The sequence below is a fragment of the Ascaphus truei genome, chromosome 1 (genome assembly GCF_040206685.1).
Source record: "Ascaphus truei isolate aAscTru1 chromosome 1, aAscTru1.hap1, whole genome shotgun sequence".
NCBI classification, from domain to species: domain Eukaryota; kingdom Metazoa; phylum Chordata; class Amphibia; order Anura; family Ascaphidae; genus Ascaphus; species Ascaphus truei.
The window spans coordinates 178,418,672-178,562,850 of record NC_134483.1 but is presented as its reverse complement, the minus strand read 5'-3'; the positions used below and the strand labels follow the sequence as shown (position 1 = coordinate 178,562,850).

General features: G+C 41.7%; 1 protein-coding gene across 5 annotated transcripts; it reads left to right on the top strand.

Moving 5' to 3' along the window:
- The first annotated feature begins 55,387 nt into the window (after nt 1-55,387).
- On the top strand, nt 55,388-117,324 carry TLE1 (TLE family member 1, transcriptional corepressor). 5 transcript variants are annotated; one of them, XM_075598849.1, is made up of 20 exons: nt 55,388-56,593; nt 58,899-58,999; nt 61,921-61,984; nt 62,089-62,133; nt 75,014-75,076; nt 75,658-75,732; nt 83,621-83,831; nt 84,893-84,909; nt 91,426-91,539; nt 93,036-93,089; nt 93,351-93,503; nt 95,970-96,114; nt 97,460-97,641; nt 100,758-100,834; nt 103,566-103,815; nt 111,102-111,349; nt 113,139-113,286; nt 113,635-113,785; nt 115,112-115,188; nt 115,306-117,324. In XM_075598849.1, the coding sequence occupies exons 1-20, from the start codon at nt 56,570-56,572 to the stop codon at nt 115,411-115,413; spliced, it is 2,307 nt and encodes a 768-aa protein (XP_075454964.1). In that variant the 5' UTR covers nt 55,388-56,569; the 3' UTR covers nt 115,414-117,324. The 5 variants fall into 5 exon arrangements, with proteins under 5 accessions (XP_075454964.1, XP_075454963.1, XP_075454962.1 ...); XM_075598848.1 differs by having other exon boundaries at nt 83,618-83,831; XM_075598847.1 differs by having other exon boundaries at nt 75,658-75,762.
- Nucleotides 117,325-144,179: the final 26,855 nt, after the last annotated feature.

Here is a 144,179-nt window from a genome sequence, read left to right as displayed (position 1 = left end):
CACACACACACACACACTCTCATACCCATACACACTCTCCCATACAAACACACTCTCTCTCTCCCATACACACACTCTCTCTCTCCCATACACACACACTCACTCTCTCTCTCCCACACACACACACACAAACACACACACACACACACACACACACAGGATGGGACGGAGAAACACCCCGCTACTACCTCCCGCCCCGCGCAGGCAGCAGGAGCAAGGGGGGTAGGGGGGTGTAAGAGAAACACTTGAGCCGCGCGGGCAGCGGGAGGGAAGTGAAACACTCGACCCACGCGGAAAGAAAGTGCGCCGGAAGGCTGGGAAGAGAAACACCCGAGCCACGCGGCTCGGGTGTTTCACCTCCCTCCCGCTGACCGCGCGGGTCGGGTGTTTCTCGGGTGTTTCTCAGGCAGCGGAAAACAAATGAAGGAAGGCGAATGTCCCTTCTTTTAAAACCATTCAATCCACTTGCGAATAAATGACAGGTTCAGGGGTGGAACGCACTCCTATTGGGGAAAAATGGAAAAGCCAATAAAGGGCAAGTGCAACCAGGTGTTAGTATAAAGAATTTAAAAGTCAATAATAGCACACAATGTTCACTTAAATATAAAATTGTAGCAATCAGTAGCTCCAATGTACAAGGTGCAATAAGATGTTTAAGGCGCAACATGTACATTGGAGCTACTGAGTGCTACAATTTAAAATGTAAGTGAACATTGAGTGCTATTATTGACTTTTAAATCCGTTATACTAACATTTGGTTGTGCTTAAACTTTTTTTATCTTTTTTTTTTATGCAAGGATCCCCTCTTTAGGGATCTGGAAGAGCCAAGAAACTCTAGCTCCATGTGATGAATTGTATGTATATGGTTTGTGTGTGTGTGTGTGTGTGTGTGTATGTGTGTGTGTGTATACAGCTCAACCCCGGTATAGCACGATCCGCTACAATGTGGATACACTTATAACTCGGTCTGAGCTTGGCTCCCGATTATAAAACATCTCCATATTTCTTTTTTAAACATTCAATTTATAAATTATAAAATAAATGAAATAATAATTTATATATTTATAATTATTATTATTATTATTATTATATTTATAATTAAAATAAATATTTTTTTATTTGTATTGATAAAGTATTAAATAAATTACTAACTAATAAATTATACCATATCATACAGAAAACAAACCCAGGACCTTTCACATGCTAGTATCAATTCTCTACCTGCAAGCCACATGGTTTGTGTGATGTCACAGACTCTAAAAACAAACATAACATATAGTATACAGTACAGTCCTGTGGCGTAGCAGGTAAGGAATTGGTACTAGCAAATGAAAGGTTCCTGGGTTCAATACCTGCATGTGTATTATATAAAATGTATTCATTTTCAACTACCACATGGTATAAGGGTGTGTGTATGTGTCCGTTAGCATTGAATGTTTAAAATGTATACAGGCAGTCCTCGGTTATCCGACACAATGCGTTACTCAAAATGGCGTTGGATAGCGAAACGTTGTAAAGCGAAACACGTTTTCCATAGGAACACTGTTTAAATGAAAGGTTCCGTTCCCGAAGGCATTTTTAACACTAAAATACACCAAATGTTTTATGCAGGCAATAAGATATGCAGCACATACATAAATTATATAGTGTATATACTGTATTATATGTAGCCCCGGTAAGAAATGGGGGCTATATATCTTTCTCCTACTGGTGTAAGTCCTGCTAAGGGCAGGCCGCCAGTCGTTATCATGGGTTTCCCCCGCTTCAAGCCCTGCCGTGATTGGTGGAGGTAGGCACCTGACTCTGTGTGCTGGCATGAGACACAGGGGAGGGCCTGCTGCCATCATGAGGGGTGGGGCTGTCTAAAGTTAGTACTGCCTGTTCCTGTAAGTGACAGTTAGTGAAGTTCTGGTCTGGTCTGGTTAACAAAGAACTGACTGAGACTGGAATCTCTCTTCCCTGAGTGGGAATTCTCTGTAAGTGTTCCACCCCATATCCTTGGGGCTTATAGAGATGGAGGCGCTGCACCGTTGCTAGAAAAGATGGAGGCATATACCCCAGAAGCCTGTCCCTGTCATCCCCAATACCAACGCGGGAGACTCAGGCCCTCCTGTTCCTCACAGGTATGCACCACCAACATGCATGTAGCCAGCCCTCACTACACCCTAGAGGTCCAATCTGCGACCGGGGGGGGGGGGCTTGGGTTACATATATATATATATAATATAACATAATAAATAATATATTATATAGTATAATATAATATTATATATTATAGTATTATATATATACGCTCTTACGTCGCTTTGCAACGTTGTTTATGTGAATGTGTATATATATATATATATATATATACACATACACAACGTTGCAAAGCGTCGTAAGAGCGTTGGATAAGCCGTTTTGGCGTTGTAAAAATGAACATAGGTATGCATTGCAAAGCGTTGGATAAGCCATTCGTTGTAAAGCGAAGCGTTGTAAAACGAGGACTGCCTGTACTATGCAACTCCATATATCTCAAATCTGATCTCTCATAACACTTACTCAGCTCCTACACTCAATCCAAGGTTGTCTTATATTTGTACCTTTTACGTCTACAGCCCTTTTTCTTGTCTTCAACCTTATTCACTAATCTCTCCCCATCTATGGAACACTCTTCCTCTCAATATTTGTCAAGCACCTTTACTTGCCACATCCAAAGCCCAGCATCTCATTACATTTTCTATGCCTCTTCTTACAAACTTCAGATTAACTTGACCACCCCTGACTGCACTTCTAATAGTGCACTTTTACTTCCAATGTGTCTGTAACACACCACTTAGATTGTATGCTCCTCAGGCAGGGTCTCCCTTTGCCTTATGTTTCATTTACTGTTGCACTTTACTTAATTTATTTACCCTGCATTGTAATTTTATAAAGCGCTGTGCACATTGTTGTACGTGATTTGTACGTACAAGTATTAATTCCTCATGCAGTGCAATAACACACGTGGCTATGTGTCCAAAGGGACATTCAAGATATAATTGTTTATTTACATGGATCGTCACTTTTGACTTACAAATCTGTCGTAAAATCAGAAACGTCTGTACTTGATACAAGAATTGATACTGGATTTTATTTGCCTACAATGTTTTATTTGTGTGCAATACTTTGGATTATATCATCACACATTTGCAATAAAACATATTTTTTATTTTTATGATTGTCATTGGATGTAAACATATTAATGATGTATGTGAAACATCGATGGAACAATGACAAAATTGGAATTTTAAGTTATCGATCCAACAATGTGAAAATGCAGTTTTATTTATTCTAATGTTTTATTTATTTGAATACTTTTTTTGTAACATGCCTCTGTCTAGATGTTAAATATCTAACCACCATCTGAGTACCTTTTATTTGCAAGGTTGATTGTTATTAAAGAATTAAACAAAACCTGTAGAAAACCTTTATAATTTTTTTTTATCTGACAGAAAACGATGTATATTGCACAAAAAAAATAACAACATTGATTTAACCCCTTTGTGGCAGAGGGGACAGTCATTTATTGCAGACTGCACAGGTGGTATAGTCTTTGACTGAGCCACTGATTGAGCCACCTGTGCTGAAGCAGGGATTACCTGAGGACCTGACTTGTGTGTGACCCTTGAGGACTGGAGTTTCCCACCCCATGGCTAGCCCCTCTGGTAACAAAAGGGTTAACTAAGAGGAAAGTCTGTATCACATTTAGATAATGGAGTAATTTCATAAGATCAATTAACCCTTCAAGCATCAAAAGACTTATAGGTTTGAATGTATTGACCTTTTGCTAATTGATACCCAGGAGACTCTAAACAACAAATCAAACACAAATCCTTGATTTAGGAAATAGGTACATAATTGCCATCCTCTTCAACCTTTTAAAGTATCACCGTTATGGCTTAATTTTACGCTACAATGCTTTTAAGAGTCATATATATAATTAATGCAATACATCTCAGAAAACTCTTTAATAAAATAACACTGGGCATGATGTTGTTTGATAATTGCACAACTATATTGGAGAGTAGATTGGACAAGCAATTTTATCCTCATTCTCTTTTTACCTGGTAAGAATAAAAACTGGTTTGTTAATATTTTATAATATTCATATTTTTAATATTAATATGTTTTGTATTCATATTTTTTTAATTCATAGTTTTTCATATAAATATTACTTAGTATTAATATTTGCATTGTTTTACTATTTATATGATCATTTTATAATATTAATATTAGATTGTAAGCATTTGGGGGCAGGGGCTTGTTTTCCTAATGTTTACTTTTCTGTCTGAAGTACTTATTCCAATTATGTCTCTTAAGTGTATTACTGCTGTGTAGTGCTATGCACATGGATGGCGCTGTACAAATAAAGAAATACATACATAATTAACACATTTCATAATAGTCCAACAATACATTTTATGAGAAGGTTTAAAATGATGTCGCCATTTCTCTGTGTTCCTCTGCAACATTATACACTTCGCTGTGCTAGTTTTTTTTTATTTAACAATCCAAACTTAATTGCTCATCTTTTACACAGAATAATCTAAGCAGAGAGTGTTTGTTTTATTCCTTAAATGTTAATAATAGCGTTCAGTAGCATGCAAGTGCTTGTGATTATTAAGGCACAAATCAATTTTGGGGTTGGGAAAGTACTGAGAATGCTTTTTATAATGTCATAGTTATGATTTTGTATTTATTTGTATCATATTAAATACTGAACAACCATGCATTGTTTATGTTAGTATCTGGATTGGGGTACATCCTCTTAGGATTCCTAAGCATGTCACAAAAACATAGAAACTGGAGCAATCACCCTGCTTCCAAAAATGTAAACAAACCTTAGAGGACAAGTAAACCCAAGATAAAAACTAAATAAGACCAATATTTTATTATGCACAACTTCTAATTATTAGCATGGTAGGCATTAACATTATTAACACAACACTTACTGAACGCAACAGTTGATTTTATATTCTAATATGTATGCAGCATCTTTCAAATGTAATCATTTAATAATAATTTCATAGTAAGTTAGCTTTAAGTTAGGGTGGTTAGAGCTGGCTAGTCCATGACATTTGTTATATCGTTCCTGAGAGCAGTTGTTTGTAGAAAACACCTGGCCTTTATTAATGGGTGGTAAAAGAAATAACTTGGTACTCCATGTGGCATACACATGAAATCTACAATCTCTCCACTCACTGGAGGATATTGTGCACTGTGTTAGAAAATAAAGTCTTCAATAGCTTTAAAGGAAGTTGAATTAAGCATGTCTCTGCGTGGGTAAGAAGTTTTGGCCAATATAAATAAACATAGCTTTTAGCCTTAGGCAACAGATGCTCTGTGCGGTAAACATGTTACCTCTATTAGCATTTAAGGAATTAGTTAAAAAAAGAACATCATTAAGATAAGTTGGACTTAAGAGGGATTCTTAATAAGTATTTTTTTAAACATTTAACAATTTATAAATGTTGAAAGTTTAGAATTACAATTGCATTTTGCTATAGTAGTTTATGCCTTGGTGAGTGAAAATCAATCTAAGGGGCCTATTCAGGTAGCTCCAATAAGCTTGCTGCCATATCGATCGGGTTGGCATGTTTCTATCTCACGGTATGACATTTGTGTTATCACGGTATTCAGAAAGAGTTATCGCAAGCCAGATACCGTTTGGTAGGCAAATGCCATACTGATCGAGTTTGCAATGTCTTTTCCTTACATCTGTCCATGCGATCTGCCTGCATCCTGTAAGAGCTGTGCAAATAGAACTGCATCAGCTCTTACAGGCGATTGCACTGTTTTGAAGTGAAACTTCTTTGCTGGCACCTACCTGTACAAAAATGTTCCTGGAGCAAATTACCTTCATGGTGACAGAAGTACAAAATGGAAAGTGACGTCACTGTAGGCAAAAAGGCCATTGGCAGCATTACTGTGGGCAATAGAGGGCGTGTGCCGGTTCAGCACGCATGCTGGTGTGCATGTGCAGCACCGCTCACCGGCTCGGTGTGCATGCGCAGCGCCCGCCGGCTGGTGCACATGCATAGCACCGGCTCGGCATGCATGTGCAGTACCACCCACAAGCTGGGCATGCATAGACAGCACTGCCATCTGGCTCAGTGAGCATGCGCAGCACGGCACACCGGCTTCGCGCATGCACAGTATCGCCCGCCGGATCGGCGCACATGCGCACCGCCCGCCGGCTTGGGAGCAGCAGTAACCCCAACGGAGACAACAGAGTCACACAAACCCAGACACACACACAGAGACACAGACAGAGAGACACACATAGACAGAGACACACACTAGGAATTCACAGTTACTATAAATATAGAAGTGCATGTGACAGTAAGGGGGTAACCAGGCTATACAATAAAGGTTAAGCCAACTGGTTAGACCTGAAACCGTGGGTCCCTGGCAGCTACACAGCACCATAAACCAGGGGCCAGGTATCATTGCATGAAAAGTTAAAGTGTCTCCAGCTTTTCCACTTTTCATGTTCCCTTTGCCCCAGACACATGAAACTTTCTGTGTGTAAGTTTTAGGTGGGATATTTGGGTAAGAATACAATTATTTTGTTTGCACAAGTTCGGGGACCGGAGCTACCAGTAGTACCTTCATTCTACCCAGTGAGCAGGCATGATTTGCTGGTACGTGGGTGGATTAACACCAGGGCTGCCCAGTGTCCCCCAGACTCCTGGTTTGAGTCCCGATATCTCAGTACTATTTCCCTTACAGTCATGAGTCTCCCCAAAGTTCCCCATGTATTAAAATATGTTTTCTGTGTTTTATACATTTATTATAAGGCTCTATGCAGTCAGCCAGGGCATCTGCTTAAGGGGCCAACAAGTCTGCATAGAGTCCGTAGTTCAAAGATGAAACGGGATGTTGAGAGGTGTTGGGGGGCTAAGTGGCTGGGACAGGGCCAAGTACTGAGTGTTACGAGAGAGAGGATTTGGCCCGGGATTAAAGGGGTTACACCCCATTTGGCCACCCTCTACTCTCACCTGGGAAGCAAGGGGTTAACTGGACTGAGGTCCAGTAATGTGTTTTGCCTTGCTTCAATATTCAAATGTTTATTCCCCTGTGTAAATGTATTGTGTTATCCTGGTGTTTGCACCCACACATACACTAGGGTTGATGCGGGAGGGAAGGGGTTAATGTTAAAATAGTGATTATAGCCCTTTGTGTAATTTTCCCGCCTTTTCAGGCTCCATTTTGCAGCCATCCATAGGTCGCCATTTATCCTCCATGCTTTCTAATGGCACAAGTAGCGGTTTTGGACCTGTTTTCCAGCGACGACCAGCAGGTGGCGTCCAAAAGGAGGAGCGGCGGTTTCCCATTGTAAGTCAATGGGCTCATTGACTTCAATGGAAATTCCTCAACGCCGGCCTCGAGGAACAGGTTGGCAGCCATCCAAACCGCAGACCGCAAAAGCGGATACAATGTCTTTTAAAAGAGTTTAATCACTTTGGTCAAGTTCAACGACAATTGGCGTGGGAATCTTGGGTTCTAGGGCCCCTGGGAATAAAGTTCTTTTTGTCCCTACCCCCTAGGAACCCCCACACACGATCCACGCCGGGTCCGGGAATGAGGGACCCCCGTAAGGGGTCGAGCGGAGAAGGAGGGTCGCACCATTGAATCTAATCGCGATGGGCGCCATATATTGTCAATGGCGGCGCCAGCCATTGATTCCAATGGGGAAAAACCGCATGGCGAAAAAACGACTAAGTGTGAAATGTTGAAATGTGTACGTCCATATCTCCGGTTCTGAAGTGACCAGAGGGATGGGATTTGGGTGGCATATAGCCAAGGTTCTGGCTTTAATGCATGCCCCTTCCCAGCCCTCTCAGACCAACCAGATGGAGTATGGACAAAGGTAAAGATTTGTGGATTTTCTCATAGACTTCAATGCCGGCGGTTCCTCCATTGAAAGTCTATGGCGGGAAACTCCATTGACTACAAAGGCGGAGTTGCTCCATTGAAACCCACGGCGGCGGAGCCCATTGTTTTCAATGGGGATTTAGTGAAACGCTGAGAATTCTTTTTAGCGGAGATTTTTATAATAAAATATGAGACGGTTTATAATAAAATATGAAAAGTGATATTTGTATAACTCCGGTTCCAAAGGTCGTAGCGGGCTGATATTTGGACCCTATAGTGTACCACTTCCGGCATTAAGGTCTGGAAAGTTTGGCCCCCTGGACCTACCAGAACCGGGTATTTTAATTTGTGTAGGTATTAAAATGTATATGGGGTTTAGGTCTGCTCTGAAAACTGCAGACTCCATCTGTTATGTTAATAGGCAGGAAGAGCATCCTGCAAGAAATTAACATAGCCCGGTGATCAAAGGCTAATTGCCTAATTGTTTATGCTGGGCCCAGGAACCAAGGAACTGAGTGGTTTTTAAGTGTGATACTTCACACTAACAATGGAAGTCAAAATCTGCTTCAAAGAGCTTCAAAGAGATTTTTGCTAGACAGCTCGGCGCCTTGAATGTAAGAGAAGGGGTAAAATGGTATATAAGTCAGAGCCACCCCTTACTCAATTGTCTTCATGTCTTCATGTGTCTTCATTCGTGATCTGCATGTATTGCTGTGATGTCAACTGAATGATGGAAGAAATGGCCCATCCTGTATCCTGATGGCTTTCTTGTCCTAACCTTTAAGTAAGTGTCCATATTTTGCCTGTTATTTGTATATCTCGTGTGTTCACCTTTATCAAGGAATAAATTATATTTGATCATATCTAAGTCTCGTCCAGTTCAACCCAGTTATATCTTTGGTGTTGTATTATTAATAGCCTGTCTCAAAGCTACCGTCACACTGAGTTCGGAAAACAGAGACCCCCAGCGGGGAGGACCTTCTTATCTGCCAGAATTAGCGGAGCCTGCCCACTAGGTGGCAATGGGTTGACTGGGGGAAGCGGCAGAATGTCGGCGCATTTCCCATTGGTCAATTCATATGTCCCGCCAACGGGGCATCCCGTGCGGCTTGGCACGCCCCTCATATGACGTCAGCCAAGAGACGAGCCCCTGTTTCTATTGGCTAGTGGGATAGGGTTCCCACGTTCTGATTGGTCGCTCCTCCTACCTCCAAGCTAAGGATAGTTTAGTGGAGTGTCTTTAAGGAGATGGCTGAGGCAGAGAATCAGACCATTCAGTGACTTGTATCGATTAAGCTAAGGCAGGCTTTTCAAAGTCAAAAGACCCCCTGCTTCCCAAGTTACAGGCCTCCGTAGGGAGTGTCGGTATCTCCGGCAAGTTTAATTCTTTGTGTCACGTGACGCAGGCTTGTATTGTACTGTTATTTCAATGTTACTTTATTGTGTATTTATTTTGCTTTGAAAACAAATGGGCAAAAGTGCTATTAGCCATATTTGGCTACTAGTGCTTTCACCCATTTGTATGTGTGGTAATGGGGGCAGAGTGGTTGGGTGATGGGGGTAGTTGCCTCAGGAAGAATGGTTAGGCCTTCCGGGTGGGTAGCAAGGTTAACCCCTTAGTTACCATAGTGGTTAATAACCATTTAGGTAATTGAGTGGTTACTGGCCAGTAGTTAGTTTTTTTTATTTTAATGTTGCTACCCAATGAAGATGAGGAGGATGAGGAGGCCGAGGATGAGAACAACCTTCATCTTGGCAGGGGTAAGTACAACTTTTATTTACTATATGCTGACTAATGTTTTATTTTTAATGGGTAAATTAGATATTATCCAGATATGGATAATAGGCCTTTTGTCCATTACAGTGTGTGTGTGTGTGTGTGTGTGTGTGTGTGTGTGTGTGTGTGTGTGTGTGTGTGTGTGTGTGTGTGTGTGTGTGTGTGTGTGTGTGTGTGTCTCAATGTGGCTATCTGTGACTTGTTAAGGGCATAGATTACCACAGTGACAGTCAATGGATTCAATGGCTAGAGTTTTGTTTTATAGTAATGAGTTTTTTATAGTAATGTATTTTATTGTATTGCATTGTAATGATTATTTGAATGGACAAAAGCGCTATTAGCCATCTTTGGTTAATAACACTTTTACCTATTGCTTTGTGGTGTTAGTGTTAGAGAGGGTTGGTGAAGGGAGTAATTGCCCCAGGGTCGGTGTTTAGGCCTTGCAGGAGGGGTTAAATCCTTCATTACCTTAATGGTTGTAACCGCTAAGGTGAGGGTTTAATTCCTCGGGGATGCCTAAACACATACCCCGGGGCAAGTATAAAAAGTGGTATTTGGCCCATGGTGGGTGTTTAGGCCTACCGGATGGGTAGTGGGATGGTTAAACCCCTTTATTACCTTAGCGGTATAAACTGCTAAGGCAATGAAGCTCCTTCCCGCAACCCTCCTGGTAGTCCTACCCACCCAGGGGCAACTACAAGCATCACCCACCCCCTCTACCACCAACAAACCAGGCCCCGTATTTAAGCCCTTCATTACCTTAGCAGTTAGGCACTAAGGTAATGAGCCTGGCTGTAAATGTATTTTTATTACATAGGATTGAAGTAGGGGGTCTCCAGAACTGACCCGCATTCATATCTGCTCTGGAGACCCCCGACTTTAATCCGATGTAGTAAGAATACATTATTTCCTTCAAATGCACATCGCGTCCCGTCTTGCCACCTATCAGAATCTGGGATTTGCAGTCGTGATGTGCATATATGCAAACATGCTGCCCAAATACCTAAATTTCTCAAAAAATGCGAGTTAGAGAATTTTTTAGCTACCACTCAATATTATCTGCAGGAGAATGCAAACCAATCGGGAAGAAGTCGTTTTTGAGCGAGTTTGGCATAAAATCGGAGCTCTCTTAATAGCTATGTAGCCCTTTTTCTGAACCCTCCCAAAGGAACTACTGGTCACTGTATAACATCTGCGGCTCCAGGAGATCTGAGCCTCCGCTAGCTGGGAGCTTGGGGTAACACTCATACATTTACTTAGCGCAGCGCCTCCACTTACCCAGTATCCCAGTGATGTGAGATTCCCCTGGGCAAGAAATACATACACACACATGTAATGCAAACAACTTTACTGTATTAACGATAATGCAGAGTAACCTTATCACTCTATAATGCAACAGGTAACCTTAGTGGCCCAGCCAATCTCATCAGGAGTAACGTGTCCGTCCCCTCACGCGTGCCCCACACACCGTGTCTATGTATGATACTATATGGTATAGGCTCAGTCTTGTAACCACTCGCTCAGTGTTCCTACAAAGAGTTTAGCCTAAGGCGGGATCAGCGCCTGATGACCGGTGTTGGTGCACTTGATGATATAGTACCTGCCGAGCACTCCAGTGCTCGGATCTGCAACTGCTTCACAAAGGATCCGTCAAGTTCCGGCCCAACATCCAGGATCCACCGTCCGGGAAGACCCCACCAAGATGGCCTCTGCAGCCGCAACAAAGAGCAGCGCCCAACCTTCTGCACGGGTACGCAGCGTCAATGGAGTCCCTATCTGACTCCGTGAACTAACGTGACACTCGCTGTACTATAGGCCGTCCCTACAGCACAGAAACCTTGGATGGCTTTAGGGGAAACTCCAAGGGGCCTACAGGGTAGCCTATCCTATGCAGGTGGGTCACTGACCCCCTGCACCCACGCTACCTCTCCCGTACCCACCTGGGTCCCCTCTGGCTAACTTCTCCCTAACCTCTGCAGCAAACACACTGCACACATACTCAACCTGCAGCAACCCACTGCACTGCACACACTGTGCCTACTCACAGCACTACCAGCCGTGACACTGACAAGACTGCACACTCACACACCTAAGGGCAGAGTCTCTAACCTATGGGCCCTCCCTCAGTACCTACCCCCTACCCTGGTGGGGATTGGGGCCTGCCTGGTATCTGGGGAATTACCTTACCTGGTGTAGGAGCCACTTGCTCCCTACACCCTTCCTCCCCCTTCCTGCTCCCAGCTTCAACTGCCTGCTCCAAAGCCCGCGAAATGTATCTAAATGCTCCTCCAGGGAATCCTGGGCCCTCATTGGCCACTATGAGGCACCTGGTGCCTGCCTCCCTATGCCTCCTGGGAGTTGTAGTCCCGAGGAGGCTGCTATAGCGTTGGGGCCGTGTGCGTGCTTCTCCTGCCCATGCGCGAGTCTCTAAGGGCTGCTGCGACTCCCTGACTGTCCCTGCGCATGCGCGATCACTCCTACGCTCGCGCAACCTGTCATGGTGGCCCCAACTAGCCGGGTGCGCCGCCGAGACTCTGAGCGCTCCAAGCGCTCCCTGCACTGGCCCCCACCTTTGCGAGCAGCTGGCGGGCCCGTCGCTGGCTCCGGCGGGACCCGCGACCGCGCGGCCCGCTACAGGGGGGGTCTCTGGAGCTGAATCAAGACCAGGGCTACATTCTCCCACTCGCAGAATCCCAACGACCTCGCTTGGATAGCAACCATACAGAGAGTTATATAATGAAAAATGCATTGCAAACGGTACATCATACACAACATGCATTTGTTCACCGGTACCCAACATACTCGCGTGGATACCCATGGCCAGCTGAGTCTAAGAGTGGAGTGCCCCTAACTGATTGGGTGAGGGTATCCCACCTTGACTCCTGTGAGTCTTTTGGAGCTCAAGATCAGGTGTTATAGTCTCTACCGCCAAAACATCGCCTCCCCCTCGCAGAAAAAATAGTAAGGGGTCCTGGGTATTGACCCTTGCCGGATCCTCCGGTTTCGTCTCGCGGGAGACAGGGAGGTTCAGTCTCTTGCCTCGGTCCACCACCTGGCGAACAAGGTGCTCCATCGTGCGCATGGAAGAGGCCACAACTACCCGAGCGGTCTCAGCACAGTCTTTGTCCGCTCCAGCCATCCCTTTAACGGTGACATCTTCTTTGGACAGCACAATGTCTTCGTGCAGCCCGTGTCTTGAGGAGACAAAGCTTGGAGATTACTTGCGCATGGATAAGCATTGCTCCTGGCCGCTGTACCGGATACCTTGATGAGGTCAAATCCGCTCCCTGGTCTGCAGAGATCTTCTGGGGGAAACACCTCCACCAGGACGCGATGACGAGGTGAGCCCATCGCCCAGGTGACCCTACCTTTGGAGCCACTAGGCTCCACGATCACCGGGGAGTTCACACCCAACACCCCTGGGGCAGTCAACTCACCCCTGTCATCGTTGGCAGGTACTGATCCCAAGCCTGGGACCACTGGTACCATCGTAGAAGGCCGGACTGGCCACAGTAGGGCCCACGGGCCCACAGCAGGCTCTCTATCCGTCGAGATAGCTGGCTCGGTGACTTGGCAAGAGTGGTCCGCCGGCAGGCGCATCACCATGAGTGGTTGGTTGCTGGAATCACCAAAAGAGGATGGGGGTATATACACCTTACCCTGTGATCCCTGCTCGGGAACCGTGTCTGGAACCGACATCTGGGGTTCCAACATCTGTGACTCTGCCTTCGGCGGCTCTGGCTCTGGACCTGAGTCTAGAATGTCCATTTGGCCACACGGGCCCTCCACAACCTCCATAGCTGAGGTAGGTGGACTGGCAGCGGCTTGGGCCACCAGGGTGGAAACCTCAGGCATCTCTTTCTCCGCAAGTTCCACAGGTTGGGGTACAATAGGCTTCAAGAAACATGCACCGCAGCAGGCACATTCGGGCTCCCACGCCAGTGCGCCTCTAGAACAGTCACAGGTGGGGCTAAAAACACTGTATACACATTTCCCCGTCCACCTCGGTTGTCTTGAAGTCTAGCGGTACTTGGGACATGTCGACTCCCTTGTCATAGGCTTCACGCAAGCAGGGGCACATTAGCGCAAGGATATTTATTCCTGGCGCTTGCCAGGCCACATACACATTAGGGTGTAACCCCTGGCAGTCTATCTCATTCTCGGAGGATGAATAATCCGTCTCTGCATCAGTGTCCTCCTCCTCCTCTGACAGTTCTGTAGGCTGCGGCAGTCGGAGCGTCAGGGACTGCGCTTCACAGTCAGGACACTCGGGCCCTCGGGCCAACTCACCGACAGGACAATCACATTCGCTCAGGCAGCAGTGCAGGCCAAGCGCATCTGTCTCTTCAGGTTCCGGCTCCAGAACCGACTCGGGAACCACGGTTAGAGTACCCATGCCCTCCGCAACTTCTGTGAGGTAGGTAGCTTGATTACCTGCATTGACTGATTCAGTCTTGAAGTTGACCGCTTTTTCCTTGGCGGGTTCCGGAGTCTCCAGCAACACTGGTTCTGGAAACTGTACTCCGCAGTAGGTACACGCGGGTACCCAAATCAATTCACCACCTGGGAAGTCACAAGTAACACAAGTGTTGTGCATACACCTTATCCCTTCTATGAACACCTCCTTGTAGTCTAGTAGCAGCAGGTTGGTGTCATAGATCATACTAACAGGCAGTCTCAATAGATTTTGTATACACGGACACAAAAGAAAGGGTAGCTTCCTAGTCTCTGATAGCCAGGCTCCAAACCTTTGAGGATGTGCTTGACTGCACCTTACGGTTCTATTGGTTTTATTATGAAGAACAGAATCGGCCGACTGCAGTTCTTCATACAATCTCCACTTGGGGTAAAGCGGAAATGAGGCATATTTCATTAAGGGATGGTCCGGGCTCAGCTCTACGTCACTCAAAGTGTGGGGGCGGGGCTCTGGTTTTCCTGCCAGTCCCGGACGGATTTCTGCAACATTTTCCCGGGCGGGCAATCAGCACATGGGCTCTCCCGCCTTGAGGGCGTAACAGACATGGCGGAACAAAAATAGCACAATTTAGAAAAAAAATTACCGGGCACCCCAGGTCTGATCTCTCAGCAGCGCCTCCAAATGTAGCCCTTTTTCTGAACCCTCCCAAAGGAACTACTGGTCACTGAATAACACCTGCAGCTCCAGGAGATCTGAGCCTCCGCTAGCTGGGAGCCTGGGGTAACACTCATACATATACTTAGCGCAGCGCCTCCACTTACCCAGGATCCCCGTGATGTGAGATTTCCCTGGGCAAGAAATACATACACACACATGTAATGCAAACAACTTTACTGTATTAACGATAATGCAGAGTAACCTTATCACTCTATAATGCAACAGGTAACCTTAGTGGCCCAGCCAATCTCATCAGGAGTAACGTGTCCGTCCCCTCACGCGTGCCCCACACACCGTGTCTATGTATGATACTATATGGTATAGGCTCAGTCTTGTAACCACTCGCTCAGTGTTCCTACAAAGAGTTTAGCCTAAGGCGGGATCAGCGCCTGATGACCGGTGTTGGTGCACTTGATGATATAGTACCTGCCGAGCACTCCAGTGCTCGGATCTGCAACTGCTTCACAAAGGATCCGTCGAGTTCCGGCCCGACATCCAGGATCCACCATCCGGGAAGACCCCACCAAGATGGCCTCTGCAGCCGCAACGAAGAGCAGCGCCCAACCTTCTGCACGGGTACGCAGCGTCAATGGAGTCCCTATCTGACTCCGTGAACTAACGTGATACTCGCTGTACTATAGGCCGTCCCTACAGCACAGAAACCTTGGATGGCTTTAGGGGAAACTCCTAGGGGCCTACAGGGTAGCCTATCCTATGCAGGTGGGTCACTGACCCCCTGCACCCACGCTACCTCTCCCGTACCCACCCGGGTCCCCTCTAGCTAACTTCTCCCTAACCTCTGCAGCAAATACACTGCACACACACTCAACCTGCAGCAACCCACTGCACTGCACACACTGTGCCTACTTGTCAGCGCTCACAGCACTACCAGCCGTGACACTGAAAAGACTGCACACTCACACACCTAAGGGCAGAGTCCCTAACCTATGGACCTTCCCTTAGTACCTACCCCCTACCCTGGTGGGGATTGGGGCTTGCCTGGGATCTGGGTAATTACCTTACCTGGTATAGGAGCCACTTGCTCCCTACACCCTTCTTCCCCCTTCCTGCTCCCAGCTTCAACTGCCTGCTCCAAAGCCCGCAAAATGTATCTATATGCTCCTCCAGGGAATCCTGGGCCCTCATTGGCCACTATGAGGCACCTGGTGCCTGCCTCCCTATGCCTCCTGGGAGTTGTAGTCCCGAGGAGGCTGCTATAGCGTTGGGGCTGCGTGCGCGCTTCTTCTGCGCATGCGCGAGTCTCTAGAGGCCGCCGCGACTCCCTGACTGTCCCTGCGCATGTGCGATCACTCCTACACTTGCGCAACCTGTCATGGCGGCCCCCGCTAGACGGGTGCGCCGCCGGGACTCTGAGCGCTCCAAGCGCTCCTGCACTGGCCCCCACCTTCGCGAGCAGCCGGCGGGCCCGTCGCTGGCTCCGGCGGGACCCGCGACCGCCCGGCCCGCTACAGAGGGGGTCTCTGGAGCTGAATCAAGACCGGGGCTACAGCTACAAATGCAAACTTGCTAGAAAAGTGCTCAAAACTGTTGTTAAGTCACTTATCGAACTTTACTGAATAGGCCCCTAAGTCTATTAATCACTCAATCAGGCAGAGCACGAAACATGACTATAAAGTTAAGCCAACAAACATTATGTACCAAAAATGTATTGGTCATAATCAATGTTATTTTTGTTCTGTGATCTAATCTACTCTTGCAATTATATGCGGTTGTTTGCTTGACAGGAGAACCAAATGTATTAATTCATATAATGACATATAATGACATTGAAGGATACCAACTGATACCAACTGTAACTACAAAAACATTAAAGCATTATAACATTTGCACGGAAACACCTGAATGAGTGTGTTCATGACTAGTACATTCATTTTAGGATTCAGAATAATGGCCAACATGGTACACCTTGCTTTTGAATATAGTACCAGTTGATATGTACATATATACAACATTGAATAACTCCTAACTACAGCCAGTGTACCCCACCAACCTTTCTTATTGCCATAGATAGTAACTAAAACCTGATTTCATATAACACTCCAGTGAGGCTTATGCAATATAGTATCAATTCTCAAACAATAGATAATGTTTGCTTGATTTCAAAATCGGATTGCTCAATTTAACAAGGTGTTTAAATCAATCAATCCTGATTCACTTATAATTAGTGCTAAAGGGTTCAAAGGTCTCCAGTTCATGTTTTTCATGGTATTCTTTGCCAGCATTGTTTTTATGCGGCCTTTTTTTTATGTCTCTAAAGGTTGACGTAGGTCGTGCAGGTTCAAATGCACTTTGCCACTAGAATATGCTTATGACTGGGTAGGTTTTACTATAGCAAAAGTCTGGATACTTCTCTTCCTGTTTGTTCATAAAGAGGTGGTAACACTAAAAATCTGTTTTGTTTAGGGGGGAGAGGAAGGTTGAGGAGAACTACAAAAATGACTTTGAAAAGGCATTATTTTATTCTTTGTATTTACAAAGGGAGAAGGCTAACAATTTTGCTAGTGTATTGCGTAAAAATAAAACAAGACTGCTACAGTTCAACCAATTTCTCCTGTGTGTTATAATCATTCATAATTTGAACTTGAATAGCAAGAAAATCCATTCCATCTCTACAGAAACTGGATTGGCAAACTTTGCTGGATAAACTACTTTTTTTGTAGATCTGAGAATAAAAATGAATGTTCAAATTAATTGCATTATTTGTTTTCTGTTATTTTCTTAACCAATATGTATTTGTGAGCCTGTATAAAAATCTAAAAAAAGGCAAATACATTGCGCTGTTGCTTTGTAGATATACAGCTAAACCCCGTTATAACGCGATCCGTTACAACGCGAATCCACTTATAACGCGATGCAAGCATGGCTCCCAATTTTCGTATTTATGAAAACTTCACAACATGATTATTGGTATCTTAAATATTTATTGTACAATGCATACAATTGTATATTATTTGTAACGCAATCCACTTATAACGCAATGTGATTCTGTGGACCACAAGCACAGCGTTTGAAGGGGGTTGAGCTGTACCTATATTGGATTTTAAGGCATTAGAGGGTAATTCTATATTCATCAAAGTGGCCATTTGGATAGTTTTTGGCCCCAAAAAATCCCAGTGAAGTCAATGAGGATTTTAAACCCAAACTACCGCTTCAGTGAATATAGAAAAAGGCCCTAAAAGTTATAATGACATTCTAAAATGTAGCAGCAACATATATTTTTATGACACTGTTGCCAGGATTCACTAAGCTCTGATATAGTGTACTGCACTGTGAAACTGCATTAACTGTGCATTAACTTCAATGCCAGTTAATGTGGGATTGCAATGCAATAACCCCTATCAGAGTTTATTGAATCTCCCCGAGTGCATCATATTCATATTTTAGCAAGGAAACACATCTACTCATATTACAAGAATCACATCATTTTAACCCTCCCTTTAGAAAGGTATCATAGTATTTTAATTATGAAATATAGATAAAATCGATGTCATTGCTGCCATGACACACAAACACACACACAAAACATTTTCCCAAAAAAGACTGCTGAAAACAGTACCAAATTACTACAATTCCTATAGAAACATCTTGTTACATGTAACTATAATATCTAACTCTGTCTATTCATTTATTAGGCTCCAGAACCGCTCCAGTTTTGCAGCTGGAAGACTTCAATACATATCTACCCAAATCTCTGTTGCATTTGATCATTATACTGCAGATCAAGTCAATGTCAAGTGCATATATCTTATTCTGTGTAAAATGGCTACAATACAAGATATTTCATCCCTCAGGAAATCCGTTTCCAGGAAATGCAGAAGCTAAAGAAGTGAATCTCTAAATAGTAGGGAAGTTTGCTGATATCAGTATCACAGATGATATCAGCAATCTTAGATTGCTTCTATAGACACCTGGAGAACCATGGTTGATTTTGTTAATTATACACATACATTATCTAAACATTTTGAGATAGCTTTTAGATGTACTGTTAACTGTGGGTCCAAATTTAAATAATGATAGCAATATGTATAATATGTGAAAATGGTCAAATATATCTGGAATATATTAAATTCTTATATACAGCTAGGACCTTTTGTACACAAGTGAAAAATATTTATTTTTGGACTTGAAACCTTTAATAGTCAGAAGTCATAAAGGCTTGGGCAACATCCATCAGCAAGGGATTGATTTACCCAACATCCTACAGTCCCTAACATTAAGCAAACTTCTCGACTTATTCATCCTATGTGTAAATGTGAATTGTAGGATGCATACATATGACATAGTAAGCAATTTGATTGATTGCTAAGCCACAGCTATGTTACCACATCATCATCATTTATTTATTTGTTAAGTAAATAGGGGCATTGCAATACTTTATACATTCAGTGGAAAAGTGTGACGATTCAGGGGATTCCTTCCCCTTCTTTTCCCTCTGTCCCATCTCCTGCCAATCCCTCTACCCTTTCCCACTCCTGTCCCGTTCCGTCTACCTCTCCCCCACTACCTCAGTGCATGCCCCGCAGGTCTCGCGTGCCCGCGCGGTCCCCGAGCCCCTGCAGTGACGCTCCCCGCTCTGGACACCCGCTGTGCCCGCGGCTAGTACCTCACCTTCCCTGGTTGCTCCATCCGCTCCTCTGCCCTCCTCCAGTGGGGTGCCCACGGCGCGGCGCTCCGCGCCTGGTGACGCAGCCTGTGTGCGCGCGCTCCCTCAGCTCGCGGAGGGCGCGCGCACACGCTCCTCCTCTAGGCCCTGTCGCCCTTCTGCTCCCTCCTCTCAGTCCCTGCGGGCCATCTCCCTGTCACAGCCTGTGCTCGCGCATCCTCAACTTACAGAGGGTGCGCGCACACGCTCCTCTTGTTTGGCCGGTCACGTTTCTGACTCCTCCTCCCAATCCCTTCAGGCCATTCCCCTGACTGCCCCTCCTGTCTCCTCCTCTTCTCTCCCTGACCTATCTCTATTGTCTCCCACTTCTCTCTCTGCTCCTCCCCTCTCTCCTATTGGTGTGTCTGCCTTTATAATCCCTGTCTGTCCACTTCTTCCTCGCTCTGCATAGTTGCTGTTTCCCTGTGTGTGCTGACCTATGCGGTGCTCCCTCTGTGTCCCTGCTGTATCCTGCTCCTGTGTTTATCTTGGATTTCCCTGGCTTTTGACTCCTGCTTGTTCTGGACTACTCTGCTCTCTGGTACCCCTTTGACTCTTGCTACGAACTCTACCTCGCTTACCTCTGGCATCCTTGCACCTGGCTTTGTACCCAGACGACTCTACCCTCTGGACCCCTGGACATTGGTACATGGACACGACCATTCTTACGCTTACATCATCTGACGTTGCAAGTATCTAACAACTCTCTCTACAGGCCCAGAAAACCTATACCACACTCCGGGCTTGCTTCCACTGCTGTGGGTGTGTGGTGTAATACCGTTCCCACCTCAGTACTGGGGTCTTGCCAGGTCTGCGGGCATACAGGCGTGACAAAAAGGAAACTGTGGCGCACGGAGAGTAACAATAAGATCCTATTGAGTAAAACAATGAAGGACTAGAGAGAATTGTAAAGGACAGCAGTTACAAAAAAATAGAACAATTTATTAAAACATGTGACCTTTGTCACTGAATACAGAAATTCAGTTTAAGCCTTAATTCATTCAAATACTTAAATGCATACATAAAAAACATGGAATCCCATAAGATGACCGTTTATCAACCTTACATTTGTGGGTGTCTCAAGATTGTGAAAGAGATCAACCCTTTTACTTGAATGTCAGAATAGGAAAACTCTTTCCGGATATAGATCTTTATATATTAGATGTTAAAGGTCTTTCCTTAAGGTAAAGAAAAGAGGTCTGGAAGGTGCACCTTAAATCCACAATTTTAGTTGTAAATACTTTGGTTCTTCATATATATAACATTCAAAACAGTTTTATGAATCACTCTCACCTCAGTAGGGATATAATTACCCACTCCTCCTTTGTGCCTTAGGATATTCTCCACAGCCTGTTTAGAAAACGTTTTTCCAGGAGACGTTTTCTTCCTCACATACAGCAGGTTGGACCTGGAAAGAATAAACTTTCCCTGAGGGGCAATTTCACACCAACCTCAGCGTGTCTCCGCTATCTGCGATGTTTCTCTGTCTGGATGGCACTTTCAAGCCAGCTCCAGCATGTAGCGGTTCACCACAGGCTCTGTTGTTTCCCCTCAGTGTGCTGCAGCATGCGGGTCACAGGAACGTAGCGTGCGGCTCACTGAGTAGTGCTGGCGTGCTGACGTCTGTCCGCACAAGCCGGCTCCAGGATTTAGCGCTTCCCCGCGGGCTTTGTTGTCTCTAGTCACACCTCAGTGTGCTACAGTGTGTGGGTCACAGGAATGTGGCTTGCGGCTCACAGAGTTGTGCTGACATGCTAACGTCTGTCCGCGCAAGCGTTCCAACATCAGGATCTCAATCCAAAAGGCAGGAGTTAGAGGGGGAATGATAGGTCTTTTCCTACGGGTCCTCCTAAGGTTCACAAAGGATCTAGCGGCAACCCTACGCATTTCACCTTTGGCTTCTTCAGGGGTAGGACATAACTCGTCCTTTTATACAGGAAGTACTTGTTACTGCGGTTTTCCATTTGGTCATTTTTCATTAAAGAGATATTACATGCACAAAGAGGATTTTCACAAAATTGACATGTTAGAGAAAAGTTAATGTTGTTGTTTTTTTGTTTTTTTTACATAATCCTTTCTCCTATATATAATGGGTTTTATATCTACCTTATTTATACATTGATCTTTATGTTGCAAGCTTAATAAATGCAAATTCTTAAAAAAGGTTATATATATGTCAGGGTTCTGCTCGCCACAAACCAGGACCGGACCGCGAGGCTGAGGTGGGGTTGTAAAAGCACCGACCTGAGACCGCGCAGGCTGATCCGGATTGCGCAGTTCGTAGTCATATGTCGCAGGATCAGGATTGGAGAAGACAGCGTCGTCGTTGTAGAAGCCAGGGTCAGGACAGGAGACATCAGGATAAACATTGTTCAGGCAAGAGTTCGGCAACATGTAGTCAGGAGAACCCCGCTTCAGCTTAGGAGCGCGGGGTTGGGCTCTGCGCGAGCGACGGCCATGGCCCATGGTGCTGGTCACAGGAGATGGTAAGCAGACCAGAGTAGCACACCGCTTTGCTGCACGGGTACACCAGTGCTACAGCGCAAGAGTCCTGAGCGGGCTAGGGAATCCTCTGTCTCAGCGCAGGAACCAGGACACGGCCTCTCTAGATTAGGGAAAGAGTAGGCCCCAGGAACCAGGAAGCTGAAGATACACAGGGAAACCTCCGCTACTGTGCAGGAATCCAGGAGACTGAAGGACGCAGGGACGAAACCTCTGCTTCAGCACAGGAGAACAGGAGTGGACCGCTGCGTGAATATAGCAGCCGGTCACAGGAAACAAGGAGCTGAAGTGAACAAGAAGAGTACTCAGCTACAACACAGGAGACTGGAGCAGACCGCTGCGTGAATATAGCAGCCGGCCTTAGGAAACCTGGAGCTGCAGACAACAAGGAGAATACTCCGCTTCAGCATGAGAGACAGGAACAAGCGAGGGCTTGTGGCAGAACAGATAGTGACATCCAGGAAGGACTATGCTCGGCAGGGAGCATTATGGGAAGACAATACTTAAAGGCCAGCGGGCCAATCCCCGGAGGGGGGTGTGAAGGTACTGCTCCAATGAATGAATGCAAGTCTAGGTTGCAGTGATAGGCTGCACAGCTGCAGTAGATACCAGAGGGAGTGTGTATTGCTTTGGTGAGTGAATCCAGGCTGCAGCAAACATCAGGAGAGGTGCTCCAGGACTGCACAGTCTGCAAGGTAAGGCAACCAGTAAACCACGGAGCGGATTCCTTACAATATAGAATCGGCACATATTTTACCCTATTATACATTATATATTATAATAAAGAGAGAAGTTTCTTGTAGACAAAAAATCTTTTCCACAGAAATTTACAGATTTCCTTTTCACAAAATATACATAATTTTAGATCGCAGATATGAGAGTAGCGATAGAGAAAACAAAATTATTATCAGAATAAGCGTTTTAACCCCATACATATCATTAGTTTACCAAAAAAATGTGTATGTTATAACCTAAAAAGGGAATGGATGTTGGAAGATTGGGATAGTGGAAGGGAGAGACAGATTTTCCAAGGAGAGATTGTATTTACTATTTAGTTGAGATAGGAGAACATATATATAACCACGAGCAGCTGCTCCTATGATATCGCTGCCCTTATGCCCCTCCGCGATTGGCTGGAATCAGGGGAGGCGGCGCCGATACTTACCTTCTGCTGCATAAAGCCTAGCACACCTCCACTAACCCCTTATCACTCCGGGAAGAAGCACCCCCATGGGCAAAACGCGTTGAGTGTCCCTAATGGCAGTCTCTACTTGATTTCTATGGCATGACATGAACTTTATGGTGTACTTTCTGAGTGACTCAGACATATGCAGGAACCTGATTTTACTAGGATTCCCCATGGACTGACTTTCACCTACTCATCACTGTCAGCTGAGTATCCCTTTGTCTGTTATTAAGAGCTTATTATTCAGAACTTGGAACTGGCTTATATGAAGCATTATTTACTAATTGGAGAAGTTTTTCACTGCTGCCTCTCTTCCAGTGCCTTATCTGTGCATGTTCACGGATACCTGTTGCACCTTTGTTTTATTTTTATTATCTTTTGATCTGTTGCTGGTTTGTACAGGGTTTGAGTAATTTTGTTTACTGTTTTTTTTCTCCCCTGTGTTTACCCCTTGGTTTAAGATTCTTTACTTAGATGTGTGCTTTATTTTAGTACATATAAGTTTATAAGTTTATCTTAATATATAAAATCGAAAGGTTGGTACTAGCTGCGGCGAATCTGATTGGTCCTCAGCCTCTGGCCAATCAGATTGGTGGCTCTATGATGTCACCCGGCTCTATGACGTCGCCCAACTCTCTCTCTCTCCCTCTCCCCCCCACCACTGGCTCCTGGACGGAGGGGAAGCGCGGCGCGGCCCTCCTGCCCCAGCCGACAACTCTCACTTCCCTCCCCGGCGGGGGGACAGGCAGTGGGCAGGCAGCCTCCGGAAGGACCCCCTTCCTCCTGCAGCTGCCCCCGGTAAGATGGCGACGCACAGCGGACAGGCGAGGGGTGGTATTCAGTCAGGAGAGAGGGGGGGGAGGGAGTCAGGAGAGAGGGGGGAGGGAGCCAGGAGAGAGGGGGGGAGAGAGGGAGTCAGGAGAGAGGGGGGGAGAGGGAGTCAGGAGAAAGGGGGGGAGAGAAGGAGTCAGGAGAGAGAGGGGTGGGAGGGAGTCAGGAGAGAAGGGGGGAAGCCTGAACAGCTGTGAAGAGGGGGGGAAGGGAGTTGAGAGGGAGGATGGGGGAGGCAGAACATTACATCACGGGCAACGCCGGGTATATCAGCTAGTTTATTATATATCTTCTTGTCTCCTTGTCTCTGCTTACTCGTGGTAGCTATGAGTATTTAGGGGTGTCTTGACTATCTAGCTTATTTGTATCACCCCATTCATCTTAGGGTTATATGTTGATACTTATTCTTTTGCTGCATAGTTTAGTTTCCAGTGACATTTCTTATCTTGTTATATATACTGTTCAGTGTCTGTGCTAATTATTGCTGCTAGTCTGCCATTAGTGTGTATATGTTTTTTAAATTGTTAGAGTGTCCTACTGCTCATTATTAAAATCTTTGCCATTTTTTTCTACTTTGACTCTGGGTCTAGATCTTTGTTTCTTATATGCCCTTCTTTTTATTTTGAGGTATTTTGTGAGTGCTATATCTAGGGATTCTGCTAGTCCTTTTTTGTGTGTTCTATATTATTCTAATCCCTCAGCACCACCAGTTTCCCTGTATTATTGTATTATTGGTTTTCTTGTTTATTTACAACTAAGATATTTTTTATATTTGGGTTCTGGTTTAGCCTTTAGTATATATAGTGTGAGCGACTTCCTTTTGTGTGTTTGATATATATAAATATATATATATATATTTTATTATTATTATTATTATTTATTTATTTATTTATTTTTTAAACAAAAGTTACCTATAACCAAATTATGAGTATCAAAGAGTCATCATTATGGCATGGCATGGGTTTGATTATTCAATAAATGAGACTGCACGCAGACATTTTCAGGAAAGAAAGAGAGAGAGCTTAGAGAAAAGATAATAGATCAATATCTATATTTAGGCCTATTGGACTTAAACAATTTAGTGTATAAAACCAATATGACACTTGTGAAAAATTTTTAACGAAATCACCTCCCCACTAATCTGGGCTCTCTTTTTCTATACCTTTGAACTTTATGTTTCTTGTATCACAATTGTGGGTTATTTTGAAATGCTTTATGACTCCTATTTGTCTCCAAATCTTTTTCAATATTTCTCACATGTTCAGATTGCATTGTTTTTAATGTTCTAATTGTGCAGCCAACATATTGTGTGCTGCAGTCGCATTCAAGTAAATATATAACCCCATTACTATTACAGGAAATATGTTCTTTTATATACAATGTTTCACCAGTATACTTAGATGTGAATTCTAGTGATTTTTTATCCCGTTTGGGATTACAGCGACTATTTGCAATTAAGGCATCTTGAGAAAACTTTGGACCCCTTATCAACCCACATCTCAGTTTTTTACTCTTTTAAAGAGTGGGATCCAAACTTTGGTTAAGGTTTGGTGCCCTGGAAAACAGGACTCTTGGTTGTCAGATATAGCAGTTTTTAGGAGATCATCTTTTATTTAGGATCTCCCAATGTTTTTCCAATATTTTTCTAATCATATTGGCTTCACTACTATAATTTGTGCTAAAGGGTTCAAAGGTCTCCAGTTCATGTTTTTCTCTACTGTCTTTTTTCTTATAAGTAAGCATCTCTGTGCTATCTGTTTTTTTTTTCAACTTTAGACATGGCTTTCTCTATGATGTGCTCATCATATTTTCTTTCCGGAAATTTCTGTTTTAGAGAATTAGCTTGTATTATATTGTCCTCATTCTTAGTACAGTTTATTTTTGTACTTCTAAACTCCCCATGCAGAATGTTTTTGAGCCATCGTGGGTTGTGGTTACTAGTTGCCATTAAAAAATTATTGCAACTTCTTTAAAAAAAAGTTTGGGTAAATATTTGGTTATTCTCATTTCTAATTTCTATGTCCAGGAATTCTATTTTGTTTTTACTATATTTGTGGGTGAATTTTAGGTTATATTTATTTATATTAATTTCTAACAGAAATTTTTTCAAATCATCTTCACGGCCTGCCAAACGAAAAACACATCATCGATGTATCGCTTCCAGAGTACCAGGTTCACGCCATAGATGTTATTAGACCAACTATGTTGGCCTTCCCACCATCCTATAAATAGGTTGGCATAGCTAGGCGCAAAACTGGAACCAATGGCGGTTCCCTGAATTAGAAGATAATATTTTCCCTAATACCAGTATGAATAGAATTCCTTTAAAATAAATTGAATTTGTTCTTCTTCTAAATGTCTTTGCTTCCTGAGATTTTATAACGTCTCATCACATCCCAACCAATGGTTAATATAGGTATAAACTGATGAGACTTCACACATTACCAAAATAAAGTCATCTTTCCATTCCATATCTCTAAGGCCAGGGCCATGGTCAAAAAGACCGTGCTGAGCCACGCTGAGCAGATGCACTTACCCCCTGCATCTGTAATCAGCGCGGCTTTAGGAGCTGCTTCTGCACGCTTCCGCATGCGTGCGGAGGCGTATGGAAATGCAGGAGACAGGCAAGTTAAAATGTTGCCGCTGAGGGAAGCGAAGGGCCCGTCACGTGACTGCCAAAAGCCAATGGCTATCCATGATGTCAGCGCCGTGACATGGCGCACTTGCCCCACCTCCTGCCCCGCCTCCCGCTCGGCTCCCACATGGCTTTACAAGCACGCACGCTGACGCTCATGCAGGGACACAAAAAAGCTCCTGCTTGAGCAGGAGAGCATGAGCGGCAGCGCTGCTTAGCGCTCTTCCCTTCACCATGTCCGAGGCCTAAGGATCTGGAGTATTTTTGAGTTGTATCTTGGAGAAAGGCAGGTCATTTCCTCACATAAGGTTGTAAGACCGTATCAATACACTTGGATAGGTTCTGTGTAAGAGAACCAACTCCAGATATGATTGGCCATCCTGGGGGCTTAAGAATATCCTTATGAATTTTTGGTAGATGATATAGCACCTGTATTTTCAGGTGCTCCGTTTTGATAAATTCATATTCTTTTTTCGAAAGTATTTCTGATGTGAGGCCTTCCTCCAAGAATTTAAACAGTTCTTTACCATACTCTTTAATTGGATTGGTTTAAAGTATCTTATACGTTTTGGTATCACTCAGGAGTCTATGTCCCTCCCTGATGTAATTCTGTCTATCGATCACAACAACCTCCACCCCTCCTCCACTTATCTGCTGGTTTAATCCCATTTTCCATATTTTCCATACATTCCTTCTTGGCTTCTATTTCTTTTTTCTTTAGGTTGGTTGTTTTGGAGAATCTGGCATGTTCCATTTTATTCAAATCATCTTCAACCAATTTTTTTGAAAGTCTCTATAAAGGGGCCCAACAGAACTCAGATACAAATGTGATGCATTTTTTAGGGGGGTATGTTGATATTTAGTTTCCAAAAACTGATTTTGGCATGTATTCCTTATTTCATAATTCGATTTGGCAAAGAAACGCTTTAGGGTCAATTTTCTAATAAATTTGTGGATATCCACATAGGTTTGAAACTTATTAGATTTATTAGTTGGAGCAAAGTTTAAACCTTGGCTTAAAATAGACTCCTGAATAGTGTTTAGTTTTATTTTGCTCAAATTGAACATACCAGTTGGTTTTGGAATCACTTTGACACTCTCTTTAGTTCTCTTACTTCCTCCTCTAAATCCTCTTCTATTTTTTCTTTTCGTTTATTTTCTTTCGCTAGTGATGAAGACAACAGAGCCCGTTGAATGTGCCGCCCAGACGGAGAAACACAGCAGATAGCGGAGAGACGCTATATAAAGATCTATATCCGGAAAGAGTTTTCCTATTCTGACATTCAAGTAAAAGGGTTGATCTCTTTCACAATCTTGAGACACCCACAAATGTACGGTTGATAAACGGTCATCTTATGGGATTCCATGTTTTTTATGTATGCATTTACGTATTTGAATGAATTAAGGCTTAAACTGAATTTCTGTATTCAGTGACAAAGGTCACGTGTTTTAATAAATTGTTCTATTTTTTGTAACTGCTGTCCTTTACAATTCTCTCTAGTCCTTCATTGTTTTACTCAATAGGAATTTATTGTTACTTTCCGTATACCAGAGTTTCCTTTTCCACTGTTCTTTGGGGTTTGGAATACCCCTTTCTCGTTGGCTGCAGGAGTTTATGGACAATTGGCACATTGAATTATTGAATAAGTCTTCAATTTAGTAACACACATTAGCACTCCTTTTTCCTTTTTGCACGTTATACATTCAGTTTACAGACATTTCATGGACAGTAATAGATATGGATATGGGCAAATGTAACATTTACAGACAGTAATAATATTGTGTTAGAAGAGGCAGGACAGGCCTGCATTGTATTTTTAGAAGAGGCCCTGCTTTAAGGAGCTTACAATCCATAGGCTGGGTAGGTTGAAACATGGGGTACAGGGGATGAGAGGGTTAGTGTGACCATGTGACCTCCCTATTAAAAAGAGTGGGTAGGGTTACATTTTCCCAGAAGGAGGAAGGCATGATAACCCAATGAAAAAAAAAGAAGATTAAGGAAGAAGAAGAAAATACATGAAGAACCTTCAAGCAACTGAAGAACACCTGTCTTCAATTAATGGGTAGGAAGTTTTATCAACAGACATGGGTGACATTGGATTGAAGAAGGCCCATGACCCACTGGTTTAGTCCTTTTGTATGCTAAAAAAAATTTGGGCTGATTTCATATTGATACAAGATTCATATTGATTCTATATGTGCCGAAGTGGCCGATCAGACCATTTTCAGCCAAAATTCCCCATTGATGTCAATTAGGAATTTTGGCTGAATATGGCCAGATTGGCCACTCTGGAAGATATAGAATAAGCCCCTAAAAGTTTAAAGCTGAAAATATTAACGCCACATAGCACATCTGCTATATTTAATATAACATAAATATAGAAAATAATACTAATCATAAAAACACATAAATCTATTAATCTTCTATTCAATACACTGTATTTGGGAAGCCATTTACCATTGCTAGGGAAGATTACATTTCAGAGCATATTGAATAGGTGAATTCATAAGATACTATTCCCACTCCAAACTTTTTCTATTGTGGAATGCTAATGCAAATAGTGCAAATGTAAAATCACTTTGGATCCTTGATCATAATGGCAGCTGAACATTGGTGTTTTGGAACTCAATGTCAATCGCTTTTGTGCAGGAGACATCAACCTCTAAAACACAAATATAGTGAGATTTGGGGCTATGAACCAAAAAATTGCATTTGAATGGAAAAGTGCTTTTTTTATCAATAAGCAATTTACTGAAGCCTAGAAGACTACTGATGGTAACAATTAGTAAGGCTGACTCCAAATCAGCGAGACTCACGGAATATCAGATGTGAAGGACAAGGTATAAAACTAGAATACAACTTTTAAAGCTTCCCTGTTCCTTTCAGTGGGCAGATGTAAGTACTTAACTCGAGTAGCAGTCCCCACTGATCCACATTTTTTTTTTGCAATGCTGCCCATTTCAATGCAGCTTTTTTTCTTTCTTTTTTTTCTCCATTGAGAAGATATAACCATTTCAAAGATTAAGTGTGTGGGAAGATAAAATGGAAGTCTCTCCTGAGCCAAGTGCAGTCTAAATGTAACCATAGTAACCTCAGAACTTTATGACAATCATGATTTATATTAGACAAAAAAGAGCAGGACATTCTCAGGGGACAAGATACTAACATTACACAAGTTAAACTCACGTAAGCTTCGGGGGGGGGGGAGTCTTGCTGCTTTAACCTCATGTGACCGCACCTCATGCAATCATATGTTGGGTCCAAGCCCGAGATGCTGGAAAATGGAAGTGCAGTTGGCTCCTATCTCCAGTCTGCCCCTAAAAAAATAGTACGTGCTCATGACACACACATTGAACGTCACAAGAGCCTCTGGTGTGCCAGGTATGTTATTAGAGCACTGTAAAGGTTAAACGTGAATTCTAACATTCAAACCTACTGTATATACTTAATTTGCATACAATTGAAAACAAACAGTAAAACAGTACCTCTGCTGTCATTTTGAATGCTCATTTTTACTAATTTGAGATTAGATTTATAGTTTTGTAAACATAGGTACATCGATACTTCTGCAACATAGAATCTGACGGAGGATTTTCCAATAAATTATGTTAAGATAAAAAACGAAAAAGGGAAATATATAAAAATGTAATGATAGATATGATTATTTTTATGCACTTGAAATTCAAGATTGTGACTTGTATTTACATACAATACTTTTCTACTCGGACACACAGTATAGTAACATTCAAGATTAGTCATTCAAAATATATAAAAAACACAATGTGTAAAATAAGGCTTTTTGAGATAAAACGTAATGTGTAGTAGGAGCCTGCTAACCACATAGTTAACCCCTTTGCTCCATCGACAACAAATGCACCCCTTTTTGTATTTTTAATACAAAAAAAAGTGGCAGAGCTGGTTGCAGTGCTGCTTTAATGTCATACTATGATCATGCTCACAACTAATCCCATGGAATAATCAAGGTACATTTATCCAGAGCTCACACTTCCTAAACCAAGTCAATCCTTCCATGGCTGTTCAGAACTACTTCAAACACATAGATTATCATATCTGCAATCTTTAAATCATTACCCTAGACATATAATTAAATGAATCAGACTGATCCAGTGAAGCCCCTTAAATCCAACACTTAATGTAAAGATTTCTTCCGTTGCAGTTTGCACGACTGAGAATTCTCAGGGTTTTTTTTAGCATTATTTCCACTTATTCTTCATAGATAGTAACATTACTGTATAAAGTCTCAGAAAACACAAAGTGAAAAGATAGTCCCTTTTATTATTTATAACTTGTCCCCATCTTAAAATAATTTCCCATTTTTTGTGTGCATGAATATGGTGGGTATTGTTTTTGAAACTATCAACTATAGCAAACCATGGTTTGTTTAAATATGTCAGAATGCAAGCAGCTATCTTAACTGAGTCCAATAAAATATGCTCACAGTCGCTATGATAGATGTATTAAAGATGTAGCAACTGAATTACTACAATAACAAGGACACAACAGAAGTAAGATGAGGGCAAGGGCAAGGTACATTGCCTGTGTAATGTCCTAAAAGTAATGAGTTTACACAAAATGATATGGATCACAGCCCCAACTCTACTGAACATATGTCTTACCACATAGCATTAATGTTAGATAGTTGTGTAACCGCTCATGCCTTTTTGGTGGGTTTTAACAGTTTACACTGTAAATAATTCCCTGAGTCACAACTTTACTTTTTGATGTAATAAAATTTTATTGTTTTTGTTTTTAACAGAGTTTACTGATCCACAGGCCATAACAGGCTTTATTAGCACACTTATCTTGATAGGACAATCTTGTTCTAAATCTGAAAATAATAATACTAAGAGTAAAATTAGGAGGAATCTTTTGTATCTTCTCAGATATACCTTTGTATTTCCACATAGCATTAATGTCATGTTTTGGGAATCAAGCAAGTTTAAACATAATTTGGAGTTGTTTCATAAACCTATGCTTGACCTCATTTAAAATGTTCTCAAATTATACAGAATTGTCATCATCATATCATGTTACAAAAAGCCAGATTAAACAGGCATCCTCGCGCATTGATTTCCTATTACTGTATTAATTTGGGCTGTTTTACTGAAAATGTGGGCACACATTAATAAATCTAAAGTAATCTGCATTATTCACTCCTAGCTTTGTTCACACTTGCTAAGTGTAATGATTTGCCTGCAATTAGTACAAAGGAAGTGGCTCTGCCTATTTATACACAGGGTTCCACCCGCAAATTATTGCTCACTTTTTATGTCAGCAGTCATCTCCTCCTCCAGCACTTTTCTCTTCTTAAAGGCACAGCCACACTTACCTCGTAACACCTCTCCCCCTTCCCCCCCCCCCCCCCCATATAAACGCTTGGTAGTTGATTTACCCTTTTGGACATTTCTCGTCTAGTAAATAGAACTATTGCTTTAACAGTTGCTGTCTATATGTTTAGTAGTTTCACAAATGTAGCGCTTAAATCCTTATATTGAAAAACACAATAACAAATATTGCAGTAAGAAACTATGTAATCACAATGGCAACAAAAATGTGTTTGTTTTTTTACATCAATATTTATTCAAATAATCCACACACCAAAAAAAAAAAGATTTTCAGGGATGTAAATAACCAGCATATCAAAATAGGCAAAGAGGTGCAAAATATAATAAGAAATTAAGTACATGGTGCAAGATTTCGGACAAAAACAGTGAACAATATGAACTTTTTTTTTTGCAGCAGCATTATGTTTGAAGGTCACTGCTCACTAGTACAGTCATATGTAGTTTGTGCACTAACTGATATTACTAACTGTGAAGTTGGCTGTACAGCTGGCTTTGCCATTTTCAAGACTGTAGGGTTTACCATCAGGTTTTAAGTTATGGTGGGTAAAAAAAGCAACAAGAAACCTCCACCGTATTGCATACGCATTGCATTTTCACCCACCATAACTTAAAACGTGATGATAAACCCTACAGTCTTGAAAATTTTAAAGTCAGCAGTACAACCAACTTCATACTGATGATACCCATTAAGGTTGAAACATGTCTGTGAATAGTTTCTCTGGCTTTGCATCCAATTCCCATGCTGTGCTTTAAAGCTGTGTTAACAGTGAGCATTAACTTATATGGGCACCACGTAACAATGGTTTTTCAGACAAAAGGTGAGACGTGTGCTCATTTGCATGTCATTTCCCAGAATCCCTTGCTGCAGTGGAAGCACTGTATGCTGGGGATAATGGTGAAAGGCCGGGTTGCAGACCTGCCTAAGACATGTGAATGTGCTCACAAGTGATCTTTTTATTGGCTATATGCTAACAGTGGAGGTTTCTTGTTGCCTTTTTCACCCACCATAACTTAAAACGTGATGGTATATATATATATATATATATACCATATATATATACCATATATATATATATATATACACATACCATCACGTTTTAAGTTATGGTGGGTAAAAAAGGCAACAAGAAACCTCCACCGTTAGCATATATATATAAAACATATGATACCGTTTGAAGCACGAGATCAGGAGACAGCACTCTGTTAAGTTTGATCACAAGTTTTTGTATTGAAAAAGACACATAAACCGACGTTTCGGTCCTCCAGTGGGACCTTTCTCAAGGTGGTGCAATGAATGCAGTGAAGAGTACATATATATACCCCAAAACCCCAGTGCTGCTGAAAAACACCAATCACAGAAAATTAGCATCACCTGCCTGTGTGCCCTACAAGCAACCTATCACAGGGAGAACGGTGGCCATCTTGAATATATTAAACTGGTAAGTAGTACTAATGTATTAATGAGCATGCGCATAGTCAATGACCCATGTGAATTAACTGTTCGCGCGAACAGGCTGATGGGCAGAATGGCTGGCAGGGAAGCAATTAACGTGGAACACCTAATGTGCTCACCAAAATAGTGCAGAGAATCGTGTAGGGATAAAAAATATATATATAAGAATGACGTGGCTGTATGGAATTACTTGTGCACTGAATCCATCAAGTATTGGGCATGCAATAGCTAACAGTGTGTAAAACAAATTGCAATATGTATCAGTAAAGCCCACAAACACAGCTCCAAAGGTCTTAATTGGGAATAGTGCACACCATATAAATAATGGCACAATTTGATACATTTAGAACCAATGGGGTGTATAAATAAGTGATATGGGACACAAATAATGCAGTGTCACTACACATATAGTAAGGCATTGCCCAAAAGATATTCTGAAATAGTCTAAAAGCATGAGTCCAGAGTTGCTGTTGAAGATTAAGAGTGTAGCAAATAGAGATAACGGTAATCAACCACTGACCAAACAAAATGATATGCCTATGCCGATTGTCAAGATCAGATAGGTGCAAGTAAGAATAAATTGCATATTAGCAGCTGTACATATCAGACCTAATAAAGCCCAGAGAGTGCATTGGTCTGTTAAGGTGCAGATAGTGGCCAATGTCACACAGCACCCAATAAAAGTTTGCCAGGTAAACCATCCATCGAAGGAATCTGCTTAGTCTGCTGTAGTAAAGATTCCTAGTATCAGCGGGCCAATCTTGGGACAGGTATACGTTAATAGGAAGCAACTGAGTTTAAAGTCCTCATTTTGGCCTCGAGGGCTCAGAGTACCCAGGCTGTGAATCAGTCTTGCTTCCAGTTGCAACAATGCTCTGTTGCGGTTACCTCCTCTTCCAGAGGTCCGAACCTGGGCGATTGGCATGCAGCGCAAGGTGGATAATCCATGCTTCTTCTCTTTGAAGTGCCTGGCCACAGGTCGGTGTGTCAAATCCTCCTTATCTTCAGTGTCGGCCAGTGCCTTCCGCATGGCCGACCGATGGAGGCACAGTCGCTCTTTCAACATCCTCTTTGACTTGCCCACGTAACATAGGCCACATGGGCATTGAATGAAATACACTACATATTTCGATTCACAATTCATTATGTCCTTGATCTTTAGCCGATTTCCATTATGCGGATGTGGATATGCATTTCCCAGTATCATATACTGGCAATTTATGCAACCGCTGCATTTGTATACTCCCGCTGGTCTCGTCAGCCACGTTGGTTTTACTGCATACTTGGCTGTGGGGTCTGCCTTCATAAGGTAGTCCCCCAGGTTCCGGCCTCTACGGTAGCAGAATCTGGGTGGTTTGGTAAAATTTTTGCCCATTGCCTTGTCGTTGGTCAGAATATGGCTGTGTTTCTGAATGCTCCTCTTAATGAAACCAGAGGCTGTGCTAAAGGTGCTTCTGATGTTAAACCGGTTATCGTCTGTTTTTTTGTCTTTTGGTATCAGCAACCTGCTTCTTTCAACACTTTTGGCCTGTTCCAGGGCCATAGAGACATCATTGTAGCCAAAATACATATATACATATATACATATATACATATATACATATATACATATATATATATATATATATATATATATATATATATATATATATATATATATATACATATATATATATATATACACCATAGTACTGAGTTAAGTTATGGTGAGTAAAAAAAGTGACAAAAACCCTCCACAGGAAAGCAAATATGCAAATACAACTGTATGCTTATCTGCATGTCTTAGGCAGGTCTGCAACCCCGCCTTTCCCCATCATCACCCAGCATACAGCACTTCCACTGCAGCAAGGGATTCAGGATTCCCAGAATCCCTTGCTGCAGTGGAAGTGCTGTATGCTGGGTGATGATGGGGAAAGGTGGGGTTGCAGACCTGCCTAAGACATGCAGATAAGCATACAGTTGTATTTGCATATATATATATATATATATATATATATATATATATATATAATATTTACATTCCATTTGAACTATTCTTCAAAATGTCAGCAATTCTCTAAATAGGACAGAATCAGTAATATTTTCCCAGGGTAATACAAATGTATCCTTTCTCATTCCACTTTCTGGCCCCAGCCCGTCATAAAAAGCGTGCTGGCTGCAGAAGAGACCCACTGCTAATAGAAAAGAGTACTTCAAAATATGTGGCACGTGCTTCTTGAATGGCAGAAATATGTATCCCATAAAAATGTAGAAAAACATGATCAGGGCTAAAAAAAACCTTACAAAGCCCATCCCCTGATGCATTTCGTGACGTCATGTCACTTCCTTACTGTTCTCTAAATAAAACGAATAGAAAGTCATTGACTCTTTAAAGAAACACACCCATCATGGATCAACTGTGAGCTAATCAACTCACATGGAAAAAAGACTAAATAGACGTTTGACCTTATTTTTCCTAAAAATAAAAAATAAAAAGCTACCTATTTAACAAATATAATTTTAAGGACTGCCACTTTATCATGGAGACTGAATAGTTGCTGGGGTTTATTTCTCCCCAAATCCTTTGTTTGTCTTATAGATACACTGTTTATTGGATCTCTCTGCCAAGTAAAGGCAATGACACAATCAGACTTGAATTGAAACTTATTTGATTCCATCTGCCATATTGTTCTATATAGAGATAGGTGAAACCATGCAAATTCTGCTCTTTTTTCCCTGAAACAAGCCGGGAATCAGTCACAGCTAAATAACAGCATGGCCAAAATTCACCAAGCATATTAATTAAAGGCGCTAACCCCCATCCAAATCCTGAAATATAGATTAGCTGGAGAAGAGAGGTGAAACTGGCGAATTGTGACAGCTCTGTGATTCATTGTCAAAACAGCTAATTGATGGTGTATGTTTTGTGGTTTCTGAGAAAAGTTTAGCCCTTAAAAGATCTGTGAACCAATTCTCTAGGAATCAATTTTGCTCACAGAAATGTGAACATGTTTGCGAATGAATGTTGGAAAGTTTTGTAGCCTTTTTAAAATACTTTCTTAAAGTGCTTTTCTAAAATACTTTCTCCCAATTGGAAAAGTTGAAGGAAGTTTAGCAGGGACCTATAAGAACATGGAGAGCTGTCCTCTCAAAAAAATAAAATAACATTTTGTTAAGTACGGGGGATTACAGCTTCAAATCGTGTGTTCCCTTTTTATTTACTATGGTGACATTATAAGAAGAGGGATAGTATTTTCCTACAGTATATGAAAGTAAACATGCCAAATAAAAATAGTATTACTTCTTACCAACCAGAAACAACGTGACCACCCCAAGTAGATTTTGGAGTCATAAAACATACAAGATAGTCATTAAAATTCTGAAATTATAAACTTTTATGGGTAACATAATATAATAATAATATATATCAAAATACACATCCCTTCATAACGATCCTTTAATGTCTCTTTACACCGTGTGATTTATGTTGATAATTTGGAAGGTGTTACCATAAAAATACGTGTATCCACAGAAACAAACTTGAATACAGGTTATCTTAACAACCGTATTATTGCTGGAGGCAGGCTGTTTACATTCATCAACATTTCTCTAATACTTGTCAGGGTTTTGGAACACTTTTTTGAAGTGCCAATGGCAGCTTGCCAGTGTTCTTAAGAGCTAGGATAGTGATCAGAGAAGGATGTTCTTCTGGAAGAGATGCCAGAGTATACAGATACTGCAGAGAGGTCTTTTGCTAGAGAAGTTACTGAGGCCTAGTCCAAGAAGGGTTAGGGTACAGTGATAAGGATCCAGTGAATGTACTACAAATACTACTGCCAATAAACTTCAGTCAAAGCAACAACTAGTGTAGTCTTTGAAGCCTGGTAATGACTAAAGGAAAGAAGTGTCCATGAGGTGCATCCTGAAACCTCAGGATCCTCTTGGACTGGAAGCACTGACCACTGAGGAAATCACCGCAAACCTGTCCTGATATTCCCCACACCACCGCGGAGATCTCCGGCCTTCTGTTTGCATTACAGGTATGACAACAGCAGCCACAGAATACACCGGTAGCAAGACAATTTTCCAGAGGGTAGGGGAAAGAGAGCTACATTATTATTATGCAGTATTTAACATGTGTGCTTATTGTTAAGTTGTACTATCATAAAATGTACTTTATGTATAAGTAGAAGCTAAATCACCCTTATTATGTTATGAAAAGTTTTGAACTTCTATCTGTTAGGCAGTTAAATATATTGCAAGTGCGTGCTCTGGCATGCCGGCTCAGAATAATAGCCTTACTCGTTTCATGAATATGTTTTGTGTTTAGAAATGGTATGAAACAGCATTAGCTGCCAAACTTAACAGTTCATTGTAGAAAAAAAAGCTTCATTGAAAGATTTATGGAAATCTAACTCCAGTTTTGCATTGTGGTCAAAATTCTGTCAACTAAAATCACCTATTATCTTCACAGAAAGCTAGTGCAAAACAGAAGCAATTTGATGTGCTTGGTTTCCTCCTGCTTAACATACATATATGTGTTCTAATGGTCTAAGAGTACAGAACAAATTGTAACCCCTTCAGTGCCTAAGGGCATTGCACAACAATATGTAGTGAGCATTCCCAGCACTACAGGAGTTAAGAAACTTGGTCCTTTGTTTGAAGGCCCAGTAAGTCACAGTTAATCAGTAGCTTTAGTGTGACAGCCACCACAGTTAGTCAATGAGAATAAAAGAACTGTCTTCAAAAGGATTGTTTCACTTTAGATAATAGAGCATTGTTCAGTGGGCAAGGCTGATTTCAGTGATATTTATTTGAAGAAAGGGAAAAGTACAACATGAATTCACATACTCAACTTCAGGTCATAGGGCCACCACCTTTAACCCAAGGTCCAAACACAATAAATAATTCAGTTTCATCCCACCATCACAGAATGAAAGGCTTGTTTAAATTAATGATACATCAAACATTCTTTGCAAATAAACAACAATAATCATACAAATGTCACATACAAGCTTTTTTTTACCGATAGGAATGTAAGGATGAAGATGAGTGCTAAAGCAAAATGACATAAAAGTTAACATAAAAATCTAAAATATATACATATCAAATTGAAAAAAAAAATCCATTGGTAAACAAACTACTAATAGATCAATAGCCCTATCACTAAATTGAGGGAGCAAATTGGTGTTCGGTAATAATATTAATAATTTGATTAATAAAATTAATCAAAATCCAAGAGAACCAACACAATATACCAATTGATTAAAGTAGTGTGAAACTTTTGCCACAGTTTCTGAATCATGTGAAATTAGACCAATTTTTTTTGTGAGATGTTATGCAAACTTTTGATCACTTTACAAAGCAACATTTGTCTACTTAATCCAGAACATGAAAAATGGATTTTAAGGGAGAGAGAAGAGCTCTTTTTAGTACAGGGTCCATTTACTTAGATACATCCATCTGAAATACCTGAGTAATAGGCTAATTTAAATATGCAGATAAGCTTACTTCCCAGGTATCTCACGTGTGTCCACAGGTACATCTCTCTGGTAAAAATGCAACATTTAAGACTACAAGATGTAGTTGCCCATGGGGGAAAGGTTAGGCAGTGCACTGAGTCTGGAAAAATTATGACGGAGACTGGATCGCACAACTGCAGAAAAAAAACAATTTATTTGATCTTCAGCAACATAGTAACAGCAAACAAAGAACAGTAGAGGAACTTCTGACATGTTTGGCGCATCCGTGCGCTTTGACAAGAAGTCAATATACGTATGACATATACTCCATATACTGTATATGAAACCTTAAATTATGGATTATTTCTTTGTACACTGTTGAGCACTGGCATTGAATCCTGTTAGTTCTGTTTTTTCACCAACATTTAAGACTAATTTCGCGAAATGATTAGCCCTGTGAGAGTTGCAAAAATTTGAAAAGAAACATTGTGAAACAGTTTGCGCACACAGTCGGGACACTTTTACAAATTTCTAGAATAGATAAATTAGCTAATGAAGTGCAAGGGAATTTCCAAAAAAGATTTATTTAAAAAAAAGCATAACATACTCATTGACTCCAAAAGGAGCTGAAGGAGTGGCTTAGTGGTAAGAGCACTGTCTGTGAGGTGGGTGGCTAGGAAGGCCTGCACAAAAACAACACATCTTCAATCCAAATGTCACATTCCATTCCCACCATGATAATTAATGTGTCTGCTACAGCTCTAGAGATTAAGTTATGGTAAACAGACAGATGTAAATAAATTATTTAACATTTTACATATTGTTTTGCTTTTCCTTTTGATTTTTTGTTCAGTTAATAAGTTATTGACGTAAATAGGTCCCCTATTGGGTCCCATTAGGTCTATGGTTAAGGGAGTTGCCTAAAAATTGCGGTTTATTACACTTCCGTTGTATCGTAGTTTGCTTCACTACAATTCAAATCAATGTTAAACAATAAATACGAACATACATATTTGTGTGTACCTGGGGTTGCCACGTTACCTAAAAGTGAAATATAGAATCCTAGCATTATTGATGACGTTCACTGAATCTGGATGGAGATGACAAAAGTCTTGGCAATTAGCTAGTGCACTATACTGCAATTACTACCGGACAACTGTTGCTAGCAAGTACACGCACTGGACTTGTCCTAGACGTGAAGGTTGATTAAACCGGGATCGACATTTCGGTCCGCACATTGACTTTAATCAAGATCTGATGAGTGGATAAAAAGGTTGATCCCGTTTTAATAAACCTTCACATCTGTGTTAAATTTGTAGTATCTATCCCCCTTCCACCCCCCCTTTTCTATTTCTGTATCCCTTTCCCTATGTTTTTCTAAAAATGTAAATAAAAAATAAGTTACAAAAAAATAAAAATAAACCTTCACATTGAGCACAACTCCTGTGAGCGCCTGTGTTTCTTAGTCTACAGTTGTCTCAGTGCACCCAAAGGACTATCTTCAGCTGTTGACTCAACATAAGTGTCCTTCGCCTCCATCGGATCACCTGCATACTTCTATATGTCCCCTATTTCTCAATCTTCCCTGTAAAAATTTATAGTCAACACAAATTGGCAACTAAACCCAAAATAATATGAAAAAAGCCAGCTGAGTCCTAATTCATGAGACATAACCTACAAATTTGTGTCATTATGGAGAGTTGGAAACCTTATGTGTACCATTCTTCTGACCATTTTCAACGACGACTGAAGCTTCCTCATTTGATTATTTGATTGACTTAATGGTGCAGTCCCTACTATAATGATAAAGAAACGGTGGCAGGTGCATGTTTAACCCTTGTGCTGCGTACGGGCCTGCAATGCACCGTTGACCCCTCTGGTAGCTAAAGGGTTAAGGGATAACGCTTTGTTAGTTTGGGACATTTTAAATCAGGTAATTGTAGAAAAAAAATTTCAATACTTTTTCTGTGTTAATTGCTCAATTTGGTAGCCCGAAACGTGGGAAGTTTTCAATTGCTTTGCTACACCCATTAGTATGATGTCACTGTCTGTTGATAATACCTTGTCCTCCCTTTTCCCTTCTACTATGGGGTTCTCTGGCAGGGAGTGCATAATTATGATGACATCAGCAGCAGCATTTCAGGTCCCTTGCAAAAAATAAACAACATATTTAATTTCCAAAGTAGCCATAATCAGTGACATGATACCACTTGTTAATGGAAGCCATTTGCTTGGGAGAGTTATTCACTAAATGTTTTGTGTCTGATTGTCCCTTGCTCACTAGAGTTCAGGAAATGTTTAGATTGTTCAAGTTACAGCATTTTCAGTGTTTGACTTTTGATTTTTAAGCTTTCCTGAACCAGGGCAAAATAAGGTTCCCCAGATATCTATAGGTATTTTTTAATGACGGTTTTGGCACCAAAAGGTTACAAACATGGCTGTCGGACTACAAACATGACCGTGCCCCAGCTGCCATTTTGTGTCCACCGGCCAAATATTATCCACGGTGCCAGAGCAGGGCAACCAAGGGATCCTGTCATGTTCCTAGGCAATGGAGGATCTCTCAGGGATCCCCACTTCAGTTAAGATAAATAGGTACAATACAAGCCAGAATGTAATTCGTTCCCCCAAAACTTTGTACTTCTCCAGTAACGCCACCAAAAAACAGAAGAAAAAACTTCCGGAACTCTGAGGAACGTATTAATCTGTTTATTAGTCAAATAGGTTAAAAGGACACTATAAAAATTGATTACTAAAAAAAGTCCCCATATTCCCCAGTCTTCACAATAATATAAAATAATGGTAATATATATATATATTATTTTTGCAAGATACTTTTATAGGAAATGCTATAAATTATACATGACAGAAAGGTGCTAGCTTCTAAAAAATATTATTTTATATATATGTGTCTGTGTTTGTATGTATTCCCCGGTGCAATGATATTATTTTTTGTGAACTCTGAATACATTTTAAAGGATTCTGCAGCTCATAAAAAGTTGAAAGCCTCTATGTTCAGCTATCTGCGATAATTTTAGCACAATGTTACTCTCTAGTAACCTCCACTGTGGTGCCATTAATTACCTAATAGACTGTAGAATATGTTTTTTTTCTCTCCACTGTTATCTTATTTTCTACCTCCTATAAAAAAAAACTGTCTCTTCAGATCACCTTCAGAAAGCAGCAGAAGCATCATGTAGCAACAGGTGGTCTTTATTATACAGTTCACTGACATTGTCAAGCATCTTTTCAAAGGTGACACTGCACCTACAAGGTTATCAGGACGGAGCCAAGAAGTCTAAAACAACTGTGAACAACAAAGTCAATGGACTACATCTCTGACACCTTTTCTCATCTTTGACATGGTTAAAAGTTGCCAAAGCAAACACATCATTGACCCAGTAGTTGTTCTAAACATTTCTCCATACCTCTTTTTTTTAATGGCTAGCCCCTTGAAATTAACAAAATGTTATTAGCTAAAAACGTAACTTTTTGTCTTAAAAGAACTTAATCCCATAAAGTGCTTTTCTGCCAACGAGACTCAAAGTGCTTTACAATGACAATATAAGGCTGTGCATATAATGATACAGTCACAGGCTCCACCCCAATAAACTTACAATCTATGGGGTAGATCTTCAGAAGGTTGCTAATTTTTTAATGTTCTATTATTTCAATTGAACATATCCATAACGCATATCCCTAAAGGTGCTTAGCACTATGATGTCCTGGCAATTTACTTAAAAATAATGGATCCTTACATTTAACGGACTTTAGCCTTACTCACATGCAAATCATACTGTAATGAGCAGTTTACCTAACAACGGAGATCCTCAGACCTAATTTTAGTGCATGATAATAATACAATATTTAAAAAGCTGCCATTACTCACATTCAGGCCCTGATTATCATTGAGTTATTTCTGGGATTAGCCGAAAATCAATGTAATGAGTATAGGACGTAACCCTTTCATTACATAAAGTTATGTGTCATACAAAGATATATATTATGGATCATATAAATGTCTGAAACACATCATAAACTCTATTATGCTTTTTAGTGATTAAAGTGATATGTTTGTGTGAACTAATATGGTATGTCAAGTAATAATTACTGTGTAATGTATGGGTGTACAAGAATGTATATCCATACATATCTTAATAATTTAAATTCATATTTCATTTGTATTCATGTACAATTAAAATAAATGAAGTATGTCCTGCCTTCATTTATTTTAATTGTACATTAATAAAAAATAATTTGGATAGACATTATTGTACACCCATACTATACAGTCATCATTACATTATACACCATATCATTTTAACTGAAAAAGTTCCTTTGTAAAAATGAAACATTTCTCAATATTATAACAAGATTTGCATTAGCTTTTGGAAATGCACGTGAAAATATCTCATTTTGTAACATGGTAGCATTTCAGCTAAATACTTAAATGTATTGTAACCCTTTAAGTGACGAAGCCATCCCTCCAGCCCATAGCAATCACGTTACTGCTCCTCGCAGCAATCATGTGATCACGACATAAGTAATGAGTCATCATCTTTTATTCCACTTTCGGCCTCATTGCTTTCAGCGCTGCACAGAAATGCCAGACGCCATGACACAGTGTTTCTGCCATGGGGTATCACGGGGGTTAATCTGCATCTTTGGAATGATTTAAACACCCTTAGAGGAACGATAAAAAAATGGTGTTTCCTTTCTTGTCACGTCAGCTCAATTCTGGCATATCAGCCACTTACATGTATCTGTTTGACTGATAATGGCTTCGTAATTGCAATGGAAAAAGAAGACGAGAGTAAGTGTAACTCCGGTGGTCTTCAAAATACCAAAAACATGTTTAATAAACAGGGATCAACATTTCTGTTCACACAGGAACCTTTAACAAAGGAACCGAAACATGGTCCCTGTTTATTAAACATACTTTTGCATTTTGAAGACCACCGGAGTTACGCTTACTATCTTCTTCTTGTTGTCAGTATCGGTGGGTTTTGTATTTATACTGGGCTCTTGGTGCTTTGCACCTGTGGCATTTTCCTGCAGGTACCGCAAGTGCACCTTCTCTGCACTTTATGATAACAATGGACAAAACAAATATACAACCTTTCGTTTTGAGGACTCAAAAACAGTTTTACCACCAAAAGACACCGGGCAAAAACTGTAAAAACTTTCAACATTTTTGAATACAAAAGAAAAGAAAAAAATACTATAAAATACTTCCTCTTCTATGAATTCTTTTAAGGTGTCAGTTAGCTACTTTTCATCTATTTGCAATGTCCTTAGTTCACATTTGTCTTAGGTGGGGCTGCCCATTTAATATATATATATATATATATATATATATATATATATATATATATATACAGTATATATATATATATATATATATATATATATATATATATATATATATATACACACACATATACATATAGTGTGCCGGAGGCCTCCTGCATTCAATGAAGAAGATAAACATGGAAAAAAACAGAGAGCTTGTGAGTCTGGGTGTGCGTGTATAAATGTGTGTCTGGGTGTGTGTGTGGTCTATGCATTAATTTCTTTGCACTTCAGCTCTTTGGGATCACTGCTATAACCCCTGTAGGCAAAGCCAGATTAGGAACAAGGGACCGCCTTTTTTTTCCCAGGCTCAGAAGGGAAAACAATTTATCAAGTACCGCAAGTATTTTACATTTTTTTGGCCAACTTTACAAAATGTTCCTGATTATGGAGAGTTTCCAGAAGTCCTACTTAGCAACTCATTGCAAACATTTCTTTGCATTAGTTAATGATCCGGCTACACTGGTAAACAAACAATACCAACATATCTAATCAATGCAGAAAAACTAACAGAATGCTCATTACACATCTGTATGTCATTTTCTGGTTAGATTGAAATGAAAACATATGCAGATTCTTTTGATCTAAGCCCCAACAAAGAATTTGTTGATAAAAAGGCACACTGGCCAGCCAATATGTCATTTCCATGAAACTTGATCGTTAATTTTCAAAATTTCCCAATTTAATTTGGTTGGTTTCCTGCAATCTCTAGTTATGCTGTATGGTGAGAAACCACAAAAGATGTTTTTGGTCTGATTTTATTTGAGGTTTTACTGCTAAACAATCTGCTACTGATTGTTTTTAGCATTGATTTAACATTTTTCTTTTCCTATTTAGAATCGTACCAAATGATTGAGCTGGATTGACAGAACTTTATTTTAATCATCTGGATGTTGAAACTTCTTCCAGAACATGACAGACATTCCATGTTAAAAAAAAAAGTAATGATCAAATCAATCCGATTCCATTAAAGAAAAAGAATGAGTGCATGTGAGTTGCCCAAAACATATTTGTTTCTTTTTATTTCACTAGATTTTTTTTTACTAGCCAAAATATTTCAGGATGTCGATTTTTTTTTTACTAGCCAAAATATTTCAGGATGTCGATTTTTTTTCAATTTCATTTCTACGATAGATTGTACTAGTGACTAGGCCAATAAAAGTCACAGGGTTCTGAATGTTGGCGTGTTTCAATTATCAAAGCACTGTTAATTAAAACTGTCTTGTTCTACCAGGTTTGTTTTATGGGTTGTCATTGAAATTTCGGAAAACTCAACCAAGCATGCATATGCCCTTGGCAAACTTCTCATTTTATTCTCTAGTTGAAGGCAAGGCTGTACTTTATTTATTATTTATAAAAAATGTTTTACCAGGAAGTAATACATCGAGAGTTACCTCTCGTTATCAAATATGTGCTGGGTCTCCCTGGCTTTTGATTCTGATTGGTTTCCACCGTAAGAAAAATGTTTAGGGAATAATGCAAGGCTATGTGGTGAGCATTGGAATGCCCTCACCCTTCTGCCTCCATCTCGAAAATAAAACCTTCGCTGCTGTGAAGGCTTCTCTAAACAATGATAAGTGTACAGCACTACAAAAACTCTTCGTTTATTACTTGTGAAATGTTTACAGAAATCTCTTCTGTGCATTCAAGTTTTCGACATTGCTTTCCTACAGAGAACTACTCAAAGGGTTTCCCCTTGCTGTCCATTTACCTAAGAATTAGACAGATGTATGTAGCCTAATTTTGGATTTGCCTGACAGCTTTGAAATCTATGGGGGAGAAGAAGGAACAATGGCATTCCTATTACCTATTATTATCCAATTACAATTGAGTAACCAAAGACATTGGGAGATGAAGCCTTCATTAAAGAGGGTTTGGCTGGCTTTAACTAAATAAGATCACAGAGCACATGCCAGATGAGGCGTAAGTAGAAGTCTGACACACATTCATTGACATGTACCAGAATTAAACTGTTTTGAGGAAAACCCAGAAAGGGTGATTCATCAATTGTACAAAAAAAAAAAGAAAAGAAAAATATATTACATCTAAAATGTACTGTTATCAGAAGTTTCATTGTGGTATAATATTATGCTGTAATTGAATGCCTAGGAGATCTGCAATTTTTGAGATCATAGTTCTGCCATGCATTTTATTAACGTTTTGTGGAAGCAAACTTTTAAAAAAGTTACATTTCATAACCTTTTAAGCAAATTTTCGATTTGGCTTAGTTACATTTTTTCATAATCAATGGATATATATATATATACACACACATATACACACACACACACCCCCCTTGAGAAAGGTCCTATTCCAGGACCGAAACGTCGGATTGGGTGACTTATCTTTTTTATTCAGATGCCCAATACAGTTTTTCATGATTACTGAACCGAGTGCATTCTTTCTTTACCGGACGAGAGAATGGTAATATTGTTTTTCTATATTTTTTATATATATATATATATATATATATATATATATATATATAAATATATATATATATATATATATATATATATATATATATATATATATATATATACACACACATATACACACACACACACACACAGGGCTCGACAAATGCAGTCACCCGCATGCTAAGGGCAACTACATTTGGCCCGCTGGCGTGTCTCTTACCGGCGGTGGATACAGCTTTCTCCCGGCATTCTTCAGCAAGTTTTGTCTTCCCCTCCAGCTCCCATCAAAATGGCTGTGCGTTGTCAAATGACGCCGCGTTGCCATGATGACGGGATGCTATGTGGCGTCTAACTGCCACCCTGCAGCATGACCCGGTAGGAGAGGAGCGCGTGCGCTGGTGTGGAAGTGGGAGCAGGTGCACAGACCACTCGCACACCCCAAGCGCTGTGACCGGATAGGCAAGCCACTCAACATGGATCGCATATGCAGCCCGGAGTGGGGAGGTATGGCGGAGTGACTGACTGACCAGGACAGCACAGTGTTTAGTCCCAGCCAGCGTCCTCCTCAGCCTCCGTCCTCCTCAGCCTCCATCCTCTTCCCACCTCAGCCTCCGCCCTCCTCCCCGGCACCTATTCCCCGGAGCCTGTCAGCTCAATTAGCGAGCAGCACACAGCAGGCACCCGGCCACTTTCCCCAGTAGCACTCTATTACGCCCGCTGCTCCGGACACCTTCACCAGGTGTGTGTGTGAAAGTTGGAGTCTTTGTGTGTGTGTGTAAGTGGGAGAGTGTGTGTGTAAGTGGGAGTGTGTGTGTAAGTGGGAGAGTGTGTGTGTGTCTGTGTGAGTGGGAGTGTGTGTGTGTGTAAGTGGGAGAGAGAGTGTGTGTCAGTGGGAGTGTGCAAGTGGGGAGAGTGTGTGTGTGTAAGTGGGAGTGTGTGTGTAAGTGGGAGTGTGTGTGTGTTTGTGGGGGGGGGGAGCATAAGACAGAGAGTGAGGAGGGAGAGAGATGGGGCGGGCTTGAGATGGGTGCAACCTGGTGGGCAAGAGACTGGGCTGATAGTTGGGGTTCACCAGAATTTCAAAATCAAATTCTGGGGTTCCCCAACCAAAAAGAGATTGAAAAACACTGCTCTAACTCCTTGTTCTGACCTGCAACTGGTACTGCTGTCCCTCTCCATATTGCACCTGCGGTGGAGAGAAGTGGGGGTTGAGGGAGTGAGAGGGAGAGAGAAGTGGGGTGGAGGGAAAGAGAGGGAGAGAAGTGGGGGTTGAGGGAAAGAGAGATGGGGGGTGGGAAAGAGGTGGGGGTCCCCTGGTTTCAAAGCACAGAGCCGCCTGTCCCCCGGTCTCACAGCACCGAGCCACCGGTCCCGCACTCTCATCGCACAGCCTGTCCCCCGCTGTTCCATTCTGACACCACCACGCAGCTGGTCCCCGGAGCCTCCTGTCCCCGGTCTTACCGCACAGGCCCCTGTCTCCCAGTCTCCCCGCACAGCCCTTGCCACTGCCGCCGCCATGTCGTGGGATGACTATGTGAAGAACTTGGTGGATGAGAATTGTCAGGATGCGGCTATTGTGGGGTACGGTCACTCTGTCTGCACCATGTGGGCCTGTCACCCACGCTCCTGTAGCACAGATGGAAGAAACTGTGAGTATTGCAGGGGACTGCACATGCAGACACTGCTTCTATCCTATGGAACTGAACAGTGGCTTATGCTTTGCTATCTCACTATATGAAGATGATTTACATGGAGAGGGGTTCATGTAGGAAGTAAGGGGTACCTTTGCCACTCAGGTCATTGAAGAGGGATGTCCCACGGTGCGTTTCTGTCTTTCCCCCTCTCCCTCCATCCCATCCTCCACCGACTGGTCTCACTGGGGACTCATTGCCCTTTGCACATTTGCAGCCGCTACGATCGATCGTAGGAGACACGATTGGACTGTAATACACTCACATTTTCATTATGAAAGAACTTTAGTTCATGATTCATATATTTTTCTCTCTGTGTGCAGCTATATGAATAGCAATATCTTCATTTTTGTGAGCCTTTGAAGAATTTTCTCCCTGAATTAAGTTCTCACCGGACAGCACTGGTCTTTGAACTTTTTGTTCTACTTCTATCTAAGCTCTGTGTAGCAGAGAAACCCCTGTGCCGTTTTTATATACTGCGCTGCATAGAAGAAAGCTATATATTATCCAACAGATATCTTCCAAAAAAAAAAAGGTTGGACATATTTTTAGGACCTTTATCAAGGTACACAGGAGAACGCAAAAAGGTGCAATACATATATTTGCACTAGAGATCGACGATTTTTGGGGGTGGATTTGGATACGCAGCAGGTCGGCCGGCTCCTTCGATCCGCAGATTTCAGTGGATCAATCTCAAAAAGGGCGACTCGTATTTGGCTGATTTTTTATTATTATTACCAATACACTCTGCAGATTCCGCAATCTGTTGGCCAGTGGTGGGCGACATCGCATCCATGGCAACTACACGGTGTAATTGTGAATGCTCCTATTTCACTTTGATTCTCCTCTCCATGGAAATAACAGAATGTTGCATTCTAATATATTCTTGATCTCTGTGGCACAGGAATGGGTTGAGCAATAAACTATTTATGGTCTCAAAGCATATACACACATCACTGTAACTAATGCAGGTCAATGGAGTATTCATATTATTATCATAATCATTTATTTATAATGCTGACATTGAAACAGATGTTTATAAAATGTTAGTCATAGCAAGTTAAGCATGAAGAAAATTATGAAATCCAGGAGTTTCAGATGAGATTTTGGATGAGGAAGGTACAGGTACATGTAGTATGGAAATTAGTGTACGTAACCCCTTGAGTGCCATAGGGACTTGAAATGCATTGCACCTAAGGGGTTTATTAAAACGTTAAGGCATCAAAAAGTAGTACAATATAAAAGATGAGACAATCCACAAGTATGCCAAATATCATTGATATCAACCAGCTACTATCAGCTATATTATCACTGATCATCAGTGCAGCGATGAAGCAATCACATTCATCAAGATTGCTACCCTTATTTCTTCGGTTTAGAGGCACCTTTTGGCCAAAAAATATTCACCTTATCCCAACACAAAGAAGCAAGCCCCAATAAGCAGGTGCCACATTATTTATTTTAAGAAACCAATATCTGATTACCTGATTTCCCCCTGCTTTCTACCCTTCATTCTGCAGGAAAAATATGAACATCAGCAGATATCAATTGTTTTCATTACACCATAATTATCACACAGGCCATGGTAAAGCTTTATTTTGGCCAACACAAATATAAATAAATTGCATTCCTCAGAGCATGGATAATGTGAAACTCGTTGCTGTCTGTAGCAGCAAACCCTTTGCCAATGGCAGCAAAGTGGTTAATGAAATGCAGATGGTAATGCATATTTGGATGTGAGGACACGTACTGGTATCATGCTGCTTTTGCTGATGAATGTATGGTCTCATTCCAGCTGTCTTCCTATAGTTAACATATGGTTTAATATAATATCATAATAATATGAAGTGGTATGAGCGAAAGTATGGATTAGGGTCTGAAGGAGAAGTTTAGCGTTCACAACACTGTCTATGAATCAGGTGCATCCAGTTCATATCCCCGTTTCAGCTCCCCTGTGATCTTAGGCAAGTGCCTGTGCCTCAGGCTAGGTCCCTAGTGGCCGCGACAGAGATGGCGTGCGCGGCGCACACATGGTATGGCCCTCTATGGGGCCGGCCCCAGTAGCTGCCTGCGCGCCCTGGCACAATGCGCGATGCGTGACCACATTTTGATAAGACAAGGATTTCGTCTTTTCTCGTGGTGATGGAGCACTGGCCACGTCACGACACTGGTTCAGCCAATGAGGGCGAACCAGTCATGTGACGTCATGGCCGCGACCCCAGCTGCGCCTCCCCATTTTGCGCTGCCTGGAGTCCACCAGGTTGTGCTGCTGCCGGAAACGAGTGCCGCTAGGCACCCTGTCGTGCACACGTTGCGTGCCCTCGGGCCTGTGCCTAAGGCAGCAAAATTAGATTGTAAGCTGTTTGAGACGGGGAGTCATTGTGACTGCAAACTTCTATGCACAATGCGCTGTGGCTATGAATGTTACTTACCCAGATTAGCAAATGTATCTGGCTACAGAAACTAAGTAATGTGAGAATTATGTTGATATTGCTAAACTTAATAAACGTCAAAAAAATACTACTTTATGTTTTTGGATAGACAACATTTGCATTACTTTTGATTATTAATTTGTGCACATGAAAAAAACAAAACAAAAACAATTTAAAGCAGCAAACCCCCCCACCCCCCCTAACTAATCTCCTTTTTTATTACAGGATGGGAACCAGGAGGTCCTCTGAAACTAACCCGTACTATTCTACTTTTGGTGAATTTACAGGTATTACGTTCTGTTTTTAAAGGGTATTTAAATAGCCTTCCAATAAAAAGCTGTAACCGATGACATTACAGCTTCCTGGAGGGAGAGGTAAACCTGATCACTTAAACAGTGAGTATGTGGAGTACTTGGGGTGGGGACTTCCTAGAGCTGAAAAATAGGGATTAAAAAAAAAAAACCAGTAGAGTAGGGGACATTACTGCTTTAAATTTCAAGCTTTAAAGTAATTAATCATGTTTACAAGAAATTACAACATGTGGCATGCTGAAGAGCAGCCAGCAAGTATCCACCATTAGTAACCTATTCTATCTAGTTATGACAATGGAAACATGATTATTATTTCATATGTTTCAACTACTAACTGAGAAATGAAATGAGGTGAAATAATGTATGCTGTTAACACCATTTTGCTAAACATGGCAAGGGCTCTGCAAATGTATTTCGTTTTATAGAACTGCTGTAAGTCAATGACTAGAACTGCTAACACTCCTGGTTAAGGATCCTGAAGTATTAACAGCTATTCTATTTCAGCTTTCAGAGAAAAGAGGTTTGCGTGAAGTCAAAAATGGAATAAAACGAGGGTGATATTGGCACATTACTATTCCTGGGGATTTATTTTTCCGTGGACAAGATCAGAAGGCATAGAACTGCCAGAAGGGAAATCAAGATTTACAGAGCTTTGTTATTGTAATGTAGAGCACAGGTGTTATTGTAGACAACAACACCAACAAACCTGGTGACCAAGATTGACCTCAGGCTATTACAGTTACAAATGGCCAAATGCAGTGCAGTTTACAAAGGCTCAGAGCTACTATAATAAAGGCAAAACCTATGTTCTCACATAATGTTGTCATTGTTATCCTAAAATGTGCCTACTGTTATCAGTACACTTTGTTATTCTATTTGTGTTACATGCATCATTTTCATGGACCGTGCAATATGTAAAACTCTGATGCATTATATTTTCAGGCAAGCTTATACAGTGTTTTAATAGAAGGGGGGATTCTCAATGAAATCTGAAAGTGAGATCAGCAATATCATTAACACACTGTGCGAGATCAAAGAGGCCAATTGCAGTCAGTGAGATATGAAATCCAGACTTCTTACGGGAGATTGAAAAGATAATCAGTGAATCCCCAGTAGATTACTGTTTGATTAATTTACAAAGTGAAAACTAATTGACAGTCAGACTAAATAAATACGGTGGTGTATTATTGTCCCAAACTGTGTGTGTCTAGCAGTGTCCAGCTGTTAGCAAAGATAACAAGATACATGTTGTTGCCTTTAGCCCTTTGTGGGACCAGGATGGCCTAGAAACCATGGTTTGATGTATTATCCTCCTCCAACACTGATAGAATTGAGTGCTCTCATGGTTATACACTAGAGCAGGCGTGCTCAACTCCAGTCCTCAAGATCCCCCAACAGATGCATTAGATGGTAAGCTCTTCGGGGCAGGGATTCCTTTTCCTAAATGTTACTTTTATGTCTGAAGCACTTCTTCCCATTATGTGTTATTTGTATAATTTGCTATTTATATGATTGTCACGTGTATTACTGCTGTGAAGCGCTATGTACATTAATAGCGCTATATAAATACATACATACATACATACATACATACAACAGGTCAGGGTTTCAGTATATCCCTGCTTCAGCACAGGTGGGGCAGTCTTTGACTGAGCCACATAAATTGAAGCTGGGATATCCTAAAAAACTTGACTTGTTGGAGGGTCTTGAGTACTGGAGTCGAGCACTAAAATGGTGAATGCAAATTTTCATGACAGCAATGTCCTTATCCTTATAACACAGTATTCATCACCTCAGGCGCAGAGACATTTGCTTTTGTTGAATCTGGCTTCATTTTACATGTAAATCCTGGAGGGCACTGATCCATATCAGTTCTATGCAAAACAAGTACAATAATGGGGAACACTTTCAGTAGGAAACTTCTAAAAGTGTCCCCCATATACAACGAATAAAATCAGACTTTATGTGCCATTTATTTTTCTATGTAGTTTTATTACAGGGAAATTTAAATCAAAGGGATGGAGAGAAAGGAGGAAATAAAAGAAAAAAACAATATAATAATACTGGAGAATTACACCTTTTAACCCTTTCGTTGCCATCGTGGGCAGCAACACATTGCAGAGCAGGGAAATGGCTACTTACCAGCAACCAGGTGGTGTTTAAAAACTTGTATACTGTAAACAATTTGTTGTACAATAAAAGGTGTCATACTACCTATATTTTAACAGTCTCCTATATTTTTGCCACCAAAAAAAACAGAAAATCAGAAAAATAATTTGACACTATTTCAATTTTTATCTAAGTAGACACCCCATAGTAAAAGTGAGTCATTTGTGAATCAGGAACAAACGTCTATAACTCTCACCCATGGCTATTAGTTGTCTTTTACGCATTTGTGGACAGTAATTAGTTTGCTTTTATATGTACATGTACATATAAACACTTTACAAGTTTAAACTGTTTTGTATGGGGAAATGGTGCTATAATCCTTTCAACTAAACAGATGTGTATAATGCTATCCAATGTAGAGCTTCATGCCACATTCAATGCAATCCAATATTTATTTATCTTTATAATCTTGACCACATTGTCTTATCCTGTTGACACCTGGAAATGTTTTACTTTGTAGTTATGTATACTGTAGATCTCTCTTAGTGGGTAATAAAAAAAAAGACGAGGAAGTGTGGTATTTAGTAATAAGATGGCACTCATGGTTGAAAATCCCCCTCAAATAAACAGAACGCCTCTAACTCATTTGCTAAACTGCCTAGTGATGCAAAGGCTCTTTGTAAGGCTTTCTTTACATGGTGTTCTAGCACATCCCAAACCTCTGGAATGTCACATGTGGTTGTGATGACAGGAAGGCATTGCAGGAGCAGGGTTATCCGTAAATACAAGGCATTATGGCGTGGAGGCTGTATATTATAAAGATAGTAAGCATGCGGGCGCTCTATTGTTTTTTTCTGTTATTATTTTTTGTGTTTTGAGGTTGATGTGTGCCAGTTATTAATGCCCCAGCTGTAGGCGTTGAAGGCTTGAAGCGTAACAGAAGGCCTTTGAGTCAGCAAGGGTATTAATCACCATAATATCCCCAGTTCTGGGGGATTATTACTATTATAGGCTAAATATGTTTGAATTAGTTTTCATTTAAGTTTTTTAGTGGTATTTTTAATTTTTTGTTCTACTTAATTTCGATAGGCGATTAACACCTAACACCCTACGCATTTGTTTTTTCAAAGTTTTACCATACAATTGCCGTACTTTATGTTAACACGAAGAAGAATCTCAAAGAGGAGCTAATCATTTTGTGTTTATTATAAATACAAATGCCCTTTGGTTTGGGATTTTCCAGACTAGTAACTTAAAAACACATCAGCTATATGCCACACACCACATTCCAAGGGAGATTGTTGTAAAATAATAGTAAGATGTATGTTTCCTACTGAGAACTACATCACCATTTGGCACAGTATTCAAACAGAGTATGTGCAATTTGCTTGAATGGGCTTCACCAGAACCTCAAGCTATTTATCACAGACAAACAGATGGGTAAGACATAGAAAATCAAATCCTCCCTTTCCAGGTCTAAATAAATATTTTAGAATATTATCCTTTTAAAATTGTATCCTTTTTTAAATCAATGTTAACTATTAATAATATAATGTGGTTGTACATTGTGTGTGTGTCATATATATATATGTATATGTATGTGTGTGTGTGTGTGTGTGTGTGTGTGTGTGTGTGTGTGTGTGTGTGTGTGTGTGTGTGTGTGTGTGTGTGTGTGTGTGTGTATATATATATATATATATATATATATATTTTTTTTTTTTTTTTTCTTAAAAGGTGAGGTACGGGTTAGGAGAACTGTATTTAGATTTATAAGCACGTAGCATGCTATCCACATAAATACTGCCATAAATACACTCGCATATATTCTAGCATTATAAACACACACGCTGCTTGACGCTCTTGCACCCACGTTACTTTGATTGACAGCTGAGAGCTGCTACTTCTCCATCCAGCCGCCCTTCCCCACTCTCCCTGCCAATCAGCTCCTCCCCTCTCTCTCACCTCATTGGTCAGCCGGACCGCCCTGCAGCCGGGAGGTGGAAACGCTTTCCCCAGGAAACGACAAGGGGAAGGATAACCATTGGCCCGCACGCTCCTGGTACGTCACGACCCCACGTTGGACATCGGAGGGTTGATTGGCTCCGACGCGCCTTGCCTTCCACTGTGCGAGAAGGGGTGGGGGAGGAGCCTAGCTCTGGTTAGCTGGAGGAGTGTGAAACCGCGTGTTAATGTAACTAGCGCTGGAGAGGCGAGGGCGGCCCGAGACACCGCTGCGTCCCATGCACTGAGGTCGCAAAGCCCTCTCCCATCTGCAACTCTGCGCCGCCGCGGCCTGGATATTTCATCACAACATATCTTTTTGTGACCTGCTTTCGGTTTATATATATATATATATATATTTTTTTTTTTGAGGGGTGTACCTCCTATTATTTTATCATCAATAATTTAAGAACCCCATCGCTCTGCTGCCACCTCCCAGTCCCAGCAGGCACGGAAAAGAGCCCAGTTGGTTTGTTTTGGGGTGTGTAGCTTTTGGAAGGAGAACTTTGCAGCGGGAAGACCGGAGCACCCTGAGATCTCCGTGGTGATCGTATTACTGTTGACCCCCCTATCTCTGCATTGATCTTATCTCGGGCACTTTGTCCCTCTCCCGGGGAAGGTGGGGGAGGAGCAGGGCGACCCGAGCGAGTTATTGTGTTCCCCCCCCCCCCACCCCTCCTTGTTTGTTTCTCAGTGGGGGCAGCGCAGGATCTCTAGTTTCCCATCACCTCCCCCAGCTGCCGCCGCCTGGATGTTTACGGATCACTCCTGACCATTTCCCCCCGGCGGGGTGCAGCCTTTTCTCCCCACCCTCACCTCGCAGCTTTTATCGTTCCCCGGCCATGAGCCCCTCGGGCTGCTGATCCCTGGAGGAAGAGGGATCAGTGGAGTAGGTGATGAGAGACACCCCCTCATCTCCTCTCTCTCCCATCACACCCTCCACTTAGCAGGGGGGGGGGGGATCGCAGGGGCGATCCCTGCAACCTGCCCAAACTTCCAAGGAAACAAAGTTTTGCCGAGAACATCCTCCCTGTCCCAAGGAGACAGACAGAGGAGCCGGGGCTGTGCTGTGACAACGGGGAGGCAGCGAGGCGCTCCGGGGCGCTGGGAAGCTGCCTCTTGTTCTGTGCAGACAAAGGACGCACAGAAGAAAGGAGGAGGCTGCAGCAGCAGCAGGATGCTGTAGCAGGGCGGCTCTGCATACTGGCTGTTTACTTCTCCCCACATTCGTGGCTTTATAGACTTATTATTATTTTTTGGAGGGGGGTTATATAGTTCTTCCCACTCGCGCTGTGCTGTGGAGCTCGGGGGAAGCCGTGGAGAATTGAGCTGCAAAGGTGCAAAGCGGCGGCTGGGAGAACCATGTTTCCCCAGAGCAGACACCCGGTGAGTTGTGTAAAAGCACAGATTGTGTGACGGTGGGTTGTAGTGATGCTGCAGATGTCATGTGGTGTGTGTGTGTGTGTGTATATATATGTAATGGCGCTGCCCTGCGTGGAGCGCAGCACGCAGTACTTTGCATTCTCACGTCGATGTCCCGTGGAGTTTCAGTGCTAGGCTGGTACTGGGTCCGTCCACTTCAAAGACAAATCCGTTCCCGACTAGAAGGGCATGCAAAGCATTGCAAATCCAGTGTGTGGCACTGACGGGGAGCTGTGTGAGTTTTCTGGCTTCTCCTGCATGAGGTGGCCCCATAGACATTTTATCCCCATGTTGTCTGATTGACATTGGGGAAATCCACTGTCCCCCCCCCCCCCTTCTAACTGAGCTGCTTAAATCTCCTAAACTTCATTGTGTCAGAGACTTGGGGATGGTGGGTTAACCTATTTCTCATCCACATGGCTGCCATCTGTTCTCCAAGTTGTTGAGTAGCGAGCACTGCCATGTCCATCCACGTCACAGTGGCCTCGCATTCTGCTCAGTGATCGGGCTATGCAAGTCATTGCATCTATAGAGGTCCTGTTCCTGGCACTGTTTGGTCAACTACACCAGTTGCTGTTGCTTTGACACTTGCCATCCTGGCTTTTCCAATTGGGTTTTCCGTTCCTGATCAGTAGTCACAAGAACACGGTGTCCTGTGCATTAACGATCAGTAAAGGTGTCCTTCACTTTCCCTGTCTCTTAATTTATTCTCATAGCAGAGTAAAGATGGAGGTGTCCCCCACGTGGGACATAACTATCTTGTGACTGCTTGCTGCCCCATGATACTATAGTGGCAGGGAAGGGGTGACACTGGCTGTTTATTTTAAGTGACGAGTTAATTAATTTATAAGACTTAAAACCTGTATATATGAAAGCAGCAATACACCAGGAGCTTTCAACACTGCACCAGCATATGCACTGCTACTATCAATATCACTTTAAAGGCCCAGTGACTGTTAATTGTGCTGTATGTAATGTCTCCGGCTTATCCATTACAAGGGTCAATTGCTTGTTGATTCACAAAAACATATATGCTTTTCAATATACACTGTAAGTGTATTTTTACAAAATATGGCTTGCTAATGGTATCAAGTGTTACTAGTAATCCAAAAGCCCGATTTAAGATTGTGGATTTTCTTAATCATTCCCCTAAAATGTTGGTCTTAAAAATATATAATTGTGATGGGGAATTGGTTGGCTGCCATGCATTTTTCCTATAATCTTTATTTACAGACAGTTGTTGTTTTATTCTACACCATATATGTAATGAATTTAAAATACAGAAGTTCCCTGAGATTTTTTCTTTTTTTTTTTTACTCTTGTAAATGACAAGTGGCATGGTGTAGGTTTTGTATGGACTTTGGCCTTGTAGGTCCCATATGATGTCCCTTGAAAGCATGGCAAGGACAACCTGCAGATGGAGTGTAAGGAGGTTGTGGTAGAGAAGAACTAGTTTGAGATATGAGAAGGTTTTTTTTTTTATAACAATAGGAAGAGGAGCTCTTAAATCTTATGTATGCACTTCATGGAATGAAATGAGGAAGAAGAGAGGGGCGTGAAATGGCTCTTCCTCTATAGAAGGCCGCAGACAGCATGTTACTTTATTAAACTAAAGAAAAGTAACGCATGTACTTTTTCTGTTCTTGGGGCCTGGAATGTGTTGGTAATTTTGTAAGAGTCCTCTTAAGCATTAGAGTTGTAAAGCCTAATATTGTAGCTTTTGTAGAAGTCCAACAGACTTGGTGAATGTTACCTGAAATGGTAATGTGTTGAGGTGCAGGCTTTGGGAATGTACTTTTTGAGCGAGCCTTTTTATTTACACGCATTGCTTTCCTCTCCACTTCCAGAAGTTACACTTGCTATACAGCCCTGATATCACAGTATGTTTTTAATTTGAAAGTTGTAAGGGGATAGTCGTAAGGTGGTGTGTGTTTCTATCCTTACATGTGAGGACTACAATCTCGCCCACTAACATCAGTACTGTATTTGGTGGAGTCTACAGTGTATTTAAAATGGCCACTCATTCCTCCCAAATAATAAACAAACAATTGACTGTTCATGACATACATTCATTCACTCTGGCAATGGATGTATTAATGGACATTTCCTGCTTGGCAAGTCAAAAGGAAACATTTCTTCGTGCTTCTATGTGACTGGTGTGTGAATTAGAGTAGAGGGTATTAGGTCTGCATATCCTAGAAGTATCATAGAAGTTGAAGCTATATATTGAAGTTTGTTTTAATTTTCCTGTTCCTATTTGGACCGCCAGGCGCCGCATCAGTCCGCAGGCCAGCCGTTTAAGTTCACCATCCCAGAATCCTTGGACCGGATCAAAGAAGAATTCCAGTTCCTTCAAGCTCAGTATCACAGGTAAGACTTTGCAGAATGGTCCTTTAAACACCTAACAATGCCTTTGTGAGCATAACATAAACAAAATCTGATTTTTAAATAATTGCTTGAGTAGCTGTGTTCATTCTCAAAAAATGTAAGTTTGTTATAGGTGATCGGTTTCAATGCAGTACACATGAAGAAAAGACCTGTGTGGTTTCAAAAGCTCTGTACCCTTACTCTATCTATGGAAAACTCTTGGTCCATGAAAATAGATCACAACCTATAGGAAATCTAAATATAACTCCTAATGAGTCCTCTGATTCCTTCCATGTGTTGGAAGAAGACATCCTAAGCTCATTTTGTATGGTGACTCTGCTATGACCAAGAATTAATTCAACCTTATTACTTGACATCCCCGAGTATGTAAGCGTAGAGAAGAAGTGGCTGAGTGAGTAAAGACACCGACTGGCACTGAGTTTGAAGCAGGGGAACCTGGTTCAATTTCCGGTGTCTACTTCTTGCGACCTTGGGCAAGTCACTTTATCTCCCTGTGCCTCAGGCACCAAAAACATACTTTGTAAGATCCACAGGGCAGGGACCTGTGCCTGCAAAATGTCACTGTAAAGTGCTACGTAAAACTAGCAGCGCTATACAAGAACATGCTATTATTATTATATGGTCGCTACATTTTTTTACATGAAAATCCCCCATAAGGCCTCATCTAGGGTGGCGCCGAGCGGGCGCTCGCCACGATGATACACATTGCAACAGTTTGTGGCCAGCGTGTGTGGGCGGGCGCGCATGCTCGGCGCTTAGCTGCTTGCCGAGCAAGCAAATTTGAATTTGCTGCTCGCTCACATGACGCTTGGGCGAACCAGCTCTGTGACGTCGTGGCTGCGCCCCATGACACGCACACACCTTGCCGGCCACGAGCGCAAGCGCACCCATTCTCTACCTGCCCGAGGCCTCAGTCTTTACATTTAAAATCGAGGCCTTTATGCAGTATGCTGTAAATCCACCATCCACCCATTGCTCAGAAAGGTTTGTTATCTTAAAGTGAAGGTTGCTTCACAGCATATAGCATTGGTGTTTTAGCCTCAACTTTTTCTTTCAAATTCCAGAACATGGTCTTAGAATTATTAAATGTCTCAAAGCACTCCCCATTTCTAACTTCCCATAATCGTGAAATGTTTCACAGGCAAAATATATATAAACATCACTCCACACGAGCAGCTGAAGGAGCAGAGCCACTGAGGGTTTGATCACTTCATTTACTTTTCTCATTAACCTTTCACTGACTGTGTGGACTCCTGGTGCTCATTTCAAGCTGCTTTCTTGCAAGCTGTGTTCAGCTTTTACTGTACCATTAGTGGATTCTTGCTGCCCTGCTATATGCTGTTTAGCTGTATTTAGCCTACACTAGATGTTTGCTATCTATTTTCAGGGGTGTCTGATTTGACCAGGGATAGGGGAAGGGAGGCTTAGGGAAGTACCTCTCGGTCCTTTTGGACCAGGGGGAATGGGCCAGATGAAGAGGTAGTCCCTCGAAACGTCGCCCCCCTAGCATACTTTCCGTTCTCCGCTTTTTGTGTATATTCCTTGTGTTTCATGTTTTTTCCCCTTTTCCTTTCCCCCCCCCACCCCTCACTTTGTGACATGCCCATTTATGATACTGGTTTCTGCAAACACATTTGATTTATTTCTGGTTCATTTTATTATTAAATGTTTATTCTGCATTACTACTGTTTTCATCATTTAGCTATTAGACAGTGAGTGCTGGTACTTACGTAGATTTGTTTTTTCATAATCGTGAAATGTTTCACAGGCAAAATATATATAAACACGCGCAGAATAATTGTTGGGTGATGGATGCATGTCAAAGTAACATGCATTCCACACTTGATTTCTGTCATAGATGAAGTAATCCTATTCAGTTTCATGGGTTGTATTAAATGGAAACTGTTTCTAGGTGTGTCCAGTAGGTGGCGTGGCCAGTCAGAGATAAGCCTCATCATTCCCCCCCTTCTTTGGGCCATTGTTTCCAGGGACGTTTGTCCCATTCAGATTAACTCCTTTTTTTTTTTTTTTTTTTTTCCTGTATGTTTTAAACTTGCCTGAGAACTGTCAATATTTGCCCTTCATTTTGTAACGAAAATCTTGAGTTGAAAACACCAGATGAGTCAAAACTGTTTGCCCACAGGAGGCTGCTTTGCAGTAATACAGCTTTGTTTAAATAGTAAATTAGTTACTGTTTGTGAAACTGCCTGGCAGATGCAGACTCAAATTGTGGAAGCAGACAGTGGGGAGAGGTTCACATTCATTATTTAGCCTTAATAACCATGCAAAGTTGTTGTTTTTTTTTGTTTTTTTTAAACTTTTTCTTCTGTGAACATAGTCTTGAGGTCAAGCCTAAAAAAAATTTTTTTGGGGTGGAACTGTAAATATTTTAGTATAGCACAGGTGTTTGGGTAAATAGGGAAAATTGCAAATTCTGAAAAAGCCTGTTTCTGAAACCCAGATTTAATATTCAGCAGCATTTAAATTAAATGTATTGCTGCACCATCTTTATCTTTCACTATTGTGGAGAGAGGAACAAAATGTTTTTTTTTTACTTTATTGTAATTCAAAATGTATCCTGCTTGCTTTGAACCTTTTAACTAGAAGTCCTTCTCCACCCACCGTTCAGGGCCCTCCCATTCTGTCTACACCATGTCAACATTGAGATTGTGTACTTTCTGCCTTTCTGGTTTGGTCTCTTGTGTGCCTTATCAGTGCTAATGGGCATAAGAGACCTCATTTAAGAGTCCTTGTTTGCTTTGTCTACAAAGTACATCCTAGATTGCAGGACTAACCTTCAGCTTAGTCTTTTGTTTTCCTTCCCAACTGTGCGTCTGCGGTGGTTAAGCATTGTCAAACAAGCAATCCGATGTGCGATTCATGAGGCATCTTTTGTTTTGCAGCCTTAAGTTGGAATGTGAAAAATTGGCAAGCGAAAAGACTGAGATGCAAAGGCACTATGTCATGGTATGTATATCTTAAAAAAAAAAAAAGTAATTTAATGTCCTTGATTGTTGTGCGCTCAAAGTGTAACAATGTCTTTACTGATATCTGTGTTTTCTGTCTTGCAGTATTATGAGATGTCCTATGGACTTAATATTGAAATGCACAAACAGGTAGGTTGAAGTATATCCTCTTATTTTAATTGAATGAAGGGTAAACAATATTTTTGTTTGAGGTGTTGCTAACTAACATTGCTTTTGCGGAGTGGCTTAATGCATTTTCCAGTGACTGCTGCTAGTTGCTGAAGTTAGTGATTCTGATGACTTGGTAAACGTTGTTCAAGTACACAATAATACGAGGGGAAAAAAAATGTGTGCAGATTAGATCTATTGAAGAGAGCAAGCATTTTGTTTTGATTTTGATGAATGTGGGAAAACACATTTGTGGAAGTACTTGACAGTTAATTGAGCATATACCTTGTTCACCGATTGTAGACAAATGGCTACCTTTGTTCATGGTGTTTAATTGGGTTTGCTAGGTCTGACTAGACGTTGCTTTTAAAGGTAGAAGCCCACTTGGCAACATATTGCTTAAAACATACGGCTGCGTGACATGCTTTCAACCGGTACTTGTTTTATTTCAGTGTTTTACGTTGCCTTTCAAATTGAAGCTTATCTCAATACGTGCTGTACTTTACATTCTGCGTACACACTCGCTCCTAATACGGATGAAATGTGGCATTGCACATATAAAATACACCTTTTTATGCCATGGGTGTTTTTTTTTTCTGCTTGTTGTAAAATACTGATCCCCCCCCCCCTTTGTTTTTTTTTTTTGTTCTTTAAAATATATAAATACAGCTGACTGACTTTCTGCAAGTGAGTGTTTCCATGTTATTGTAAGTGTAGCATATGTTGAAACCTTGTAAAATCCAAACACTTGAAAAGCACAAATAGGTCATTTGGTTTGGAAGACTTGAGGTATGAGCCTGCGTTTGTATTCTCCCATAAAATTCACACTTATGGCCGCTTTAATGGTGAATAAAAAGAGTATTGAACTGGAACAAGGCACTAAGGACCTCATAAGAGAAGAGCAGCTAAATGATTGCTCAACCCAGAGGACCCTCAATTGAGCATGTATTGTCTGCCAAAGAAAGCATTAATAGCAGGGTGTAAGTATTCAGCAGATATGCTGACACTCACTTTTTCATTGAGATGATGGTACAATAAGTCTTTAGGAAATAGATTGCCTCTTAAAAAAAGATGATCATTAGATGAAGTTGCACAGTTGGACACATTTCAAAGTGCAACAATGCACTTCTTGCTTGATGTGTATGCGCTATTCCGTCTAAAATTCTTGTTTCATTAAATTAAAGAGCATGGCTGACCTACCAGGGCACGGCAAAGGAATTGATTAGTTCAGGCTTCAGGTCTTGAGTATATTCAAAGACCTTTAGCAAGCAATTGTTAGGAGCTCGATTTCTTCAGGGATTTTGTTTGTGCATGTGAGGCTTTAGCATAGATATTAACATTCACATTGTGGCTTAAAATGTTTTCCTGAAACACATTACATGAGTTGCCAGAGATCACTTGGGTCACTGAAGTGTTTTTTTTCTCATTTGCATTGCATGTCGTATGTATATGGTACATTTATTTGCAAGTGTTTCTAGAATGTTTGAACACTTACATCTGTTTGATAATGGCTGTATTTTATTTTCTGTAAGTATACGTTGGTATTTGCCATGTCTTTTTACCCTTTTAAAAAATAAATGACTCGCATGGAATATTTATTTGGTTTCAGCCATCAATAATTTTAAGGAGGCATTTGGTAGCTAATAATCATAATTTTTATTAAAACTGGTGATGTCTAGACCCCAGGGTGCAGGCAGGCTCAAATTGATGCTTTTTGCTGGCAGATCAGCAGCATGGCCTAAGTGCTCATTATGTTGTAGAGCGCTCTCATTACGTTTGACAGGAATTCTCTCTAGGGGGAAACTGGGCATTAGCTAGACTCCTGACAGGCTGAAATTACTCCTGCTTTATGGCTTATAACCAAATGGTAGCAAGGCATCATCTGGGGACACAAAAAATGTCATTTCTGACAACATCTTTGTTACTAGGAGATAGGGAGAGAGGGCGGGAAAATTCCATAGAGGCAGCTTTAATGTTCTTGGGGTCTGTCGGCTAGGTGGATGCCACACGTACTCTGAAACCCTTTGCTACACTGTCTGACTAGTGATTTAAGCATCTTATTTGAGTTTCAAATTATATCTAGTGAATTATTATTATATCCGTGTGTTTTTTAAACCGTGCATTGGGGTTTTGGGCTGTGGGGTTTTGTGACTGCAGCTCAAGCCCAAGAAATATGACACAAAATGTGGCTGTGTTTAGAGATGAACAGAAACGATAGATGGATAACATCTCCAGTATATATATATATTTTTTTTTTTTCTCTCCACTTATAATAAAATACGTTTGCTATATTTGCAATGCACTGACATTTGTTTGTAGTACTCTTCAAGGGGAGTCAAGTCAAGTGCTACCCCAAAGACCCCACCATTGCTGTTTTTTTTACGATCGGACCTCCGTTGAGTTGCCCCATCCCATCTCTTCAAACCTGGAACAGATCATGCGATCAGGCAGTAAAGCAGTTAATGCGTTTTTTTTTTTTTTTGTTTGTTTTTGTGGGGTTGTGACAAATTTGCCCACGGGTTACTAATGGAAAGCTGCAGCATCCTCTTGATAACATTGCCGTCTATTGGTTTCTGTTGTGGGGCTGATCTCTAGGGGCATCTTGTCTCTGCTGGTTGGCCAAGTATTTTTGCCGGGGGTAACATTTAGAAAAGCAGCAGCACGAGTTTCTTTAACATCAGTTTATACACAATAGGGAAGGCAGTCCCTGCTCTAAGGAACTTATAATATAATATGTCTATTTTCTCTATTTCATACAAGCCTCAAGTGAGTGCTTATAGTCTAGTGTTTCTCATATTTACCGATTGGTTAGATGTTTTTTAATCATTGTACTCTAAATTTTCAGAAGAGCTTCAAATTCCTCAATCTGTAATTTCGCATTCTGTAATTACACTTATTTATTATATTGAAAGCTGAGCTGGCAGATATAATAACACAGAACTTGTCTCTTTGTTCTAGAACATTCGAGCTGTGGAAATGCATGATAATTATACACAGTTGGCATATTGTATGTCATTGCAGTTGTGATAAGTCACTTCCTCAACCATAGCTATGGATTTTTTTTTCTCCCTATGGCCTCCCAACATCATACAAAATTTGTTTCAGTAGCAAATGACACACCAACACACACACCAACACACACACCAACACACACACCAACACACACACCAACACACACACCAACACACACACCAACACACACACCAACACACACACCAACACACACACCAACACACACACCAACACACACACCAACACACACACCAACACACACACCAACACACACACCAACACACACACCAACACGTATATAGAAATGCATTTCTCCCCTCTCCTGTAGTTTTTAATCTATAAACTCAGCAGGGTGTTAATTGCAATTCTATACTAGAAGGGTTGTTGAGAAGCATTAAAGCTTTTGCCTTTTTGTGTTCCTAGGCTGTGTCTGCCTTCTGCAGCAAGTCTGGCCATAAAGCTTCCTCTGTGCTTAAGCCCAAATTGTGTAGGTAGCAGATTATGTCTTCGTTCAGTGGTAAGCAGCCTCGGGGAGATTCATCACTATTGAACCCACTGACAGTCCATAGAAACTACCCAAGAGCTTAAGTTTCCGCCATTCCTAAAGTGACAGGTTAGTCTTTGTCTCTGGGTGGAAGCAGCAATCATTGTGACCTACCCTGCAGCAAAACGGTTCAAGTTGCCTTGGTATTTAACCCTGTAAGAAACTTAGTAGCTTTCCAATAAATGCAAATGTATGAATGTTTACAGGAAGCCAAGTTTGTATTTATGCATATACATGTCCACTTGGTGTTACAGGTGGCGGTTGTGATGTCCAGTGGACATGTTGCTTTTGCTTGAGTAAACAAATGCTCTTGAGGTTTTACAATAAAATTAGATTGTTTGTAAAATCTTGTACATTCAAGTAACATGGCTGATCCAGATTGCCCCTACGTATAGTTTTGCTGTTGATGGTAGCATAATTAAATAATGGAGAAGAACAATAATTCAGGTCGCTAAATTGACCTGAAGAAAATAAACTCTTAAACTTGGCAGTATTTCATGGGTTTGATATGAATCCCGAAATGAGACTACTGTAAAATGCAGTCCTGTTGAGAACTTGGCTTTGTCTTGTGGTTTTCTAAGCTTGTTCAATGCATGTTGCATTTTAAAACCTGTTGGATAAGGTATTGCATGGCATTGATATTCCACTCTTCCACTTGACAACATAGTTGTGAGTTTCTAAATCTGTCTGTAATTTGTCCATGTTTGTTCCCTTTTCTCTTCCTGCTTTTTTTTGTGTGCTTTGGTGGAGGAGGAAATGGTCAGATAGTACAGCCTTAAAAAATAAAATAAAAGCCACCGGTTGACTTGACTGACAAAAGCAGATCCTGTAGGGGTCAAAAATGCACTACGAGGGAGGCAATTTGTAGTGAAATGGATTAAAGATCACAAGTAAATTGCCAATACTGCTTAGCAGTGTGCGTGTGTGTGTATCTACATCTACTGATCTAAAGTCTCTACTTTTTTAGGCTTGTTTGACAAAGGCTGACTTGATTTTTGGGATTTAGAGGAAGGCGTTAAAGGGTGCCATGTATTTTTTGGGCTTTATATTACCAACATTTCTTCCTTTTTGGAGGAACCTACATTGTATTTCAGAGCAGTGCATTCCCCTGACAGCCAACTGGTTAAATTAGCAGGTGAATGTTTTAATTAGGCTTGTGAACAGACCACACATGGATATATTACAATGGGGTTGAAGGGAAGATTGTTTGGCATCCTGTGTTAAATCTCTGGAATTCGTGTCTAAAAATAAACTTTGATAATTTCAATATGCCGGGCCTGGATTCAAAACAAATTAGGCTTTATTGTAATGTCATTCTCAGTGAAAATTAATTCAGTCTCCCATTCCTCCAAAAATTGGCTGCTGAGGTCTTGTTTTATTTTTGTTCCTCTGCTACAAAATAACCCGTCGACACAAGTTGTATTTGTGAGGTGCTAATGGGTGAAAGAAAAAGACTACTTTTATGCAGATGTTGGGAATGAGCCAGGGAAAAACAGGGTTGGTGCACAAATATTCAAAGGAAAGTGTATGTGGTTTTCTTGACGGATTTGGGTGTGTAGGGCTGTTTTACTGGAAAGTAAATAGTGTCTCAGGATTTTGACAAACGACCCCACAGGGTGACTGGTCTACTGTGATCCTGCAATTCTGATCTTTTCTAACACTTTTCTGTTTAACTGTTTGGATAATAACCTGATTACTTTGCAAGGGAGGTGGAAGTAGAATAATTACCAATAGATGCAAAAGCCCACAAAGATCGTAAAAACACAAGTATTTGGGTACCCTGAAAACATCAAAAATTGAAAACATTCTTTAGTCCTATCTTAAAGATATCAGTGCTCACAATTCTCATGGACAATGTTTACATGCTGATTTGAGAATTATGATGTCTTCTCTGTGCTGTGGAAGTTATTCTCCCTTGAACACAGCTGAATTCTTGAACACTAAAGATGGCTTCACATGATCTTGAAAGGGGGGCCAGGCGTTTGAAGGGTATTGCTTGGACATATAGAACTACTCGTCTCAAACACTTTTTTTTATTTTTTATTTCCCAGGGTATTATGCTCTTTAGTGATCATACAAAATATTGAAATGTACATTTACAGCCGCTCTTCCCTGAAGTAGCAAAAATAGTACTGTGGTAATAGTAATAGTAAAGCTATTTCTACTACTTCATGACAGAGGCTGTAATGTGAGATGTCTCTGCTTGCACCTTTTTAATATAATTGCTACAGAAGGTCAACCTTTCCTTTTGCTTTGCCCCTTCTATCATATCAGTGGTGGATAAAGGTAAGGGGTTGGAGGGTTTACGCGCATTTTCATAGAGAAACCGCTGTAACGCTTCTTGCTGCAGTTTTTTCTTGGAAAGACATGCTGGATGTTACACCTCCAGTTAAAACATGTTTCGGGACATTGCAAAATGTAGAACGGTAAACCTAATAAAATAAATGCTGAAGCATATTACACTTTTACATTTTCCTAGAACTTGGTTACATGCTTGTATATAAACATGGAAGGCACGCATATGGTTTTGTGAAGCACAACAGGTTTTTACACCCAATATTTCTTCAAAGTAGATTCACATTGAAGTATATGATCTTCATAAAAAGAGAAATTAAAGACAAAGGATACGCACTTTAAGGCCACTAACAGGGGTCGTCTTTGAAAAATGTCAATTTTGATTTGCACATCTATTTTGTGTGTGTATACACATATACACATATACATATATACACACACTCCTGTTGTAGACGGCAGATTAAACAGTGTTATCCCACTTAGCAGGTCAAAAATATGCTGTTTGGTGAAAGATTCATGTTTTGCTTTTCTCTGGATCTGCGGTATTTACGCGTTAGCTACTTATGTTTGACTAATGATGACTTCATAATTTATGAACAAAACAAAGGGCAACTGACGTGACTCTGAGGACTGACAGTCATCCCTAAAAGACTTCAAATAAAATTGGAGAAATTCCCCAAGGCATTTATTTACCATGGAAATGTTTTGTCTATTAAACATGCCAATATCCTTAGTTCACCTTCCTAGTTGGGACTGCCCCATGAGTCGTGCTAAACTAGCTTAAAAGGTATTTATTGTTGCCTTGACGGAACATATATTTTATTTTTTTTTGGGAGAGATTTAACCTTGTGATAGACCTGCACCTGTTTGGACGTTGAGATGTGAAAGGGCTCAGTTAGTGGGAGCCTTATGGTCACATCCAAGCTGCTATTAACGTAAATCTAGACGGCTCAATGGGGGGCATTTCTGTCGAAAGGGGTATGAATTTCAGTGAAGTGCAAAGGTCAGTTTAAGATACAACCTTGCATTTTTTGTTTTTAATGTGAACTGCAGCTGGTACACAGTTTCTGACTAAAGGGTAAAAAAAAAAACCTTGTATTTCCATTGGGCGATTGAGAATCTTTTGGTGCCTCCCAGGCTCCTCTGACACTCGGGTTATCCTGTTTCAAACTATAGTTGAAAGTTCTGACATGCTAAAGATGTGCAAGAGGAAAAGCTCTTAAGATCTTGACAAGAGCTTTATACCTGCCAATTGGCTTTGTGTCAGCAGCATTTACAGCTGCAAGTGAGCTGGACAGTTATTTACGGTGTCTGCTCAATAGCTGCTGGAAGCAGTTTTCAATGTATGATTGCTGAGTAATTGGAATTAGAGTGAAGTGTATCTAGTGACTGAATTTTATTGTTGAATAAGGTCCAAAACAGTGCTAAGTGTTATGGAGTTTAACAACAAACTTTTCACAGCCGACTCCTACTTTTTTTTTTTTTTTGCCATTATTCATCTGGCCTTCCAACAAAAAGACATTTCACAGAAATCTTGGTAGGACATATATAGTGAATTTGGTGGAAATCCAGATAATCACTTTTTTTTAAATGATGTTAAATCTGATGGTCTTTAACTTTGTTAAAAAAAATAAAAAAAAATACACCCACCCACCCCAGTTGACTGAATATAATTTCCTCCCCTCTATGTCAATTAAAATGGCTGCCAAATCCTATTGGTGGGTCAGCAGGGGGCTGCAATGCCATCATGGGGGTGTGGTATTCTGCTGTAACCCTTTGAGTACTGGTGGGGCCAGCACACCATGGCCCCTTTGGCACTAGCGTCCACTTTGACGTGATCGCTCCTTCACCGACTGAACAGGAGTCATCCACCATCATTGCAGATCGCAGCCTGAGCGCCATATGACACCATCTCCCTAAGAGGAATCCTTTTCTTTTATGACATTGCCAGAACCCATGATGTATTAGTTAACACCCCCCCCCCCCACACACACTTTGTTTTACTGTAATAACTTTGTTTCATTGAGAGAAAAGGGCTATATGAAATAAAGTGCTTCTCAATTGCAGTGCAGTACAGCACATAGGAATTTTTACAGTTAGTCCCTGCCCAGATAAACTTATAATCTGTTTTATATCTGACTTGCCCAAGGTCAGAAGGAGCTGACTGGAATTGAACCAGGTTCCTCTGATTCAAACTGTCATTTACAGAGTCAGTGTCTGTCCTCACTGCGCATGTATTGAACACTAATTTACTTAAAAAGCTTGGTAGTCCTGCAACTGCGGCACGCTTTCACATGCGTCCATGAGAATTAATCGATTCTGGCGGCAATATATTGAGACCATTCACAGTTCGCCGTGCATAAAAGGAGAGAAACAAATGTATGTAGAGAACTCGGTTTCAGAAGATAACGCTTTGTAATCCCAAATGCTCTTTGAAAGCCAACTTCTGCAGTTTGTCATACCCTGGTTAATATGGCAGTAAAGAGGAGATGAATGTGGCTCCTTTCCTAAGTCTCTTACTCGGGAGGCCTGTAAATTTGATTGGCTGCTACTATTCTAGCAGAATCATTCGATTTGAGAGCAATAGAGAGATAAGATATCCAATTACCCAAATGATTTGCAGGGTTAGCCAACGTTGTCATGGAGACACGAGTTGGAACAAATTAAATTTTAAGCAATAAAATAATTTTAAAGCTCGTCTGGGAACGGGGAAATTTGGCAGTGACACAGACCTGAATTGATTCTTAGCTTGACACGCTGTTTGACATTGATATACTGCAGGGACCTCGGTTTCTAAATGCATCACCTTTTATTTGTAATGCCTTGTTCTTCTGCAATTTGCTCTTACATCTTTAGTTGAGCTCAACCATTTTTTGGGATGGGTAGACTCTTGGGTAATTAAGAAATTGCATGATTTTTAGTTTTAAAATATTAGCTGTTTCTCCCCGAAATTAAATAATTAAGATGGTGCAATCACCGCATTTTTATTTATTTTACTAAAAACGACAACTAATTGATCCCATTATAATGTGTAAACATTTTTTTTTTTTAAAGACATTATTCAGCATTTCTACCTTCTGATGCTCCTTTTAACTGTTGGACAATTTTTTTGTTGTTTTTAAATGGACCTATAAAATATTAACCCATGGCTTTATTTTAATTTTCATATATACATATATATATTTTTTTTTGCTGATGCCACTTTTTGTTTACCAACATGAGTTAATGATTGTAAAGTTATCTGAATACACCCTGCATACAGGTGTTTTTGAGCTGTTCCTCCTTATTAACCAATCAATTAATGGATTCCTGGTTTACATAATGAGTACGGTACCGAGCATTTAAGATGAGCGGTATGGATTTTAAAATGAAAAATGCCCCACATTGAGCTTTTCCCCCTTCCCACATGTCTGCTGTTAGACAGATGGAGATGAAAATTGCTCTGAGGTCAATAAGCCATTTGCAGCATTCTCAGCCTTCGATTTTTCTCTCTTCCGCCACACAGATTATCTCAAATGATTCAGTAATGACAAAAAGTGCAACATTGACCTTTATTCCTTTGTGGTTTACAATGTTACATGGTATAACTGGCAGGAAGTCCATTTTTTTTCCCCCTTCAATTTGGACTTTTGTTATTGAACCAGGCCCTTTAATCCCTTTCTAGAATAGAAATTCATGCAATTTAAGCAGAGCTGTGAGTTTTAAGTCTTTGTTGTGACTGGATGGGTTAAATAAAAAAAGCATAGAAAAGTGTTTTTCAACCCTTTTTTTTGTTAAGGCAAAGGGGTGCGCAAAGTGGGGGTTGAAAGATTATTCTGGGGGGCGGCGCGAATTTAACCTATCTTTCCTCAGCGCGGCATCAAATGACGCAGTGGGGGTCATGTGACGTGGACCTGGATAGTGGGTAAGGGGGGGGGGGGCGCAAGCATAGGGGCTGGTAGGCGGGGCGCAGCACAAAGTTTGCATGCCGCTGGGTTAAGGCACCCTAAGTGAAATGTTGAGGAACCCCTATCCATCTCTAATAGCAACTCTGTGATCAGGTACATTGTAAATTCTTTTGTTTTTGATACAATTTTCAAATGACGAGAAAATTGCAGGGAACCTTTTAGGGATGCCTGAGGAACACAAAGGTTCCTAGGAACCCTGGTTGAAGAACTCTGGCATAGATTACTGACAAATGAAGCTCATGTTAAAGATCACGCTGCAGATATGTTTCTTGGTTGTAAAGACTTGCATGGTAATTTGCAAATGAACCCTCATCCCTACTAATTGTGTTCAAACCCACTGCTATACAGGTCTCTCTTGGGACAACTCAAGAACTTATTCATAAATGTTAATTGCATTGACACTGCCTCTATTGGGGATTTTTACACTTGGTAGTAACTATGACCCAGAAAAGTCAGTTTCTTTAATCTCCCCCCCCCCCCCCCCCATATATTCTATTTACACTATTAAATTCCCCTGCAATTTATACTGTAAAATGTCTGAATGGGACAAGCTTTAGCTTGATGGTCTTTGAAGCCGATGTTTACGTCGTTCTATGTCTAGGACCACATACTGTACACTAGAACAGGGTTGTGCAAACTGGGGGCATCACTTTTCTGGAGGGGGGGGTGCAGCGATTACTGAAGCCCTGCGCTGAGAGCGAGAGGCCTCTGTAAACTTACCCGGCTTCAGTCACGCATTTCCATGGCAACAGTATCAAATGATGCCCGGTGCCATGGAGACGTGAATTCAAATGACGCCGCGGTTCACGTGACGTCACATGAGCCGCAGTGTCATTTGCTGCCACATTAGAGATGAGGGTGTGGTGCGACGCAGGAAGTTTGTGCACCCCATGCACTAGGACATCAACCCAATGGTATCTAGTTTTATCCTCGACAGAAACGGACACTGGAGCTACGAACTAAATTACCAGTTAACACTAGCCTGGCAAGAGCTGTTACATTTTGTTTGGTTAAATATACAATATAATGTATATTGCGTAAAAATATTAATTTTTGTTAGATTGACATTTTCTGATAATAATAATATACACGGTCCCTGCTGTGTCGAGCTTACAATCTGTTTTTGGTGCCTGAGGCACAGGGAGACAAGTGATTTGTCCAAGGTCACAAGGAGCAGACACCGGGATTTGAACTGTTTTTAAACTCCATGTCAGTCAGTGTCTTTACTCACTGAGACGCTCCTTCTCACTTATCGTAATTACACCTACACATTAGGTTTATATAAGCTGTAAGGGCCACAGACTTTAGCTTGATAACACGTTGCCACTGAATATCACGCTAAGTGATATTGGTTATTTTTAAAACTTTCTTCATGCAGAATATATTGTAAAATGCCTGTGAAGTTTATTCTATTTCATGAGCTAAATGAGTCACTACAGATCAACTCTGCTTTGCAATGTCTTAAGTATTTTCTCTCAATAGCAGAAACAGTGTTTTGTAACTAAAGCCGTTACATTGCTTTTGTCATTGTATGAAATATGCCTCCTTGACATAAATGTCAAATTTAAAACTTGCACACACAAGCTGAGCAACAGGTCAAACATTTAAACCATTGTTCGCCAAGAACAGCAGCCAAAAAATCCCAGATAGACTACTCATGGTCTCTGCTTCATTTTACATAATGCAGCTGAATTCTTTCCTGGTAATTATAATGATGCTTCAGATAGGAGGGCAGCTCTTGAGTGTAGGGGGTTGCCAAAGCTTGTCATTTGCAAATAAACCCAGGCCATCATTCAAGTGGTGAGAAAACAATGACTGAAGTTGCATCGCTGCTCTTTGATAGGCTGTACACTTGAACCTGCTATTAAAAATGAACGCACTCAAGAGACTCGACATTAAGAACATAAACAATTAAAGGCTCTTGAGATGCTCTGAGAGCTGCCATACAGATACAAGAGCCTTTTTCCTGCTATTCTAGGCTGTAGTTTGTGGTGCCAGATACCGTGGACAATTATTACTATTCTGTCAGCCAGAGCAGTTTCAAGCAAGAAGGATTTTGTTTTTCTGCCAATCTTGTTTTGCACTCCTGGGCTGTGTACATACCGGATCTGCACTCGATGTAGCCAGCTCACAACACGGGAATATATTTCTGCTGCTTTATATATACCCCTGGTGATCTATTTCGATGTTCATGTTTTTTATTGGTTATTGCACATGCAAGACAACTGATGTCACATGCTGTAATCGGTAGGCAGCAATCCAGATTCGTGTTTTTATCGTTCATGTGATTTCTGCCAGTAACGTGAAGATAGTGCTGCCTTAGCCTGCCTCACAGCTGGATAGATGGTTTAAACCAATGTTACATTTGTCTTGTACACATCATTCTCTACTTTAAACCAGAAAGCCTCTCTCCATATTGTAGATGGTTTCTTTAAAACAAAAATTGAGCTCCATGCTGCTGAATGTAACAATAAATGGTCACAGAGCTGTCGGAAAGGAACGGTCTTCATTGTTAGTACATAAGAATGGCATCAATCACTTGGCTCTCTGTTACTGCTTCCTTCCACATACAGTACCAGTGTGCTGCAGTCTTACACAGGCTTGAATATGATTACAGTAGTCACAGCATTACCTCCATGCATGAACTGGGCTCAAGTGGTCACCAAAGTAGACTGGAATACACTGGGTAATCCACAGGGTAATTACTATGCTAAACAAAACAAATATCAAGGCTTAGAACAGCGAGTCATCCACAGAAAATGACATTAAAAAAAAGGGCGGCAGATGAGGACTGCACCAGGTCTAAAGCCCAATAGATGTGTTGCTTCCTAATGTGGCATGTTCTCCGAAAGGTTAACATTAAACATTTAATCGGATAGTATAAATTGGCGTATGTTGCTGGAACCAGTAACCAGGGGTCACAAGTGCAAAAAGATGTGGCCCGTTTTGCTATATTCTGTGTGCAGTATGTAACGATAGAGAAATTAATCTATGTGCTACAGGTTTCATGTGGATTGTGCATCTTAACATCGCTATTTTTTTCTCCCCTCCACCCCCCATTTAGACAGAAATTGCCAAGAGATTGAACACAATTTGTGCACAAGTCATCCCATTTCTTTCTCAGGAAGTAAGTAAAAATGCTGGCTGCTAAAGTGCAATTATGCTACTTCCCTGTTTGCAAATTAGCTAGCTTTACAATGTTAATTTTATCACAAAGCGTAAGTGTGAAGAACATCTGTTATAGTTGGTGTGCAGAACCCCCTGCTATTTAATCTAACAGATTGCAGGCCAAGCTGCAGAAACAGGGAACACCGACTCTCCCATTTCTTGGAACAAAACTGCAAAATAACTAAAGCATCGCTTGGAACTCAATGTTAAAAGCTACACCCCCCACCCCCACACACACACACGCGCTTTATTGCATAACAATATGTGTACACAGGCACACAAATGTACTTTTTAACACCTATTAAAAGGGCTGATTCCATTTGCAGAAACTACATTAATACTAATCTGAACTACCTACCTACCTGCTGTACTATTTAGAAATGTTATCCCTTTTATTCACACTCAATAGCATAACAGCTTAGTCAAACAGATCTTCACACGACTTTCTACTGTTATCCATTCATGTCCCAGAAAGAATAGTTTTTTTTGTTTTTGTTTACATTGGTGATGAGTTGTGTATATTTCCCTCCTTTTTTGCAGCATCAGCAACAAGTGGCTCAAGCCGTAGAGCGTGCCAAACAAGTGACAATGGCAGAGCTGAATGGCATCATCGGGGTACGTGGCCTTCCAGGTCTACCTCCTACAGTGTGTATAACCAGCCTTCTTTACTTACTTGTTTTATGGATTGTATGTTTAAGTATTGTGTTTTTAATACAAGGACGACTCCCAACGGCATTTTCCTCATGTTGGGCTACTCGTCAAATAATTCCCTGGTTTGGTCACCTTGCTCCTGTTCCTCCTGGCGCATCGAAGCCTTTAACACTTCAGTGATCTGACATGTTTTTGTGCCCTTTGCTGCCAGAAGGGCCTGCAATGAATGCATTGCTAGCTCATCTGCAAGCAACGGGTTTAACACTGTTGGGTTAAAAAAAAAATTCTTGCATAATGCTTTTGTGGTCATTTTTTGGTTTGAGTTTTTTGCTGCAAGCTTCAATGAAAGTAATAAATATCAACACATGGAAAACATGTTGGGTAAAGGGTGATTCAACCCACTATTGCTTGCAAAGTGCAATAAGGAATCGTTTCAGAGAGTATACATTTCTTTGGATCTGTAGATTTGACCTAAAAATCTTACCAGTCTGTCTTAATGGCTTGTTTACCTTCTGCCCAGGGGTTTTGGCATGTTTTTCTTGAGCCCCTTTCCTCTCCATGCCCTTGGTGTGTGACTTACTTTGGAGCATCCTGCTTAAAATGCCAAAAATCTGGGTGCACAGACCAGTCTAAAAATGAGTAGCCCACACAGGTAGGCTTATTTAGCTTTGCAATCTTGGCACTGGTTTGGCGATCCTAGTCTGCTTTATTATAACTGTGCAAAAAGCAAGAAACATTTTTTTTTTGTGTGTGTGTGCTCACTAATGTATGTACATAGTTTTGTGTTTTTTTTAATTGTTTTTTTAACGTCTGTAATACTGAATATTTGTTTTAAACAATATTACTGGAGGAGGGGGGGGTGCGTTACAAAAAGCATGAAGCATGAGGTTGGACTCCTAGTGAAAGTGGAAGGAAAATGTTGATGTTTTTATAACCAAAATTGGGGCAGCATTGTGATAAAGGAGATGTATTAAAAAGAATATCAGTAGTATAAAGTTAAGACCCTAATATTATTAAGCCCAGAAACTCACTAATACGTATAGTGTGGTGAGCAAGTGGTAATTTTCTAAAGCAAGCTGCAGAGCAGAAATTAGTCACAAAGGCTCTCAGCCCACTTTGGACGTTAATTTGCACATGAATTTAATCATTTCTAAAAAAAATTGAAATATTAACCTGGAGTAATGTTGATATAAATATTGGTGTTTATGTATGGTTCTTGATTTCTCCTTTTTGGTATTTGTCCAGTGCTAGTTCATTATGAACCCGTCAGAATCTGACGCCAAACAGGCACACGCACTTCATATTCAATGGTTGCTCTAAGTATTTGAAGGGCGATAAAGCTCATCACAGAATGAAGAAACTGGTGAATCTGTTTATAAAACAGTCTTGCTATTCCCTAGTACGCTAGCTCAAAATTGTAATGTGAGGGAAGCTTTCTTTATAAAGTAACTAGCATAGTATAGAATCTTGGTGGCTTAGAACATGTTAGGCATTACTCCTTTCCCTTAACACAGGCATGTAATTAACATGTTAAATCATTGAGTATTGCAGATTAGACCGTTCAATGATAGGTAGCCTACAGTTTACAGACTCCATTAGCACTGATTGGGTTTCACGTTAATATATACGTGTTTGCCTATTTCACATTCTAGTGTAAGATTAGCACAGAAGCCTTCTGCTTATGAATACTATCAGAGCTGAAAGGGTTAACCAAAGAATCTTGTCCTGTATCACAGAGCGTTCTGGTAGTTATGGATACTAGTTTTTGCATCTCTGCGAAGCGCCTTTGCTGTACATGTATGATATCAAAGCTTGCACATTTTTAATGGGTCGGCAATAAGTCTCTCTTCTGCAAATATCAAACGGCATCCTAATTGTCAGGGAAAATTCCATTGTGTTAATAGGATTTTTCTTTTCCTTGATCTGGTATGCAATCTGTTCGTTCTTTTGCAGTAACAGACTTGGATAAATTGGTCCCTTAAGACCTGGTCGACCATTCCTATTCATCCCTCCCCCTACTTCCTCAAATACAGTATTGAATTGGCACATGCACATTGAGTGGCTTGTCACTGCTTTCAACAACGTATTTAATTGCATGACATAATGTTGTGTTGGAGTTTTAGTGGATTTCTCGCTTCCTCCCCCTTCTTAAATATGCTGATTGACAAGCTGTCAGGAGGCAGTATTAACCAATCAAAAGCCATTTGTTATGCATTAATGTATTCGGTGAACCATGCATTCCTTCCTCTGTGTGAATTCAATTATTCCCGCCACATCAAGTCTCTAGCATTTCTGCTGTTTTTCTGCCCTCCCAGCGCAAGTGAAAGAAGTAGCCGAAACAAGGAGCTGTCCTTTCTGATTTTATTCATGTGAGCGACTTGAACTGATTCAAATTACTCATTTATCAATTTATGTTAATTGCTTGTGAGAAGATGCCCTGCTGGTCTTTATGGTTCCCTCAGACACTTTGTAATGATAATTAGACATGCTGCTGTATGGATTAACAGTGCCATAGTCCAATGACGTCTGCAGACAATGGGACCAGTTAATCCATCTGTGCTTAAAATTACATCCCAACTGGAGATGGAGGGGGGGGGGGGGGGAATTTAGGAGCGCGGGAGGATTAGTGCTGATGAAAGGAGAGTTTTCAAGCTGAGGTTCATTCTTTTATCAGTTTCTCAATTGCAGATCTGCAGTTGCTTTGCCTGTGGTATGCCATTGGCAGTCAATTAGGTGAAATAAACTGGGAGGGTGACCTTCATTTCCTTTTAATAGCTTTTTCCTCCCTGAAATGGGGGCCTTCAGTGGATTTTCAGCTTAAATTTTATTCAAGCTGCTTTATTACACTTGACAGCTTAGCCTTGCATAAACATTCCCTCCCTTAACCTTCTCCACTGCTCCTCCCTCCCACCCCTACTCTCCCTTGTTCACTCCCCAAATGACAGCCATGGAAAGATGTTTATATTGGGTTAATGTGCTGTAATATTAGGTATACCATGCATCAAAATCTGGCTTTATTTTTGTAATTTTTTTTTACTGCTTGAGTTTTTCTAGAGCGTCAACTGAACAGACTTGTCCTCAAACTTCTCACAGTATGTTCCATGCGTGGCCTTTTTGCACTTAGCCTGCATTGCTTGCATCTGTTCTAGTGATGTGGTCTTTTTGCAGTTTTGGGTGATCAATACTTATCCTATGCCATGCAATAGGTTTCATGCTCTGACATATGCTTGATTTGCTTGAAAGAGACTTTGTGCATCCTGGAAAATCAGAGTAGCAGAAAATTGGGTTGACAATTCACTGGACCTTTGCTCCCATTCATTGAACATGCAGTGTGTCAACCTGCCTCCCCAGAGGGGAGGAGGCATCAGGAGCCTGTCTGTTTCTACAAGCAGCAGCTGCACTGAAAGTAAACGCTGCCCAGTTTGATAGCAGCTGTCAGTATTGTTCAGAGAGCCGACTTAGTATGCAGAACAATAGAGGGGGGTGGGGGGTGGGGGGCATGCTCCTAAAGAGCAGCGTTGTTCACACTAAGAAAATAAATAGTCATTTAACGGTTTAGACTGCTATTACGAGTGTGAAAGATCATGCGTTTTATAATGCAAATAGGCCAGACAATTCTCCCGGTGTGTGGTTTTTTTTTTTTTCTTTCCCAGCAGCTCTGAATTTGTGGTGGTGGCCTAAATATTTCTGCAGTTAAATGTCTGTCAGCCAAGCAAATATTGATATATATATATATATTTTTTTTCTCCCTCAAATCCATTTTTGATCCTTTACACAGATATTGTGTAAACAGGCAAATTTGGGTGTGATATTTGCCTGAGGGCCTCACTTATTATAGCCTAAATAAATGAAAAATGGAATTTAAGATTATGCTATTTGGTCAATTCTGTGGGATATTTGTATTAATAGTATTTTGTGGAGATGGCATGTTTTACTTTAAGACAACAGACAGAATATGGAAAGGTTACAACCTACATTTTGTTACAGCAGACTATTTTACCGTTAAATACATAGCATAAAAGCGACAAATGGAACATCAGCCACTGTTCTTGTCTGGCAAGCTAACCTCTTATGTGAAGATACCTAGAAGAGCCTTTTAAAACAAAGCTTTTCTGGCACGGTTTCCACAAGCTGTGATATATTCTTACATAATGTTTTGTGACGGCTGAGCACTCTGTCAAAGGTCTTGTCTGTTTGCTCTGAGCCAGCAGCACCAGCGGATTGAGTTGTCTGCCTGCTAACAGGCTCGCTTTGCATGAGGTGATTGGCTAAAGGATTAGCAAGACGCTGCTTTATTTCCCTCCTTGGCTGTGGTTTCCAGCTATATCTAGGATTGTAGTGTGTAGAGCTTAAGAGGATGAGGTTAACCTCTTGAGGGTTTATTCGTGTGAGTATCTAGTTAATCCTTGGAAAGCCTATAAATAACTAGGCTGCATATTTTGTCATGCAAGGGAAATGCAGCAAAGATTAAGTGCCAGAAATGGCAATATTAATATAAATTGGGCATTTGCTATCTGTGATGGCTTTTCTAGAACAAACGCAAATGCTTTGTAGTGTACTAAATGTTTAGAAAGCACACTTTATTCTTTAGAAGTGTGACTTCATGAAGACATAGGCCCATAGTTACAAATCATAAACATAAGACACCTTCCAGCATGGGAGGTCACCTTTTAAGGCCCTTTAACTTGAATGGGCTGATCACTATCTTGTGGCATAGAACCGCTTATTTTATATATAAAAGGGGAGCGGGGGGGGGGGAGAAAGGGGAGCGGGGGGGGAGAAAGGGGAGCGGGGGGGGGGGAGAAAGGGGAGCGGGGGGGAAGAAAGGGGAGCGGGGGGGGGGGGGGGAGAAAGGGGAGCGGGGGGGGGGGAGAAAGGGGAGCGGGGGGGGGGGAGAAAGGGGAGCGGGGGGGGGGGGGAGAAAGGGGAGCGGGGGGGGGGGGAGAAAGGGGAGCGGGGGGGGGGGAGAAAGGGGAGCGGGGGGGGGGGGAGAAAGGGGAGCGGGGGGGGGGGGAGAAAGGGGAGCGGGGGGGGGGGGGAGAAAGGGGAGCGGGGGGGGGGAGAAAGGGGAGCGGGGGGGGGGGAGAAAGGGGAGCGGGGGGGGGGGGGAGAAAGGGGAGCGGGGGGGGGGGGGGAGAAAGGGGAGCGGGGGGGGGGGGGGGGGAGAAAGGGGAGCGGGGGGGGGGGGGGAGAAAGGGGAGCGGGGGGGGGGGGGGGGGGAGAAAGGGGAGCGGGGGGGGGGGGGGAGAAAGGGGAGCGGGGGGGGGGGAAAGGGGAGTGGGGGGGGTGGAGAGCAGTGGGCATATGTATTGTCATAATTTATGTATGGGCATTTCCCCCCCCTCCTCCGTGCGTCCGTCCCCCTGCTGGTTCGGCTGGTGGCCCCCCCCGTTCCCCGTGACCCGTTCCCCGTGACCCCCCCGTTCCCCGTGACCCCCCCCGTTCCCCGTGACCCCCCCGTTCCCCGTGACTCCCCCCCCTGTTCCCTGTGACTCGCGCTCCCCCCCCCCCCCCGGCGCCCGCTTGGTCCCCCGATGTGCCGTCCTGCTGAGTGAGGCGTGCAGGCGGCTGCAGGAAGCGCCCTGTGTGGGCCTAAGACTCGCGCTCCCCCCCCCCCCCCCCCCGGCGCCCGCTCGATGTGGCGTCTGGCTGAGCGGCGGTAGGAAGCGCCCTGTGTGTGTGGGCCTGAGGCTGAGGCGGGACGCGCAGTGGGCCTGAGGCTGAGGCGGCATGCGCAGTGGGCCTGAGGCTGAGGCGGGACGCGCAGTGGGCCTGAGGCTGAGGCGGGACGCACAGTGACTTACCTGAGCGGGTGGTAGCGCCGGGGAGGTAAGGGAGCGGCTGGGATAGGAGAGCCGCGCTTCCCGTCCGGAGCCAGTGCAGGACGGCGCACGTGAGGGGGGGGGAGGGGGGCGGACAGAGGGTGTGTGTGTATAGAGCTGCTGTGTTGTGTGTGTGTGTGTATAGAGCTGCTGTGTTTGTGTGTGTGTGTGTGTATAGAGCTGCTGTGTTGTGTGTGTGTGTGTGTGTGTGTGTGTGTGTGTAGAGCTGCTGTGTTGTGTGTGTGTGTGTGTGTGTGTGTGTCTATAGAGCTGTTGTGTGTGTGTGTGTGTGTATAGAGCTGCTGTGTTGTGTGTGTGTGTGTGTGTGTGTGTGTGTGTGTATAGAGCTGCTGTGTTGTGTGTGTGTGTGTGTGTGTGTGTGTGTGTGGCCCGTCACTCCGCCTCAGGCCAATGAGAGGTGTGCGGGGGCGGGCGACCCAAGGGACCAATGAGATTTCCCCTAGGGACACCGGACATCCAGGCAGGCAAACATACAGTGCTTTCACTAATATAGTATAAGAGATATATATATATAATTTTTTTTTTTTTTTTTTTTTTTTACAACTGACAAGATTTAAGGGGTACCCCAGCAATTTGAGGATCTCAATAGGGGTGTCCTGTGGGGAAAAGGTTGCATAACACTGCCCTAGAGGTACACCAACACACTTTTTTTTTTTTTTAATAACCTTTAGTAGCAGTGAGATTTTATACCTTGTATAGGAGATAATTCTTTATATCTATATCATCCTGTAATGGGTGGATGCCAGACTGATGTGCTTCTGTATTCATCTCTACGGTATTTGAATACAGTCATTTACATCTGGTGGTCTAAGTATCTGTTTCTCTTCTGATCTGGAATGGCCTGCTCTATGCAGCTGTGTTGTATCAAGGCTTTCATGATACAGAAGTTCTCTGGCAGCTGCTGCTTTGTGGTATGGGGGGGTAGCAACATACTTCATGTTGCAGGAACCCGAGCAATGTGAATGCTGATGTGCTGTAGCAGCCAGGCTATTTTCTTTGCTGGTAGGTTTCTTCAAACAATCGCCCGCCAAGGGCCTTGATGGGGCCCTTGGACTCGGCTGCCTAAGAAACTAGTATGAAATTAGTATGAGTTAAATGCAATTTTCCCACTGATGCTCACGTGTAAGTAATGTAAATGTATGTGGTACAGATGTTATACATGCTTGAAAGAATTCAATATTATAGTGCAACATTTTCCAATGTATCTAAAATTACAAATGTAATAAACTTGTGGCCCGTCTACTCCTAAATATTTTCTGATCTGGCACCTTTGGAAGACTGGAGTATCCCGACATAGAGGTTTTTATGGGGTGTTCTTGGTAAACTCTCTCCCATGCTTTCCTTAACTTTAAAACCTACATGTTTCCCCCCTTTAATAAAAGCTTATAATTGAAACTTTCTGTAATGATGGTCATAATATTTACACAGTAGATGACTCGCCAAACTGTGGCTGTAATATAAATGACTAAATAATGGGGGTTTATCAAGGACTTCCCACTGTAAATATGCCTTTTGCTTTTATTTAGTCAAGAGAAGCATTAGACCTTTAGCCCTTTGAGTGCCAAAGGGTCTCTGGCACTCGTCATCGATGTCATAGACTTCTGCTGGGGGTGGGGGGGGGGGGGTAGGTGTCTCGTGCAGAGGGGGTTGGCCTTTCCCTTTCATTTCCGTTCTGGCCACCGGACGCAATCACGCAAAATCAGACAGTGTCGGAGGGGCTGTTGCCATGACATTCATATTTGGCCTCTTTGCTAAGTGGGCAGGAATACACTAATACCCAAATATGTTGACTCCTTATGTGGTTTGCAGGCATCCAACTTGCATATGTAATTATCATGAAAACTAATCCAAAGTCAAAATAAGTCGATAATTGTAACTTGTGTCTTAATGTTCTTTATTTTTGGGACTAACACTTCTGCTTTTTGTTTCTTTTTTTTCTTCTCCAACCCCCCCAATTCCCCCCGTGCTGCACTTATAAATCTACTCTGTGGGGTGTGTGCCATCAGCAGCAGCAGTTACAGGCCCAACATTTGTCCCATAGCCATGGACCACCAGTGCCTCTAACACCACATCCATCAGGTCTTCAGCCACCCGGAATCCCAACCCTTGGAAGCAGTGCTGGCCTCCTCGCTCTCTCTAATGCTCTTAGTGGGCAGTCTCACCTGACTATGAAAGATGACAAGAAGCATCACGATGCAGATCACCACCACCACCACCGAGGTGAGAGGCAGGGCAAGCCCAATTAGGACGTGGTTTTGTTTTTGTTTTTTCTCGCCATTTGTTGTGAGCCATTTATTTTTTGGTTTAACCCCTTGCATATCAATGTATTGCAAGCCCTATGGGTAATGAAGAGGTGTATGTAATATTTAGAAGGAAAATTCATGTTAAAGCAGCATCACATGTTTGTCAACTATTTAAAAAAAAAAAATGAAATTGAGAAGTGATTTTGTTTTTGTGTATACAAGATGCATGTGTAAAGCACAATGTTTGCCTGATTTTCTCATTGTGTAATGGGGCTAGTTTTTTTTTTTTTTCCCAGGACCTAGTCCAATATATTCTCTAATGTGTAATTGTAATCTGACTCCTGATTGTTAATATCTGTGTTTCAGAGCTTGATTACCGGGATGTCACATCTATTCTTTGTTAGCGTCTGACTCCATCTGTTATAACATGCAATGCTGCTTTATGGATTTGACTTTCAACTAAAATATTTGAGTTCATCTTTATATAAACTTTAAAAGGGAAATAAATCTGTTTCTCCGTCATCATAGACTTTGTGCAGGATGTGGTAGACCAAGGCAAATGCTTAGTAAAACTTCAACTGCCCACTTTTAGGCTGTGGTTTTATCTTCACTCTGTCTGTATACAAATCCCTTTGTCAGAGTAAGCACATGGAAATCATTGGTCTGCAATGCATTCCTGGAACCTCGTTAAGCAACAGGGATAAAGTAAAACAAAGACTCAAATAAGATCCTATTAATGGAGCAGAAAATGTATTGTATGCGATGAGAAATGGGCACATTTGCACTTGACTTAATTTATTCTGTTTTATCAATGGGGTTTTATGCTTACACTGTAAATCTTTGTTTATATATAACTGTAACTTTCAGGAAATTGCTGTATTAGGAATGTGCAATGATTTTATAAAAAAAAATAAAAAATAAAATCCATTTTAAAACTTTTTGGGACTTGTGTTCTAATTTTTCCTCCCTTTTTTTTCTGTTCTTGCATATGTGTTTGAACGGACATGTCTGTGCATTTCTGGGTTTCTCCGAGAGCAGACAGAGAACCAGGAACAGTAAGTAACACTATTCATGCTAACATAACAATATTTCAATTCCTACTTGGGGATGGCTCTGGCTTACTTGTACACTATTTCCATATGAGATTTCAATAATATGGTCAATAAATAATTTCAACATTGCTGTTTGCACACTGAGAAAAGACTCCTATTTGCACAAGTCTGACCAACCTGTTTACAAGAGACTGAATACTAGGTTTGACTTGCATGGTGTGGTTAGAATCTTAACGCCCTATGCAAATCGGTTTAGCATATGCAAGCCACATTTTTACTTGTCGTTTCCTGAATGTCTTCATGCTTTGGAAATTGGCAAGGATGAATTCAGTGAGGAACTATTTCACCCTCAGTGCTTGCAACCTGTAATACACTTGCATTTGTTAAATGAACATTGCAGCCAGCACAATTAATTCAGGGCTTATTTATCTAGCTGTCATGCACACATACATGTGCAGGTTTTTTTAATATCTATATATCACATTTTAAGTTATGGTGAGTAAAAAAGGCAACAAGAAACCTCCACCGTATAGCAAATAAAAAGAATTCCCATGCTGTGCTTAAAAGCTGTGTTAACAGCGAGCATAGGCTTATAAGGGTTCCATGTAAAAATGGATTTCAGGCAAAAGGTGACACGGTGTTCTCATTTGCATGTAATTTCCCAGAACCCCTTGCTGCAGTTGAAGCATTGTATGCTAAGTGATGGTGAAAGTCAGAGTTGCAGACCTGTCTGAGACATGTGAATGTGCTCACAATTATTTTATATAGATTAGATTTACCTATTCTTAGAAAACACTTGCTAACATACATTTTATAATGCATTACGTACAAACTTTAAGTGAGAACATTTTTTTTTTTTTTTTAATCCAGTTCCCCAATCTGGTTATAAAAGAAACTTTCCTTTCCTTTCCAAATACAAAATAAATACATCTAAATTATCCATCATGCTCTGTTAACAAGCCATTAGCTACAGAATTCTGTAGGCATGAATACCACAAATCTTGTGTGCAAGTTTTTCTTGATTTTTATTTTTCGCTGCAGGGTATTACAACATCTGTCACCCCTAGGTATCATTTATCATTTGCTCACCCCCTGCTTTCTGGCCTGACCTCATAGTTGTGTTGTATAGAAATGCAAATGCACTTGGCCTTTATTGCCCTGGAAGCAATTTGGGATCAATACCCTAGCTATTTGAATCATTCACTGCTTTTGTTTACACACTCCTTGAACTGCACACATTTAGACTGGAAGCTTGGTATGCACAATCATTGGCTAGTTATATAAGATATCACTGTATAAGTGACGGTTACCCGTAACTCAAAGGATACCTATAAGCCAGGGGTGCTCAAACTTCTTGAGCTGCACCCCCCTGCCCGGGAGCCGCAGCGTTCGCGCCCCCCTCTCCAATGACTCGGCGTCAAATGACGTTGCAGGGCATGTGACCCTGCAGCGTCATTTGACGCCGCGTTGCCATGGCGACGCGTCACCGAAGACCCGGCTGGCAGCAGGTAAGCGAGTTGCAGAGGCCTCACGCCTCCCCCAGCATTTAATTTAAATGCTGTGGGGAAGAGCGCGTGGCCTCTGTGACCGTCCGCGCCCCCCCTAGAAATTCTCCTGCCCCGCCCGTTGGGGGGCACCCCCCCAGTTTGCTATAAGCAATACATTGGGTAAGGGAGCTATTTTGGTCTACATGTAACTGCTCTGATAGCTGTTTCTCTTGGCATTCTATCGATACCCTCCAACTGTACCTATTGTACCTTTCTACAAGTGGCCGCTAAAGATTCAGCTAATTAAAGAAGCTGGGATATTGAGAAGTTATCTGCTAATGATCACAGGGTTTCCTCCCACTTCTAGTGTGTACACTTAACCACAAATACATATTTCATTCTGATCTTTGCATGTAGTAAATTGTATGTTATTTTGCCCCCTTTGGAAGGGTCACTTGCCTTTATCCCACATTGAGATAATATATCAACTAAAGTACTGGATACCTATTTTTATGCCAAATGTTGGCGGGTCTGTATATTGCCACCTCTGCAATTATTTGGTACATTTTGAGGCAACAGTTTTTTTACACTCTATGGTTTAGGTACTATGGAGTAATGCGAAAGCTTATTGGTTAAATGTTGGGAGAAAATGCACTCCTGGACAGAAGTTATTTCACTAAAGATTCAGCGACTCTGCTGATGTATTGTAACTGGATTGATCTTAAACTGCTTTTAAACTAGGAGAAAATGGAAAAATTTTAATTTGTGGGGGGGAGGAGGGGGGGGGAACTGAAGCAGATGGTTCTTTTAAAAATAATTACATATAGGGCGTGATTCAAATGTTTGTTTTTCTTCTCCCTAATATAAGATTAGTAAAAAAACAAAACTGAATTGGCAACTTCTGTTACCCCTGACAATGAAAGTCAAATTCACACTACATACTTCCAGCAAAAAAAAAAAAAACTAACTTCAGCTATTCATTGCCATGAACATCCCAAATTCTTCATCTATTCCACACTTATTTAGGAAGCACTGCTAAAGGGTGGTTCCCACTGAAGTTGAATGTTTAATCTATGGTTCTATGCTATAATCTGGGAAGAAAAGTCATAATCTAAAATGGTAACTAAGCACGTTGAAACACTTGGATACATACAACGCCTGTCATGTTTGCTTCATGTAAACTCATTAGTATAGCAATATTTTGCTACATACAACAAAACTGGTGGGTAAGACGGCCCTTTCACCACAATGCACTGAATAGCAAACCAGGGGTGTGTACTGCAAGGGATCAAAGGTTATTTGCCATTTTGTTTACTGTGTATTGATTTGTATTCATGCTTAGCAACAAAGTAAAAACAAGAGGTAAAATGACTTAATTGGTACCAGGTGTATGTTTAGGAATGCACATGAGTGTTGGTAGATCACTTACCAAATTGCCGTAATGTGCTATGCTGGCTAATGGCTGTCGCTTTATAATTTGCTAGTTAATTACCATCCCAGTGCAGGGTTATTTAGAATGAATAAGGTGCCATAATTCTTAACGGTTGCACATTTTTTTTTTTACATTTTACCCCTGTGATAAATGACACACCAACAGGAAACTGTATGATTAAGATGTCTAAATGTATGCTCTGTACTCATGCCAGTGGATGTGTGTAACAGATGTCTTGACTATGTAATTTCCTTTTTATGGTGTAAAAATAAATAAGCCAGTGGTGGCAATTACATCACTTTATTCATACTAAAATGGATAACTGTTTCATAGATGGGTCGTCCAGATTACAACTAAATTTGACATTCCACATATTAAACGTTTTTATACAATTCCTCAAGCAAATGACCAGATGTGGCCAACCTAGTCTTTATTTACTTTCATTCTTGTTTTGAACCTTCTATGCATCTTTATTTCACTTGTTTTTTCTTATTTTTTTTTTCCGAATTGTATTTCAACTACTTGGTTCGCTACGCAACTTTTTTTTTATAAATGGTTTTCGATAGGTGTAAGTGTACAGAGCTTGCATGTCTCTTGATATGTATGCAACATATGGGCAAAATCTCAATTTCTACCTAGTTACACCCATGGCACAAAATGTATGAGCCCGAGCACGTCAGTGGCGACCAAAAAATTTGGTGGCGTCAAGGGCCTTGTGCTTATCACCCTACTAGTGTCGCACTAAAGTGAGGTTTATTTGGGGGGTGGCTGAGGAGTTGCAATAGAACAGTTCTTAGAGAAGTGAAATGCTCCTCTCCCTTGCTATAAAAGCCATTCCCCAATAATACGGTGTTCTGCATCATGGCTCCAACTTTAACAACCGTGGCTATATGGCAGAACCTCTGACAGGCTGTGGGCATTTGAGACGTAGACTGCGGTATGCAAGAGTGAAGAAAAAAAGTGAACACTGAAAAACAGAGGGGCAAAGAATCGAAAAAAGGAAAAACCACTTGTTTTTTAATTAACGCATGACACTAAATGGGGAAAACTTTATACAGCTTAACCCTGTTATAGCGCGGTCCTCGGGGGCCACCCGCGACCACTGCGTTATAAACAAGGTCGCGGGAAAAAAATGGGCGCCGAAATTATTATTATTTTTTTTGTGTTGTGGTACCGTGTCTGCCGGAGGGGGAAAGCTGAGAACTCTCCTAGCGTTCCCAGACCCGGTTGGGCAGCGGCAACAGCACACAGCACTTACCTGGCATCTGGCAGCTCTTCTCCCTGTCTCTGCTTCCTGCCTCCTGCTTCCGTCATGCGAGAGCAAGCTCCCTTAAAGAGACAGCGTGTCTGTGTGTGTATTGCAGTGTGCAGTGTGCAAATTTTTTTTTATTTTAAATTCGGGGTCCACGCTCAAACCGCGTTATAGCGGATCGCGCTATAACAGGGTTGAGCTGTATATACATAGTTATACTGTAACTGCTGGCAGAACTAGTTACTCAATTACTGAAGAGGTTGTTGCCCATTTGTATAATGAAGGTTTCAGTTTGTGACACTACTTGCTAAATGTTTTGGCTACTACAGAGGGCTCTGAAGTATCAGCCACCTGAATCTATAGAAGGTGGTTGGTACACCAATCCAAACTCTTAAATGTCACATTCTTGCTTACCAACCTACAGTGCAATGTCATCTGCAATCACACTGGATAAATCATTTTTAGTTTAAAATATTTTTTTATACAAAATGCCATGAAAGTTGGTGTACTTAAAACAGATGAAACATTTCTGTAAGAATGGTACTTCATTTTTAAAACCCTTTCATAAAGACCCACTTTTCTCATCAAAATGGGATGCCTCTTCACACTGCGCTATAATTAGAAGTAAAGCGTTGGGCTTTTTTTTTTCCTTGAAACTTGAATGTTTGGTTTGGAAATCCAATTTCAAAAACTAATTAGTCGGTAAACCTAAACTAACACTTCAACTAATTGCAAGCTACATGTCTTTAGAGAATGTAGAATTGTTATGCTTGGTATCGAGTACCACTTTATTTTTCTTTTTGAAAATGTTTCCTGTTTCAAAAGTATTTTGGCATTCTGTAGACATGTAAACCTTTTTGACGATTTACCCACAATGTGTCCTTAGTAGTAGTATTCTTAAGCAACATTCTTTAGCATTTGGTCCCTGTAACACTTTCACAGCAATTTGAAAAGTTGTGTATGTGTAACAAGATAGGTAGTTTAGGCCAATTTTTTTTTTGTTTAATGTATCTTTTTTGTTTTTGCTCTAGGTACAGCCATTAAGTAGATAAATAATTTAAACGCTATTGGGCTAATTGGTTCCATGATTAAATAGTTATCCTTTAGATGCAAAACTGGCTTCTCATTGCTTTAAATTAAATTTCAATAGTACTGCCCATTCACTTTATACATGGCTAATCAAGCTCCAATTGCTCATAATGAGCCTGAAAACAGCATAAAAGTGTGGATCCTAAAACATGCAAAATAGGAATGAAATCATTTGCCTTGTATATGGTTTTGTTCCTTCCTCCTTAATGACCACTGTTGACTTGAGAGCTTGTAGTCTTTGTTTGCAAGGTCCTGGTGGTTATATCCCTGTGTAAGAGCCTGTTATTATCCTGAGCTTTAAAATAAAATGAAAAAAACAACAATGAACAATCATCAATCCTTTTAATTGTTGTGCCAAGCATCTCTAAAATTCAACATTCTTAATGCTTTTTTTTTTTTACCCTTCCCAGAACACATTAAGTATTGTCCATGGTATTAACACATCACTGAACAAATTGCCCCTTGCATATGCTAATCCTGCACTTAAAGGAACTCTTTGTAACATGTTTAAAGGCCTTGGCCAGAGGGGAGAAGGGGGAATAGAAGGCATGTCAAATTGCCACATGATCCACAAGTAACCAAATTGTCTGCTTTTTTTCAGCTCAACACTGTTCCAAGTATAGTTAAATCGGGTTTCCATGATGACATTGTGCTTTTTTTTGCATAGATGTTGCTTGTTTTTCCCTTTTAAAACTCTGGGAAATTATTTTAAACACACATTGATTTTTATTACGAACACTCTAGTCTATTTGTAGTTTAGGACGCTTACTATTTTTTATTTTTGTATATTATGTGCAGCTTAAACATTGTCTTCTGATACAGAAATCATTGTTTTTATTCACTAATTCAGTATGGCATCGCTCCATTCATAACCATAGTTATGTAAATCCTCACTTTTCCACCCGGATTACATTTTCAGTTCAGTAAATCTCGATGTATTGTAAGTAGGGGACACTCATGAATAAACAGTCTCCTGCCACACAAACAATGATCAGTTGACTAAGAATGGACAGTGACTGGCGATTGGTGCCAGGCATTCTTTTGGTTCAACTACGAAGCCCTGATGTCTCTTTGAAGGCAAACATTTATTAGAGACTCATGCATTTTAAAGCCTTTGATTATCAGTTGAATTAAATAGTAAAAAAGGACTGCAGGTATCACATTTCTAATTCGCTGATCACATTCAATTTAGGTTTCTATTAGTGTGGAGAAGTCTTAAAAAGGGATTTTTTGAGCCTTGGTTTTTCTTTTCTTTCCAGAGTAATTCTCTGATTCCTGACAGTCTGCGAGGTGCAGACAAACGAAGGAATGGACCTGAATATTCTAATGACATCAAAAAAAGGAAGGTGGATGATAAGGATTCCATCCATTATGTAAGTAAACTGTTACAAAGGACTTAACTGAAATATGATATATATATATGTAGCACTTCTCTTCCAATGGAACTAAAAGCGCCTCAATTACAATAGTGTTTCATGCCGTACTAGACAGAATTTGACAGACCCAGTTGCTGCCATGGAGCTCTTGCAGTCAGTTTACTCTTTGTGACCTTGGGTAAGCCATTTTCACCTTGTCTAACAGCAGTGGGATTTGAACCTGGCTCCCCTGCTTGTCACTGAGGCACTGCTTCCCAGCAAGGTTTTAATGAAAGGTCATTGTATGTTTCCCTAAACGGGAGAAATAAAATCATGTTCTGATAAAGGTGGTCTTCTATAATGAGGCAGTTTCAGGCTCTGGAAGACCCCTTACAGCTGATTCAAGTCAGTGGCCTGTAAAGGACCATTAAGATGGGGTCAGAAGACGGCCTAGTACATTTGAGCCTTTTTTGTTTCATCTCTCACTGCGCTTTATAAAGATGCGGAATCACATAGCTCATAAACTGTGTAAGCGATATGAGATTAACTTGCTTCGTTAATCAAAATAAACATTTCGAGTCAAGTATCCTAAATATAAGGAAAGAGCCCATCCTCATGTGGCTCTTATCTGCTGTGAATTTCTGTTTCTAAGCACACTCCCAGCATTGATTGGCTAACGGTGCTTAGGGACAAACCGAGATGTATGGTTTCATAGGGTTATGGGGATGCACCAAATGTTGTAGATTAACCGCTTTGCAATTCTGTATCACTATTTCTAGTTTTCCTGTCTGTCTTTTGGAAAGACAGCCATAGTTAACAATCCCGAGTTTCTCTTTCAAAGGCAAGCACATCATTTCACTTATTACAGAAAGTCCGATAACCGCACACGAAATTGCAGCAGGGGTCTTACTTCTGAAATATCATCAATTGTAGTATTGTCTGTCTGCATCCCTTCCCTCTACTTTTTAGGGGCGGGGTTCTTTCTCTACACAGCTTTTTCTTTTTCAATTGAATAAAATGCTCTTGAAGTATTCGTAGAAGTAGGTTAAGATGTACTTTTTTTCTGGTTATCCTGGTTCTTTCCTATTAAACATTAGTTTTAAAAAAAAAAAATCCAATTTGTGTACTAGCGGAATCTTTTTTTTATTTCAACATTTAGTTTAAAGTACAGTCTTAAATAATAAATTGGTATTGACAAATGGGACACAGATAATTTAATTAACATCCAAGTAGACCAAATGCTTGTGAATTTCCATTTGCTCTGATGAAGCAGCTGATTTAAGTGTTGTCTGTAAGGAGCAGGTAAGTTTGTTTTTGAAAGTTGCGTGTGTTTGCATTATAGAATGGTTTTATTGGTGTGCCTTTAAATACATGCGATCAGTATTAAAGCTGAGGAAACTAATTGGAAATGTAGCTGTGGTGTAATATAATTGAGTAACATTTTTTAAACTGACAATAAAAAAAATATTAGATGCCTGAGGGGCTTTATATTGTTTTATTTTTTATTTTTCCAGGATAGTGATGGGGACAAAAGTGACGATAATTTGGTTGTGGATGTATCCAATGAGGTAACGTTGTCTCTTGTTCTACATTTAAAAAAGACACAAGAACACACTGTTAATTACTGATACTTTGCCAGCATTACACATCAGGTGTCATAGGTCAAGGCCATCATTCTACTGCACACCTCCGCTATAGGCATAGTGATTGTCCTAAAATAGTCCTCCATAGAGGCGTCTTTAGGTGCCGCATCAATGGCAATAACTACGTTGCAATTTCACGGAACCTACCACTGTGACTGAGAAGTCTTTTACTTTGTGTATCTGTAGGACCCTTCATCTCCAAGAGCTAGTCCAGCTCATTCACCACGGGAAAATGGTATTGATAAAAGCCGATTGATGAAAAAAGATGCTTCCAGCAGTCCAGCTTCCACAGCTTCTTCCGGCAGCTCTACATCTTTGAAATCCAAAGAAATCAGTGTGGTGAGAAACTGTTTCTTTACTAAAAGGAAAGCTATAGAAATTCTATGAATTCACATAATTATTTTTGTAGTCGCTGCTTGGAAATCCGTACATTTGTCTAATAATTTCCTTTTAGCCAGTGAAGTTTCATCAAATGCTTTGGTTTATTTATCTTAAGATTGACGCCCCATAAATGTGTAAAACTGCTGCAGTATGCTAGGAATGAATAAGCTCGACTTGACCTTTTACTTCATATCATAAATGTTAATCATTTGTGTGCAAGCTGCATTATCAGATAAAATGTTGGTATTTGGCACAGTTTAATTGTTCAGTTGTGCTTGTAGTAATTATTTGAAATGTAATATTTGCAGCTTGGTTTTGTACTTATTTCGAGAACCGTTTGAGTGCTTACACTAAAGTCACTTGTTACATGGGAGGAGTGTCTCAGTGAGTAAAGGCACTGATTGGCGCTGAGTTTGAAGCAGGGAACCTGGTTCAATTCATGTTGTCTGCTCCTTGTGACCTTGGGCAAGTCACTTTATCTCCCTGTTCCTCAGGCACCAAAACATAGATTGTAAGCTCTACGGAGCAGTTACCTGTGCCTGCAAAATGTCTCTGTAAATCGATACGTAAAACTAACAGTGCTATACAAGAACATGCTTAAAAAAAAGTCTTGTCGGCACTAGAACCTTTATAAGTGCTAATTTGATTACATTGCTGACTCCCCCCCCCCCCCCCCAATTGTAAGGAAAATTTAGACCACACACAAATATAACCATAAACTTAAAGTCCAAAGTTCAAGATTACAGAACAAAGAAATCTGTAAAACAAATTAGTAGTTTTTACTACCCACGGCAAAAAATTTGGGTTCCAATTTTTATTTATAAAATATTTTACCAGAAAGTAATTGAGTTAACTCTTTTTCAAATATGTCCTGGGCACAGAGTTAGGATGATACATGGTTACATTAAATTAACAGGTTATACAGTCAATTCAGACATTATATGGACAGTTAAGAGTTGGCAAATTGTATACAGGGTATAAAAGGGCTGGTTAGTTTGAGATTGCAATAGAGACGCTTTAACATAATCAAACATCACTGAACGTCAGCAAACGCATCTCACTCTTTGGCTGCGCTAAAGGCTGTCTGCCTTTGGCGCGATGCAGATGTAGACTGAGGGGTGCAGATTGAATGCAGCTGTGGTTTCAGAGTCCTTTAAAATGCATGTACATTTTATTTTATTTTTTTAAACATGGGTCTGCCGAGCTGAACCACATTTATTTCAGCTCCAGGGACCCCCTTGTTACCAAGACACTTATTGGGGAAGGTGCAGTCTGTACTTTCTGGTGGCTTAAATCTCCTGTGTGATACAAGTCAAGAAGAAGCTGTAGCCGATATCGCAGCTTCGTATTGGCATGCACACACTGTTGATTAAAAACTCTATTTTGTTTTCCCTGGAGTTGTAGAACCGACAGCACCTTCCCCCGGTAAGTAAGGGGGTCCTAGTGTTGAAATTACCGGTTCAGCTCTCGAGACACTTGTATCCCATGCTGGGAGTATGGAGTTGGTATTTATTTTTTCCTGTAGGGAAATAAGGCTAATAATGTGAGTGACAGTGGATCAGCTCTGGAGAACAACCAATAAAAGCATGGCGCTCCCTGAACGCCATAAGGATTCCTGGCATACTGGCCATTGTGAAATATTCAGGGAAATGTCATTAGAGTGGAAAGGTTAAAATAATCTAGGGTTGTTGTCATGCAAAAAAAAAATTGAACTACTAGCATAGATACGTCACACAAATATGAAGGAAAAAATATATTAGTATTGCTTACTGTTTCCTTCACTGGCAGCTTAGGGCTTTGCAGAACTGGAGTGTTAAGTTGCAAGTTTTCTTCTCTGGATAGATAGTAGTATGCCTCATAATTTGTGGCTTTGATTTTGTGTACTGTTGCAAAATGGGGCATAAGGTGCTCGTAAAATAAAAGATCTATTAGGAACTGAATGCATTGCAATGGATAAATGAGCCGCGTTGAACATGGAACTAGTTTGGCATCGATCCCTGAACTAAGTGATGGCAAATTCAGGAGACCTTCGGTTTCCACAGCGCGTACTAGGCCAATTGTAAGTGGACTTGATGCAGAATGTGAGCTCTTGCCAGCGAGTCTTTAATTTGTAAAGCTCTGTGAACAGACCACATTGAGGAAATTATTTGCAGGCTTAGAAATTGGTTAGAAATGTCTCCTTTTATGCTGTTGGAGCAAGAAAAACGTGTAACCCTTTCTTCAGATGAGTTTTCCTTTTGGCAGACGCATTAAAGGTCAACATTTCTTTCTCACAAGTTAATGCTGTCAACATTGTGTGGATTTATGAAAATTGGCTGAAGGAGTAGGTAGTAGGTGCCCAGTATCCCAGCTGCTGTTGTGATAAATTGTGTAATATGGCCTGGATTAAAAATAATACTCATTTAATTTGTTTAATGACACTAGCATGAAAAAGCCAGCACGCCTGTTCTGAAATCGAGCACGCCAACTCCTCGAAGTGATGTGCCGACTCCCGGCACAAGCGCTACGTCAGGGCTCCGTCCAGGTCTTGGCAAGCCTCCGTCCATGGACCCTCTAATTAACCAAGCTGGTAAGAATTCCCTTTTACCCCCTCGGCTTTGTTTGTGTTGCATACATAATACCCTATGAATCTTAAATATGTTTCTCTTCCTTTTCCCTCCCATCAAAGTGGCTTGATGAAAAGCAGATGTTTGCACTCAATTTTCAGCAGCTGCACCACTTTCGATCAGACTGTTTACACTTGGCTTTATTTTAATTCCAAATACTCAAATTTTTCAGGAAGGCAAATAGAAAAGATATTCATCTACGTATTCTCAGTGTAATGCCGTTCTCAACCCCATAATTCCCAGTTCCATTTGGTTAATATTTGCTGTATGCATACAGCAATGAATGCGTCAATGTTTACTTTCACAGGCAAGTCCTTTCATGTAAATCCTTGAAGAAATCTATTTTCTTGTTGTGAAGGGACTATTAGCATTCAGAAGTCTGGCCTAGAATAAGATTAATTCCAGATTTCTCAACCTTTATCTTCGGTTTTGGCAACGGCGAATACATTGTAAACAAAGGACAGACCATGTAACATGAGTAAAAGGGGAAAATGCAGCTGCTATAGAAATTCTCTGAGCTGTAAAAGATAACAGCTACTATTTAGAAAGCTAGTGTGGCTGGTAATAGAGCTGGTTTATAATGTGCATGGGGACATTAACTTTTTATGTGTAACTCGATGGGAATGTAGCTCTGTGGAAACATTTTCAAGGAAACTTGTTTATCCATTGTATTTATATTGTGCCAACCCAGGGGAATTATGGGTGGAGCAAAGAAAGCAAAACTTGAATGCTTCCTCTGTGGCAATGGAACTGGCTAAACCGCACACTACTACATCAAAAAGCAGCCACTAGAGTACACATTAGCCTATACTTGCCAGTAGACCTAAAATATTCCAACAGGAAAAGGATAGTTTTAATGTTTCCCTTAGTATTGACCATGTCTTGCATATATATATATATATATATATATATATATATATATATATACACATATATATATATATACACATATATATATATATATATATATATATACACATATATATATATATGTGTATATATAACTGTATGCTCATCTGCATGTCTAAGGCAGGTCTGCAACCCCACCCTTCACCATTATCACACAGCACTTCCACTGCAGCAAGGGATTCTGGGAAATTACATGCAAGTGAGCACGCAGTATATATTACAAAATGAATGTGAGAAATTAAATCTGAATTAATGGAGTTTTATATTGACTATCATTTAGAATATGAAATTTGTTAAATGTGACCAGTTTAAGCTTTTCCCTATTTATAGAATTCTTCTTTTCTCCCTCTCTCCCTCTCTCTCTCTCCCCCCCTCTCCCTCTCTTCCCCTTCCCCAAAGCTGCTGCAGGGTTACGGACTCCATTGGCAGTACCTGGTCCATATGCTACTCCGTTTGGCATGGTACCTCATGCAGGCATGAATGGAGATCCAGGAGCTGCCTATGCTAGTTTACACATGTCCCCACAGATGAGTGCTGCCGCTGCGGCAGCAGCTGTCGTTGCTTATGGACGATCCCCAATGGTGAGAGGAAACCTTGACTGTAAAGTACTGAAATAAACCCTTGCTGAGTAGAAACCCATAAGGATCATTTATTCTGAATACTATGTTTCTTAATGAAGGATTGCAACGTACAATTCTGGTTGTGATGCACCATCTCTGAAAATAATGACGTGCAGTTAACCAACCTACCCTATCTTGGGGGGGAAGGGATTATCTTTATTGGGGAGGAATGGATATACGTATAGGTTTTCTTTTGTGCCCTGTTTACACATTTGTTTGTCTTTGCAAAATGTAAGGAATATGGCTTTGCATTAGAAGTAAACATAAGAGGGTAATCTACCAAGGTGGAATTTAAATGAAGGGGATGTATACTATGGTAGTGTTTGCTCAGCTTCTTTTTATGGGGAACTTTAAGTAGCTGGTTTTAATTTCACAAATACGCAAGATGGGAGTATTATTTAGTTATTTATAAAATGTTTTACCAGGAAGTAATACATTGAGAGTTACCTCTCGTTTTCAAGTATGCCCTGGGCATAGAGTTAAGATGACCAATAATACATGGTTACAATACATAGTTACATAAGTGAACAGGGTTTACATATTATATAGAAGACATTGCATGCACAGTTAGATAATATATATTATAGGCGTATGTAACAGTTACAGATCAGATTAAAATGTGAGACAGCCTTAGATTTGAAAGAACGTAAACTGGTGGGGGATGTGAGAGTCTCTGGTAGGTTGTTCCAGTTTTGGGGTGCACGGTAAGAGGAGGAGCGGACGGATACTTTGCTGAACCTTGGGACCATGAACAGTCTTTTGGAGTTAGATCTCAGATGATAAGTGCTGCGTGTGGTAGAGGTGAGGAGCTTGTTCAGATAGATGGGTAGCTTGCCCAGAAAGTATTTGAAGACAAGACAGGAGAGATGAACTTTGCACCTAGACTCATGTGTTGACCAATCTAGTTCTTTGAACATTTCACAGTGATGTGTGTTGTAGTTGCATTGGAGAACAAAACGGCATATTAAATTGTAGCGGATATCAAGTTTGCTAAGGTGGGTTTGGGGTGCTGAGCCGTATACTATGTCATCTGCTGTGACATACGGCTTCTGACCAGCAGACTTAAGGAGGATTTGTTCCTCCAGTTTGGCAAAGGATTTGGATGTCAGGGTATCAATTTTCATCCCAAATGTTAAATGGGAGTCAAAACATATGCCCAAGTATTTAAAACAAGTAACAGGAGTTGGGGTGGTATTAGCGTTGGTTCTTATCAGGAGCTCAGCCATTGGAAGCTTTAAAAATGTAGCCTTGGTCCCAAATACCATTGTTAGTCTGGTCAGTGTTTAAAAACAGTTTATTTTGGGAAATCCAATATTTAAGTCTCAGAAATTCAGACTGAAGTATGTGTTCAAGGTCGGAGAGGCTATGGCTGTGTGCATTTAAGATGGTGTCATCTGCATACATGTGTATTGTGGCTCCTTTACAAGCTGTCGGAAGATCATTTATGAACACCGAGAAGAGTAGGGGCCCCAGAACAGAGCCTTGTGGGACACCGCAGGTGTGATATCCAAGGGATTGGAGTTTAGAGCCTGAGATGGACACATGTCTGGATCTACCTGATAGGTAGGACTGATCCAGTTTAAAGCATGCTTCCCTATTCCAGAGCACTGGAGTTTGTTAAGCAAGATAACATGATCAACAGTATCAAAAGCCTTTGCAAAATCTATTGCAACGAGTTGTCCCCTTCCATTCCACACTGTATTTCATTGCAAACTTTTACCAAGGTAGTTATGGTTGAGTATTTGGGGCGAAAGCCAGATTGGAATAGGCTAGGGTAATTTGTCTTGGTATAGTAATTGCTTAATTGGGAGTGAACACATTTTTCCATTACTTTGGATAGTATTGGGAGAAGAGAGATTGGCCTGTAGTTTTGAGACATTGTTTTTGTCCCCATTTTTGAAGATTGGGACAACTCTGGCAGTTTTCCACGTCTTAGGGATATGGCCTGCAGACAGGATAGAGTTGACTATGGAAGCAATTGGTTTGGCAATGGCTGATGTATTGATGGAAGAATCCACTAAAGCATTGCTATTAATTTAGAGACGGGCGCATAGATGCGCGAATGCACACAAGCACGCACCGCATTCAGAGCTGAAACTCATTAATTTCAGCTCCAGGGACCTCCTGCTCCCCGAATTACTTACGGTATACTGTCAGCACCTTTTTAGATGCATCTGTTTAAAGGTCCTGTGACACATGGGCCAATAGGAAGCTGCAAGTGATGACGTTGCAGCTTCCTATTGGCCTGCAGTACACAGGACCTTCAAATAGACCTATTCTGTGCCCTGCTGAAGCAGCTCCTTCTAATGTAAGTGTCTTTGGAAGTACGGGGTCCCTGGAGCTGAAAACAATGCTGTTGAGCTCCGAAGACTCACTGCTTAAACCCTACTAAAAAATGAAGTGTGAGAGATGTATAGTATCTTTTAAAAATAAAACATGACCCCCATAACTGTTAGTTGTCTCTAAATGGGGAAAAAAATAAGGCTGAAACTGCTGCTGCCCAACAGCAGAGCAGACGGTGACATTAGACCAAAATTAAAGCTGCTTTGCTATTTTGGTGGAGGAAATGGCAATCTGTTTCCCAGATACAGTATAGCACAAATCCTTAACTAGAATTGTCACATGAGGAAAGACTAGTAAAACAAATTTGCTTTCAAACATTTATTTGTCATTCATGTTTTAAGTGGGGTTAATATGCAACATCGTGACTTCATAGTGCCATAATATTTGTGTTTTGTTCCATGTAAACAAATTATATATTCAGAAATCTCATCCACCTTTCAAATGTAGCACAGAGGGAAAATGTTACGCCACAAAAAAACAATTAACAAACAAGCCTGTCCTCTAAGATAGAGAACAATGCCAAATTGAAATTAGTTTGAAGAAAGTAAAACCTACTACAGTATATGGAGGTAGAAAGGATGTTAAGAGCGGCTTTTAGTGCCAGGGCACTAAACATTTAAATGTTTTAAAAAAATGGTGCCAGAGCAAGTTGTAGCAATATGTCGGTCTAAAATTCAAGAATAGCATAAGCGATGACACTTTTTAAAATCTAAACGTCTGATTTCTCTTCAAAGGTTGGGTTTGATCCCCCTCCACACATGCGTGTGCCTGGAATGCCTCCCAATTTAGCAGGAATCCCTGGTGGAAAACCGTAAGTAGTGTCCATATTCCGGTGTATGAGATGCTTGTAGCATTTTGTCCAGGTCATAAAGCTTGTGGCAATCAGAAATGTTCCATACAGGCATACCCCGCATTAACGTACGCAATGGGACCGGAGCATGTATGTAAAGTGAAAATGTACTTAAAGTGCAGCACTACATTTTCCCCACTTATCGATGCATGTACTGTACTGCAATCATCATATACGTGCATAACTGATGTAAATAACGCATGTGTAACAGGCTCTATAGTCTCCCCGCTTGCGCACAGCTTCGGTGCAGGTAGGGAGCCGGTATTGCTGTTCAGGACGTGCTGACAGGCGCATGCGTGAGCTGCCGTTTGCCTATTGAGCGAGATGTACTTACTCGCGAGTGTACTTAAAGTGAGTGTCCTTAAACCGGGGTATGCCTGTATATTTTTGGAAGTCTTGTATACTATTTGCACTGCTGTCCACCACAAAGAAGGCTGCACAAAGTTAATGTTTTACATGTTAATGAGTTCCTTCCTGGTACATAAAATGTATAGATTGCACATTTACAATCAAACAAAAGATGCTTTGTTTTTTTTATTTTATTTATAACCCTATGTAAAAATTTTATCTTTGCATTAATATATTTTTTAATTCCTCTGCTAATGAATGTGTGTTCATTGTGTTCACTTATGCATATGTAATTTGTTCTGCATTTCGCAGAGCACTTGTGAAGGCTGAACTCTCCTACCAATACCTTTTGTTAGTAGACAAGCTGTTTCCATTGAAAACACGGGTGCACTTATCTTTGAACACAAATATAGTAAGCTGAAGAAAGTTAATTACTCTCTACTGTAGAGCTAATTACATCAACAGTAGCAGCACTTGACAAAAAAATGGGCTGTTCAATCTTTTTTTTATTTACACAGCTACTTGGTTGCATCCAAAAAGCCTTTTTTCCTATAAAGCCTTATTGAATCAGAATTTTTTCACAAAAATGTTAAATCTTGTGAAAGAATAACGTAGGCCAACTTTTGCTAGGCATGGTCTTCTGTTACATTGCCCCGTTAAACACAAACTGTTTCAAATACCTTGAAAAATTAAAACTTGGTTGTAAATGTGTCTTAACTAATGGAATGTTGCTAATAATGACTTATTTGAGTCCTGCTGAAGTATTTTCAATACTTGTTGGGTATAATTTTAGCTATGGAGTCCAAGAGAGATAACATTGTGATTAAAAAAAAAAAGTGCCAACATGGCAAGTATGTGCTTGAGCAATAAAATGCGTAACTAATGTGGTATAAATAAGGAAAATAATAAAAAGCATCACCACTGATTGCTTCGGCAGAAAAGTGATTAGATTGACGATAGCACTTGAAATTCAGAGTTGTGGGGGAGTGAGGGCGTTAGGTGGTGTTAGTGGAGACTTTTTGATCTGCTGGAAGAACCAATGAGACAGAAGAACAAGGACTTGTCATGAATGCAATATGATAAAGTGTAAAACAATTGTCAAGCAGTGGTGGTGTCCTGGTCCTTAGGCCAGGTCCCCGCCGGCTACTGCAGCGCCTGCTGTGGCGGACGCTGCCGGGACAAGACCCGCCCCACAATGCAGCCGGGGCGCCGCTATGCGATGAGAGAAACTCCTGCTCTCAAGAAAATTAAGAGCAGGAGTCGCGACGGAGCGCTTGGCCACGCCCCCGGCGGTTCAGCCAATGAGGACGAACCTGCCGGCTGACGTCACGGCCGTGCCCCCGTCACGCACCCCTCCCCGTCTTTCCCCCTGCAGCTCTCTGCAGACCGGGGGACTCGGCTGCACGCGCCGCCTGCCTCCCAGACGTGAATGCAGCGCAGGCAGCGGGGCCGCAGCCTTAGATTAAATGAATTGATTTGTATAGCATTCTGTTTACTTTGAAATCGGAATAGTTACAGTAAAACATGGATTAGGGAACTTTTCTGGTATTGCTGGCAAGCAAAAATGCATGTCTAGCAGATCATTTGTATGTGTTGTTCCTCAATCCTCATTCCTAATTGCAAGATGAGGTTTTATTTCATGATGCAGTTAGGTGTTTGTTGTCAATTTCAGGTGCAAGAGTAACAGAGCCCTAACTTTGTTTGTTCAGGTTACTGTAACTCATTCATACCTTTTTTATTTTGTAACTAATAATACCGACCCTTTACAATAAAGCATGAAAGGGGTAACGTTTTAATAGTGCCACTGAACCGTAATTAAATGCTCCCTTTCTGTTTAAGTGTGAGCAGCAATGATCCTTTAAGACATTTTTTGTTTTGATTCTTCTTTTAGCTTCACTTTAATACCCCTGTGGTTATTTTACTCGCATTGAAAACCTTTCCCTCTGTTGCTTATCTTGCCAGCACTCTTCCTTAACACTAGTTTTGAGTTGTGGTTGCAGAATCACCGTCTGAAATAAACTTTACAATAAGTAAACCAACAGATGGTTTTGGAGTTCTTCAAACAGTTTAGTGTGTGTGTGTGTGTGTTTTCTTTTATATTTATGGGTTTCCACTTGGAATACTTTTCCATGCTGTCAGCCAAATCGGAAACAATACTTAATCAATCTAAGTGTTTTCCTGTTCCTTTAATTTTGTGTAACAATCATGTAAGTGCTGCTTCCTGGAGCAATTAATTCCCATGGGGAATGTTTCTAAAACCATATTTTTTTATATACTTCTGTTTGAATGTATATACATGTTAAAGGCTTTTCTTTTGTCTAATTTCCCACCCTGTTTTTTTCAGGGCCTATTCATTTCATGTTACTGCCGATGGTCAAATGCAGCCCGTCCCTTTCCCTCCCGACGCTCTGATTGGACCAGGAATCCCACGACACGCGCGGCAGATAAACACACTAAATCACGGTGAAGTGGTGTGTGCAGTTACCATCAGCAACCCCACAAGACACGTGTACACCGGCGGGAAGGGTTGTGTCAAAGTCTGGGACATCAGCCAACCTGGCAACAAAAGCCCCGTCTCCCAGCTGGACTGCCTGGTAAGTGAACAGGAACTTGCACACGGGGGGTAATTTCTCCTTGGAGAATCTGAGGAAATAGCTGTCCAGACTTCAGCTCATGTCATTTCTAAACCCAGGAAATCACAGCAAGTTCTGTTTCCTGAGTTAGACACTTAACTATTAAGGAACAAGACACATTTCTTTGGTATATGGATAAAAAGACATTTTCTTGAAACGGTCATTGCATAAAGATATCCATGTTTTGCACTAAGCTGCTGACAGCGGGGAGTAGGGGAAAGGGATTTAATTGTAGCTCTACTCTTGTGAAACACCAATGAATATATCAAACAATTATTCACACAGAGGGTGTAAGGCCGAGGCCCTGCTGCCTCAGTCAGCGCGCCCGCACTGCATGCAGGCGGCACGCTGAGAGGCAATTGACCGCTACCTGCGGTCTAGGGAGAGGGAGCTGGGGGGTGGGGGGGCGCGTGGTTTGAGCACAGGGTCAGTTGGTCCGTCCCCCTCTCTCCCCTCCCCCCCCGCGCCGGTCTGTCCGCCCCCCCTCGGTCCGTTCCCCCCCAACACACACATACACACACTTCCCCCCCCCAACCCCCGGCGCTGATAGGCTCATCAGTGCACCACGTGACTCGTCACCGCTCGGGATCACAATTCTATTGCATCCCCTGGCGGCTGACACGTCACAGCACGTAGTGAGCCTCATCGGAAGGAGGCAGCTGGCACAGACAGGCAGATGGTATGGGGCTGGTGGCCTGTTCGCAGCGGGTCCTCAGCCTAATGGTCTACCGCTTCTATTTGGAGATTAATGTACGAGATACGGTTCTACCACACAACGTCTCCTAAGCAATATGCAAATGTCCCCACGTGCTGCTCTTGGTTTCAATGCCTTCCAATTGGAGCAATCTCCACAAGCTGAAATTGGCAAAAAAAAAGCATGACTGAGGTGTATGACAAACACACAAATAACAAAAATAGGAGACAAAAAGAGAAGCAGAACCAATAGTGTCAAATATTAAAGTTGTTCACAGCACATAAAATTTGTACTCTCAAACATCTCGGATAAAATCGCTTCCTGTGCTGAGCCTCCGTCAGAGGTACATTGGCTCCCGGTTTCCACTTTGGTGGAACGGACGGATGGTTTGCAGTACTTCGCCGTAGATCTAGTGTATCCACCTGGAGAGGAGGCCTGGAACGCGGGACGCCAGTGAGACGTACAGAACGTAAGCCCCTGCATGGAGAAAAAAGTATGCATAGAGTGCTTTAGAACTCAAACAGCAACGTACTACAAACCATTTGTCCAGGCCCCCCAATTGGAACTTGGGAGCCAAAGTTCCTCTATAGGAGGTTCTGCACGATTGACGATTTTAACTAACATGTTTGTGTACAAATTTTATGTGCTGTGCATAACTTGCATATTTAACATTTTACACTATTGGTTTCTGTCTTTTGTCTCCTGTTTTTGTTTGTCATAGTTTATTTTTATTTTTTGCTAACTTCTGCTTGTGGACTTTTGCACTAAGCTGCATACTGGGTCCAAGGTGATTCATGAATATTTAAAATCTGTTGTGTTCATGGTATAAGACTTGAGATCTCTCTCTCTCGGTTCGCTTTCTCTCTCTCGGTTCGCTTTCTCTCTCTCGGTTCGCTTTCTCTCTCTCGGTTCGCTTTCTCTCTCTCGGTTCGCTTTCTCTCTCTCGGTTCGCTTTCTCTCTCTCGGTTCGCTTTCTCTCTCTCGGTTCGCTTTCTCTCTCTCGGTTCTCTCGTCTCTCTCTCGGTTCTCTCTCTCGGTTCTCTCTCTCGGTTCTCTCTCTCGGTTCACTCTCTCGGCTCTCTCTCTCGGCTCTCTCTCTCTCTCTCTCGGTTATCTCTCTCTCTCTCTCGGTTCTCTCTCTCTCTCTCGGTTCTCTCTCTCTCGGTTCTCTCTCTCTCTCGGTTCTCTCTCTCTCTCTCGGTTCTCTCTCTCTCTCGGTTCTCTCTCTCTCTCTCGGTTCTCTCTCTCTCTCTCGGTTCTCTCTCTCTCTCGGTTCTCTCTCTCTCTCTCGGTTCTCTCTCTCTCTCTCGGTTCTCTCTCTCTCTCTCGGTTCTCTCTCTCGGTTCTCTCTCTCTCTCGGTTCTCTCTCTCTCTCTCTCTCTCTCTCTCTCGGTTCTCTCAGTTCTCTCTCTCGGTTCTCTCTCTCTCTCTCGGTTCTCTCTCTCTCTCGGTTCTCTCTCTTTCTCGGTTCTCTCTCGTTCTCTCTTGTTCTCTCTCGTTCTCTCTTGTTCTCTCTCTCTCTCGGTTCTCGTTCTCTCTCTCGGTTCTCTCTCTTTCTCGGTTCGTTCTCGTTCTCTCTCTCGGTTCTCTCTCTCTCTCTCTGTTCTCTCTCTCTCTGTTCTCTCTCTCGGTTCTCTCTCGGTTCTCTCTCGGTTCGTTCTCTCTCTCTCGGTTCTCTTTCGGTTCTCTCTCATTCGGTTCTCTCTCGGTTCGTTCTCTCTCTCTCTCTCTCTGTGTTCTCTCTCTCTCGGTTCTCTCTCTCTCTCTTGGTTCTCTCTCTCTCTCGGTTCTCTCTCTCTCTCGGTTCTCTCTCTTCTCTCTCTCTCGGTTCTCTCTCTCTCGGTTCTCTCTCTCTCTCTGTTCTCTCTCTCTCTCTCTCGGTTCTCTCTCTCTCGGTTCTCTCTCTCTCTCGGTTCTCTCTCTCTCTCTCTCTCTCTCTCTCTCTCTCGGTTCTCTCTCTCTCGGTTCTCTCTCTCTCGGTTCTCTCTTTCTCTCTTTCGGTTCTCTCTCTCTCTCTCGGTTCTCTCTTTCTCTCTTTCGGTTCTCTCTTTCTCTCTTTCGGTTCTCTCTTTCTCTCTTTCGGTTCTCTCTTTCTCTCTTTCGGTTCTCTCTCTCTATCTCTCTGTTCTCTCTCTCTCTGTTCTCTCTCTCTCTGTTCTCTCTCTCTCTGTTCTCTCTCTGTCGGTTCTCTCTCTGTCGGTTCTCTCTCGGTTCGTTCTCTCTCGGTTCTCTCTCGGTTCGTTCTCTCTCTCTCTCGGTTCTCTCTCTCTCTCGGTTCTCTCTCTCTCTCGGTTCTCTCTCTCTCTCGGTTCTCTCTCTCTCTCGGTTCTCTCTCTCTCTCGGTTCTCTCTCTCTCTCTCTCTCTCTTGGTTCTCTCTCTCTCTCGGTTCTCTCTCTCTCTCGGTTCTCTCTCTCTCTCGGTTCTCTCTTTCTTTCGGTTCTCTCTCTCTCTCGGTTCTCTCTCTCTCTCTCGGTTCTCTCTCTCTCTCTCGGTTCTCTCTCTCTCTCGGTTGTCTCTCTCTCTCTCGGTTGTCTCTCTCTCTCTCGGTTGTCTCTCTCTCTCTCGGTTGTCTCTCTCTCTCGATACTCTCTCTCTCGGTTCTCTCTCTCTCTCGGTTCTCTCTCTCTCTCGGTTCTCTCTCTCTCGGTTCTCTCTCTCTCTCTCTCTCTCTCTCTCTCTCTTGGTTCTCTCTTGGTTCTCTCTCTCTCTCTCTCTCTCGGTTCTCTCTCTCTCTCGGTTCTCTCTCTCTCTCGGTTCTCTCTCTCTCTCGGTTCTCTCTCTCTCTCGGTTCTCTCTCTCTCTCGGTTCTCTCTCTCTCTCGGTTCTCTCTCTCTCTCGGTTCTCTCTCTCTCTCTCGGTTCTCTCTCTCTCTCTCGGTTCTCTCTCTCTCTCTCGGTTCTCTCTCTCTCTCTCGGTTCTCTCTCTCTCTCTCGGTTCTCTCTCTCTCTCGGTTCTCTCTCTCTCTCGGTTCTCTCTCTCTCTCGGTTCTCTCTCTCTCTCGGTTCTCTCTCTCTCTCGGTTCTCTCTCTCTCTCGGTTCTCTCTCTCTCTCGGTTCTCTCTCTCTCTCGGTTCTCTCTCTCTCTCGGTTCTCTCTCTCTCTCGGTTCTCTCTCTCTCGGTTCTCTCTCTCTTCTCTCTCTCTCTCAGTTCTCTCTCTCTCTCGGTTCTCTCTCTCGGTTCTCTCTCTCGGTTCTCTCTCTCTCTATCTCAGTTCTCTCTCTCTCGGTTCTCTCTCACTCTCTCGGTTCTCTCTCTCTCGGTTCTCTCTCATTCTCTCTCTCGGTTCTCTCTCTCTCTCGGTTCTCTCTCTCGGTTCTCTCTCGGTTCTCTCTCTCTCTCTCGGTTCTCTCTCGGTTCTCTCTCTCTCTCGGTTCTCTCTCTCTCTCTCTCGGTTCTCTCTCTCTCTCTCTCTCTCGGTTCTCTCTCTCTCTCTCTCGGTTCTCTCTCTCTCTCTCTCGGTTCTCTCTCTCTCTCGGTTCTCTCTCTCTCTCGGTTCTCTCTCTCTCTCGGTTCTCTCTCTCGGTTCTCTCTCTCTCTCGGTTCTCTCTCTCTCTCGGTTCTCTCTCTCGGTTCTCTCTTCCTGTCCGTTTACACTACTTGTTTGCCAAGTAGGTAGCTAAAAATTGAGTTGACTGTTATGAAAAATAAGCTTACAGCAAATAAAAATACCACTTGTGACACATTCTCATGTTAGACAAGTCCTTAGAACTTTGCGTTGCTACGATGAATGTTTATACACGTACAGGTTGCTTTTGTCATTAATTTGAAGGCATGTGCCTGTACAAATACGGTTATGTAATTAATGGCTCTAGGATAAATGGCACATAATGGGCCTTGTTTCTCAACAAAATATTAAAAACAGAAAGCATAATCCTAATACAGCTCAACCCCGTTATAACGCGATCCGTTACAACGTGAATCCGCTTATAACGCGATGAAAGGGTGGCTCCCAATTTTCGTATTTATGAATACTTTACAACACGATTATTGGTATCTTAAATACTTTATTGTACAACGCATACAATTGTACATTATTTCTAATGCGATCCGCTTATAACGCAATGTGATCCTTTGGACCCCAAGCACAGCGTTATAAGGGGATCGAGCTGTATATAGGTTCATTGGGATGATTAGAGTAGAAGCTACTTTTTGACATGCTTTTATGAAGTTTACATGTACCAATCTTTGCATGGTTCCCTTCTACATTTTCAATGTATTTCTTTCTAATTTGGCATGATTTTTTGAATATAAGCAACATTTAACATTGTGTTACTTAACTGAGTCCTTTATGTGCTTTCTGAATATACTTGGTTGTAAGCTTCTTAAACCAAATGGTACAATCATTCTTAAGTGATTGCACACATATATTGATTTATATTTATTTAGCACTCCTCGCTTACAAAGTATTGTCCGTTTATTATATGGATTCATTTACAACCTCTGTTCTGATTAAGAGTCCTGCTATACTTCTGTTGTAACCCACTCCAGAAAAGCAGTTGCTCATTAAAGCTGCAGTTCAGGCAATATCCTGCATGTGTGTTTTTTTTTTAATAAATCGGTTCTGTAGTAAGAAAAAATACTTCTAGCATTTTCTGTTTAAAAAACAACAACTTTGAAAGACCAATTTTCTTGTATTCTATTTTAACAAGCATTTACTAAGGCACTGCCCCTTCATGTCCTGTCACAAGCCCTGGCACACCCCTTTGTCAGCCCTGCCCTCCCTCTTGCACATGTCAGTGCAGGAGTGCTCATGAATATTCATGAGCTTCCACTGAGTGACAGAAGCAGATGAAAAACATATCCCATATCTAAAGATGTCGCCAAATTTCACCGATCAATACATGGAGAACGAATTGACTGACAGCTATACAGTTCTTTAGGTAATTAGAGATTGCCCACATGAAACTATTGAATAAAAAAAAAAAAAAAAAAAAAAAAACTATACTTACCCGCGCGCTCAACTACCCGCAATGTCCCCCACTCCCCCGCGCGCGCGTACAAGCCGGACACCCAGCGCTCTCCTAGCATGAGCGCGCTCAGCGCCAGCGGGGACTTAGCCTTAGGCTGCGTCCATGGTGACTCACCCGTGCGGAGGCGCGCTGAGGATGAGGGAAAGCGGGTTCTTTCCCTGGCCTTGGTTAGCGCGCCGTCGGGGGGCTGGCCAGTGACGTCACAGAGCTGGCTCGCCCTCATTGGAATGTTTGAATGTAACATTTTCTTAAGACCCACGCTTCCGCACTCTTGCTGAAGCGTGCGCGAGCCCCTGCTAAAGCCGCTCTCATTGCGGCTGCAGGGCTCACTGATAAGCGTGAGCGCGCCTCAGCACGGGTCAGCGCCTAAGCGCTGACCATGCCTGAGGCCTTAGACAGGGGAGGTGATTGGACAGAAAGCACCAGCAAGGCACTGACTCCTCCCCCACCCTGTCTGCAGAGAGCTCCGCACAGGAGTGAGGGGAAAGGTTTGTGTGTCTGTTGTGTGTTTTGTGAGTATAAAGGGGGCCAGCAGAGTGTTTTATTAGTGTCTTCTGTTGGTGTGTGTTTTGTGGGTGTAGAGGGGGCAGCAGTGTCTTGTTGGTGTGTTTCTGCAGTGTGTGTTTTGTTGGTGTAGTGGGGGAGCTGTAGTGTGTCTTCAGTGTGTGTTTTGTGGGTGGAGGAGCGGTGCAGAGTGTTTTGGTGTGTGTCTGCGGTGTGGGTTTACATGGGGGCTGCAGTGGGTGTAGAGGGGGGCTGCTGGTGTGTGTTTTATGGATGTAGAGGGGGCAGCATTCTGTTTTGTTGGTGTGTCTGCAGTGTGTTTTGTGGGTGTAGAGAGGGGTGTGTGCGTGTGTGCGTGTGTGCGTGCGCGTGTGTGTGTGTTTTCACTCAGATGTGGGAGTCAATAATCCACATGTCCTGGATGTAGACAGGAATAGAATGTATATGAACACACTTTCCTGTCAAAAGTCCTGGACTAACTCCCTAGAGTCACACGCTTCTAATACACACACTCCAACTGAAGGAATGTAAATGTGCTCACGGCAGGTATGTTCTGCAGACTGTCCAGCTTAATCCATGTGCATCACACTGAAGGGGATGAATAGGCAGCACAATCCAGACGATTGTGCTGCCTATTTAGCCTATAATAGTTAAGTTAATAGTTACTGGCCAATAATGCCCTGGCTTGGTTAAAGTCCCTCGGCTTCGCCTCGGACCTTGAACTCTTCCAGCCAGGGCATTATTGGCCAGTAATGCCCTGTTCTTCAGGGATTATTACTTAAATAACAAAAGGGTTTGTATTGGCTGTGATATAATGTTTAAATGGAGAACAGCAGTACAATTCAAAGAACTTCTTATTCTTACCATGTTTCAGGAACAGCTGAATTATATTAGGTATTGTCATTCATTTCTTACAGAGACCATCAAATTAGACTTGTTTTCTAGATACTCTGTGTTTGTTAAACACTGATCTGTACCTGAACAGCCATAAAAAAACATTAACATTGATGTTAGATGGTCTTCCAATAAAAAGAAAATTGCGTTAATGCAACTTTTATATTTGTTTTGTGTTCTACAGAACAGAGATAATTATATCAGATCATGTAAATTACTGCCTGATGGGTGCACCCTTATTGTCGGAGGTGAAGCCAGCACGTTATCCATTTGGGACCTGGCAGCTCCAACCCCGCGTATAAAAGCAGAGCTGACCTCCTCAGCCCCTGCCTGCTATGCTCTGGCTATCAGCCCTGATTCCAAGGTCTGCTTCTCCTGCTGTAGTGATGGCAACATCGCAGTGTGGGATTTACACAACCAGACTCTTGTAAGGTAAGACAAATTAAAGCAACAATGTCCTGGTATCTTATACAATATTAAAGTAAATGACTGGTGATTGTGTTTTGTGTACGGGGGAAAAACACACTATAATGACAGAGCAATATAAAACAAAATGTTATGTATGTTCACCAAATCTATTGACTGAACTGTTAATATTGTTTGTAGAGCAGTCAAAGTATCTGATGTTTTATTCAGAGTAAAGACAGGTCTATTGAAATTGCATCAGTATACTAATATTTTTAGAGGGCCCTGCCTTCCTACCACTGCACTGGCCTTTTACAGAGGGGTGCATGTCTTAAAGCACTAACCCCAAAGTAGAGCTTATTATAAGGGTCAGTCCTATTTTAACAAAACACACAAAACCCCAGCAAGCTCTTTTTGGGAGCCCCTGAGCCTATTTTATTAAACTGTTTCATTGATAACTTATTTCAACAATTGCTAAAGATGTACAGGTGGCTATGGTTTGCAAAGAAACCTGCATCATAATGTTAACTTGGCTTTAAATGCATTTTGTATGGGATTTCTTCTGTACTTTTTTTGTTGTTCAATCAATTTCTTGGCAAACAGCAGCATTTACCCTCGAAGCTTGTGGTACATTTGACTGCTTTCCTGCTGCATGATGTGTAGATCAGAGAGTCTCTTGTAAAGAGTAAACTAGAAGCCAGTTTTTCTTTTAATCGTGGCAAAATATGTTCCTTTAGCAGTTAATAGCCTTGCTAGAATCTGGTATCACTTCATAGTAGATATGCTGACACCCTGTTCTTGAGAACTGACCTTTTGTATTTTATGTTCTATGACCCTGGCAGTTAGAATACTTAATACCGGCAGTAAATGCCAAAGGGGTTAAACGAGGCTTAGCATGGATTTTTATTGAATTGCTTTTAGGGCTAGGTTGTATGTAGCTCACATCTTTTGAATCCTATTAGGTTGGCAACCCTGCTTGTATAGAAGGCCAGCAAAGTATTCTGTCTGAACTAAATCCGTGAGGCTTTACAGGCTGTTTGGCAGGCAGATGACAGATTTGGGACTGATAATTCCCCTCCCTACCTTCAGCTGAAGTTCTAAATAAGCATAGCCAGTGTCGTCTTGGCATAACCCTACAATTGTTTTTATCCCTTCAAAGTGCTCGGACGCTGCTAAACCATTTTACATGCTTCTTGTTTGCATAGCACCATGCATAAATATTTGGATTTATTTAAAAAAAACACACAAAAAAGAGACACGCGTGCCTTATTCTCCTTTACCTTCTATAAGCCCAAAATAATTGTTGGCATTGCTTCCTTAAGCCTAAGTGGCAATGCAAATGCTTTTTAGATATTGCTTACTTTGTTGAACCTGTTTAAACCCTGCTCAACAAAAATCTATTTTTAATGTTATACTAAACTCGATGTCTGGTTTTGGTCACATTTTGTTAAAGTATACTCTCCATTAGCTTGCTTTATACAAAAGCTTAAAAAAACAAACAAAAAAAAAAATACCCGTGTAAGACCTATGATGAGACTAGACTGATTAGCAGAAAAGGTTGGTTAGCAACAACAGATGTAATCTTTCAACTTCCAGTGGATTTTTTAAAGAGCAAAATGATTACCCCCATCCCCCCTCCTTTTTATTTATTTATTTTCTAGTTTTAGGAGTTTTAAGTTCTGAAAGGGATGTTTGCTCCATTCCACCAGACTTACAAGAGATGACACATGTAGGGAAAGTCCAAAGCTAACAACACAACAGTGTTTACCTTTAGTTCTGGCAGGAAATCATTATTCAATCTTATTTGTGTTATCAGGCAATTCCAGGGCCACACAGATGGAGCCAGCTGTATTGACATTTCTAATGATGGTACCAAGCTCTGGACAGGCGGTTTGGACAACACCGTACGGTCCTGGGACCTACGGGAAGGGCGACAACTTCAACAGCATGACTTCACATCACAGGTATCTTCATGCACAGTTGGTGCATCCTTGGCTATCTATACAATAATAGTTCCTTTTGCTTTACAACGCATTCATTTTGTTTGGTGTTATGACATCTGCACTGGGACTGTTAGCCAGAGATGTTTAAGCTACCTAAAATCTGTCCGCTTCTAAATTGTGTGTTTGTCTGCCTGCCTGCCTGCTGTGTTATCCATCTCTGCTGTATTGTATATGGGGAAAGGTCTTTTTTTGTTGCTGACTTTTTTAACAACCATATATATCTTTATTTTCTTTGCTTTTTTTTGCATATTTCTACTTTTGATTGTGCTAGGAAAAAAGAGTAATTGCATTGCCATGTGTTTTTCCTAGATCTTCTCTCTTGGATATTGCCCAACTGGTGAATGGTTAGCAGTAGGAATGGAGAGTAGTAATGTGGAAGTACTACATGTAAATAAACCAGACAAGTATCAGTTGCACCTGCACGAGAGCTGTGTGCTTTCACTCAAGTTTGCCTATTGTGGTGAGTAAATTACCTTTTACATTGACTATAGGGCATATATTTGTGTAAAAAAAGAATGTCCAGTCCTGTCATTTAGTTTCTTACGGTGTCGAACTAAATTGACTAGTATAAATCGTATTACTTGGTTGTAGAATAACTTTTCTGGGTCGTTGTCTGGTATATTGAAATGCAGAGTATCTGTTACATTCATTACTCCCCACATTTTCATAATTTTTAGTTTTCTGTTCATTGTATATATTGAAGTGCCTGTAATCATTTTCTGTAATCTGCTGTAATCTGCTGTGATCTTGTTGATCAGTTAAGTATAATGGCTATACTAACAAAATGCACCTCAATCCCTCATTTAATAATGGATCACTCGGCTGTCTATTTGGTCTCTTAGAAAGGTAGCACAGTTAATACTAAAACCTAATTTACCACACAACTGGACGAGCGAGAGAAGCCTATGAAAACAAGAATATAAACCAACACAAGGGATTATGCACATAAACTGGACAAACAAAAAGCTATTACATTCAGTGGTTGAAGTGGCTTAAAGTAGTGGTACGGTGTCTGATTTAGAATAACCAGATTATGTAACTGAGGTGTGTTTGCCCTGTTTGCAATGTTTATTTTTAGAACAATGGGAAGATGCTTCTAAAATCAATGGGGGTTTTAATTATAAAGGGGAACCATAGGTTTTTCAAAAAAAGTGCTAATCTGGGACTGTAGTGGTAAGGGATACAGACTAATAGTGATTCCCAACTCAGGTACTCAAGTATTCACAACATGTAAGGTTTTAAGGATATCCCTGCTTCAGCACATATTACTCAATCAGTGGTTGTCATTTTGATTGAGCAACCTGTGCTGACACAGAGATCCTTAAAGCCGGACCTCTTGTGGAGGTACGTGTGGACTGGATTTGGGAATCGCTGCCAGAGTACCATCACACCTTTTTGGCCACAGGCCTTAGCCTTAGTATGGACTTGATATGTAGGGAAGTGGGTTGTAGGGTTGTCTTGGTTCCTGTGGATTTTCTTTGTGCTTCCGGTAAATACTGGACATTTTCCATTTGTGGTAACTAACTTCACAAATTTATTTTTTAGTCTTTTCGATCTAGAGTAAAATGTGCCACTTCAGGCATGGTGGTTTAGATTATTAATAATGTAGAATACTAACTGAATATTTCACATGAGTGATTCTAGGTCTGATCTTTCTGACGCAGATCACTGGTTTAACCATGACATTGGTTCCATTTATAATATCTGTAGCATTTCTTTTAATTGAATATTTGTTTAGTATGGTCTGTCTTCTAGTCTACTAATAATTGGTTTACCATCAATACAGGCAAATGGTTTGTGAGTACTGGAAAAGATAATCTCCTTAATGCTTGGAGGACCCCATACGGAGCCAGTATATTCCAGGTAAGCTTGTGGAAAAGGCATTCATAAATAAGATAGTTGTGTAAAGTGTTTCATTTTTAGGAAGAGCGAATTTTTAGAACATCTTGATTAACCTGCATTATTCTTTTCCTGTTACAGTCCAAAGAATCCTCATCTGTGCTGAGCTGCGACATCTCTGTGGATGATAAATACATTGTCACTGGATCTGGGGACAAGAAGGCTACAGTCTATGAAGTGATCTACTGAAGGGGATTGGGGTTTTATGACTTTTGTAAAGATCTGGGCCAAAATGTTCTGGTTGTGTAGAAGTAGGAAGATTACATTCTGAAATGAAAGAACTGGCTTTTTATCCTGGATATTAAACTTTTTACCTGTGTACAAAAAAAGTGCAGAAGGACTTCCAGAACCTATATATATTATATAAAATGCCTGGACCAAACAGTCTTGGAGGCAGAATGGACAGCTGATTGATGTCTTAATGATAAAGAAACGTAGTCTGCTGAAGAATGTTGGCTTTTCTTTTGTGACTGGTGCAGATATTAACAAATTGCCTGAAAACATGGGTAACCTATCCGATTCTTGAAGTTCAACTTCCTGTCCTTTGTAGAGAAATGGTGTCTGAAATTAATTTGTTTTTGCATTGTAATATGTTTTTGTATTTTTGTTGAAGGTCAAGTATTTGTATAAATTGTAAATATATTTGGTTTATTACAGTAAAGGCTTTAGTACCAACAAAACATTTTTTTTCTAACTGTCCATATGTAAATTGTCTCACTTGTTGTTTATAGTATTTATAATTACACTCCTAGTCGCTAAGGATATGCAGTTCAATTCATATTCCATTACACTGCACCATGAGCAATGTCAAGTTGTAAATGTCATTATGCATATTAGCTGCAGTCATCTGATATCAGTTTAGTTGTCTGCCGCCTTGATTTTCAACCTGAGGTTTTCTGATCTGTAGACCAAGGGGTCTACAAAGGAAAGTGACTAGCCTTATAGGGAACCAGTGAAATTGCCTGGGGGTCGTCGTCCCCCATCTCACCCTCCTCCCCCCTGGTTAGTACTCTTCTCTCCACGTTTAGTGCTACACCACAACGGAAGGTCACATTGTGGAAGAGGATGCAGAGGGGGCCAATGGCAGTCGTTGCATGTTGATATCCACAAAGGTTGGCAAATGGAAAAAAGGCTGAAATCTATTGGTCTACAGATATAAATTATCCTGGGTTTTCTGTTTCATCGGGACATTTTGTTCTGCTGCTTCAACGTGCACCTAAAATATGATTACCGTACCTACACACGGTGCTTCTTTCTAATCCTGACAAATGATTTTCCATTTCTCAAGAAATCTCTCTTGTTGCTATATTTACCAAACCAAGCTTGGAGGTTCATTTAATCTGTGTATATACCATTACAATACACTAGTCATATTAGATATGTTCACATACCATTATGTACAAATTCTATGTGGTAACTTCAAATAAGAGCATGCATTGATTTGTTACATCTGCTATGTATTCTCGCCTCTGGAACAATTTCTCTAAAAAATAATATTGCTGAAGAGTGGAAATAATACCACATTTGCCATACATGAGGGAAAAAGTGAAGTGACGAAGTTCTGTCCAATATATTGTTTGGATTTTTGGTACTTTTATTTGTTTCACACACTAAATACTTTGCAGTTCCGATTTGACAACTATGTGAAATGTCATTCATCTTTCATGGGAATGTTTTAACAACTGTAGGAGAGCTATTGGTTCAGTTAACAGCGGTGTGTGAAACATGCCTTTTGTCCAATCCAGTCACAAGTTCAAAGCTTTTTTTTCATCCCTTTTTTTACGTGGTGCCTGTGTAGTCAATATATTTTAAATTCTTTGTGGAGTCCTTATCAGATTTCTTGGTACCCAGTCTTCACATGGTGTGTTTGAGACCACATTCCACTGAGTTTATTACAGGATTCAGTTTTACAGCATCTACTTCCCATATTGAAGCACCTGTTTCACATTTTAATTGCTAGTATTTGTAGTCTTTCTGCATCTCTCGTTAAGTTACACATCTTATCCTTTTAATTGCTAGTTATTAAGTTCTGTTGACAAATCATTTAGTGGGAGCAGCAAAAAAAAAAAAAAACCTCATTTGCACCATGATGTGATACTCCCATTCATTCCAGATGTAGGTGGATCATTTCTCTAATGCATAGCAAGAGCCGCCATTAGTCATTTTTATGTAATATGCAAAAGATCCTTATGTTCATAAAGTATATGCTTCATCACAATTACATATGTAAAATGTGCCTTTTTTTGTGTAAGGTTTAAATCAACAAAGGTTTTTTTTTTTTTTTTTTAATTCTTTTTAAGTAGGTGGTAGATCTCCAGACACACATGAAAGAGGAGAGCACTGCTCCCGAAAAACAGGGAACAAAACTGGAATTGCGAATAAAAATAGGTTTTATTCACAGAACCACTTGGAGGAGGATGTTACTATTTTTGTGACTGCAATATTGCTTAGTGGTTCCGTGAATAAAACCTATTTTTATTGGCAATTCCAGTTTTGCTCCCAGTTTTTCCTGGAGCAGTGTACCATCTACCTTCACTTTTGAGACAGCACGCCCACGGAGTCTGGATCCAGCAGCGACGGCGGGTGTATCGAGTACATGCGGCGGTTGCCACAAGTGTTTTCTATGTACTGATGCTTCAGCTGGAGGAGCCAAAAGTTAAGGGTATCTGAGTTTGGGAGATTGCAAGTTTGATCTGTGGAAGGAGAGGATTCACCTGGCTATGTGGGGTCTTCACCATGACCTGACAGAAGCGTCCCCTCCCGCATCTTTCTCCACCCCTCCTCCGCACATTATTCTGTCATTGCATTGGTATACGGAAGTGTATACATATATACCCCCCTAACCCCCCACCCGAGTGACATCACGTGACCCATGGCATCATTTGACGTCACGTCACCAAGGCAACATGGCGTTATTTGACGCCGCATTGCTATGGTCATGCGTCCTGAAGCCGGCTGAATCTCCCGGTAAGTAGAGGTTGCAGAGGCCTCAAGCGGTCCCCTGGCATTTCATTAAAATGCCTTGGGGAAGAGCGTGGGACCTCTGCAACCACCTGTGCCGCCCCCCAGTTTGCGCACTGCTGAGTTAATGTATTAACATTTTATAAATTGTGTTTTTCAATGGAGGGAGTTTCTGGGTGGATGAGGGGGATTTTGGGTGATGGGAGCAGTGTCGGTAAGGAAAGGGTATGGGCATGAAGGGCCCTTTTTGTTCTAGTAAATCTAAAGATAATGTATTTTGAAAACACATTTTATTTAGATTTACTAGAACATTTTCAGACTTACTTTAATATATTTATCGTGGGGATCGCCCAACCCTATCTCAGATGTGCTGTTAGAGGGTTGGGGTTACTTGCAATGCATCTGATCTTAGATCTGATCTTAAATGTGATATTAGAAAGAGTTTGGGCTCCTCAATTTCACAATATAATTATATGGGTTCCTTAACCGGAAAAAGGTTGAGAACCACTGATTTAGGCAGTTAAAAGCATGGCTCTTTTTTTTTTTTATAAACCCTTTTGCGATTATGTAATCTGACCTTGTATACAAAACCTTTAAAATAAAACCCCAGATTGTGATTTACTGCTAGTCTCTCCTGTACTCATAGGCTTTCCCTGAGTAGTTTTTCAGTCTTTGTTGCCATGTTGCATTGATTTGGGACTTTGATCATTAGTTTTGCAAAACCTAAAATACTTGTGTGTAACACTTGAAGACTTTAAACTTAATGGATTCATACCGCAATTGTGTGTTCCTTTCAAGTTTAAGATAAATTACCTAGTTACACACCTGGTTTTTAAGCATGTGAACAAGATTCTGCTCTTTGTGACTTTGAGCTTGTGCCTTTTTATCTTGTACCTCAGGCAAAAATACTATATTGCAAGTTCTATGGGTCAGGGATTTGTGCTTTAATATTGTCACGGTTGCCTGTACAGTTAGTGCTACTCCATCCTCCGCTTTTCATTAAGCTTTCAAATGTCTCTGGTCATTGGATTTTGTGTCTCTGCATTAAGTATGTGTGCTAGACTCGGCTCCTTGCACAGGATGCAGTAAAGCAGTGCTTCTCCATACCTGCACCACTGCAAATGGATGCAAGCAAGCTCCTTAACTTCAGTTTTAAATACATTTCGGTTCATTTCTAGTCCTTTTGCTTACAGATATGCTTCAGAGTTATTGCGAGTTGAAATAAGCAGTTGCCAACTTCCCATCACCCTCCCCACCCTCACTAAATATGTATTTATAGTCTCGGCTGAACCAGGAATGGTGGATTGTCAGTAGCAGATCTGGCATTGACTTACTACTAGGAGCTCCCTAGTTGAGAATGTTTAACACAGTCCCGATAGAATGGACACGGGCTATGAATGGAAGTTACAGGATGTTTTTATGATATTCTCTATAGGCTGGCAAGCATTAATGCTGCTGGTGACCAATGTTTCCCAAAGCAAGTCGAGTATCTCTGTAATTAGGAAATTTCTGGTGTTAAGAGTGGTGGTCTTGCTCGGTATGGTCTTTGGTTTGGGTAAATAAAAAATAAATTCCTGCTCTGAATTGTTTTAAATGTTTTTGTTTATTGGTATCCATTTTTGCATTAGGGTGGCATTAAGACTATCTGCAAATGAGTAGTAGATGTTCTTCATGTTTGCTTGGTATTTCTTTCCCAAAAAAAGTAGAAATTAGGTTTAAGTAGGCATCTTGTTTTATTAACCCCTGTGCTAATAGCGTGCTATTTATAACTTTTTAGTATGTTGCTAGCTCATCTCCCACCCAAGAGGTAAAGATGAGCCTGAATGGTAAACCCAGGAATAGCTTGTAAAATCATTTTAGCAGTCCAAGTTCATGAAAAATTAAATCCAGTTCATTTCACGCTCTTTGTTACACTTCCCTAAATAATTCACTGTGGGCTGCTCCATTACTCTAGAAACTGGATGTAATTATGATAAGCAAATAACTCGTATTTTCTGGTTAACTGCATTGTGCTCTTTTGGAGAATTACCAATGTGTCTTTTCCTTCTAACATCTCAGTAGCTCCCTACTTAAGTCAGTTTTTTTTTTTTTAAACTAGGCTCGGGGAACATCTTGGCTTTGAGAAATTGAACAAAGTACTGTATCGCAACAGCTTTGGTTTAATTTTTTTTTTATTTCATGTGTATACTGTGATGTCTGTTTAAACAAGTTATGCGTCAACCAGATGTTGCCTGGCATTGTTGACCATAACTGCTCCAAGCAGACCTCTGAGATACGGTTCCAAAATACATGTTGGCATTTTTTTCTTCTTGAAATGGTTCTTGTGATTTTTATTACATTTTTATATATAATTAGTGCTTTTACAGCTTGGGTATTTGATATCAAATGGAACTGTAGTTTACTAGTCAACTAGTGGTAGCTCAGAATTTTGTTGACCGTGTTTTAATAGACTGTTTTTATATACCTGTGTTCTGTTCTCCTTCTCTTCAGTCTAATGTAATGGTTTTTTTTCCCTCTCCTGGCCTAGTATTAAAGGTGACACCTTTCTCGTGTAATTAATAATTTTATGTTTAATTTAATATTCCTGAAGTCCAGAAAAAGGTGAAAAAAAGGTGCTTCCGTAAAGTAATCAATAAACGAAGTGATCTCTATTAAGTGCTCTTATACACAGTGAAAAATGTAAAGTGACAGTGCTATAATCATTATATAAACATTGTCCCAAAAATAGTGCAGTGAAAAACAAATGCAACCATATTTACTCCCTGCTCAAGCCCTCTGGTGGGTCCTGTCTTCATTGATCCCAAAACACTATTTCTCTCAATCCAAGGGGAAAAAACAACATCCTCGTTTTTGCAAATGGTGAACTGACTTAATCAGGAGCCAGACATTCCTGATTACGCGTTTTTGCCAATGGTGAACTGGCTTAGAGTGGGGAGGTCCTTGCCAACGAGAGCACTCAGACACGTCCCGGAACCTGCAGACCGAAACTTACGTACTGCCAGCTGGAAGTGGCGTATATTAGCTTGCGTTCGATGCAGGAAGAGAGGCTCAGTGGAGGAGGATTCCCCTTGCTGATGGAGACAGTGAGCAGGTCAGAGCAAAGACGTCTACACACGTATTATATGCTTTTAATGATCATACTTATTGTAAGTGATATTTTACTTTCTTTACATAAACTTTTAAGATCAGTATCTCTTCTATCATTTATTGAGGATCATCTCTCCTGATCTTACCACAAGTGCAGATTTTGCCACTGTTTTGGATCTGTGCATATACCTTCTACACATCGTGAGTAGGCACTCTAGGAGCGAAGTCAATACTCTTTATTTGTGTTTTTTAACATACATCTACACTAGGATCTTTGCTGTTTTTCTCCTTATGCTCCCCCTGGATTGTGAGAAGTAATTAAATATTCGTGCCACATTTCCCATGGCTGCATAGCCTCCTTATACCAGATCGGAAGAGATGATCTACACCACATTTACATTGTAGAGGAAGTGGGGACTAGTCTAGTTCTAGGAGAGCACTTTTAAACATTGCAACTTTAAGTAGGTTTGATTTTACTGCATTTAGATCTTCCTTATCTCTTCTAACACTGGCAGCTTTCCAAATTGATATCCATGAATCTGATTGATAATCTGGTTTGCTCTGACACAATTCTATACACCTCTATTGGTCATCTGAAAGGTTGTGAGCTAGTAGAGTACTAGAAAGGGACCGTGATATGACAGATACACAAATGGGGTTCTTGATAGAAAGTATTAATTTCATCCTAAACCATAACTTGTTTTATGGGGAAATGTGGGACCGCAATGGGGACCAAGTTTGCACTAAGTGACGCAAAGCTCTATGTGAGGGATGATGAGATCTGTTTGTATGGCGAGGGACCCCTGAGAGCCTGGAGGAGTTGTTGTATATTAATGATCTTAAACTCAAATTCAAACATGAAGTGAAATGATCAATTTTTTGGGGGGTGGGGGGATTTAACAATCTATAGTGGGGTGAGTTTATGGACCCCAATCACAAAAATAGAAATTCCATCCATTTTCAACGATAACCTTCAATCAAAACCAGCCTTTTCTTCAGTATCTAATGGGGTTTATATTACCAATTACATGTCTTTTCAAATAAAATGATGTATGAATTGGACAATGAGTAAGAATTGGGGTATGTGCAAAATAAGCAAACCCCTGGTTTTATCAGCTAAATTAAATTTGATAATTAGAATCTGCTGTTTAAATAATTGGGTAGATCTTCAGGGGTGTTTGGGAGGCTTCACCCTATATAAAGATCAGAAACTTTGAGTTTGATTCCACACCTTTATGTGAAGACCAATCAAAATAAATCTCTGAGGGCCTCAGGAAAGCAGTTATTGATGTGTATCAGTCTGGAAAGAGTTACAAAACCATTTCTAAGGATTTTGGGCTCCATCAATCCCTTGTCTGACTGATTGTCTACAAATGAAGAAAGTTCAAGATCACAGTTACTCTACCCAGAAGCGGTTGCCCTATCAAAATCTCTCCAAAAACAAACCAGCAAATTATTAGGGAAGTCACACAGAATCCCAGAGTAACAGCCAAGGATCTGCAGGACACTCTCGTCTTGATTAATGTGAGTGTTCATGACTCCACTATCAGAAATAGACTGAACAAGAATGGTGTTTATGGAAGGATAACTAGGAGGAAAAAGCACTGGTCTTTAAAAAGAACATTGTGGCCTGTCTGAAATTGCCAAAGAGTACATAGATTATTCACAACACTTCTGGAACAATGTTCTTTGGACAGACGAGTCCAAGGCAGAACTTTTTAGCCTCAATGAGAAACATTATGTTTGACAAAAAAATAAACACTGCATTTAAATAGAAGAAACATCCCAACCGTCAATCATGGTGGGAGTGTGATTGTTGCTGCTTTGCTGCCTCAGAACCTGTAAGGCTTGCCATCATTGACACAACCATGAATTCTGCATTCTTTTAGAAGATTCAAGAGGAAAATGTCAGGCCATCTGTCTGAACTGAAATTGGGTCATGAGTTTGAAGCAGTTCTGTAAAGAGGAATGGGCCAAAATTGCAAAAACCGATGTGAGAGATTGACTAGCAATTGCAGAAAATGATTAGTTTAAATCATTGCTGTAGAAGGAGGTGCCACCAGGTACTAAATCTAAAGATTCACATACTTTTTCACACATGGATGTTGAATCATTTGTGGATAAATAAATGTTGAAAAAGTATCATGTTTTTTTGTGCCATTAGTTTTATCAGGTTATCTTTATCTATTATTAGGGCTTAGTTTAAGATCTAATAACATTTTAAGTTTGAAATATGTGAAAATCCTAAGGGGTTCACAAATGTTTTCTTGCCACTGTACATTGAAAGTATGTTTTAGTTGAGGGGCATTTTCTGTCAGTGGAGAGTTTTCATTTAATCTTAATGTCCAGCTGTCACTATCCAAGGTGGATTGAGAACATACCTCATATTTAGAAGACTGAAAAGGAACTACACGGACAGTGACAAATTTGACCAACAGCCTAAAATCCTCAATTGATTTATACAGACAAACTATGAAGAGTCAAAAGTCGAGGAAGCCCTAAGAAAGGTTAAAACTCTAGATGGAAAGGATCTACTTCTAAAAAATAGAGCCAGAAATAGGGATAGTAAGTGACAATAACATACAATTTGTAACAACCTACAACAGAGAGGCCAATAAAATAAAAAATATAATTGGGTCATTTTTAAGGATGTGCCAATTTTTACCTATCTTAAAGCATAGTATCCCGGATAGACCCTATGTTATCTTTTGAGGGCACAACCTTTAAAAACACAGCTGTGTGTGCTGAGCATGCGCATAGTAAGTGAAACTTCTTTGTTTTTTGTCACAAAAATTTTATTTGTGATGGTGATGTTTTTATTTAAAAATCACAAAACAATTTCTCTTCCAAAACACAAAAGTTTGACAACATGTTTTAGCTATTTGCACATCTTTATTTATGGTAACTGAATTCTTTGTGTCTGCGTGGGTCAGTCAGTGTGTGTGTGTGTGTGTGTGTGTGTGTGTGTGTGTGTGTGTGTGTGTGTGTGTGTGTGTGCGCGCGCGCGCGCGTCTGTGGTGTGTATGTCTCTCTCTGTGACCTACCCCCACCACGACGTAGCTGCGGACACGGGGAACTCTGTCTGAGTTTCCTCCCCCCGGTGGAGCTGTGGGCTGTGTTTCCTGCTGCAGCCAGCCCCCCAGCGGAGGTACGGAACATGGGAGGTGCTCGGCAGCGGGGAGTAGGCACATCACTTGGGGGCGCTGTTCGGCGCATCACTGGGGTGTGTACGTGTGTCAGTCAGTGAGTGAGTGTGTACGTGTGTCAGTGAGTGAGTGTGTACGTGTGTCAGTCAGTGAGTGTGTACGTGTGTCAGTCAATGAGTGCGTGCGCACGTGCGTCAGTGAGTGTGCGTACGTGCGTCAGTCAGTGCGTGCGTGCGTCAGTGAGTGCGTACGTCAGTGAGTGCGTGCGTGCGTCAGTCAGTGAGTGCGTGCGTACGTGCGTCAGTGAGTGCGTGCGTGCGTCAGTCAGTGAGTGCGTGTGTACGTGCGTCAGTCAGTGAGTGCGTACGTGCGTCAGTCAGTGAGTGCGTACGTGCGTCAGTGAGTGCGTGCGTCAGTCAGTGAGGGCGTGCGTACATCAGTCAGTGAGTGCGTGTGTGCGTGTGTCAGTCAGTGAGTATGTGTGTGTGTGTGTGTGTGTGTGTGTGTGTGTGTGTGTGTGTGTGTGTGTGTGTGTGTGTGTGTCAGTCTGTGTGTGTCAGTGTGTGTGTGTCAGTCTGTGTGTGTCAGTGTGTGTGTGTGTGTGTGTCAGTCTCTGTGGGTGTGTGTGTGTGTGTGTGTCAGTCTGTGTGTGTGCTTCCTGCGGTTTCTCGTCTGAGGATAGCTGGCCAGCTCCCCCACAATGATCCTACTCAGGTGCCCCACCGAACTGAGAAGCACTCTCTCACCCCGATACCCTCCATCAGGTGGTTTAGTCTCCAGATAACGTCCCCCAGCCCCGGGATCCTCTTCTTGTCTGGGCAGCTGCAGTTGAGAGCCTGCAGGTCTCCGACAGGTAGCAGCGGGAAGGCCGGGGCCAGGAATAGGTGCGGGGAGATCGGGGCCAGCAGCAGCGGCGCCCACATCACCTCAGCCGAGAAGTTCATGTTCCTTCCACTCCTCCAGCTACTGGTGGCCCCCTCGGGCTCCCCGGGGCTCACCGCCGTCACCAGCACGCAGTACTGGAAGGAGCTCTGGCTCACCACGTCCCGCACCACGTCCACGGCCCCCGCGGAGAGCAGCAGCAGTTCGGCGCAGCCGCACCAGTGCAGGATCTCGGCTGTGAGTAAATGCTGGGGGGAGAGGGTAGCGGAGGGGAGCGAGGGGAGCGGGGGAGGAGGAGGGAAAGCCGTCCTTGTTCACCCGGCAGCGCAAGGAGGTCTCCGAGCTGCCCTTGAGCGTCGCCATGACTACCACGCATGTCAGTGGGCGTGGGCAGTTAGGAACAGCGGCGACGGACTTGTGGGAGGAATGGCATGTGCAGGGGGGCTCTGTCTGAGTCACCAGCCCGGCAGAGCGCGCGGCTGGGACAGAGAGCGGGCCTGGTCCCAGGAGCCGGTCAGCGGGTTGCCCCGGATGCCGCCCGTGTGCATCTCCACCTGGGGGAGGACGTTAGGAGCGGCGGCGGCGATAGTCTGCGGCCGTGTAGGGGGAGCGGCGGCCATTAGGAGCGGGTGGGATGTCAGTGTTGGGGTCGGGCTGAGCCAGAACACAGCCCGGCCTCAACTGCGAGCACTGACGTCACATCCGTTTCATTTCTATCTCCACAATCCATTTTTGCCCCAGTTCGAATGAGGTGCCACTAAAGAAGTTTCACTTCAAAAAGAGAGAGAGATTAGCACGAAATTAATTCACAAATATGAAGGACCCAACAAACACATGGTGGTCCCAATTAGAAAGTTTCCATGAATGTATGGCATATCAATTCCGTGGACAGGATATATTTAATTTGCAAACAAATCTCACGATATATTCGATTTAAATAAAAATATATATAAACTGCAAAACTGATCATGTTTAATTTGAATTGGCCTATTTGTGTGAGGGGGTGGGGGAAGACCATTAAAAACCCTCATTTTGGAACATTTAGGTAACATTCGGTGAAGTTTTAACTCATAACGTGTCTAAACATTTCTCGGAATATCAAGGCGATCCAAAAGCTCGGTCCTTCACAGCAATAGAACATGTCTTACCACATTGGGGAGATTTGAGATGTAGATTTAACAAGGCAGGAAACAATCTGTATAGACATTAAAAGCGTTGGTACCCACTGGCCTGAATGTGGACATTGAAATAGGAGGGTTTTTACCCTAGATCTACATTCTTTTTATATCGGTCCTTTAAGGAGATAATCCTGTAGCCCCAACTTTGGGAGTATGACTTTTATTTGCTCTTTTCTCTACATTTGTTGTTTTTTTTCCCCTCTTTTTTTTTTTTATATATTATTTATTATTGATATTTAATCCTGTATCCCCCTGGATAAATATTCCATTGTTCCTATTTGTGTTAAATGGCTATCGATTTTTTTGATCTGAGCTATGAGATTAAATACAAAAATGCGGTTACTTGTGGAAAGGTGATCAACTATGCTTAATCGAGATGTCATGAACTCCAGATAAACTAATAAAGAAAAGATATTAGGCAACATTCTATACTGTTGGTGTTTAAAATAGATGTGGAATCTATGTTGAAACTATTTGCATGGATTAGCACTTCCCTATTCAATTATCACTAGTAGATCAGTGGAGGTATAGCTTGAATTAATATTAAAAATAGATTAAACCTTTATTTGGGGTAGTAAAACATTTTATTTATAAAAACTTTATTCTAGGAAGTAATACTTGAAAGCGAGCGGTAACTCTCAATGTATGTCCTGGGCATATGAGTTATGATAACAATACATGGTTACATTAAATGAACACAGGTTATACAGTCAATTCACAGACATTTCATGGACAGTTAGAGTTGGAAAATTGGGTACAGGGGATTAAAGGGCTGGTGAGTTTCAGATTGAAACTACAGCAGCTTTAACATCACCAAACATCAGTGAATGGCAGCAAACTGCAGCAAACGTCTCACACCCTTTGGCTGCACCAAAGGCTGTCCGCCTTTGGGGCGACACAGATGTAGACTGAAAGGATTCAGATTGAATGCAGCTGTGGTTTCAAAGTCCTTTGTCCTCATGGGTCATTAACATCCCAGTCGGTGGGGCTAACAAAACACAGCATTAAGCAAACGCAGATATTAACCCTTAGCACGCTGGTTCTGTGCAGAGTGGAGCAGCTCTTGGGGAACCCTGTCAGGTGTCAGCAACTTCCAATTTCAGGGAATTTAACATATTTCCCCCCCATTACGATGGGGAGATGGCATTAAAACCCTAAACGTTGTGAATTTTCCCCTTAAAACAAGGATACCTTCTGGTCCCAATACGGACTGGGACCTCAGCCATTTCTTATGAATTATCATTTATTTATTGTATTATTGACTTGACATTTTTTGTTACAAGTCTTTTGTGTGATAAATCTTTATTGCTGGATTAGATATTACTAATACAGATACATATTATTGTCCTTTTTTCTATGAGTGATAGATGTGTATACTTAGACAACCATATCTAATGTTTGCCCCTTCTAGAAAGAATCCTATTTTTATTATTTTTTTCCATTTGTTGGTACTACCATCTTTAGCCTGGTGGCTAAAAGTGTACCCACAATTAGTGGCTCAAGGTTTCTGGGAGTAATTATATATACAATCTTCCTTTAGCTATTTAATCATAGCTTCCTCATGGATTAATAATGTGGCAAGAGATTACATTTGGCAATTTTATGGATATTTAATATCATTTTTTTCCAGTATATTTCTTGCCCCTTAATCTTACTACAGAAATATCTTGTTAATTAATATTTGAAGGTCACTATGTTCAGATTTCATATAGTGATGGATTTGATGTTCCCATCAATTGGCAATGTATTACAGCTATAATTTGTTATGCATGGGCTTATTTATTTGGGTATGATTTATAAGCCTTTTTTTTGTTGATATAGTATGCCAATTTATTGATTCGCTGGTGTTTAGTGGGTCAAAATCTCATCAATATATATTTCCTAATTTATAGAATGCTGGTATTTTAATGTATTATTTTTTTCTAACCCCTATTATATAAAGAACACGTTAGGATTGGTAGTCCTTATATGTATATGTGATCCTGTTCAGTTACTCTCCCCGTAGGGGAGGGGATGATGCTTACAAGGTGAAAAACTTTTACTTTATCAATACTAATGTGTTTTGGTCATTTTGTCTGTTTTTTTGTATATGCTTTTTATGTTTTCTTCTTTTTTACGTACAACTTCGGTATATAATGTATTTTATACACATTATAGTATTGCATGCCCAGTACCCCTTAGTCATTCTCTGGTTACTTTGTTGCTACTTAGTTATTTATTCTTCTCTCCCTTTTTGTTGCTCACTTTTCACCATGTTACTTTTTGTCTATGAGCTGTGTTTGGTTTAATAAAGTTTAGTTATTCTCTGAGGTTGTGCAAAGCGACTGGCAAATAGCGGTTTAGCATTTTCACGTGGGGCGGCTTATTTACCGATCAGCAAATCGTGACGTCTACACCGCAGAGGTTTTTAAAAGGGATTGTGTTTTCTTATGTGCTGCACACCTTGATAAAGCGCTTGTATGCGCATTTTTTTACTTTGTCCATGTGGCAGTAATAAATATATTTTTTTCTATTTGTGGTCCTCTTGTGATCGCTCATTTCACCCACTTGTGGTTGTGCTACGTTTTCTACCTACACCTGACTGGATCCATCTGCCTGGATTGTATGGAGGGCATGCAAAAGACTTTTGCCTCAATGCGAGTTGCCCATTAGTAAAGGTGTATGTTTTTTTTCGTGCAAAATGTTTATTATGCCACATCATGTGGCGACTTTGCTAGATCTCACTAGGCATTTATTCCTCCTTGCTATACAATAAGGATTATATATATATATACAGTTGTGTGATAAAGAAAGTACACCCTCTTTAAATTCCATGGTTTAACATATCAGGACATAATAACAATAATCTGTTCCTGAGCAGGTTTTAAAATTAGGTAAATATAACCTCAGATGAACAGCAACACATGACATATTAAATGTGTCTGGATTTATTTAACAAAAAAAAGCCAAAATGGAGAAGCCATGTGTGAAAAACTAAGTACACCTTATGATTCAACAGCTTGTAGAACCACATTTAGCAGCAATAACTTGAAGTAATTGTTTTCTGTATGACTTTATCAGTCTCTCACATCGTTGTGGAGGAATTTTGGCCCACTCTTCTTTACATTGTTGCTTCAGTTCATTGAGGTTTGTGGGCATTTGTTTATGCACAGCTCTCCTAAGTCCAGCCACAGCATTTCAATCGGTCTGGACTTTGACTGGGCCATGGCAACACCTTGATTCTTTCCTTTTTCAGCCAATCTGTTGTAGATTTGCTGGTGTGCTTGGGATCATTGTCCTGTTGCATGTCCCAATTCCGGCCAAGCTTTAGTTGTCAGACAGATGGCCTCATATTTGACTCTAGAATACTTTGGTATACAGAGGAGTTCATGGTCAACTCAATGACTGCAAGGTTTCCTGGTCCTGTGGTTGCAAAACAAGCCCAAATCATCACCCCTCCAACACCGTGCTTGACAGTTGGTATGAGGTGTTTGTGCTGATATGCTGTGTTTGGTTTTCACCAAACGTGGCGCTGTGCATTATGGCCAAACATCTTCACTTTGGTCCCATCTGTCCAAAGGACATTGGGCCTCATGCAGTTATTAACCGCTACAGTCATTAAGGGGTTAACCCACCCTCACCCACCACTCGGGACGCCTACATACCCTCCCACACTAACCCCACCCCCACCCCATGAGGCCTAACCACCCTCACCCACTACCCACAAGGGAGGCCTACCCACATACCATTGGGGAAAATACCCCCCCCCACCCCTATTACCCACAATAAAAACAATAGAAAGCCCCACAATAAGCATCATTCTATTTATTAAATACATTACCCACCCCCTGTGCCCCCCCATAAATACATGATTTATCCTTTTACAAACAGGGTTCATAACACAGCCCCACGCGAGTCCCCGGCGTGCTGGCGGGGCACCTGACAGACCTACAGGGTACCAGCAGCTCATTTCAAACAGGTTCTGGAGGCCTGTTGGTGGGTCCCGCCAAGCACCATGGCCCCCAGGTGGTCTCCTTGGGTCACCGTGGGCCACAATTGGGTCCCCATGGTAGGCCCGCGGATGTCTGGGAGCCCTGGGTCAGACCCACAGGTGTCTGCGGGGCCTCAGGTGATTCCCACGGGGATCTGGGGAACTCACAAGTGCTCACTACGTGTCCGCGGTGCACCCACGGATGTGGGACCACCGCTTCATCCCCGCACCTATGGGTCCGCGGTGCCCCCACAGATGTGAGGCCACTGCTTCATCCCCGCAGGTGTCACCCGTGGAACCACCAGCCTGATACCCGTGAGATACCCGAGGAGACCGCAGGTGGTCTCCAGAGGTCTCACTCAGAACCACGGAACAAACCCTGAATTTAAAAAAAATAAACCTGGCCTATACATTCAATACATACACACCCCCCCCAACACCTACAGTACAATAATGTGCAAAATAACTATTATCCAGATAGGGATAATAGATTATTTGCCCATTATTAAACACATTAACTAGCATATTCAAATAAATAAAGTACTACTGACCTCATCAATAAGAAGTCTCCGTCGCCAGCAACATCCTGGTCTTTCGTTGCCCACAAAATACATAGCCAATACAAAGCCAATACATTGCAATTACATTCAGATATCAATTAACCCCTTAAACACCTTATCGGATAATAACCGCAAAGGTGATTAAGGGGTTAAGCCACACTGGCCCGATACCCACCCTTCACCCATGAATTTGTACAGTGGCTTCATCATGCAACTATATATATATATATATATATATATATATATATATATATATATATATATATATATATATATATAACTATTAAGGTTATGGTGGGTAAAAAAAGTGACTAAAACCCTCCACAGTAAAGCATAAAGCAACTGTAAATATTCCTGTATATTCATTTGCATGTCTTAGACAGGTCTGCAGCCCTGTCTTTCACCATTATCACCCAGCAAACAGCACTTCCACTGCAGCAAGGGATTCTGGGAAATGACATGCAAATGAGCACACAGTGCCACTTTTTATCTCATGCTCACATTACATGAGCAACCCTTAGTCAATGCATGCTGCTTTAAACACAGCTTTTAAGCAAGGACTTGGGAGATGCAAAGTCAGTTAACCCACTCACAGACATGTTTCAACCTTGATGGGTACCATCAGTGTGAGGTTGGCTTGCTGACATTTGCTCAAATGAGATAAGAGTAGGTAATCACCACGACTATTAAGGTTATGGTGGGTAAAAAAAGTGACTAAAACCCTCCACAGTAAAGCACAAAGCAACTGTAAATATTCCTGTATATTCATTTGCATGTCTTAGACAGGTCTGCAACCCTGTCTTTCACCATTATCACCCAGCAAACAGCACTTCCACTGCAGCAAGGGATTCTGGGAAATGACTGTTTGCTGGGTGATAATGGTGAAAGACAGGGTTGCAGACCTGTCTAAGACAGGCAAATGAATATACAGGAATATTTACAATTGCTTTATGCTTTACTGTGGAGGGTTTTAGTCACTTTTTTTTACCCACCATAACCTTAATAGTCGTGGTGATTACCTACTCTTATCTCATTTGAGCAAATGTCAGCAAGCTAACCTCACACTGATGATACCTATCAAGGTTGAAACATGTCTGTGAGTGGGTTAATTGACTTTGCATCTCCCAAGTCCTTGCTTAAAAGCTGTGTTTAAAGCAGCATGCATTGACTAAGGGTTGCTCATGTAATGTGAGCATGAGATAAAAAGTGGCACTGTGTGCTCATTTGCATGTCATTTCCCAGAATCCCTTGCTGCAGTGGAAGTGCTGTTTGCTGGGTGATAATGGTGAAAGACAGGGTTGCAGACCTGTCTAAGACATGCAAATGAATATACAGGAATATTTACAGTTGCTTTATGCTTTACTGTGGAGGGTTTTAGTATTGTATTGTATTGTATGTCTTTATTTATATAGCGCCATTAATGTACATAGCGCTTCACTGTAGTAATACATGTGGTAATCGAATAAATAACAGATAATATAAATAACAGATCATGGGAATAAGTGCTTTAGACAAACATAACATTAAGGAAGAGGAGTCCCTGCTGCGAGGAGCTTACAATCTAATTGGTAGGTAGGGAGAACGTACAGAGACAGTAGGAGGGAGTTCTGGTAAGTGCGTCTGTAGGGGGCCAAGCTTTATGTATCATGTGTTCAGAATGTTCACAGTGCTATTCGTATGCTTCTTTAAGCAAGTGTGTCTTAAGGTGGGTCTTAAAGGTGGATAGAGAGGGTGCTAGTCGGGTACTGAGGGGAAGGGCATTCCAGAGGTATGGGGCAGTCAGTGAAAAAGGTTTAAGGCGGGAGAGGGCTTTAGATAAAAAGGGGGTAGAAAGAAGACATCATTGAGCAGAACGCAAAAGTCGGGGTGGTGCATAGCGAGAAATTAGGGCTGAGATGTAAGGAGGGGCAGAAGAGTGTAAAGCTTTAAAAGTGAGGAGAAGAATGGAGTGTGAGATGCGGGATTTGATTGGAAGCCAGGAGAGGGATTTCAGGAGGGGAGTCACATTTTTTACCCACCATAACCTTAATATTCGTGGTGATTACCTACTCTTATCTCATTTGAGCAAATGTCAGCAAGCCAACCTCACACTGATGATACCCATCAAGGTTGAAACATGTCTGTGAGTGGGTTAACTGACTTTGCATCTCCCAAGTCCTTGCTTCAAAGCTGTGTTTAAAGCAGCATGCATTGACTAAGGGTTGCTCATGTAATGTGAGCATGAGATAAAAAGTGGCACTGTGTGCTCATTTGCATGTCATTTCCCAGAATCCCTTGCTGCAGTGGAAGTGCTGTTTGCTGGGTGATAATGGTGAAAGACAGGGTTGCAGACCTGTCTAAGACATGCAAATGAATATACAGGAATATTTACAGTTGCTATATATATATATATATTATATATATATATATATATATATATATATATATATATATATATATATATATATATATATATATATATATATATATATATATATATATATATATACACACACATACACACACACATGATGAACCAATATACAAATAAATGTAGAAGGGTTATCAATAACTTGCTGTACTCCAAATAACACTTCTCCATACAGACACACTACAATAAAATCAATTTCCTTTAATAATCCTATCTGATCTTACAATCAAAATCCTCAAATGGCAATCAAAAACCTCAAATGACAATCAAAACATTGCATTTACATTGTATATATGATGCATACAATCTATGCACCATATACATTCTGCAAATAAATGTTATCAATAATATTCAAAACAAAATACCAATACCTCCAAACAAGTATACTATTTTAACCAATCCAGTAAACATAAATCAATTAGCATTCATTAATGACATCCATAAACAATTTAAATTCCATCCCTAACAATTAAACAATTAACTAATTGAAGCGTTGAACAGAACAATTTATCCTGTGAAAAAATATAAGTACCAACAAGAATACAATATAGAAAAGCAAGCCTCACCCTGACCTAAAGTTCCCCAATACAATAGCAACAATTACATCTATCTAATTTTAAAATACATTATACACACATTTAAGCATAGCAGCAAAGACAAATTAATTTAAAACACAGCAAATCAAGCTTTTAAAACAACATCATTTCTTACCCTGTATGTATATATCTCTCTAGACATACATACATACATACATACATACATACATACATACACACATACATACATACATACAGTGGCAAGAAATGATAAAGCAAAGAATAAAAAATATACACATGTCAAAAGCCTTTAAAAAAAAAATCAAGTTATATAAAATACATTTCTTTAGTTCACTTACCATTACTTGACCCCACCGACTCCCGTTGAACAGCTTACTCACGAACGAATCCACCAGTCACAGGAACCCATAAAATAATAAACGATAAAAAAACAAACATTACACTAAAAATCCAAATCAATCCACGGGTCTTCTATTTGTAATCCATCTTCATCTGTATTCTTCTTTCTTCTATCTTCTTCCGGGGTCTTCTGCCTGTCTTCGGCCACGCCCTGGCCTTCTTTTTAATTAGGAGGTCCTTCCTCCTCGGCGTCTGGCTTCAAAATGAGACGACATAGGCTTTAAAGGCCTATGACGTCACATTTTCGTCATGGTTCCCACGGCCCTGATTGGGCCGTGAAAACCATGTGTTTTGGCCGAGAACAAAAAAAAATGATGACGTCACTTAAAGGCAATTGGGAGTGGTAGCCGCCCTGAGATGAGAGATTTTGGAGCAGAAACTCACACAACCGCGACCGGAAGTGACGTAACGGAACTGAAAGGAAGTGACGTATCGGAGCCAGCTAGGCAGGACCATCTACCCGAGAGGGAGCTCTATGCTGAGACCCTTACAGCGCCGGCAAACACCAAAGATTGGGACTTGAACAACACACCCAAGAGGGAGCCCACGAGGGGAAAGAGGCCTAGAAGACGGCGTTCACAGCCGGAGGTGGAGAGCCCCAGAGAGTGGTGGTCCACACAGAGTCACACCGGCGGAAGCGGGTGAGCCTGAAGCTAACAACTTTCTCTCCTTGATCACAATGATTGTGATATATGCTTAAACCACTTGTTTTTATTGTAAGTGTTCATTTTTTAACCCCATAAAGTCGAGTTTTTTATTGTACTGGTCTGCACTATGGTCATCTTTTCTTTTGCATACACATTGCTGCTGAGCTGAGAGTTGGAGATTCCACATCCCTGGTTGAGAAATCCTTCTAGCAGAGACCATTGTGTGTCAAAACCGCTTGATTTTGACTTACATCTTGTAAATAGGCAACACATATGAGCCAAGTTTTGAACATAGGATTTATACATTAGTTTTAAATACTGTTTGCACTTAGATTGTTTTTTGTTTTCTGTTCTATTTCCCTTCATGCTACCCCTGGATTACAACTGGAGATTGACGTTTTGTGGGACTAGTGGAACCAGTCCCCACCAGCTGGGTCTGAGCAGGGGGTTTGAACTTATTAATATTGCTTGCACATTGTTTTATCACGTCACTATAGTCTATTAATCAATTGATTACATTTATATTTCACTGTATCAACACAAGTGTACACTAATAGAGTTAGCGCCTTTTTCTTCACCTTCACCTAGCACTCACATCTGTGGGGGCAGCGCGGACCCGTAGTCTGCGGGAGTGAAGCGGTGGTCCCACATCCGTGGGGGCACCGCGGACCCATAGGTGCGGGGATGAAGCGGTGGTCCCACATCTGTGGGGGCACCGCGGACCCATAGTCTGCGGGGAAGAATCGGTGGTCCCACATCCGTGGGGGCACCGTGGACCCGTAGTGAGCACTCGTGAGTTCCCCAGACCCCCGTGGGAACCACCCGAGGCCCCACAGACACCTGTGGGTCTGACCCGGGGCTCCCAGACATCTGCGGGCCTACCGTGGGGACCCAATTGTGGACCACGGTGACCCAAGGAGACCACCTGGGGGCCATGGCGCTTGGCAGGACCCACCAACGGCCTCCAGAACCTGTTTGAAACGAGCTGCTGGTACCCTGTAGGTTTGTCAGGTGCCCCGCCAGCCCGCCGGGGACTCGCGTGGGGCTGTGTTATGAACCATGTTTGTAAAAGGATAAATCATGTATTTATGGGGGGGCACAGGGGGGTGGGTAATGTATTTAATAAATAGAATGATTCTTATTGTGGGGCTGCGTATTGTTTTTATTGTGGGTACTGGGGGAGGGGGGGGGGGGGTGTTTCCCCAATGGTATGTGGGTTGGCCTCCCTTGTGGGTACTGGGTGAGGGTGGTTAGGCCTCACGGGGGGGGTTAGTGTGGGAGGGTATGTAGGCATCCCGAATGGTGGATGAGGGTGGGTTAACCCCTTAATGACTGTAGCGGTTAATAACCGCTATGGTGATTAAGGGGTTAGGGGACATTACTTTGGATGTTTTCATTCTTGTGTCTGTTTTGCAGCAGCGGAGGGGGCATGGGCAGGATGAAGATGAGGATGGCCTTCATCGTGGCAGCCAGAAATGGGTGAGTGCTATATGTATTTAATGTATTTATTGTTGTTTATGTATTTTAAATACACAGTGGGTGTATGTTGTTTATTGCTATGTTTATTGGGGGCAAATGTCCCCAATAAACATGCTATTCTGCCTTAACCCCTTCATTGCCTTAGCGGCTATACGTTATGGTAATGAAGCAGCATTTATGTATTTTAATAATATTGTGCGGAAGCAGGGGGTCCCCTGAGCTGAACCGCATTGATTTGTGGCTCAGAGACCCCCTGCTCACAGTACACTATTATTAAAAATACATTCATGCTGCTTCGTTACCGTAGCACAAAGCCGCAAAGGTAAGGAATGAGTGTTTATTTATATATGTGTTTTACTCAAAGTGTAGATGTGCAGAGGGTCTCCGGAGCTGAACCGCTTTGGTTTTAGGTCCGGGGACCTCCTGCTTCCCGAGATACAGGCCCCTTTAGGGGGTGCCGGTATCCCTCTGCTTTGTTTACATTCCACGGTCACGTGATCGGGACCTTTAAATGCAGAGGGATACCGGCACCTCATAAAGGGGCCTGTATCTCGGGAAGCAGGGGGCCCCGGACCTGAAACCAATGCGGTTCAGCTCCGGAGACCCCCTGCACATGTACACTATCAGTAAAAGTTGTTTATAAATACTTTATATTTTGCCGATGTTTGCGCTGAGAGAGCGGCTGGTCTCTCTCTACTGCAAACACCTATCAGCAGAAAAGGCCTATCGGCAGGTTATCGGGAGCCAGGCTGTATCGGCACAGGCTCATCGGCAGTTTTGCTTTCGCAGTGATTAGGCAGGGATCGGCATGGATTCAGCCCTTACTGAATACTGCAAGGGCAAATCGCCAAAATAAGGCCTATCAGCAACACTTGCCGAAGAGATTTTTTCGGTGCTTACTGCATGAGGCCCATTGTTCCAGAAGTCTTGTGGTTTGTTCAGATGCAACTTTGTAAACCTAAGCCGTGCTGCCATGTTCTTTTTAGAGAGAAGAGGCTTTCTCCTGGCAACCCTTCCAAACAAACCATACTTGTTCAGTCTTTTTCTAATTGTGCTGTCATGAACTTTAACATTTAACATGCTAACTGAGGCCTGTAGAATCTGAGATGTAACTCTTGGGTTTTTTCAATTTCTCTGAGCATTGCACGGTCTGACCTTGGGGTAAAATGCTGGGATGTCCAATCCTGGGAACATTGGCAACTGTCTTGAATGTTTTCCACTTTTGAATAATCTTTCTCACTGTAGAATGATGGACTTTAAATTGTTTGGAAATGGCCTTATAACCCTTCCCAGATTGATGGGCAGCAACAATTGCTTCTCTAAGATCATTGCTGATGTCTTTCCTCCTTGGCATTGTGTTAACACACACCTGAACGCTCTAGACCAGCAAACTGCTAAAACCTCGGCTTTTATAGAGGTGGTCACACTTGCTGATGATCAATTAATCAAGGGCATTTGATTAGCAGCACTTGTCTGCTACTTAGCATCTTAATTCTTATGGAAGCAGTAATGGTGTACTTAGGTTTTCACACATAGCTTCTCCATTTTGGCTTTATTTTTGTTAAATAAATCATGACACGGTGTAATATGTCATGTGTTGTTGTTCATCTGAGGTTGTATTTACCTATTTTTTACATCTGCTAAATAACAGATGATTGTTATTATGTCCTGATATGTAAAACCATAGAATTCAAAGAAGGTGTACTTTCTTTTACACCTCTCCCCCCCACTCTCCCCCCTCCTCCTCTCTCCCACTAACCCCCTCTTCCTCCCCCCTCTTCCTCTCTCCCCCTAACCCCCTCTCCCTCCCCCCTCCTCCCCCCTCCTCCCCCTTCCTCCCCCTAACCCCTCCCCCCCCTCCTCCCCCTAACCCCCTCTCCCCCCCTCCTCCCCCTGACCCCTCCCCCCCCTCCTCCCCCTCCCCCTGCCCCCTTCCCCCTCCCCCTCCTCCCTCCCCCCTCTCCCTTCCTCCCCATCCCCCCTCCCACTCCCCCCTCCCCCTCCTCCCTCCCCTCCCCCTCCCCCTCCCTCTCCTTGTCCTTTCCCCCCTCCTCTCCCCCCTCTCCTCTCCCCCCTCTCCCTCTCCTCTCACCCCTCTCCCCCCTCTCCCCCTTCTCCCCCCCTTCGGAGACATCAGGGTAAACATTATCCAAGCGGAGTTTCGGTAACAGGAAGTCAGGAGTTCCCTGTAGAGGGAGAAAGGGGGTGGCCCGGGATTAAAGGGGTTACACCCCATTTGGCCATCCCCTGACCTCACCAGGGAGACAAGGGGTTAACTGTGCTGAGACCCAGAACTGTGATTTAACTCCTGTTATGACATGTAAATGTGTATTCCCCTGTTCCCCCTGTTTTATTGTAACATCTGATTAATCAGTGTCTGCATCACACACACACTGGGATCCATCCGGGAGCACAAGGGTTAATAGTTGTATAGTGATTATAGCCCTTTGTGTAACTTTCCCGCCTTTTCAGGCACCATTTTGCAGGCTCCCATAGGCCGCCATTGGAACTCCATGTCTTTCAATGGCAAATCTTGCTGTTGAGTCCTGTTCCTGAGAAGACCAGCAGATGGCGTCCGAGAGGGAGAGCGGCGGTTTCCCATTGAAAGTCAATGGGCTCATTGACTTCAATGGAGAAATCCTCGAGAGAGCTTTCCAGGAACGAGTTGGCTGCCATCCAAACCGCTTAACCGCAAAGCGGATACATTTTCAATAGGAGAGCTTTGATCACTTACAAGTCAAGTTCAACGACAGGTGGCATGGGAATAAACAGTTCTAGGGCCCCTAGAAATAAAATTCTTTCGGTCCCTAGTTCCTAGACCTCCCCCCACTCGACCACAACCGGGTCCCCGTATCCTGGACCCCGATAAGGGTCGAACCGAGAAGAGTGGACCGCGCCATAGGTTCCAATGGCGGCGGCAGAAACAGCTCAGGAAAACGGCTAAGTGTCAAATGCTGATATTTGGTAATCCATAGCTCCGGTTCCGGAGGGCCCAGAGGATCAGGGTTTGGGGTATCTGTAGCCACTGCTCCGGCATCGCTGCAGAACCATCCTTGACCCTCTTGGACCAACCCGACGGAGTATGGACCCCCTTGAAAGTTCGGGATTTCTCCCATAGACTTCAATGGCGGCCAAACCCCATTGACCGGCTACGGCAGAAAACCCCCATTGACTTCAAAGGCGGCATCGCCCCGTTGAAAGCCTATGGCGGGGATCCCATAGCCGCCAATGGCGGCGGTTTGCCATTGAAAGTCTATGGCGGCGGAACCCGTTGTTTTCAATGGGGATTTAGTGAAAAACCGTGATTTAATTTACAGCGGAGTTTTGTGTATTAAAATGTGAAACAGTTTTAAGTGTATTTGTGTATCTCCGGTTCCCCAGGTCGTAGCAAGTCGCAAATTGGACCATAGGGTGTCCCAGTTCCGGCATTGAGTACTGGGGAGTTTGGACCTGCTGGACCCAAAGGAACTGTATTTCAAGGTATGGGTAAAACCCAGAGGAAATTCCTTTGCATACCAAGGTAGCATATGGCAGAAAGGCTCAAGGGCTTACAACAATTTGGCCAAAATGTTAAACTAAAAGACCATTTTATTTATTAGTTATTTATACATGTATATTTAGGCACTGTACCGTATATAAGTTTTTCTGGGTGTGCACTGAGCTTTGTCTGTGTTTTATGTTATGTCTCTGGTTTTAAATACATATTGCCATGCTCAGTAGCACTCCTCTGTGAAACTTATATGCTTATATATATGTTGTGGGTATTTTGGGGGTTCAATTTGAGCTTGTAGGTATTCTGTATGCAAGGTAGCATATGGCCAGAAAGGCGACCCAATGTCTAGGACTTGAGTATGTTTAAAAGGATTTTGTCACCTCCACTGTTTGCATGAGGGCGGAGATTACTCAAACCAGAGCAGTCTTCAAGTGTTCCAATTCACACCTCACAAACACAGAATATCCTGCCAGAATCCCAAATTGGTAGACTAGCTGGCATCCCTGATGTAGAGGAGGGGTTATAGAAATGAGACCCCAGAGCTCTACTGCGCATGTACCCACTAGCAGGGGGGCATGAGTCAAATTGTGTTCCCACGTTAACGACTGGCTAGAGGTAATTGAAAACCAATCCACGGTACTCAATGTTAAGGATAGGGCACAAAAGGTTTATAAACTGTTGTTCCCCTGTATCCTTTGTCTTCAATTTATCATCTGATTGCTACCTGATTGCGAGAGAATTGCTATGCTCCATACTTCTCCTTCCCCAACCCCAAAGTAAGTGTACTTCTTGTTTGTTACTGTATTATTCGTGTGTTCACCTATCCAAAGGAATAAATCTACTTTATTATATCTAAGACTCGTCCCAGTTCAACCCAGTGATTTGTGTAACGCTTTTATACCTGTGGCAGGCTATCGTCACATTCCCCGCTTCAGCTTAGGAGCATGGGCGCGGGAACGGGTTCTGCGCGTGCGGCGACCATGGCCCATGGTACCGGTCTCAGGAAAGGATAGGCAGACCGGATTGGGCACACCGCCTGGCAGCACCGGAAAACCGGTTCTTCAGCGCAAGAGTCCAGAACGAGCCTGTGCAAGGAGAGAGGGAGCTACAGACCTCAGGACTCATAGACCGGCCTCTTCAAGGCAAGGGCAGCAGGCCTAAGGAAACAGGGAGCTGAAGTCAACACTGAAGAGACCTCCGCTTAAGCACAGGAACCAGGACACGGCCTCTGCAATGGAGAATGAGCAGCAGGCCCCAGGAACCAGTAGATAGGCTCTGCTGTGCAAGGATAGCAGGCCTCAGGAAACAGGGAGCTGAAGTCAACACTGGAGAGACCTCTGCTTCAGCACAGGAGACAGGTACAGGCCTCTGCATGAAACTAGCAGCAGGCCTCAGGAAAGCAGGGAGCTGAAGTCAACATGGAGAGTACTCCGCTTCAGCAAAGGAGACAGGAACAGACCTCTGCGTGAACTAGGGAATAGAACTTTGAGAGATTAGTACACAACAGAGCCAAGCCTTTGGGCTTGTGGCAGAACACTGTGACAACCAGGAAGGGTTATGCTCGGCAGGGAGCATTGTGGGGAAGGCTGTCTTTAAAGGTCAGTGAACCAATAGCAGAAGGGGTGTGTGACAGCATTGCTTTAATGAGTGAAACCAGGGTGGTGCTGCTGTAAATATCAGGAGCAGTGTTCCAGGGCTGCACAGGTCTGTAAGGCAAGGCAAACAGTAAACTAAAGTGCGGATCCATTACACTCAGCCCCTGCACAGTTTACACTCCTGTATTAACCGATGGTCTAAGGGAGCCTCCTTTTCTAGGGATTATATATATCTATACTGACAAGCTATACAGCAGCTGTAGAGTATACTTACCTCTTCTGGTGCTCACTACCATTCACTGTTACAGCAGAGTAGCTCTAATCAGGGCTGTTCAAGTACTTTTCATGTTCTACACTTGCTGAGCTGAATTGTTTTTACACTTATACACCAACTACTCTGCACAGTAACTCCCATTCAGGGATTTCCAGGTATAGCAATCAGTATACACATGGTGCTCTATATAAGATATTATGTTTATTTCAATCTACGGATTAAGTCAGTTCACAATCTTATATTGTTAAATAACACACCCTTTAGGTCTGGGGCAGATTATATAGCAACTGCCACCATTTGTCTATACGGTGCTCTATTTAATCTATCACCTACTGCAGTTAGCAACAGGTTTTAGAAGTGCAGCACACTTTATTATAACTACACTGTGCAATCTCAGCTAGAGGTTTTAACAATATGACCTAGAGCTATAGCTGTTGTGTATCCTTGGGGCAGTAATTTACACTGTTCATTTAACCCTAAGGCAACATAGGTGCATTATCTTATCAAGATTTAAATGACACTCTATTGCTAACTACAGGCTGTGCAATCAACCCACCATTAGCAGTGTCATTTCAACACTATTGCACCAATGCACTACAAGTATATAATTGGCATTCCATATAAGAATAGTACTTATAATCCCTCAATCTAGCTTTCCCCCAGGCTTCCCTAATTAAGGTGGCTGGGGGCTAGTGTACTCAAGCAACATTTCAATAACGACTACCTACCTGGGGACTATCATATCCCTTAGGTAATTAAGCGTAGTGATACAGAGTTTAATCCTATTTTAATCCCCATTGTTTTACTATGTTTCTAATAAAGTTTACTTTTAAATTTACACCATCATCTCAACACAGTGTATGAGTGCTCTACTGGGGTTCTTTCCTCCATTGTTTACCCTGGTTAAACTACCAAGCAATAATCTCAAGTCAATAAGTATTCAAAATGGCCCAAGACAGGGGTGCCTGTTGTCCCCTCTCCTCTTTGCACTTTCTATAGAGCCCTTAGCGGCAACAATCAGACTGCACCCGGACATGCAGGGGATAGATATTGGACGTAGAACATACAAGATATCATTATTAGCAGATGATGTTATACTGACACTAGCTAACCCTGTGATCTCATTACCAAACCTGATACAGTCCCTGGGTGAGTTTGGCAGACTATCAGGATACAAAATAAACAGGGACAAGTCAGAGGCCTTGAACCTCTCCCTTCCGGGCCCTGAACTCCAAAGCCTACAATAAAAAATTTAATTCAAATGGCGAAATGACTGTCTTAAATATCTAGGGATTAATATCTCTAAACACTATGAATCTCTATCAGAGCAATTACCCTACTCTATTTGGGAAAATCAAAAAGGACTTACTGGAGTGGAGCAACCACCAGATATCTTGGTTTGGAAGAATGACATCAGTAAAAAAATCAACATTCTCCCAAGGCTTCTGTACCACTTCCAGACTCTCCCAATACATATCCCAAGAAAGAATTGAGAACTACCGTATTTCCTCAATTGTAAGACGCTATCGATTGTAAGACGCACCATCTATTTGGCCCTTACTATTGAGGAAAATTACTTTTTCACTTACCATGGAGAGGTCCCATGGCAGCAGAGGATGAAGCTGTCGGCGGGGCAGGAGAGGTCCCAAGTCTGCAGATGGTTGAAGATGGACAGCGGCCGGGAGTGTGGTGGCAGGACAGGTCCCAAGTCTGCAGGTGAATGAAGATAAAAAGACAGTGGGCGAGCGGGCGGGTGGTGGTGGTGCGGCACCAGGAAATCATAATAGCAGGAGAGCTGAGCAGGAGCAGAGCGGCATAGGGGAACAGCTTGGGAGGTGCACACTGTAACACCGGAAGTTGACCGGTGTCTGACTTCCGGTTACAGTGTGCACCTCCCAAGCTTTTCCCCTATGCTGCTCTGCTCCTGCTCAGCTCTCTGCCCCTGCCATCGCCGCCGCACGACCGCCGTCTACTAATCTTCATTCACCTGCCGACTTGGGACCTGTCCTGTCGCACACCGGCCGTACTCCCTCCGCTGACAAGTGACCTCTCCTGAAACATGGTAAGTGAAAAGAGGGGTTCAGTGCTATAGACTTTTTATTATTTTTTGAATACATCGATTCTAAGATGCACCCCAATTTCAGACATGTGAAAATCGTAAAAAAGGTGCGGCTTAGAATTGAGGAAATAGGGTATATAAAATCACATTTTCAGATTTATATGGCAGGGAAAGAGACCCAGAAACTCTAGAGCAGTCTTTCTAGCCTCTAGATCAAGAGGGGGAATGGGAGTGCCAGACATAACTAGACACTTCTGC

Excerpts from the sequence above, each read along its gene's own strand:
- TLE1 (XM_075598846.1), top strand. The coding sequence starts at position 56,570 with ATGTTTCCCCAGAGCAGACACCCG. Across the intron at positions 75,077-75,657 it reads TCCCATTTCTTTCTCAGGAA|CATCAGCAACAAGTGGCTCA; the intron begins GTAAGTAAAAAT and ends CCTTTTTTGCAG. Across the intron at positions 93,504-95,969 it reads AATCCAAAGAAATCAGTGTG|CATGAAAAAGCCAGCACGCC; the intron begins GTGAGAAACTGT and ends TAATGACACTAG.